Raw genomic sequence first — 144,179 nt, forward strand, 5'->3', positions numbered from 1 at the left:
CTGGAGCCTCATGTTAGGATCAGCATTCAACCATTCTTAAACAGGGGCTACAAATGAACATTAATGCCCAAACCCTAGATTAAAAAATCCCAAGGTTTCTTGCCTTGAATGCTACTTACCCTGGGCTTACACTGCAATGTAGACCTACCCTCAGTGGGAGGGGATTATTCACACGCTTAACTTTCAAAACTATCTGCTTGTACGTGTAACCCTGACAGACCCAGGTTGTCAGCACCAGGAACCAAACCTGCAATCATAGGGGCTAAAACCCTGCACTCTACTGGATGAGCTAAAGGCCAGCTGGCTTGCAGCCAAGACTGTAGAGCAGAGACGTCACTCGCCCTTGTATGAGTTCTCAGTGCCTTTGGGAACAACATATGGAAAAAAGTCATGTTGACTTCAGCTGGTTCAGGTCTGTGAAGACAGTTCCTGAGACACTGCCGTTGACTCACTGGTTTCCAACAGTTTACACTGAAGTAGCAACGTCACAAAGAAGAGTGCTTGCTCCCCAGACTTCACAGTGCTTCATTACTTACATTCAATGGCACTAAAGGAAAACCAGGGCTTTGTGTTCTCCATTTATCCTCTTGCATCACTCTTGACGTCAGCAGCTTTGAGCCATCCAGACGCAGCTCTGCAGAGAGGTAAATTAAGGCTGACACAGGCTCATAGGCGAGGGAGAGCCATTCCTAGAAAGTCACCGCACTGAGCAAACACCTGCCATCTGGAGCTGTTGTAAGCATGAATTTGCATCTCTCCCCCCGAAGTAAATAAATTGCAAGCCAGATAACACGATGCTCCCTGGATGCAAAGCCCCACCGCTGCTGCAAATATGATCTCTTTCTCTCTGCTTTCGCTGTCATTACCAGACTTGTGAAAGCTCCCCGCAGGCCTCCTGAAAGATATTAATGGGCACAGAGGAGTACTGCAACCACCGGGTGTTTAAGCACTATGGATTGAATATGACAGCACTGCTCCATCCATTCACTCGCCCTCTGTCTCTGTAACTGAAAGCTTTCCTCCCAGCCCTGATAGCACTGCAGCCACTTGGGGAAGCACATGACTTCCTCTAGAGGCTGGATTGTTTGTATGCATTACAGGCCCCTGGCAGACATGACACAGAAGTAATATTTATATCAGCCTTTGTATTGTCACTGCAGCAGCTGCAGCTCAGGGAGTGGAAATGGGGGATGATGAGCCATGGCACACAGAAATCATAGATTAGAAACAAATGCAATGACCACCCCAGACAAACCTCTCTTATCCCAAGGCAAAGGCAGCAGGTGCTGGTTCCCAGTACCGTTAGGATGAAGCCTCTTATTCCCATGGAGGGAGAGAAAAGGGAGTCTGTCGCAATTCAGAATAAAGCTAATAGGCCGCTGGCTCAGATCGTATCCTGTTTGCTCATGTTGTCATTTACCTCTCTGCAAAGTGGGCATAAAGCTACCACCCCTCAATCATATGTCAGAACTCTAAGGGTATGTCTTCACCACCTGACCAGGTCAATCTTCCAGGGTTCGATTTCGCATGCCTAGTGGGGACGCTCAAAATCGAACTATCTGGCGTTGACTGTCGTCAGAGTTGCGACCAGCATGGTGCTCTGCTTTCTCCAATGTATCACTCGGCTGCGTGCGTGTGTTCCCTCTGTGTGCTGCCCCAGCTCTGCAGATAGCTGACACAGCAGACCCGAGGAGAACCCCCAATGACCACAAAGTCTAGTAAGGTGCGAAGGCACATTGGCCAGGTTTATTGCCGTATTGGATAGTAGTTCCCTGTAGACTCCTCAGTCTAAGTCAGGGCATACTACAAATATGCACCCACGGTCAATGGACTCGGCTCAGTCAGTGGCGGGACTTTCCACTGCCCCTTCGGCCGGACCCAGACCACATCCCAGGATTACATTTTTATACACCGGTACAAACAATTTACACATCACTCCTGACGTATTGAGGTACAACCCTTCTACGTAGTTAGGTGCCACCTCCCCCTTTGTACATGTTGGTTTGAACAAAACAACTCTATCCATCATACTACTCTTTTGCCCCTATCATTGGGATGGATTGGCCTATTCTTTCTTATCTGTGCAATGTTCCGGGGTAGGGAGTTCTGGTACCATGTACCTGCCATACTACCCTTTTGCCCCTGTCATTGGGATGGATTGGCCTATTCTTGCTTATCTGTGCAATGTTCCGGGGTAGGGAGTTCTGGTACCATGTACCTACTTCAATATGCTAGGTAGATATGTTTATGCACCAGCAACCCTCTTCTTGCCAACTTCTGTGAGCAACGCATTCCTTTAGCTCACAGCTGCACTTTGCTTTCTGTTAGCAAAGTCTTGACCATTACTTTGGTTCAGGCCTAAGGCCTCATACTGGGCCTGTACTTACTACATCGACAATCGACCTTTGTACTCCTCAGTCTTGCAAAGACTAAGGGAGGTCAATTGGAGAGTTTTTCCCATCAACCCCCCCTCAGTGAGGACAGCCAGTTAAGTTGATTGTAGATAAGTCTATTCCAGCTACGCAATCTCTGAAGCTGGAGAGCTGCGATTGACTTTAAGATCTAGTGTAGACCTGGTCTAACTAGTGGGCATTTTACCCTCACACTGCATACAGGGTACAGAAGGGCAACAGCTGCGAAGCAGAGAGCTGGGAATTCACTAATCCAGGGACTGGAGAATTCCCATTTTCATCTGAACATCCTGATGACAACAATCCTCTACCATTAGGGACTTAGCTATGTTAAGAAGCAAGGTTGGACTACAGCCAAATTCTCCGCTGTTGTACCTCATGGCATGATTTCAATGGAGTTATGCCAGCACAGGGTTTGCTCCTGAATGTGCTTTACTGGACTGTGTGCAAAAGCTGTCTGTGTGCAGGGTCAGAATACAAATGACCGCTCTCTTCTGTCTCTAAGTCACACTGAAACGCGATGGGTGTGTCTACGCTTGCATTCCTCTTTCGAAAGAGGAATGCAAGTGTAGACACACCCAGTGAGTGATCTGATCGCATACATTGTGCTGTAAGTCGAGATGACCTACACCAGCTACACTGCGCACAAGGATGCATGTTTATTCTATGCACATTACTGAGTCTGCTGCCAGCAAACAGCCTCTAGCTGGATCCTTGACCCGCTTCTCCTTTCATAGTCATTTACTCCCATGTAACTCCATTGAGTCAATAGTGTTGTTATCCCTGACCAATCAGGTGCAAATGATATCGGAATTAGGCCACCTGGGCTTAATCTTTAGCTGTGCCAGAGCAGCTCTCAGGGCAGCTGGGTGAGAGATGGGAGTAAGAACTCAAAGCTGAGTCTCCCAGTCAGGGTCAACCCTCTGTGAGGACAGCTCGGTCAGGGTTGATCTTCCAGGGCTCAATTTAGCATGCCTAGTGGGAACACATGAAGTCAAACTATCAGAGGTTGACAGTTACCCCTGGTCCTCCTCATTCTCACGAGGAGCAAGGGAGGTCAATGGGAGATTTTCTCCCATTGATCTCTCTCAGTGAAGATGGCCAGATAAGTTAATCCTAGATATGTTGAGCCCAACTAAGCGATTGTCATAGCTGGAATTGCGTATCTAGGATTGACTTTCAGGTCTAGTGTAGACCTGACCTAAGACAGCTTTCTGTTCCTTCTTCCCTTGTTGCTGGAGCTAGACTTAGGACTGCTCTAAATTCTGCTATCTAGAAATGGCCCATTTTCCTGGGAAGGATCAGGCCTTTGCATGTCTGAGCAAGTCATTCAAGTCATGCCAGTTACATGTGAGGTTGTCTTTCAGAATATGGGAAATCAAGGCCTAGCGGTGCTTACTTCCAGCACACCGACATTGTGTGGAGCACTATCTGGGGCATCACAGCAGTTTCTCATACTCCTACAACAATACGTGCTTTGCTTCAGTGTTCTCCTTAATGAAACAGGGTGAGAGGGTTTTACTCACTGTAGCTCATGCCCAGATAAATCTGTTAGTCTTTAACCTGCCACAGGACTCCTCACTGGACATGGCAACGCCTCTGAGACAGGGTTCCGTATTTTACCCCGACAAGAATTCCCACCTGTGGCCCTACCTGACCTGGGACGAGCTTTTGGTGTAAGCAGCTGTCTGGGGCTACGTCTACACGTGCCCCAAACTTTGAAATGGCCACACAAATGGCCATTTCAAAGTTTACTAATGAAGAGCTGAAATGCATATTCAGCACTTCATGAGCATGTGGGCGGCCGCGGTGCTTCGAAATTGACGCGGCTTGCCGCCGCGCGTCTCGTCCAGACGGGGTTCCTTTTCGAAAGGACCCCGCCTACTTCGAAGTCCCCTTATTCCCATGAGCTCATAGGAATGAGGGGACTTTGAAGTAGCCGGAGTCCTTTCGAAAAGGAGCCCTGTCTGGACGAGACGTGCGGTGGCAAGCCGCGTCAATTTCAAAGTGCCGCGGCCGCCCGCAAGCTAATGAAATGCTGAATGTGCATTTCAGCGCTTCATTAATAAACTTCAAAATGGCCATTTGTGTGGCCATTTCGAAGTTTGGGGCACGTGTAGACACGGCCTGGGTGGCGCAATGTATTCCACAGCCTGCAGCGACACCAACGCTCCCTTTGTGGGGCCTGGGCACATCTACTGATTCAGTCTGGACTAACCCCCAGCAGAGTTTCGGTGTGCAATGCATGTGGAGCAGGAGGGCCAGCATTCCAAAATAGCTGCTCTTCAGGCCATCCATCTTCTCTGCCTCTTTCTATCCCACAGTCTGACTGCATAGGCCAGAGGGGGAGCATCACTGCATTGGAGGCAAAGGGGAGGTTACTCTGGTACTGGGGAGATCTGATCCCACTTTGCTACTGCACACTGCAGGGAAGAGCAGCAGGAGGGTTACTTTACCTGCTGACTCCCCGTTGACCATTAAAGAGACATCATCAAGTGAAATTCTTCAGCTGGAAAAAGTAAATGTTATTACTGTCTGTAGTGAGTCAGTATGGCCTCCTGCAGACCCGGAGGCAGGGGAAGCTATGCAGAGACCCTGGTGGGCGGGGCTGGAGTCAGGAGACCAGAGGCCCGCCCCTCAGAATGCGGGGCCAAGGGCTAGAAGAGCCAAAGGCGGGACTCAGGACCCATTCGGGCCTGGGCCTCCGGGCAGGGAGGACGTGCCTGCACGAGCTCCTCGGAGCCAAAGGGAGAGGGCCTGAGGCCGCCCGGCCAGGCTGGAGGAGCAGGCCCCCAGAGGCTCCACGCAATCCCGGGTCCATATGCCCCAAGGAGACTACCCGGACTTCCCAGACCTACCAGGACCTTCCCGCCGGCGGAGACCCCCCGCCTTGGAAGAGGCCCCGGGAGCGGGCTGCCCCAGAGTCCCGGCGGATCCTTACAGCACTCAGACCCAGGACCGCCTTGCGTCTCCTGTATTACCGCCGCCCGACTACCCTAATGACATTGTTATGGACGACTGGCCGGAGCCCCCGAAGGTGGATGACCTGGAGGAGACCGACCTGGGGGACCCCTTGACCAGATGGACTGGGACCTTCCGCCAGCAGAGGTTGAGGTAGGAAGTGGCCCGGGGAACGACGCTCACGAACCAATGGCAGTGTGTTGTGGTCTGGATCCCCACTGCCAGGGTTGCGTGTGAGCGACCCCCCGGGCCGGGTCGCAGTGGAGTGGGAGGGCCTGTGACCCCCTACCCCCCTCCTTGACAGGGCCAGCCTGTGCTGGGCCTGTGCTTAAACCCTTGTGTTGCTGCCCCACCCCAAACTGAGGGCTGGGCTTGTGTTTAACCCTTGTGTTGCTGCCCTGCCCTGGACTAAGGGCTGGGCCCAGAACTGTGCTAGTAGTTGGGGACTGCTGCCCTGCCCTGGACTGAGGGCTGGGCCCAGAACTGTGCTAGTACTTGGGACTGCTGCCCTACCCTGGACTGAGGGCCGGGCCTAGAGTTGTACTATTACCTGGGAACTGCTGCCCTGCCCTGGACTGAGGGCCGGGCCTAGAACTGTACTATTACCTGTGAACTGCTGCCCTGCCCTGAACTAAGGGCTGGGCCCAGAACTATACAACCCTTGTGAACTGCGGCCCTGCCCTAGATTGAGGGCTGGGGCCTGTATGGTGGTGTAGCGGTGAGCCGCTGACCGCCCAAACTGAGTACGGGCTGGTGCTCTAACCCCCTTTTTGCTGCCGCCCGCCCTAGGCAAAGGGGCTGGGCGTCTCTGGACTTGTTACACTGTCCTAGGTCTTTATGTATTTTTCTCCTGATACCATCATCATTGTGTGAATGAGACACACACAAGGGAACAGGAATCTAATTCACAAAGTGTTGTCTAATGCACTAAGTGAACAAGCATGCTGAAAAACAGCTCAAACCATATTATAGTACGATTAGGACTTCTCTATAAAAGAGCTTTTAATACATATCCAGGCAGAAGAGTGATTTAATTCCCCGTGCTGTGACCCTTTAACTGCACATATACAGGCTCAGATTGACAAATATGACTAATTTTGTACTTGCAAAGTTGTGTACGTCGCTATTTCCACGCACAAAACTTAAATTCACGTGGGAAATTTTCCCAAGCTCTAGGCCAGTGTTCTCTTTATTTTTTTCCACCCTTCGGTGGAATAAATTTTGTTATGTGCACCACGAATAGAAACATATGCTGACGGCTGTGGGTGGCGGAGGGTGCTCAGCTAATCAGTTGGGTGGCACCTGAAGCAGCTGCCTAAGCGCTCAGTTTACAGGGAACGTTGCTCTGGGCAGAGGTGGAAAAAGTGCCCCAAAAGTTACCTGAGTAAACGTACAGCTGCTTTGCGGGAGGGAGGTACTTAAATACAAGTCACCAGCCCGCCCCCTCCTCGCACCCGAAAAACTACCTGGGGAAAAGTAAACACACGCATGCACATTCAGACATGTCACATCTAGATTGTACTCAAGTATCCAGAAGTGAAAGCAGCTGCACGTTTACTCAGGTAACCTTTGGGTACTTTTCCCACCTCTGGCTCTGGGCCATATCCTCAAGTGATATAACCTGACTTCTGTGCCTCTGTGTGGATTTGCATCCATTAAACATCTGGCTAGTATTAAAGACTGAGTGGGGAAAAAAAACCTTCCAGCACTGAGCCAGAGCCACATGGCCCTTGTGTACCACTCAAGGGGTGAAAAGGGGCAATCTAGCAAAGTTAACCAAGGGGCTGAAATTCCTTAGTGTGGAAAGCCCAAGTACCGTAGAGCTAACAGGACTGGGTATGTGCCCTTGTCTTCACAGCTCCGCCACAGGAAAATTTCCAGAGCGTGATTAGGGAAATGGGTGTGCCCCTTTATAAACTGGCAATCCCTAGATGTCATAATAGTCCCTTAGGGGCTGAGAGAACTTTGAGCACCAGGGAGAGGTTTCAAGATTAGCCCCAGGAGCCCAGAGCAGTAAAGGTGGCTTATAGCTTCTATCTCCCCCGTCACACACACCCTCCCCGAGAACTCCTGCTGAGCTCTACTTTGCCACAGCTGAGTGAGGCCTCTGTCTGCAGTATCATGGCAACATATATTTGGCCCAATACACTGAAAATTGTATAATGACATCCTCCTGAGGTCCAGAAGGGGGTGGCGCAGAACAGCCAGAGATACCCAAGGCTCCAGCAACAGTGGCTGCTGCCTGGACGTAGCATGGGGAGGGCTTGACAGGAGGGGAAGTCTTCCAGCTCAGCAATAGCAGGGGATGTGGGCGGGGAAGGGAAGGGGATATACTGCAGTTACTTAAGAACCCCCAGTGATTGCCAGATTTCATTGTACTTGAGAAAGTCTGAGAGGAGCTGGGAAGAGAACACTTGTACAGAAGGTACCCTGGTTAGCTAAGCACTGTCTTTAAAAGCTTAATGCTGTTAAGATATTGCCATGATTTGAAATGCTACTTGAGTGGGTATTTAGAAGAAGCAGAGTTCTCAGTGGAGTACTGTGTGTTTCTGATCAGGAAACAGCTTCTCTTTTATTGCCACACATATGCAAAACAGATATGGAATCAATTTTATGCTACCTCAGTGAGAAATCTCTTCTCATCCAATATCTGCAGTTTCGCTTTAACTGATTTCCTCTAGAGAAGTAAATGGAGGAAAAGTTTCTGTCCTCCTTTTTTTTTAAACCTGAAGGGCGTGGGAGGTGATTTTATGATCTGGATGTTTGTGTGGAAAGATCTTTGGCTATTTTGTGTGTTTAAAGTATGTAGAGGGCCTATGCTAAATATTACAGCAGTCACCTCAAATACTTTGTTGTGTTTTGGAATCATGACTGCAGTATAATTTGTGTGTATTAAATCAGGGAAGAAAATTTGTGAGAATTCACCCCTTATTCTGCAGTGGTGCCTTTTCAGAGGACTGTGCATGTATGTATTTAATCCTGTGGAATCCCCCAAATGTTTAAGTCTTACTGTTCACAACATACCCCTTTGTGTTTGGGTTTTTTCTTCTCCTGTTTGTATTTTTGACCATCACAAAATACCTTCCAAGTCGCAGGGGATTGTTATCCATCGCTTCCTGCCTTTATTTTACTTACGTGAGACGGAATTGCACCCTGGCATTTGTTTTCCTCCTCATAGACGTGTAGCTCCAACTCACTTTCCTTTCCTCTTGCTCTCCTTTTTCCTCATAGGGGATTGCAACACTGTTACAATGTCAGAACCAACAAGCACAGCCAAAGAGAAAAAAACAATTCCCCCTCCCCTGAGTGGCCGAAGAGCTCTCCCCCAAAACATCTCCAATGCTGAAGAAGATGAAGTCCCTGTCATGGAGATGACTGGTGTGGTGCCCAGGGGAGTTAACCTGAAAGGTACCCTGTACTGCTCATTTCAAGAGCTGAACCTTTTCTATTTTTCCAGTACCTGCTTGTGTGCTTTTGTTTCACTTCATGGACATAAACAGGGATCATGACAAAAATAGGTCATGATAATTTGTGGTACGTCCGTAGCCCCTTTCATTGGGGATCTGTAAAGTCATTACAGACCTGAAGGACAGAAGCTTTGCACCATCACTATCAGAAGGGGAAAGGAAGCTTTCTTTGGATATATCTATACTTATCGGACATTTGACATACCACAATCAATCCTCCAGGGTTTGATTTTGCCACATCTGTGAAGATGCGGCAAAATCAATCTCTCTGGGCTCAGCTGTCAACCCTGTTATGCCATGCTATTGCATGGATTCAGGGACATTGGCACGAGCCCAAAGAGCCACCATCTACACCAGGGAACAAAGTCGATCCTGATGCATCGATTCTAGCTATGCTCGTGGCATAGCTAGAATTGCATATCTGGGATCAACTTTGTTCCATAGCGTAGACCAGCCCTCTGTCTTAGAGGCAGAGAGGCTGATGCACAGAGAAATTAAATGGGATGACCCAGGTTCACTACGTCAAATAGTAGATAGAGGAGAAAGATTCAGGAATATTTTTGGCAACCATAACATTTAGTCCTGATTATTTTGACTTGTGGGGATTATATTGTGAATTGTTCGTAAAAGTTCAGATGATTTCTGATTATTGCTGTAAATGGCTGCAAATCCTGAACTGGTCTTTAAAATTACCATGTTTGTTATGCTACCAGGTACAAAATGTCAGTCAACCAATCTGGATCACAATGGACACCCATGTAACTTGTATGGCTATTCAAATAACACTGAGTAACAATCCAAGGTGTTTGGAACAAATGGGTCACATGTCGTCTGAAAACAGTATGAAAATTCTTACAAATAACATACTTTTTAAATCAAAAAAGCAGTAAAGTAGCATTTTAAAGACTAACAAAATAATGTATTAGGTGAGCTTTCATGGGACAGACCCACTTCTTCAGACCATAGCCAGACCAGACCAGATTCAATATTTAAGGCACAGAGAACCAAAAACAGTAATCAAGGTTGACAAATCAGAACAAAAATTATCAAGGTGAGCAGATCAGAGTTTTGACACTTGAATAATTCACTAACATAAGCAGCTAAATTTATAACAAACATTTTTAGAAATTAATAGCTGAGCTAGTTCTACAGAGCAACCAGGGCAGTGTGATATAATAATACATGGAACTATTACAGTGATTTTAAGCCATGGATCTTACAGCACCTAATAAAAGTGGTTAAGCAGTAGTAGCCCCATTTTACAGATGAAGAAACTGAGGAACAGAGAGCTTTAGTGACCTGCTCAAAGTTTTACTTGGAGACTTGGTAGCCTTGATTTCCTAGACCCTAATCTTGTACCTTAACCACAAATTCACCCACCTTCCCATCCTAACATATAAATGTTTGTTTAATTAATAAACATTACTTTTATAAACAGGCAAACAACTGTTGTGTTGAACCATGATCCCATGCTTATACTTTTCAAACACTGCTGTTGTATGAGGGTTTGTGTTTTTATGTAACGTAGTGCAGTGCAACATGACATACAAAGGTCCATCTCTGACTTTTGTGGAGACATAGGATTTCAAAGGAGAAATGTTTATGATATCAGGGATGCCTACAATCTTTGAAAACCCGAGAGGAAGATTAGAGAAGTGGTGTTGTGAGCCTGAACCAAAACCCACTGACTTAGGGGAGAATTTCATTGTTGTTGGTTTTTTTTCCCCGTCCAATAAAATTAAGCTTTCAGGGCAAGTTAAATGTGGTCAGACATCTGAAATGTCCTAGAATCCTAGAATTATAGAATGCTAGGACTGGAAAGACCTCAGGAGGTTATCTAGTCCGGCCCCCTGCCCAAAGCAGGATCAGCCCCAACTAAATCATCCCAGCCAGGACCATGTCAAGCCAGGACTTAAAAACCTCTAGGGACAGAGATTCGTAATGCATTCCAGTGCTTCACCATCCTCTTCTTGCCTCACTGGTAGGCAGAGAGGTTATTAACGTACAAGGCAAGGAAACTGAGGGTTTAAAATTTTGTCCTTAAATAGATAAATGTAGAGGTTCTTTTGTATTATAAAATGCTGAAGGGGCGAATTTACCTGGAAATGTTCACAGCTTCTGAGGGGACTTGCTTTCCCTACATGATCCCTTAGCGATGTTCTTGCAGCAGAGCTGAGGAAAATGCAGTTGGCAAGCCAGGAAAGCACATTTTGAGGATAATCTGTAAGGTGTATGGTGCGGATTTGGGGGAGGAGGGAACTGCTGCTGTTTTCACTCATTTTCAGAAATACCGGAAAGAGGGTAGGTCTACACAGCATAATTATTTCGGAATAACTATCCCAGCATTTACAGAATGCAAGCCCTATTTCAAAATAATTTTGATATAGGGGTTGAGTTGTTTTGAAACTGGACACCTTCATTCTACAAGGAATTGTTCTTATTTTGAAATGGCTATTTCAGAATATGTTGTCCGCAAACATGGTGCCTATTTTCACAATAGCATCTATTTTGAAATAGCTATTTTAAAATAGGCCCTGTTAAGACCAGGAATAAACAGCGCCTACTTTGAGATAGCTAAGTGCTATTCCAAAATGCATTTTTGTGTGTAGCCGTGTTATTTGGAAAGAGCTATTCTGGAATAGCTTATTTCAGAATAAGGCTGCTGTGCAGACACACCCCAAATGACCTGACTGCTGGGCATTGCATTTGGAGGTTGGCACTTGCTGCACAGAGCAGCTGTGATGTGGTGCAGCAAGCACGAGGTCAGAATTTGCCAGAAGGATGGGATGTGCTGAGAAGCCAAGTCCTGCATTGGTGCACATATGCTTAGCATGGAAGCAGCCTGCTGCTACATGATCAATCCCGACCCGAGAGTGACTTCTCTAAAACGGGCTTCTGGGAGAGACACCGCACTTCTCCCATCACAGAGGTGAACTGTGAAGATAAATCCTTTGGTGATTGTGAGGTATAGCATCAGCATGGAAGCAGCACAGACAAACAGCATGCTCGCTGAGGCACTGATGCTCACCGTGTTAGTCTGTATCCGTAAAAACAACAAGGAGTCCTGTAGTAGTACCTTAAGCCGTTTCTACACAGGCAAGATCTTCCGGAAGAATGGTGTCTTCTTCTGGAAGATCTGCGGAGTGTCTACACATGCAAGACGCTCTTTCGGATTTCTTCTGGAAGAAGGTGCCCCCTCTTCCGGATTCTGTATTCCGTTTCAGAATCAGGAAGAGGACCTTCTTCCGGAAGAATCTTCCGGAAGAAGGCATGTGTAGATGTTCCCGAACTGCTTCTTCCAGAAGAAGTAGTCCTCCATGGAGGCAGCCTGCTGGAGAGCAGGGCTGCTCTAGACACCATCAGTGAGCCTCTGTGGTCCCCAGGTCCTTGCAGCCTTTAAAGCTGCAAGGACCGGGAGAACCCATGGCAGGAAGCTGAGAGTGTGAAGCAGGCAGCACATGCAGAGCTGCCTGCCACACTTCCCTGAGGACCCGCAGTGCCCAGCGAGTCCCGACCCATGGGGAGCCCCAGGAACCTGTACGAGGGGAGCCAGGACCCTGACCAGGCTCCAAAATGGCAGGCCCCCTCCTGGACTGAGCCAGAGCTCCAGGACCTCCTGGGGCTCTGGTGCAACGAGGATGTCCTCCGGGACACCAGTGGGCACCGGAGGAATGCCCCAGCCTTCGCCCGCCTAGCCCAGGCCTGGCTGCCCATGGCCACCCCTCCCGAACACCAGAACAAGTGCGGTGCAAAGTGAAGGAGCTGCAGCAGGGGTACATGCAGGCCCGGGATAGCGCCCGCAGATCTGGCCGTGCTCCTGCCAGCTGCCCCTTCTACTGGGAGCTGCCAGACCTCCTGGCTGCAGATGATGCCTCGCCACCCCGCATCACCGTGGAAACAGCTGCAACCAAGCCCCCTGCCCTGCCCACTGGAGGAGGAGGACGAGGGACCTGCCACTGTAGACGTCCCATCTGATGGGGAGTCCACAGATGGGTCCCTCATCATCGTGGTGCCCTCCACCGCCAGCAGCCAGGTCCCCTCCAGTCGGGCATCACCCGACATATACGAGGCCACCTTGGGTAAGTGCACAGTGGAAAAGCACAATGGGGGGAGGAGGACACCCAGGCCCCAGTCCTGGGCCCTGAAGCTCTAAAGCCCACCCCTGGTCAGAGCCCATGGCGCACCCATGCCTGCAAGCAGCACCGAGCTCCCTGTCCCATGGAGTGCCCCACCGAGTGTGCTGAGGCCCCTTCCAGGCAGCAGAGCTGCATCCAGAACCCCCCAGACCCAAGCCAGTTGCTAGTGTGGGCCACCGTGGATAACACCCTAGCTCCGGCATCATGCCCCAGTGGCTGCCGTGGCAAGTGCATGCAAGCCCGCACGGCGGCCTCCCTTGGCATATGCCTTTCCCGTGGATCCATGGAGGGGATAACCAGCTGGGGAGACTGGGGCCATGCCACCCAGGTTTCACATGTGGCACTGACTTCCCCCTCTACCCCCGCCCTTAACAGCAGTACCATCCGAAGGCCGGGGCAGCCGGACAAGGCCCCCGGGGCCTGCCAGCCCCATCCAGGCTGGAGGACCCAGCAGCCGCACCAGCCCTTGCTGCACGGCAGCCACAGGTGCGCCAGACTCGACGCAGCCATCACAAGGAAGAGGTCACAGCCTACATGGCGGCCCTCCACCAGCAGAATGCCCGCACTGAAAGAAGGCTGGCCCTCGATGAGGCCGAACTTCAGTGGAGGCAGAACACATGAGGGGAGGTGGTGGGGGTGCTCCACACCACATGCAGGGCCCTAGCAGGCCAGCCCCTAGGCCACCCAGCTGCCCCCCCATGGTCTCCCTGGAGTCCCCCACCGAGATTCCCCTGCTGTGCCTCCCGAGGCCCCCGCTACTGCCCCCCTGAGCCCCTCCCTGCTGCCCCCTCTGCATTCCCACCCCGACTGTCCTCCCCACTGTCCCCTCAGCTGCTCCCGTGCCCCCAGCCCATGACCCTGAGGCCCTCGGCGCCCTACTGACCCCGGGCCTGCCCAATGCTGTGCTGAGGGACCTCGCAGCATGGCTTGTGGCCACGGTGGACCCTGTGGAGGGTCACCCAAGCCAAATCCCCACCCCCCCCACATGGCCCCTCCACTGAGGCTGGTCCAGATGCTGACCGGCCCTACCTGCTGGTGCTTCTGGCCCCATCAGCGCCCCCCAGGAGACCGTGCACCTGGGGTGGGAGGGGCGCCTGCGGGTACCAGGGCTCATGGCCTTCTACCCTGTCCCTTGATTAGGGCCCCCCAACATTCCTGCCGCAGTCCCCGTCCAGGTTTAGGTGCCCCTGCCTCCTTACCCCCATGTATATAGCTCACTCCCTATCAGGTTTTGGTTGTTACTTTTATTATTCATCATTTACTATTTACATTTCTCACATTGCTAATGGTTCAGGGTTAAATATATGGTAGCATTCAGCACTCCCTGTGTCTGTGATTACTGTGGGGGTGGGTGGGGGATGGGGGTGTGGGGTGTGCACATGGGTGTGTGTGTAAGGGGTGCCTGTGGGGAGGGGTGCAGGGATTAGTAGTCCCCTCAGCTGAATGCCTCCCAAAGCGTCTCCCAGATCCAGAGCCCATCACGGTTGATCCGCTGGTCGGGGATCGCAGAGGGCTGCTGGTAGCAGGGGACCAGCTCCGCCATCCAGCCCTGGGGCAGGGTCCCCTCGCGTGCCTCGATGAGGTTGTGGAGGGTGCAGCAGGTGACCATAACCTGCTGAACATTCTCCACCCCCACATCGAGGTGCGTGAGGAGACACCTGAACCGTGCCTTCAGATGGCCAAAAGCGCACTTGATGGGATACCGGCCCTGTGTGAGCCAGGCATTAAACAGTTCCTGGGAGGGTGTGGGGTGGCCCATGTATGGGTGCATCAACCAGGGCTGGAGTGGGTAGGCCAGGTTGCCCACAAGGCAAAGAGTCATCATGACATCCCCTATGGCGCACTTCTGCCGGGACACAAATGTCCTGGCCTCCATCCTGCGGAACAGGGCTGAATTCCACAGGCTCTGCGTGTCATGTGCCCTGCCCGGCCAGCTGACATAAGTGTCTGTGAACTTCCCACAGGCATCCACCACCGCCTGGAGCACAATGGAGTAGCACCCCTTGTGCTTGATGTATTGGTCGCCGTTGTGGTCCGGGGCCTCGATGGGGATATGCGTCCTGTCGATCACCCCAAAGCACTGGGGGAACCTGAGTGCAGCAAAGCCCTCAACAACTGCATCCAGGTCGCTGATGCTCACCGGCTGCTGCACCAGCACATGGTTAATGGCCCTCACGACCTGCAGGGGAATGGGCGCACTCGTGGGCATATGCAGAGGGGTCCCTGCCCCCCTCCCATTCCACTCTCTCCCTCCCTAATGGGCCCCCCCCGCTGAAGGACCCCTCCAGCAGCGGCCATGTGGTATACCTTCTGGGCTAGGCTTGCCCTCCCCCTGGCCCTGCTCCCTCCCAATCGGCGCCTGGGGTCCCCTGAGCCCGCCAGCCCCCTCCCTCCCACAGGTGGGGCAGGGTCTGAGGCAGGGCTTATCTGGAAGACGACGACCCCAACAGTGGATGTGCCCACCCCGAACTGCTGTCTGATGGATTGGTAGCTGTCCGGAGTGGCCAATTTCCAGATGGCGATGGCCATGTGCTTCTCCGGAGAGAGGGCCAGCCTCATCCAGGTATCCTGGCATTGTAGCATGGAGGCGAGCTAGCTGCAGATCTTGAGGAAAGTCTCTTTCTTCATCCGCAGGTTCTGCAGCCAGCTGGCATTGTCCCAATCCCCCATGATGACCCTGTCCCACCAGTCTGTGCTGGTGGCATGGGTCCAGACACACTGGACTGGTCAGAGGAGGCCCGGCAGGGGTGCTGGGGGTGCAGGACCCACAGGCCTGGGTAAGGAGGGTGGCCAAGAGGATGGCTAATATGTGGGTGAGGGCAAGCCTGCTGCTCTGCAGCTGCTGTCCATGCCTGCTGGTCGGTGGGCGCTGGACAAGGACCTGGGCCTGGCTTGCTGGGCACAGAGTTGGCTGGCCTTGGCAGTGTTTGCAGGGAGGGGCTGTTTAGGTGGGGCCCTTTAAGGGGCCACGTGGCCAGTGGCCCAGGGAGGGCTCCCTGGCTGTGCGACCCCGTCCGTGCTGTTTCCTGCCCTGTTCTTCCAGAAGAGTGCTATTGCATGTGTAGGTGCCCTCTTCTGGAAGAAGAGGCGGCTCTCTCAAGGTCCTGTTTGATGTGTAGATGCCCTCTTCCGGAAGATCTTCTTCTGGAAAAAGTGCCATGTGTAGAAACGGCCTTAGAGACTAACGCATTTATTTATTAGGACATAAGCTTTCACTTTTTGCCACAGTCTCCAAACCCAAAGCAAATACCCACCAGCAGCCACACACCATACTGCAGAAACACTAACCCAGGAACCTATCCTTGCAACAAAGCCTGTTGCCAACTCGGTCCACACATCTATGTAAGTGATGCCGTCATAGGACCTAACCACATCAGCCACACCATCCGGGGCTCAAACACCTGAACATCCACTAATGTGATATATGCCATCAAGTGCCAGCAATGCCCCTGTGCCTGTGTATTGGACAAAATGGACAGTCTGTTTGCTAAAGAATAAATGGCCTTAAATCAGGCACAAAGAAAGGGTACGTACAGGCTTGGTCTACTCTAGAACTTAGTCAACTGCAGATTTGCAATTCTGGCTTTGGTAATTGCCTAGGTAAAATTGATATATCTGCAGTCATCTGTACGGTCTGTCCTCAGAGAGGGAGGTCAATGGGAGCATTTCTCCGATCAACCTACCTTACTCCTCGTGATAGTGAGGAGTACAGGGGTTGATGTTGACCCCAGATAGACCAGTTTTGCAAATCTTTACCAGACCCTGAATGGGTCAATCTCCCAGTAAATTTAGACAAGCCCACATAACTTTGTAGGGAAACACATTTACATAACTGGACATTCAGTAAAGAACTTAAAAGTTGACATCCTTCTAAAGAAGAACTTCAAAACTCAATTACAAAGGGAAACAGATGAATTGGAGTTAATTTGCAAAAGCAAAACTATGCAGTTGGGCTTCAATAAGGATCTAAATTGGTTAAAACACGACAGAGGAATCATCTTGATGAACAGTCACATCTCCCCATCAGCTACATTGAATAGCCACAGTTCACCCTGACTGCCCTAATTTATAATGGATAGTCAAATCTTTTTTCTTCAGTAATATTCTTACATATATATCTGCCTTTGTATTTTCGCTACAAGTCTTATAGGCTGCGTCTATACTACAGAGATCTTTCAAAAGAAGCTTTTCTGGAAGATCTCTTCCGAAAGAACTTCTTTTGAAAGCGTGCATCCACACACAAAAAAGCGGATCAACAGAGTGATCTGCGCTTTCAAAAGGGAGCTCCCACACAGCCCCCACTCTTTTGAAAGAATAGGCCATGGATCGAAAATGAAGACTGTTCTTTCGAAAGAAGGGCCCTGCGGAGCATCTACTCATGTTTTGTTTCAAAAGAAGCTTTCGAAAGGGGGCGCTCTTCCTGAAACAGGAAAGGAAGAGTGATTTTGAAAGGAGCACCACATTCTTTCTACTTACTTTTGAAAGAATGCTTTTTTGCGTGTAGATGCTACATGGGCTCTTTCAAAAGAGCCCCCTTCTTTTGAAAAAACTTGCTAGTGCAGACGCAGCCCTAATGAAGTGGGTTTTACCCATGAACTCTTACCGCTTAATAAATCCATTTGTTTCTAAAGTGCTCAAGACTTCTCTTTGCTTGCCAAGTTATTCCTGATTAATTTCCACAATTCTAGTCTGAAGCCATTTTTATCTTGTTCTTTAGGAAATCATGATGTTTTGAAGGCTATATTTTTATTGACAAAATAACTAAACTTGTCTTGCCCTGAAAGTTTAAAATTCTTCCTTTTATAAATGTTTTAAAAGTCATCAAATGGCTCTTTCTTGCGCAAGAAACTCGTTTGCCTAAATGTCTGCTCCAACACTCATGTCTGCCAGTCAAGATGATTTCACTTTAAGGCTGTCTGTCCACTGCTTTGTTATCTGTTTTGAACAGAGACATTCAGCTGTTCAAGAGGGCCAGCAGAAAGCTCTAAACATCCCTGTGCTTTTTGTTGAATTCCTTTCCTGCTTTCTATTAATGCTGATGATTAAAGCTTTCGTTTACCAATAGCCTTGCAGATCTTTCGTCCATTGCAACTAACAGGACAACTTTTGGTGTAAAGGCACAGGTCACCTGCATGTTATCCATGTATAGTAGTTAATTTTAAATGCTTCTGATGTTGAAACTAGGATTAAAGTGAGCTCCTGCAGCAGAGATGACTGCACTTTGATACCAACTTCATAAAGACCCTGAGCTGAAGCAAACAGATACTGGAGCTACAGGATGAATTTCCTTTTTTAGTTTCTTAAAGGTGGTGGTCTAAAAATAACAGGAGGGACCTGGCCTCTTATTTCTGAAAGCAGGATGAAATGAAAACAGGAGTAAAATTCTCTCCATTACATTGTCCAGAATTTTGTCAGAGATCAAAATGCTGAGACAAAGGACTTGTCTGCACTGTCATTGTACTGCACTGTAACTTCCTTGGTGAGGAGGGTGTTTTCTGCACACCCTGGCTGTTTCTACACAGGCCACTTCCTTTGGAAGTGGCATGCTAATACAGGGAGCGAAATATGCTAATAAGGTGTGGATGCAAATTCCCCATGTGTCATTAGCATAACGTCATGTGATTTGGAGTCCGGAAGACCGTTCTTCCAGACTCCAAAATGCCGTGTACAAACATGGCCCCGGGCGGGGGCTTCCGGAAGGAAGTCCTCCTTCTGGAGGCCCCTTCTTCCCAAAAATTTTTGGGAAGAAGGGGCCTCCGGAAGAAGGACTTCCTTCTGGAAGCTCTGCCGGCGGCTGCGCTTCTACATGGCATTTTGGAGTCTGGAAGAATGGTCTTCCGGACTCCAAATCACGTGATGTTATGCTAATGAGGTGTGGGGAATTTGCATCCTCCCCTCATTAGCATATTTCTGTCCCTGTATTAGCGTGCCACTTCTGAATGAAGTGGCCTGTGTAGAAACAGCCCCTGTGTGCAGCAAGTTGCAGCTCTGTAAAGCACAGGAACAAACAGGCTTGCAATGCGAATTGTTGCTCACCTCATGGTGGTGATTTACTTAGAGAGCTGGGAAAGCTCTCCCCTAGCGTTGTTGCTGTGGCCGTACTGCCGCATTGTGCTTTAAACCTACAGGTGTAGACAAAGCCAAAGATGCATCACATTCTGTTCTTCCTGCAATGCCACAAACACCCACATGTGAGTTACGCCCACAGGGGGCGCTGCAATGGTTATGTAGCACTTTCCTGCATTGGGAGGAAGTTGGGGCAAGGACATGAAAGAACAGCTTGCATAACATCACTGTGCTGGGAAACTCAAGAGGTTTCCTCGCATGAGGTAATGATAATCTTGTCAGACTTGTGATAAAGGAAGCGTTTGGTAAATCTGAGGCAATGAGGTGAGTAGATATCCCAGGCACAAGGAAAAAAATGTGCATCGACATCAGCAAAATATCGATCTCCCCCTCCAGGGCTCTATTAGTTCACCATTGCCTGTCTGCCTCCATCTGTAAGAAAATGGTCTAGAGCGACCTGGAGCGGGAAATAGGGAGCTCAGGACTGTCAAATGGAAAAGTCCTGCAGAATGAAATAAAGAATAGTAACTTTGCTGTAGAGTCTTTACATCTGCTGATCATTCTAATCAGGAATTTTATCCTTTCTGTGGGCAGGGTTTAAAGTTCTATCTACAGAATATTTATCATGTCTCCTTTCTGTGGGAAGGTTTATGATCAACTTTCTTTATATGCAATTTTAAACCCCAGTGGTTGTCACAACCCCACTCAGACTGCATCTACACTCGCAAATACATTCGAAATCCAGATCGGAAGGCCGAGTTCTTTCGAAAGAACCCGCGGAGCGTCCACACTCACATGACGCTCTTTCGAAATTAACTTCAAAAGAACTCCCCCATTCTTTCAAAGTCGATCCTCCGCTCCCAGGATGGGAAGAGCGCCCTCCTTTGAAAGATTATTTCAAAATAGAGCAAACAGATGCTCCGCAGCCCGCTGTTTTGAAAGTGGGAGTCCTCCATGGCGGTGATCAGCTGGCAGGCGGCAGTGCTGCTCACAGAATAAGCGGAGCTCTATGGCTGCAGCATCCGGCCGCATGTAAGGACGTAGGCACCCGGAAGTCCTCAGGCAGGAAGCTGAGAGCGTGCAGGCAGCAGGGAGCCCACACTGCTGCTCAGCCTGCTACCACCTGCGACGCCCTGGGAGAAGCTGCACCACCTCTGGCACCATGGCCAGCAGCCAGGACACCCACCCGCCCCAGGGGCCATCCAGGGACTGGGGGGAGTCCTCCCAGGAATGGAACCAAGCACCCAAGCACTGGGCCCCCTCCTGGACTGACGCAGAGCTGCAGGACCTCCTTGCCCAGTAGGAAGATGAGGAGGTCCTGCACCAGATGGGGGTCTGGCTCTGGAATGTGGCAGCATTCAAGCACCTGGCCAAGGGCCTCACTGGCTGGGGTCAGCCCACCCAGATCCCAGACCAGGTGAGGTCCAAGGTCAAGGAGCTCCAGCAGGGCTACTGCTGGGCTCGGGAGATGGGTGGGCTGTCAGGGGCAGCGTCCACCAGCTGCCCCTTCTTTAAAGAGCTTGACCACCTCCTTGGGCCCAAGGAGGCAGGACCCCCAGCCATGCTCCTGGACACAGCCAACCCCACCCCCCCATGGAGCCAGAGCCAGAGGAGATGGGGACCGAGGGAGAGGACTGCCCTGGACCACTGGCCACTCGCAGGTGCCCACCATGGATCCCAGCCAGCAGCGATGACAAGGGCTTGAGCAAGGGGGCCCTCATCATCAACATCCCCTCTGGCCCATCCAGCCTGGCCCCCTCTGACTGTGCCTCACCCAAGTTCCTGGACAGACCCACAGGTATGTACTGTACATGCTGATGGCCGCAGGGCCACGGGAGCGGGCACGCAGTCCTGCCCGGAGTGGCCACAGCCCACGCACAGGGACGTCAGCCCCAGGGCACGGGCAGGCCAGACGGCCCCACCACCCTGGTCTCAGAGGGCTGACGTGTGGCACTCAGCACTATGCAGGCTGGACAGCACCATGGGCCACCAGGCCACAGAGGGACAGAGGGTGGCAGAGGAGAGCTAGCGCTCCCGCAGCCCAGAGGGGGAACCCCAGATGCTGTCCCTGCAGTGACCCTGGGATGGGGTGGGGGAAACAGGGGGGTTGAAGGGGTCCCTCACTGGGACTAATGGTCCATTCCTCTCCCCTTATGTCTCCACAGCTCCAGCAGCTGGCAGCCGAACCAGCCCTGGGACGGGCCCAGGGAGCCTGATGACCGAGGGTGAGGGGGAGCCAGCCAGGCCCCGAATGGGGACAATGCGAGGCCACTGCCGATCCCTCGGCCGGCGCCACAAGGCCGGGGAGATGGAGGTGGGGTATGCAGCCCCCGCGGCGGCCCTGTGGGAGCTGACGTGCATAGTGCAGGAGTGGCTTACCATTGAGTGGCAGGCACAGGACCTGGTGGTGTCCAACCTAGACTACCTCACCCAGGCCATGGTCAGCCACCTGGTCCCAGCCGTTGCCCGCTTGCGGGCCACTCCTGCACCCAGCCCCCCGTCGCCCCCCCCACCATCTCCTGTGCCCCCATCGCCTGCATGGCCCCTCCCCCCTGCGGCTTCCCCCTAGCCCCAATCCCCCATCCCCCTGCCCTCTCTGCAACAGCACCCCCTGATGAGCCTGACCTGGAGGCCCTGCTCCCCCTCACCTACCCCCGGACAGTCTCATGTGCTTGGCCTGCATGCTCCTGGCCACGGCTGGCTGGCTGGAAGCCAAGCCTCCAGCTCTCCCTCCTCCTGTGCCAAGCCCGGCACTGGCGCGGGGACCATGCCCAAGTCGCACCCCTACCTTCCTGTGCTGCCAGCCCTGGCCCACCCCCAGCAGGGCCCCCGGATACCGAGCGGAAGGGGCAGGCGCAGGCAACAGGGATCCCAGCCGTCAAGCCCCATTGAGGGGTAAGGCCCCCCCACCCCAACCCTGACCCCTCGGGGCTTTCAGGGTGCCCACCTGGGGCCACTACACCCTCCAAAAGGGTTCCCCCAGCTTCCTGTTTGCCTTCCCCCTCCATCTGTAAATAGTTCCCCCAAAAATTGAGGGGCACAGTTTTGTCAATGAATAAATAGTTTATATTCATACTTTACCCTGTATACCCTGTGCATGTGTGGTGATGGATGTGCGTGTGTGTGCAGGGTGTGGGTGGGGGTTTTGTGTGTGCGTGCGCGGGGAGGTCACCGTGGCCCCCGTTCAAAGGCCTGGTGCAGGGCCTCCTGTACCTGCAGCCCGTTCTTCTGGGCCTGGTGGCACGGGGCAGCAGGGGGCTGTTTGTAATCGAGCCCCACCTTGGCAGCCCACCCCTGCATGTAGGGCTCGTGTTTTGCCTTCACCAGGTTATTGAGGGTTCAGCAGGCCCCAACCACCGCCGGGACGTTGGGGAGGCCCACCTCCAGCCTGGTGTGCAGGCATCTAAAACGCCCCTTGAGGCAGCCATACGCCTGCTCCACCATGTTCCGGGCCTGGTTCAGCCTCTCATTAAAAAGGTCCTGGCTCAACTGGGTGTGCCCTGTGTACGGCCACATCAACCAGGCCTGCAGGGGATAGGCCACATCCGCCATGTTGCAGGGTGGCATCGTGTCCATGATGGGGAGCTCCCACCAGTGGATGAAGTTCCCCTCAGCCATACGAAGTCCGAGCCCTGAGTTCCAGAACACCCTTGTGTCGTGTGTGTGGCCAAACCAGCCCATGCAGATGTTCTGGAACCAGACGTTGGTGTTGCCCAGAGCCTGCAGGACCACCGAGTGGTAGCCCTTGCAATTCACAAAGGCCCTGCAGCTGTGCTCCAGGGCCCAGATGGTGATGTGGGTGTCATCCAGGGCCCCAAAGCAGTTTGGGAAGCCCAGCTCCTGGAAGCCCTGGATGGCATTGTCTAGGTCCCTGAAGCAGACCAGCTGCCTCAGGAGCACCTTGTGGATAGCCCAGATGACCTGTAAGGCATAGATGGGTGTGCTGATGAGTATGGGGTGGGGTGCGGCTTGCCTGCCTGTCCCCATCCCCATCCCCGCCCCGTCCCCAGGGTGCCCACCCATCCCTGCCCTCATCCCTAGCGGGGGCTGCCCCCCTATTTCCCAATGGTGCCCCTTGCCAGGGTGCCCTCCACCCCCCGGCATGCGGTCTAGGTGTGAGCTGGGCAAGGTTTACCTTGATGAGGACAGCCCCGACAGTGGCCTTGCCCACCCCGAACTTGTGGCCGACGGATTGGTAACTGTCCGGGGTGGCCAGCTTCCACAGGGCAATGGCCACCCTTTCCTGTAGGGGGAGCACTGGCCTCATGCGGGTGTCCTGGTGCTGGAGGACTGGGGCGAGCCAGTGCCACAGCTCCGGGAATGTCCCCTTGGTCATCCTGAAGTTCTGTAGCTACCAGTCATCACCCCAGTCCTCCAGCACCAGCCAGTCCCACCAGCCAGTCCCACCAGTCGCTGCTTGTGGGGGAGCTCCACAGGAGGCAGATGACCTGAGGATGGCCTCCAGGAGGGTGGCTATCGGGGTGGCCAACTGGAGCACTGGCCATGGCTACGATGGAGGGTGGGTGCAGCTCGGGGTCCATGGGGGCCCAAGATGCCTCCTCTGCTCTCCTTCTATAACTGCCTGGGGACAGGTTGCTGGCCTTCAGCGTGTGCAGACTGAGGCCTGCGGGGAGGGGAGGGGCCTTTAAAGGGATTGCAGGCAGCAGCCCCAGAAGGGCTTTTCCGCCATGCAACCCTGCCCGTGGCACTTCCCACCCCTGCTCTTTCGAAAGAGCACCCTGGTATGTGTGGACGCTCTCTTTTGAAATTGCGCTGGAGGCCCTTCAAAAGAACAGCTCAAACCTTCGGTCCCCACTGGCGTGTGTGGACGCTCCGTTTTGAAAGATCATCTTGCAATGTTCTCTTTCGAAAGGCGTTCTTTCGGAACAGAGCTGTAGTGCAGATGCACCCTCACGGAAAGGATACAGCTCCCTGCTAGAATGATCAGCGGTATCAAAAAGTCTATATGAAGGCTGCTATTCTCTGTTTAATTCTGTAGGCTTCTTGAGTGACAACTACAAAAGTTTGATCCCTTTTTAAATTCCCTTGGACTCTTCCATCAGGGCTCCAGTAAGAAACATTCTGAGAATTTTTACATCAGACCCTTCCCTCTCTGGCTTCTTCTAGAGCTGTTTCGCACAAGGCAGCATGTAGCTGATTACTCATACTCCCACAACCCTTCTTCAGATAAAAGAATGTATGTAAGAAAAAAAAAAGTCAGAATAGCTAAGGCACAGAATGAATTACAGCTATCCTGGGAAATATAGTACAGTAAGAAGAGGTTCTCTAAATACATTAGGAGCAAGAGAAAGAGAAGCTATCCTTTACTTTCATCTACTTAGTGGAGGAACAATAGCTACAGACAATACCAAGAAGACTGAGGTGTTTAACACCTATGTTTGCTGCAGTCTTCCCCCAAAAGGGTATCATGAGCAGATGCATAGCATGACTTGTACTGATGACAAGTGGAAAGGAATGCCTGCCAAAAGAGGGAAAGAAGAAGTTAAAAATACTTATGGGTATGTCTATACATACAGGATGGCGGGAGGGCGTTGGTGTGCTGTGATCAATCTTCCGGGGATCGATTTTGCAACGTGATCTCTCTGGGCGCAGTCATCAACCCTGGTACTCCACACTGACACTTAGATTAAGGGACGTCAGTGCAAGCCTGAAGAGGCCCGGTGTACACCAGGAAAGAAAGTCAGTCCTGTTGCATTGAGTCTACTTACGCAAATGGCATGGCTAGAACTGTGTATCTAGGATTGACTTTGATCCCTAGGGTAGACCAGGCCTCAGTAGGTTAGATGTATTCAAGTCCCTAAGGCCTGAGGAAATTCAGCCTAGGGTACTTAAGGAAGTAGCGGATGCAAAGTTGGAACTCTTATCTTTGAGAACTCCGGGAGGATTGTTGATGTCCCAGAGGACTGGGCATCTGTAACTTCTTTCTTCAAAAAGAGGAACAAAGCATACCCTTGGCAATTATAGACCAATCAGCCTCACTCTGCTATTTGGAGATATACTGGAACAAATTATTAAACGTTTTGCAAACATCTAGAGGACAAGAGTCATGAGCAGTGTTCACTCTAATTTTTTCCATCCATGGGTGGAATAAATTTTGTTATGTGCACTGAAATATATGTGATGTGCACCACCAGTAAAAGAACACATGCTGCCCACTCTGGATGGCTGTGGGCTCTCTGCTAATCAGCGGGGTGGCACCTGAATCTCTCTGGGGTGGCCACCTAAATGCTCAGCTAACAGGGAACACCGGTTGTAAGGAACAGCTCCCCACATTGATTTGTCAAGAACAGATAATGTGAAACCAACCTATTGGTTGTGTGTACAGGGTGGAATCGAATCCAGCTCATTCTTTCATAGGTACATTGAAGCTAGGAGGAGGGTGTGTGAGGAGAAGGGGGCTCTCATGGAGTTGGCGAATATAACTAATGTGTGTTCCCTGTGTATGCAGTGGAGTGATATGGTGCAATTTTTTGCATAGTCATTAATCTAACTGTAACCACAAGTATCTGTGGTATTTCTCAAACAGGCTGTGTCTATATAACATTGCTGATGACAGCAGAAAATGTCAGCTGAGAATATTTCTTTAATTATAATTCTCAGAACTTTGTTTCTGTAGTTTAAAATAGGCCATACTAGGAAGGGAGTTCATCTGGCCAATTATTTCATGGAATAATAATGAAACATAAGACCGAAGAGATACCATGTTAGTCCATTAATATCAGTGTGTGAACTAGATCTATTTTCTATCCAAGTTCAGCTCTGGTATTGCATATTCAAAAGCACCCACAGAAAGATTAAGGAAATTCTGGGTCAAACAGCCAGGCAGGCACTAATGAGCATGGCTCCATGGAAGCCTCATTCCTTTCTCTCTCACTCATTTTCTGGGTGACCTTGCAAGAGCCACTAGTATGTCTTTGGGCCTCAGTTTCCCCAAATCCACCTCTGTTAAAGATCTCCAAAAGGAAACGACCAGATCTCACCTGGTGTGAACTGCCATTGTGCTGTCAAAGGTGGTGTAAACTGGCATAGCTGCAGCCACATTTGAGTTACATTGGTTTATGCCAACTGCAAATCTGGTCCATCATCTTTCAGCAAGAACAAGCACATCAGAATGCAAGGAAGAAAGATGAAACATCCTAATATAGGGCTGGGGAGGTAAAGTCCTACCCCTTATGTCAAACATATTTAAGATGTATTAACTGGAAGCATTTAATGCTGGTGTTCTGTGTTTATGGGGTGTCTGACCCAAACCACCAAATGGACTTCATGGAGTGGGTAAGCATGGGTTTTTTTTTTTAGAACAAAAATTGCACTTTTTTTAGACATTAACTTTCATCCATACATCTCAAACTACTCTACTAAGGGGGGGTGGTATTAACCCCATTTCTCAGAAGAAGAAACTGAGGCACAGAAGGGAATTAGTGGCACTCAGAAACAGAACTGGTCTCAAAACCCCTAGCCTGCTACTTTAGTGATAAGGCAACAATGTCTCCTCAATGTCAGCTGGGAGGCAGGATTTGGGACCCAATGCTGCTGCAAGCACAGCTTTCGGACTAGTTTGGCAAAAAGCACTTTTTACTGGAAGGAACCAGTTGACTTATTGGCCATTGATCCTAGGTCACAAAACAGCACCGAGTAAAACCCCATTTTTTCTGTCTTGTCATGAGACAGTCTAATAATGACAGATAACCCCTTGCCATCTATATGGGAAATCAAAATGTCACTCTGCTCAACCAATAAATGTCTACACAGGCCATGTGCTAGGTTAATTTAAAGATTCATGTTTTAGAAAGCAATGATTCTTCTCTGCCTGGGAGCTAACCTGGCAGAAGGATAGGGGAGGAAAGGAGGAACCCAAAGAGATTTCAGAAATGGGTGGGTGGGGGCAGCCTTAACTTCCAGAGGCTCCAAAACCAGAGGAAGCTACAGCAGGAATAAGCTTAGCAGTGCATTCTCCAGCTGCCGTAGCCACACCCTGCTCTGGCAGTCACTATCTACTTGCCGAGCTGGTTCCCTCATAGAATCATAGACTTCTAGGGCTGGAAGGGACCTCAGGAGGTCATCTAGTCCAGCCCCCTTCTTCAAGCAGGATCAACCCCAACTAAGTCATCCCAGCCAGGACCTTCTCAAGCCAGGACTTAAAAACTTCTAGAGGTGGGGATTCCACCACGTCTCTAGGCAACACATTCCAGAGCTTCACCACCCTGCTGGTGACATAGTTTTTCCTAATATCCAACCTCCCCCTCCCCCTCTGTAACTTCAGACAATTCGTCCTTGTTCTGCCATCTGATACCACTGACTCATCTTCCTCTGTAGGCTGCTAGCATGTTCCGCAGCTGAAATTGCCCTTCCGGTCAGTGTTTCTGCTGCTTGGGCTCTGCACCCAAACCAATGCCTGTGGCAGTCAGTGCAGGGACAGGAATGAATCTGCCCAAGATCTGCAAAGATCTTTGAGGGAGGGCACAGGTGCCATCTTCCCTGGGCACCAGGATGGCTTAACCCCCCACACACCCCTGGCCCTCCTGTGCCTCAATCTCTGCCCTCACCCAACCCTCCTCCAGGCCCCACACCCTGATCCATTTTGTTCTGCCCTGTGCTCTGAGTGTGCCCCATCACTGTTCCTCCTCCTGCCTCTCGGCACCTCCTGGCTACGTCTACATGTGAAGCCAACATCGAAATAGTTTATTTCGATGTAGCAACATCGAAATAGGCTATTTCGATGAATAACGTCTACACGTCCTCCAGGGCTGGCAACGTCAATGTTCAACTTTGATGTTGGGCAGCACCACATCGAAATAGGCACTGCGAGGGAACGTCTACACGCCAAAGTAGCACACATCGAAATAAGGGTGCCAGGCACAGCTGCAGACAGGGTCACAGGGCGGACTCAACAGCAAGCCGCTCCCTTAAAGGGCCCCTCCCAGACACAGTTGCACTAAACAACACAAGATACACAGAGCCAACAACTGGTTGCAGACCCTGTGCCTGCAGCATGGATCCCCAGCTGCCGCAGCAGCAGCCAGAAGCCCTGGGCTAAGGGCTGCTGCCCACGGTGACCATAGAGCCCCGCAGGGGCTGGAGAGAGAGCATCTCTCAACCCCCCAGCTGATGGCTGCCATGGAGGACCCGGCAATTTTGACGTTGCGTGACGCGGATCGTCTACACGGTCCCTACTTCGACGTTGAACGTCGAAGTAGGGCGCTATTCCGATCCCCTCATGAGGTTAGCGACTTCGATGTGTCGCCGCCTAACGTCGAAGTTAACTTCGAAATAGCGCCCGACGCGTGTAGCCGCAACGGGCGCTATTTCGAAGTTAGTGCCGCTACTTCGAAGTAGCGTGCACGTGTAGACACAGCTCCTGTGTGTTGCAAAACAGCTGGCCAGGGAGGGTGGAAGGTTCTGAAAGGGAAAGGAAAGCTGGCTGCTGATGGGTGCTAAGTGCTCGCTACTTACTTTCTGTGATGGCTCCTGTCCTGGAGCATCTATGCCGTCCATGCCTATGTTGGAGTGCACTAGCCCTAAGAAGGGAGAATGCTGAGTACATAACAAGCCAATATACTTAGGATATCTCCTGCAGATAGAATCCTCCAAATTTTCCTTAGAAGGCGGTGTGAAGAGCAAGCAAGCAAGCCATAGAAAGCAAATGGGACAATCCCACCAACCTAGCTTTATGGTGGATTAAAGAGGCATTTATATGGATGCCTGTGTCAAAGTCCTAGTAAGCACCCTCTCAGAGTGGCACTTGAGACAAAACAGAAGAAGCTCTTGAAAAGTTGACTCATAACAACTGGTAACAGAGCGATGCAATTTCAGATCTCAGCACAACTGAATGGAAGTGCTCAGTGGGGGATACGTGTTGTGAAGCATGGTGAAAATTAAGATGGGGAACAGCCTGTGACATACTTCTACTATAACAGTAGAATTAACCCTCTCGCTGTTCCCTTTATGTGTCACTCTGTTGCACTCAGAGATATGCCTTATGAAAGTATTCCTGTAATAGGCCCATAGGTTAGCATCTGAGGCATTAGATTTTTTTGTTTCCCTCAGCGGGTAACCAAAACTCTTTGTCTTGTTGAATTAAAATTTAATTCAGAGACAATAGGGCTGCCTTGAGTATGCAATATGTATCTGCATCATGCATGAGACCGTAACTTCAGCAGCTGGGATTTCATCCAGGTATGGGACATTCTATAGTATTGTGCCAAAAGGGTCACCACTCTTATGGCTTCTCATAATTACCCAGCTCACCAACATTTTGGGGATAGATACACCTGTTCGTGTGAGTGTTGTAGTTGTTCCAGCCCAGACTTCATTTTAGCAACAATCTCAGGTCCTAATCACTTTGACAAAGACACTTGTGTTTCATCATGCTCAGGTTGGGCAGCCTTGTTTTGTTGTGATGTGGTGTTTACTTTGGGGTGTTGGGATATTGCCTGAGAAGAGCCCAGTATCCAATTGCTCTTAACTTGAGTACCTGGAGGAGGAAGTCATCAACTCAAGCTCTGGAGAATGGCTTTTCTGGGATGTGTATTTAATGCTTCCCAAGAGTGTGAGGCACCTTGCTCCCACCTGCTCACACTGTGAGGAAACCTTTTCTGTGATTACCATGGGTGACAGCACCAGTTCCTCCAGCCATGGGCAACACAAGCAGTGCTCTCTAGGCCTCACAGACTAACAACTGGCACATCCCAAGCCCCCTAAGCATCTCTCTGGAGTGTCCGGCCTCTGTTCCATTGGGCACACAGTGTTCAGATTTGCTGCTTCTGCAGAAACATTAAACCCCAGCTCTGCTACTAGCACCTCAGCTCACCACTCTGCTTAACGCACGGCTGTTTAATGTGTTTGCAGTGAAATCAAATGTAAATTTATGTAACAAAGCCTAGAGATTCGTATAGCAAGTAGGTGTCTTGGAAACAAATGGTTACACATATATTCATATAGTAACAGAGAGGAAGCCGTGCTAGCCTATACACTATCAAAACAAAAAGCAGTCAAGTAGCACTTTAAAGACTAGCAAAATAGTTTATTAGGTGAGCTTTCGTGGGACAGACCCACTTCTTCAGACCATAGCCAGACCAGAACAGATTCAATATTTAAGGCACACAGAACCAAAAACAGTAAGCAAGGAGGACAACTCAGAAAAAGATAATCAAGGTGAGCAAGTCAGAGAATGGAAGGGGGCGGGGGGGAGGTCAAGAATTAGGTTAAGCCAAGTATGCAGATGAGCCCCTATAGTGACTCAGAAAGTTCCCATCCCGGTTTAAACCATGTGTTAATGTGCCGAATTTCAATATAAAAGCCAGCTCGGCTGCTTCCCTTTGAAGAACGGTGCGAAAATTCTTTTTCAGTAACACATGTACCTTTAGGTCATTGACAGAATGCCCCATTCCATTAAAATGTTGACTAACTGCTTTGTGGATCTGGAATGTTTTGATGTCTGGTTTGTGCCCATTGACCCTTTGTCTAAGGGAGTTTGAAGTCTGTCCAATATACAAAGCATCTGGGCATTGTTGGCACATGATGGCATATATGGTGTTAGTAGAGGAGCATGAGAAAGTGCCTGCGATTCTGTGAGTAACCTGGTTAGGTCCAGTGATGGTATTTCCAGAGAAGATATGTGGACAAAGCTGGCAGCGGGCTTTGTTGCAGGGAAAGGTTCCAGGGCTGGTATTCCTGGGGTACAGACTGTGGCTGTTAGTGTGGATCCTCATAAGGTTGGGAGGTTGTCTGTAGGAGAGAACAGGCATGTCACCCAGGGCCTTCTGGAGTGTGGCATCCTGATTAAGGATAGGTTGTAGGTCTTTAACAATTCGTTGCAGTGGTCTGAGTTGGGGGCTGTAGGTGATGACCAGTGGTGTTCTGTTCTTGGCTTTTTTGGGCTGATCTATATACTCATAGAATATGTTCTAGACACTAGCCTTAATTAATAAAATTCCCCCACCATGTCTTGTAGAATATTACTTACCCAAAATCCTTGCAACACTACCGCCAGGTTGGCTGTGACCTTCCTTTCATTTGACAGGCAGGATGCTATTTGCCTCCTAGCTGAAGGATCTCATGTGTTTTCTTCCAGTCCAAGACATACCATACACATTCTTCGTGTTTATGAATAAACAGACACACACACAGCCTGTTTATTTTTCTCATATAGCTTTCACAATCCTTAACTTCTCCCCTGGCTGCAATAGGCATACAGAATGAGGTACAATAGCCAAATAATGGAACAAGGCATATAGATGTCTATCACTTCTTGGCTACGTCTACACGTGCACCCAACTTCGAAATAGCTTATTTCGATGTTGCGACATCGAAATAGGCTATTTCGATGAATAACGTCTACACGTCCTCCAGGGCTGGCAACGTCGATGTTCAACTTCGACGTTGCTCAGCCCAACATCGAAATAGGCACAGCGAGGGAACGTCTACATGCCAAAGTAGCACACATCGAAATAAGGGAGCCAGGCACAGCTGCAGACAGGGTCACGGGGCGGACTCAACAGCAAGTCGCTCCCTTAAAGGGCCCCTCCCAGACACACTTTCATTAAACAGTGCAAGATACACAGAGCCAACAACTAGTTGCAGACCCTGTATATGCAGCACGGACCCCCAGCTGCAGCAGCAGCAGCCAGAAGCCCTGGGCTAAGGGCTGCTGCCCACGGTGACCACAGAGCCCCGCAAGGGCTGGAGAGAGAGTATCTCTCAACCCCCCAGCTGATGGCCGCCATGGAGGACCCCGCTATTTCGATGTTGCGGGACGCGGATCGTCTACACGTCCCTACTTCGATGTTGAACGTCGAAGTAGGGCGCTATTCCCATCCCCTCATGGGGTTAGCGACTTCGACGTCTCGCCGCCTAATGTCAATTTCAACTTCGAAATAGCGCCCAACACGTGTAGACGTGACGGGCGCTATTTCGAAGTTACTGCCGCTACTTCGAAGTAGCGTGCACGTGTAGACGCAGCTCTTGTCTGAAAAGAATATGTCCAAGGCATGTCATCTTCTGGTGAGCTACCTTAACATCCAGAACTTAAGATCCTAGTTTTCAGCATAGATACATAACTCTTTCTTTATTACCCATAAGTACCTGTCACAATGAGCATGCCAATCAGTAGGCTAATGGCTCTCCACAGAGACCTCATACACTACCCGTCCATGAGCTATTATGTATGTACCTTACCCAGGGTATCACAATATTGTTGGGTGAAAAAAAGAGATCCACTTCAATTTAGGCTTAAACAGATTTGTTTATTATGTTGACTGTTTTAGAACAGTGTTGTCATCACCTATGAACTACATATACACACAAACAAATAGAGCAAGAAGAAGCATTATTTAAGTTACCACTCCAGGAAGACTTTTTCTAACTTGGTATGTGGTATGTTCCTTTTCCATTCTTAATGTCAGTTATTATTTTATCCCAGCTTCCGTAACTTTGCATAGACTCAATTTGCCAAGTTACCTCAGCTATGCATGTAGTCTAACCCCCAACTAAAACATTTTCATGCACAAATCACAATAACTAACCTATACTGATATATTTTGCTACTCATTTGGCTCTATCCAGGTCTTATCTTCCAATAGTTATTCTCCTTAATGGTCCAAGGGTCTGCTTTTGTGGACTTTGGTGTTTCCTTGTTAGCTTCTTGGAGGCGGGGAGGCTTCATTGGGGAGTCACTAAGAGCTAATATTTCCTTCTTGACAGCCTGCTATTTACATATTCTAATGTTTTTAAGAATTAGACATATTCAGCCCAGTAGCTGTTTCAGCTTAGCTCTGAAACATTGCATTAACAGAGAGACACACAACAAAAGCAAAAATTCATTTGTATTTTCTCATGCTACTGTACGTTTTTTTCCTACAATTGTTTAGTATATATTTGACTAACACAGTTATAGAGTGTATAATACTCTGTACTGTCTGTCAATTGGCACAAAAGGGTACTTGAGTCTGTATTGTGCCATAATTAGGTCATTGTGCCATTCAATAAGCTTTATGGTAGACACCCAGATTTGGACTGCTTCAAGTGAGCATTGTATACCTGTCACCTCGAGACATCCCAGCTGGGATTTTCAGAGTTAATTAAAGTTACTGTTGTCTAGTTATGGCCTGTAAATAACTACTTGTTCCTGCCCATAAGAACATTACATACCTATCAGGGAAGGCTCAGCCATGGCTTTTAATAGCCAGGCAAATGGAAATAGTCATGAAAATACTTTATAAAATAAGATGACACTGGCCTTCATAATCTCTCTCTCTAAATTACAGACTAGCACGTCTACCCCTCTGAAGCTAAGATTTGGAATTAGAAATCTAAGCTTTTTTTAAAATCAGCTAATAAAGATACACAAGTCTAAATCAGGGCCCAATCCAAAGGCCATGAAGTCAGTGAGAATGTTTCCAGTGACTTCCATGGACCAGGGCCTGTGAGAGCAAACAACAAACTATAGATTTAGCCTCTCTAATTCAGAACTCTCTCATCTGGCAACAACTGTAATCTGTCATGATTTTATTTAGCTGGATGACCACTAATCATGGGTGTGGCCAAGTTTCCCATAGCTCCATTAAGTTTGTTTCCAGCCACGAGTCCTGGCTCTCAGTGTTCTGTGCTGTTATTTAGCTGTAATTTACCCCTAAATGTCTTCTAAGAGCCCAGTAAGCAGTGGAAGTGTTGGTAATGCTGCTAGACAATATTGACCTCCTGTAGTCCGGAAAATTCTCTCATCCGGCACTGGTCAGGTCCTGAAGGTGCCAGATAAGAGAGGTTCAACCTGTAGCAATGGATTTATTTTGTGTTTTGCCCAAGGGGTAAGTTGATGATCAATCAAATCAGATTCTAAAGGCAGTCAGTTATGTCATACTACACATTTGAAGCATCCATACAAATGTCTCACAGTGGGGCAGCATGTGTGTGTGTGTGTGTGTGTAACCCACATGTTGTATGTGGGCAGGTGGGTAGGTACCATAACACAGAGAAATGATTCAAACAGGTAAAACACTGTATATTCTTGAAGACGGGATGAATGATTGACATATATAAAATTACTATATTCAGAGCAGCTGACAATCTTTGCTGGGCCTTAGGCAAGGTGGGTTGGGACCAGCTCTGGGACCCCGAACAGATGGGCATCAGGCAGAAGGAGAGGGGCTGGGGCCAAGCTTCCCCAGTCAGACATTCAGCAGCACTTGGCAAATGCCACCCAGTGCCTCAAGGGTGATTCAAGGGGCCTGAGGTTCCAGTTGCTGCTGTTTCCACTGTACTGGGGGTGGTGGTCAGGAGCCTTTGACCCTTTGAAATCACCAGGCCCCAGGGCAGTTGTCCCCTTTGCCCCAGCCCTGTCAACAGGCCTGACTATGTTAAAAGACTATCAAGGTTACAAAGTCAAGCACTCAAAAGTTAGGAAATACCAGAATGCAGTCCCCTGTGTAATATAATTCATCTCTTTTCTGTCATAATTTACAGACACAGTCTTTGATCACATCAAATTTTCCCCCACAGCAACTCTGCCTCATTCAGTGATCGGGCAGTTATTCAATAAGGCTTTACAATCTCACTTATCTTTTACTGCACACTACTCATATCCTGCTCTGAAGACAAAAGTATTCTTTTATTTGTGGGCTTTTCTATGGCACTCATCACAGTCGTAATGTCATGCTTTGCAAAATTAAGGAATCTGCACACCTCCACAAGACTAGGGACTATCATTCCCATTTTACAGATGGGAAAATTGAGGCAAAAAAGCTGTTGAGGCAATACTTCTCAAGTGTCAAATAATTTACGTGTACAACTTGAGACAACTTGGGCCTGATTTCAGAGTACTTAGCATTTTATAACACTTTGGCTGTGTCTACACTAGCCCCAAACTTCGAAATGGCCATGCAAATGGCCATTTCGAAGTTTACTAATGAAGCAGCGCTGAAATGCACATTCAGCGCTTCATTAGCATGCGGGCGGCCGCAGCACTGCGAAATTGACACGCCTTGCCGCCGCGCGGCTCGTCCCAACGGGGCTCCTTTTCGAAAGGACCCCGCCTACTTCGAAGTCCCCTTATTCCCATCATGGGAATCCACCTGTGACAAGTTTGGTTTTAGTGACTTGCACAGCATGATACAGGAATGCTGTGTGAGAAGAAGGGACAGGATCCAGTTCTCCAAGATGGTATTCAGCTGAGAGACACCACATCCCCTTTCTTACCCTGCCGTCCCCTGCCTCCTTCGCTATGCATCTTCCAACATCTTCAGTAAATGTGGCAGGGAACCTACACAAACAGTCTCACTCGTTATACAGCCCTGATTCCTTCACAGATGGTATTACTCATTGTGTGTGAGTGAGCAGAATCAGAGCAGGTGCATGATGTGGTATCAATATGAAACAAAGACGTTGATATCCCTCCCCTGTTGTGTGTCTACACAGATATTTTGGAAGTTCAGCAAGTTCACATGTTCAAGGGTGACCAGGAAGTTAACAAGCAGGAGCACCATACTGACAAGTACTACCACTCCAAGTTGATTGTACGGCGTGGACAACCTTTCCATATCCAAATTGACTTCAATCGTCCTTACAATCCTGAAAAGGATCGGTTCTGGTTGGAATACATCATAGGTAAGTATCAAACAGGAGCTATGTAGTTTTAGCAAAGTAAAGTTATTAGGATATCTATATCTGTCTCAAATAATACAGTAGCTAACGGTCTAATTTTCCATTCTAGTCAGTGAGATGGGAGAATATACTTCGCTTTACGCACATGCATTAAATTTTTTGCTGAAGTGGGGTCTGAATGTTTCTAGCCTTACTCATTCATTCAAGTCAATGGACCTACAGGCACTCACTGAGTTACAAACATCTGAACTATGAGCATCTGCACATACAAACAAAAGCTCACCTGCCACCTCAAGCAGAGCCATCCTTAGGATTTATGGGTGCCTATGCAGTACTATTAAACCGGTGCCCCTAGACTCAATAGCAGCCAAAGGAAGCAGGGTGATGATTTTTTAGAGTTGTGATTTTTATTATCTTCAGCAACACAATAATGAAATATTTAAACTAAGGTCCTGTAGACTAACCCAGAAACTGACAGATACCTGGAGTTGGCAGATGCCTCTTAAGTGTCTTCATTACCACTTGAATGGCTCTTTCCAGGTTCATTGTTCTGCAGGCTTTTTCACTTTTAAGTTAACTCGATTCTCTCCTGTTGCTTTGCTTCCTCTGAACAGCGGTAGAAAGACGTAGATGGGTGGACATTAAGACCCAGTGGTGTCACAGATTTTCAGGTGCCCCACACAGCTGCATATTCTGTGTATTCTGCCTATTGCCCTGGCTTCAAGGGAGCGGGTAGCAGACACAGGTGGTGGTGAGCAGACGAGCATAAGCCGGAGGACTCTGGCGGAGCAAGCAAGCCAGCAGTTGGAGAGAAGTGGAGCTCTGAAGAGGAAACTGCAGCTTCTCTCCCATTGCTGGCTGCACAGCGGCCTCCTGCTCCTGTGGAGTCTTCTGGCCTGAGCTTGCACTGCTTGGCACTTCCTGCTTAGTGGGGGCTGGGTACAGCTGGCAGGGGAGGGGAGACCAAGGGATCGAGCTGACCACAGGAGCTGTCTCAGAACCTACAAGGGGGATGTAAGTGGATGAGTGGCAGCCAGGGGATGCCCATAAACCCCTTTCAGAATCTCTGTCTTCCTCCACAATTTTCACCTGCATTTCTTCATGCACCAGCATTCAAGGTTAAATAAAACATTAATTCTGCCTATTCTTCATTGCAAATCTACAGTATTTTAGCTTCATTATGGGTTAAACAGCCTTTTGTGGGCTAACCTGGGAACGTAACCACCTTTTATAACAAGAGAGGGAGCCATGCTAGTCTATACACTATCAAAACAAAAAGCAGTCAAGTAGCACTTTAAAGACTAGCAAAATAATTTATTAGGTGAGCTTTTGTGGGACAGACTCACTTCTTCAGACCATAGCCATGGTCTGTTCTGGTCTGGCTATGATCTGAAGAAGTGGATCTGTCCCACGAAAGCTCACCTAATAAATTATTTTGCTAGTCTTTAAAGTGCTACTTGACTGCTTTTTGTTTTGACCTTTTATAACATTGCTTGTATGGGAAAATGCATTCTGAGTCCCAAACAACCAACTTACAAATGACTTTTGGAACACAACCCATTTTTAAGTTGGAGACTTGCTGGATTCATAAGAGAAAATTGAGCAGGGTTTGTCCCTCTGAATATATTCAAAAGTTGTACTTTACTCTATCAGATTACCAATATTATCACTGGTTTATGTTTAAAGACCAAATGATTGTGGACAGGGGGCAGATCAGAATAACTTACTTGCAATTTTGGAAATCTAGAGAAAAGACTAGCTAGGCGAAATGGCAGAAATGTGTGTGTTGAGATACAAAATAATTCTATGCACATGGAAGGGGAGGAGCCCTACAGAGAGCAAAAGAACTGTGAGGGTTTCTATAATGTGTACTTGCAGCTCAACATATTTAAATTGGAAAATTCTTAGGCAAGGAGAAAAAAAGATTGCAACCTTGGAACCAGAAAGGTACTGCAGTCATCAAGACGAGATCATGAGTCATCATGCACAACTGTGCAGGAGAATAAGAGGCATATGGTGACCCCTTGCTACAGATACTTGCATCACAGGAGAGGAAATAACCCTCACCCCAGTGTACCAGCCAATGCAGACCGGGGCTGGGTCCAGAAGGCAGACGGCAACTCTTGAGTCACACTCTGCTTCCTACTCTGCTGCTGGGCCAGCACAGTTGCACACTGCCACATAACCAGGGCTTTTGGTAAAGTCTCAATTTCATGCTGAGTTATTGCTGAAATTTTTAAAAGATATCTCTGTTCCTTCCGGTTCTAGACTGTGTATAATCCGTTTTGAATTGGCATTTAATATACTACCCTGAGAGCTGCAATTTTGAAACTTGTAGTATTGATTTTTTTTTTCTTGCTCTTGAATTATGATCATGATCACTTATTAGATTATGTTACCTGTTTAAGAGAGACACAGGCCCACCAATGAAAGGCAAAAGAGGCGGGCCAAAGGGGAACAATTGCCACGGGACCTGGCAATACACTAGTGCCTAGAGCTCCTGGCTGCTGCTGCCGCTACTGTGACAGCGGACAGAGCCTCAGACCCTTCAAATCGATGCCAGAGTGCCATACGGCACACTCCAGGCAGCACTGTAGATAGGGGAGGCCTTAACCCCGCCCCTTCCTCCCAAGGCTCACTCCCGTCTGGGCACAGAGCAGGAGCCCTTCTCCACCTTGCACAGGAGCCAAAGATTCTGGATCTAGGGATGCAAGGGGTGCTGCAGCATGCCCTGGCTTGTAGCAGTTTCCATTATGCACAGGGTTTCCAGTGCAGATCAACAGCTCTCAGCACCCCCACTATAAAAATTGTTCCAGCACCTCTGAGAGGGGTCCAGAGGGACTATCAGCCCTGCTGGATAGACATACTCCGTCTTTTAAACAGATACATGGTAAAGATGTTTGTCTGCAACACTCCCCCCTCGCCCCTTACTTCTCATTTCAATTAGGGCTAGGAGGTATTTGCAGTAGTCTGATTAACTGATTGGCTGAACATCTGTAAGTGCCTTAAAAGTTAACATGCAGAAAAATTATTAGTCCTGTTGGAGATTTAATTAAATTCAAGGCTTTTCCCATTAATCTTTATATCCTGAAAACAAATTGTTACAGTTGGAAGAAGTGGAAAATGGAAAGTTTATTATTGCATTGTGTGAGGTAAGAGGAATAAAACAAACCTCAGAATTCTCTATGGAAGGGATATTTGTTTTCAATTTTTTTATGGAAGAATTCTGAAACTTTTTTAGATTGTTTTATTGCATTGTGTTATGTTATGAAACATGTGTCTAAAAAGCTTTGGACTGTTGGAATCCATCTGTTGTGGCATTGGCTCAACTCTGGTCTGCATGTGTAAGTCAGAGACAAACATTTGCATTTTCCAATCTCTGAATACTCTCGTCATGACCCAAATCAGCCACTCTGGAACTGTGTCTGGACTGGGCCAGAGAGAAGTCACCAGCAAATAGCTACAACAAAATTTTTCATTAAACAGGACCCCAATGGCAAAGACCTCAGACTTTTAGAGGGACAACCTAATGGACCTAGTCTGTTAGGGGCATCAGCATTGGTCCACCATCTTGAGTGGTGGAGGGTGTGGTCCTCTTGATGAATGGTGAATTATTTATACATACACACGTCATAGAGCTGGAAGGGACCTCAAGAGGTCATCAACTCCAGTCCTCTCTCAGCAGGATCAAGCACCATCCCCACCAGATTTTTTTTTTAAATCTAGAGCTGCCCCAGACCCCTGAACTACCTACCTCAAGGACTGAGCTCACAACCCTGGATTTATAAGGCCAAGGCTCAAACCACTGAGCTATTTCCATAATATAAATTCATATTCAGCCATCCTGCTATTTCTTGCTCTTCAAGGGCCTGACTCTGTAAGTTGCTGAGAATCTCCTGTATAGTTCTTTGCAATCTCACATTCACAGGTTGCAATGGGGACTGAAAGCACTCAAGCACTTCTTAGGAAGCTCTCAGCTGGAGGTAACCAGGAGAACAAGGAGCTAGTTTTTCTGAAGGAAGGCTTAGCAGCTTTTCTGCGAGTAATTCAGAGCTACTTTTCGTTCCCTGAGGAGGTGATGGAATTTCATAGTAACTGGAGCATCCCTTGATCAGTGAAATACTTGCTGGCAGAAGGAGTCTCTGTAAGCTCTGAGCTTGTGCAACCACTCAGAAGAGATTCAAATGCAACCCGGACGATTAACAGAGTGCCCACAACTAGCTTTTTGTTTCAGCTGGGGCTGCACATTCACACATACCTCGGTGCACATACATTTTTTATTCTGCACAGAGAGAGGAAAAGATTGGAGGGAATATTAGATGGTAGTAAACTGCCTAATACTTGATGCTGTTAGGCAGCAGTCAGATCTGCAGCATGTTTTCTGATCATCGTGCAGGACAAAGAGTAGCAGTGTGTTCTAGTCCTTTGGAAGCTATTGTGTTATAAGCTAACAGCCCAACAGACCTCACTGCCAGTGCTAAACAAGCTGAAATCCAGGGCGCTGCGTAACACTCTGTGTTTCCACAAACATTTCTCCATACACACAAGGGGTTGGGGTTTTAAGTGAACAGCAACAAAACCAACAAACCTCAACCAGAGGAGGGAGTCATGTAGGAGAGCTAAGCTGACATTTCATATTGGCAATCCCTTTGCCGCATGCTACTTCCTTCTGGTGGAAAGTTTTAAGGACCTTGAAAGGATGGGGAAGAGGTTTCTTGACAATATTTAAGAATGGAGACTGCTGAAAGATTCTGCATTATGTTTACCATGAGGAAACTCACTGTCTGCATTTAGTGACGTGTTTCTGGGAAACAGGTGCCTGCTTTACTACATAATCTCAGAGGGGTAGCTGTGTTAGCCTGTCGCTTCACAAAAACAAACAAACAAACCACAAGCAGTCCTGTAGCACCTTAAAGACTAACAGTATTATTACCCACAAAAGATCATTACATATACTCTTTCATATACCGCAGCCCTGGGACAAGGATGTTGACGGATATTCAAATACATTCATCCCTCGCTCTACGAGCACAATTAGTTCCCAACTTTCTGCTCATAGACGAAAACTTGTAAAACACTAAATTCGCATTAAAATACGTGTGAAAGTCTCTGATTTGTTCCAAGTGCTTGTAACGCAGCAGAGGGGCAGCACATGGTGCTGCTTTTGAAAGGTAAATGAACCTTGGGTTTGGGGCGGAGATTGGAGAAAATTAAAGACTGGGGGCAGTTTGGGGCCGTGAGCGGGAGGGCAGGTTAAAATCGGGTGACAGGTTGGGTCCGTGGGGAGGAATGGGTGGCGGGGTTCAGGCTACCACGATTTGGGGCTGCAGGGCCAGCGGGGTGTGAGGGGGAGGTTCAGGCTATGGGAGGTACAAGTGGCAGGGGAGTCTGGCTGCGGAGCCGGCAAGGCAGTCTGGCTGCTGCAGTTTGGGGCTGCAGAGCTGGCAGGTGGGTCAGGCTGCAGGGCCGGGGGGTATTCAGGCTGCTGCGGTATGGGGCTGCAGGGCCGGAAGGGGAGTTTGGCTGCTGTGGTTTGGGACTGCGGTGCTGGTGGGGGGTCAGACTACAGGGGATTGGAGCTTCAGGGAGGAGGTTACATTCGTATTGGCGGGGTGAGTTCATTCATCGAGTAAACTACGGGAGGTATATGTGTCCCTTGTTTAAGCAAGTACTTATAAATAAAGTAGTCATTTAAGGAGGGATGAGTGTCCTGTGGATAATAGAGAGGTATACCTAGCAATGCATAATCCTAGCGAAATGCAAGATTAGATATTAAGAAACAAAAATGGATGCAGAGTACTATAGTTACCAACAACAGTTGTACATTGTAAACTTATAGGCTGCGTCTACACTAGCAAATTCTTTCGAAAGATAATGTAAAGATGTAAAAGGGATTGCATTAAAATAAGTTATTCAGAGGAATATTTGAAAGTGTTTAAGTTGTTTGATATTAAGGTACTAAGTATCTCAGCAGGAGCAGATGCCCTTAGCTCCTGGTGAATACAGCTGAGGTTGAGGACACTCAGCACCTTGCAGAAGGTTCTCCTGGCAGAATCAAGCTCTTTGTGAGTGCTGTGTAGATACCAGTGTAATATATTTAGTAAATATGATTCTTGCTGACAATAATTCAGAATGCAGCTTAATAAATCAAATATCAGTTGGGCTCTTAAAAATTGTCATGAAACAATGGGACTTACCTACTCTGGAGAGGTGGCCCTTGCATGTTTTCAGAGCTATCTCTGTTTACTTTCCCGGCTAAAATAAATTCTTACTACCCTTTAGTCCTGGTAACACTGCAGAGCTTATGCTGCTATGAGCAAGTGAGCTGGATTCCATTCTGGCTTGTGCATTGCTAACTGAACTGTGATCTAAGCTAAATTTGGATGGTAGTTGATAATGAATGAGGAATACATGGAGTGAACTCTCTATCAATAGCCTGAAATTTGCTCTCAGGAAACATTCCATGACTAACAAATTTGCAGAAAAACTCAGATTGCCAACCGCTCACAAGCAGAGTGAAATGAACTGAATAAATAGTGCATTACAGACAGCTCCATCTACAAATGTGTCTTTTCAACACACGGCTTGCTAATGAATACAGTATTGTAGTAGAATGTGTCTGTTAAGGTAAGTACAGTAGTGAAGTAATTTACATGTTAACATATTAGACTGTGGTAATTATGTTCCACACTTCACACCTCATTGAATAGGTTGTCCAAGGAAAGAGCCAATGGCAGTTCTTCTAGGAGCTGCGAGTGAGCTTTGCTCTCTGAGGCTATAAAGTGGATGCACTACTAAATCAATGCATCCACCAGATGCTTTGGACTTATTCACTGCTGGTCAATCTGGGGCTGTCTTGGCCTTCTGGCAGCCTCCAGATGAAGGGGAGAGTTCACGTATTTGGTACATTGTTAAGCCCCAAAGCAGATTTTTCACGCTCGGGGGGCATGTTGTCTGTTGTCTCTATTGTTACAGGCATACCTTATTTTATTTTTAAAATAAATTTCCAAAATAATTGAAACTGGTGTGATTATACTGTGTTATTTTGTCAAATAAAACGTGAAGATTTTTTAATTCATTGTTACAGAATTCCCAGAGGAGTAAACAGTTCCCAGCACACTAGCAGTGCTGATGATGAGTTTATATGGAATAAACTTATTCTTACAAGAGATTTCTATGCATTGTTATAAATCTTAGGGCTAGTCATTTCTTCCTTAAATGGCTTCATAAATCCGTAGATATGGGTCTATCTATAAATATTACCATAAACCCTAATTCATCAATCCACTTCAGAAATGGTCATAAATCCCAGACCTCTGAGCTAATCTAACCCCCATTTTCCATGCATCTATAAATAATGGAATGTTTCTCTGAAATTAGAGCTGAAATTTCCTTCTCTCTTTTCTGTCATCTTAAGGGCATTACTCAGAGGGATTAATATTCATATAAATCAGTGAATAGTAAAGAATTCTGAGGCCTGATCCTTTGTTTTATCCAGGCCAAACTGCCAGGAAAGTCAGGAGTACATTTGCTTGAGTAAGGACTTACTAAGATCTGGAAAAGCAAAGCAATTCGCTTAAGAACAAAGCTGGGTGTCTTGAAAACGTGTGTATTCAGCAGCACGTTGTATGGATGTGAGACTTGGGTGATAACGAAAGATTCTAAAAGAAGAATATTATTGGCATTAGAAAGGAGTTGTTATAGAAAGATTCTGAGAACAGGATGGATGCAGAAGGTCACCAATGAGGAATTATGCAGTAAGACCCAGATGAAAGAGAACCTGCTGCAGAAGGTTATAAAATGGAAGCTACAACTATTTGGACATATTTGTAGAATGAACAACGAACAAAAAATCAAGACCCTGGTATTCGGCATAATGGATGGTTCGAATAGGAGAGGCAGACCCCACGGAGAATGACTAGATGATGTAGTAGATTGGTGTGGAGCTCGTCTACAGAAACAAAGCCACTCCGCACTGGATAAGGAAAGATGGAAGGAAATAGTGAGAGAGGCATCAGACACCAATGGGCGCTGAGCCCACAGTTATTGATGATCATGAAGGACTTACAGGGTCAGGGACACAGCCCAAAGCCCTCAGAAGTTAATCAAAGTCTTTTCAGAGCCCAGGTCCTTATACTGTTTTTAACGAAAAATATCTCCCTCTCAATTGATCGGAGCTCTTTTTTTTAGACATTTCGTAAAAAATCAGCAAATCACTTGCTTTGTGAGGTTAATATTAACAGTGGAGTCATTTTTATCCATTGGATTCAGAAAAGATTTTGGACTATTTGGGTGAGTCTACACTAGGAACTAACTTCAAAGTCAACTTTGAAGTTAGGCGCTACTTCAAAGTAGCCTGCAGAGAGTCTACACACGTTTTCCTTTACTTTGAAGCTAATTTCAAAGTAAGGGAGCCCAACTTCAAAGTCCTTACTCCATTCCCAAGAATGGAGTAGCGCCCTACTTCAAAGTTTAACTTTGAAGTAAGGTGTGTGTAGATGCTCAACTTCAAACTCTGTTACGTCAAAGTTGTACTTTAAAGTAAGCAATTTTGTTTTGTTTTTTTGTTTTGTTTTGTGTAGACAGGGCCTTTGAGAAAGTTAGCCGGCCTGGTCTGTTTTCTCAATGGCATGTCTGGTAAAGCCCATTGTCTCAGTCACAATGATAATATGCAAAATTAGATTGCCTTGGTCCCTGTGACATGTGGCAATGCACATTTTCTGCCTCTTTAATCTAATGCCATAATTTAATTCAGTAAATATTTACCCTTTTAAAAAGAGTGGAGTCTCATAAACATACAGGGACTCATGGCAGGCTGAGAAAAGTGGTAGTGTTGTGTCCCATCTTGTTTCTATTTTCCAAAATATTTCCTTTTCTTTGAAGCCAGAGTTATGTATCACCATTGGAATACACTTCTTAAAATTGGTCAAGAACATAAAAACAACTGCATGCCAGCTGTTAGCTAAGAACAACAAATCTGTTAGCATTTGGCAGGAATGTCAAGGCTATCTTTATTTTTTTCGCTCTGGTGTTCTTTGCCTGCCAACAGCTAGAAAGGCATAGGGGCTGGAACGCTCTGAGACTTTCTACAACATTGGGATTTTATTCTGAATGCAAAAGAGCCTATTGCTCAATTGCATGCATGCAACCTCAATGATGTTCACAACTTAAACCTTTTTTTCTTTTTAAAGATACTTTCCTAAGGAAGAGTTCCCAACTTTAGCAGGTTTCAGCCAATGGGATGTAGTGGCCCTGGGTAAAGCTGTACTGCAACCTGTGTGTGTGTGTGTGTGTTTTCCTAAATGTTTCCATGCAGCCCTACTAATGGTGATGCTTTTTTGAAGGTATCAGGGAAACAGATGGGACGCTAAGGGTACCTGTGCACTTACTGGAAGATTGCGGCAGTGGTGGTCAATCTTCCTGGGTTAGATTTATTTTGCCTAGTGAGGCCATGCTAAATCAAACCTTTAGAGTTCCACCATCAACCCTGGGACTCCTCTCTGGCACAAGCAGTAAGGAAAGTCAACTGGAGAGTTTCTCCCATTGACCTACTGTGGGGATGGCATGAAAAATTGATTCCTGATATGTCGACTCCAGCTATGCAATTCACATATCTTAAAACAATTTTTCAGCGTAGTGTAGACCTGGCCTATGGTAGTCTCTCAGAGTAACTAGTATCTTCAAGAATTTGTTCCTCTTATTGTCTGTGATCATTTGGGATAGGGAGGTTGGGTTGTTGCTTTTCTTCGTTGTTTCGTTTTGACAGCTGGGTGTTTGTAAAAGTTATTCATGAGCCTTCGCTAATCATGGTCCCAGTGCACCCACCTATTATCCTTAGGCTGTTTGTTATAATAAGGCTTACCTCTGTTACAAGGCTACTGTAGTCTGGCTCTCAGCTCCAATTTATTTATCATCCTGTCACAATTATTACACTTCCAGGACCTGCTTGGAAATGGATTCTTTCTACTGTGTATGAATGGTCTGTCCAGGTAAAATGAATGAGTCAAACTGGAAAAATATTAACCTCCCTCTGGGTTATAATATGTCTCTCAAAGGAAGACAGATTCCTTGTCTCTTTTTTAAATATCTTCTAATGAAGATATGGCTGAAAGGGAGGCTGGGATATAGTGTGATTGGCCCCACATTTTGATGTATATCTTAAAACAAACACAGTAGGAATGAGGAAAGGGGAGGGAATATCATTTGGATTCTAATTATGTCTTTAAAAGAAAATCCCATCACTCTATCTGACAAGAAAAGTATCCCTGAACAACACCACTGATTTGTGGGACCTATCCAAAAACATCTTGCTCACCCTCCGCTGGTCCAGAAGCAGTAGTTAACTAACATGTAACACTGCTAGTGCTGTATGTATGTGTGTGTGTTCATGATCTTGCTGATGCCCATGCACTGATTAACCCAACACGACATGTTAATGTCATTCTTGATTGGAGCAATGAAGTCAGAGGAGGAAATCCCAGCAGAATGTTTCCTGACTCAGAACTGGCTTGATGCTTATGAAACTTGAAGATTTTAGCATTGGTGTCTATTTGGCATGGAGTTTTTTTTTTAAGAGCTTGTGAATTGGAAGAGGATCAATCACTCTTGTTTTGCTGATTGAAACTTCTTCTGCCTACTCTTCCTCTCTTTTTTCCCCAACAAACACTGTAAATTCCTCCTTTTTAATTCTACAACTGTATCCAAACCTAAGCCTTTCATGTCTATAGTAACCTTGAGGTAATGCTTGTGTTACAAGCAACTAAGATGTATTTTAAACTGAGGAAATTTCTATATGGGACACGTGTGCAGGTGACCACAAGTCTTTGTTTTAATTTAACTTGTTTAATCTTTTATTTCTCAATCCATATGCTTGTAGCGGTTGTTGATATGATGGTGGATAGTCAGAGTTTATCCCTATGTATGCAAGGCTGGGCAGTGGGTTTTTGTAAGTGCCTTTCTTCATGTTTTTGCTGTACTTTAGTGCACATTCTGTTACTGGATAATACAGTGCATACTAATGGTGAAAAGTCCCAAGCCAGCAGTAAGGAGGGAATCCCAGCCACATGGAATGGTAAAACTTCCAACTTCAGAACCAAGAGTGGTGCAGGGATAGCCCCCCCAAAGGGACAGAGAGGGTATGTAGGAACACTCCAGTTACCACTTTAAATTTTGGTTGGGCGTAGAGGGGCGGTGCACCCCTCAACTGCCACCACAAGTCACTTATGTTCAAAGGAGTTAGGATTTCATTCTTAAGGCAGGTCTATGTCATGGGGCAAAGATGACCTAATTTATGCAACTCCAGCTACATGAGTACTGTAGCTGGAGGCAATGTATCTTAGGTTGAGTTGCCGTAGTGTCTCCCCTGCAGGGGACTGATGGGTGAGAGAAATTCTCTCACTGACTTCCGTTATGTTTTGCATTCCCCAAGTGAAGTGAGACAACTCTGGCTCCAAAGCGATTCTCTTTCCTCCTAATAAGGGATTTTTCTAAGGCATCATGAGGTGTTACCACTCCATAAACATTCATCAAAACACTGTTTTGAGGGGACTGGAAGGTTCTAGGCAATAGTGGGTGACTAAGCTTTTCATGTTTAGAAGGCTCATTTAAATTCAGACCCAATAAAAATGACCTAAACTTACTGCCCTCTGGTATCCCTTCAATGCCTTGTGTGAAATGTGTTGATGGTTTCAGACCTGTCCAAAGCAGGCAGAAGTTCCCATCACAGAAAGTACCATCACTGACACACCTGTTGTCAGTCTTGGGCCACAGAAAGGACAAGGACTGAATGAGCCTGGAGACAGAACTCTCTCAGTCAGAGGTGATCACTGAGGCATGTCAGTTGGACAGTGTGATGATGGAGCTAGAACTACCCCTGGTTGTTTTGTACATGAACAATTTAAGCTTCCAGTGTACTCAGACTGGCCTTTCACAAACCCCCAAACAGACTTTTTTTAAAAATAATAAAGATAAATACTTTAAAATAGGCAGAGGTGGTAGTAACACCTATTATTAAGATTAGCTGACACTTCCCATTAGAAAACCCTGTTACTAGTTGCTTATAATATGGCAAAATTGTAACTGATTGGGCTGAAATTTTGCATGCGTCTGTCTGCCTCAGGCTGAATTATTTTGGAAAATTTCAGCCAGAATGGTTTGGCCATTTCTGAGAATAAGTCTAGAGAGAAATGAATATGGTTTTTCCCCCACATTAAAATAGTCAGGTTACCTTTCTGTTTGTGAAGGTCTGGCACGTCTATGCTTTCAAGCAGGGACCTGCAGTTTGTCAGGAATAATACTTTACCCCCATTGGCATGCTCTAGCCAGGACCTTTCTTGCAATGGCAGCTCAGGGCTGCTCTGGGGCAGGCCAGGCCAGTTCTAGCCATCTGAACTGAGAGCTGGGAGTGTGTCTGCTGTGCTCACAATGACTTCCTGCTGGCCCCAGGCAGTGCAGAGGAAGAAGCTCTGGAGAGGGGACTAATGCCTAAGCTGCAGGATCAGGTGAGAAGTAGATTGGAAAAAGGAGCCTTGAGGAAAGGACGCTGAGACTGGTCAGGCAAAGTACTTGGGTCTGGGAGCCAGAGTGGAAAATGAGTGTGTTGGGGGAGGGAGCACAGAGAAGGATGAGAACACTCAGACTGGCTGGGCAAAAAGACTGTGACAGGGGGCTGGTGTGTGTGTGTGTGTGTGGAGATCAGTCCTCCAGGGAGAGAGATTGGGACTGGAAATTAATGGAGCTGGGAAACAGAGCTTGGTAGGGGAGGCAGGACCAGGAATAGCTGGGCAAGGAGACTAGGATAAGAAACCACAGGTAGAAAGAAGGGAGGACTTGGGATAAGGTCATATTGGGGGGATGGGGCATCACATTTAGTTGTTGAGGGAGGAAGAGTCTGTGCACTTTGGAGAAAACTCCCTATCACATCCTGGCCCATTCTTTTTGAAAATTGGCTTAGGTCCCAATATGGGCACCCAAAATTAGTGGATACATTTGACCTTAATCTCTCCGCCACAGTAACACGGGGATGATATCATCTCATCTAACAATGGTCTTGTAACCATCTATTAGTGTTTGCCAGGCACTCAGATGGTATCATACTGAATACCATAGACAATTGCATGAGGTAATTAATAGTTCTGTCTTCAAAAGGCTTGAGTAGTGTGAAGTAAATAAGGCATGTGGCTGTACATTGAATAATGAGGAGAAAGTAAAATGCCATGAAGTGAGCCTCATCCAGCCTTGAATGGACTAGGGTCCTGTGGAAAACATAGCATATAAATGTGTATTGAAAACTACAACAGAATACATAATATGCATTGCATAATCCATCAGAATCACTCTGTCAGTTGCCAAAAGCCCTCGGTTCATTGCAAATGATGACAAAATAACCCCGTTTTTTTCCAGTCACAACATGCACCCTAACTGCTCCTAACTCCAGAACGCTACCCGTCTCACCCCATGCCACCCAGAATCACTTGTTTGGCAATCTCTGCTATCTCTATTCTGAATCCTTCTTCCCTAATAAACCTGGTCTGATTCCCAGCAATAGAGGCCTTCTTTATTGCACCCATCCAGACCAGTTGAACTATCCCAAACCTTTCTGCTAACCTTCCTGCTTTTGTTCTCATCTCACACATATATAATCCTTCCTCATACCTGGTAGAACCACTTGGTACACCTGCCCTTCTTCAAACATATTTTTCCTCTTGGATCTTCAAATACATTCAGGTTTTCCACCTGCAGATTGCACTAGGTCACATTTTAAGGGCTAAAATATTGCTAATGAGATAAAAGGATCAGGAGGTGCTCAGATAATATAGTGTTTTAGGTGGCTGCATTAGTAATATTTCAGAGGAATTCTTGCAGATGGCTGTGTAATACTGGAATGTTAATCATGTCAGAAAAGAGGGGAAATGGCAAAAATCTTACCTAGTGAGAAAGACTAACTAAAGGCCTTTCAGTTAAAAAAAAAAAGACATTGTTACTGAATTTTATCCTGCACCTTTGTATTACTGTATCAATTCACATTTAACATTAAGCCTTTATTTGACTAAAGAACTCATTCACCACATTCAATTTGAACAACCTACTTTTTTAATCACACCTTTTATTCTCTTACTCTATGCCTACACTATGGAGTTATTCCAGAATAGTTTATTCCAGAGTTGTTATTACAAAATAAGATATTCTGGAATAACACTTCTACATGACAGAAAAACCCCAAAATAAGCACAGCTTATTCCAAAATAGTGTGTCCACACACCATAGGGCCTATTTCAGAGGACAGCCCCTAGAAGCACTGCTTCCAAAAATCTGAAAACCTATATCTACACAGCAGCTTTATTTCCAAATGAGCTATTCCACAATAGCTTATTTTGAAATAGCTCCTATTCCCTGTCTACACAGCCCCTAGTTTGAAATAGGAGCTATTCCTTGTACAATGAGGTTTATCACATTCAGAATAAGACAGGCGCTATTTTGAAATAATATTGAAATAGCTGATGTGTTGCATAGGTGCTCACACAGTTGTTTCAAAATAGTGGCCATTATTTCAAAATAACTGTGCTGTGTAGACACACCCTGACATTCATATATATAGGTTTGGGGGATGGCAGATCAGGTGCAAAAGTGTAAACTCTACTCAACTGCGAAACTAGTGAATAGGATTCCCCTTTTCCTGGAGGCATTGCTGGAGCTCTCCTCCTTGTGTTAAAATGCTTTACAACCAGATAGGACTCTAGTGCATTTATGAGACTGGCAGACTGTGTTTGATGCCGCTAAACACAACCTTAGATTAAAAACATGCAGTGCCAGAAAGGGCAAGAAGTCAGGAACGAACCATTCTAGTGGTAAAAAGATAATGACAAAAGCTGTGATTTCAGAATGACCAGAAGAATGCAATGTGTCTTTTTTTTTTTTTTTGCTACTTGTTTACATGGAGTAAGGCAACATTCTGCCAGCTGTGAGATGGCTAAGGGCATGTCTATATTGCAGTTAGACACCCAGGGCTGGCCTGTGTCAGCTGACTCAGGCTCATGGGGCTAGGGCTAAGTGGCTGTTAAATTCTGGTGGGAATGCCCCAGGTGCGTCTGAAGTTCTGGGACTCTCCCACCATGCAGAGGCCTACAGACCCAAGCCTGAACTGCAATTAAACAGTGGCTCAATTAGCTTTGTGTTTAGCTCAAGCCCATGGGTCTGAGGCAGCAGGCCCAAGCCAGCCATTGGTATTTAAGGGCAGTGCTGGTAAAGGGATACAAAATAGAGCCAGACTCATCAAGGTGGTTGGCTTGAATCAGTTCAGGTCTCTGGTCCCTAAAATGTGCCACTGCCTGGTGTACGCAACATGGCTCATACAAAATGAATCCAGGTTCCAGTGGACAAATGTCCACATTATGGAAATCACCATAACTGGCAACGTAGACGACCGTGATAGCAGTGAGGCCAAGAAACCAATGGACACCACCAGTGACTGAGAGCAATTCCATTGTGGTCAGGTGACTTTAGACAAACAGGTGCACCTCTAGCAATTCAGGGCCCCAGAGCAAAGCAAAGGGCCCTCATGCATGCACGAGTGCTGCCAGCTGTGCTGCTGGGCATGCTTTTCTGGCATGGCCAGGCTTTCTGCATGTCAGCCCAGTAGGGTTGCCAATTGTCTACTCGTACAGACTCACAGACCCTTGCCCCACTGCCCTACCAATGTTCCCTCTAATCTTTTCCATCCATGTGTAGAATAACTTTATGTGCACTCAGACATGTGCAAATGTGCACCACTAGTGAAAACTAGCAAAGTGCCCACAGGAGGTGTTTAATGTTTAATCAGCTCGGTGGCTTCAGAATCTCTCCTGAGTGGCCACACAAGCACACAGCTTAAAGGGAACACTGTGCCCCACCCCTTCCCTGTGGCCACTCCCTGTCCCACCGATTCTCCAAGGCCTCACCCCAACTCACTCCCTCCTTCTTTCCTCCATCATTGGCTCTCCCGCACCCTCACTCACTTCACCGGCTGGGGTAGGGTTTGGGGTGCAGGAGGAATGGTGGGGTCAGGCGACGGGAGAGATTTGGGATGTGGGAGTGGCAAGGGGTCAGGCTGTGGGAGGAACATGGGTGCAGGAGGCCATGTGGCCCTGCCAAGAGCTGGGAGTTACAGAGGGGCTCAAGGTGGTGGCACTTACCTTGGGGGTCTCCTAAAAGCAATGGACATATCCCTCTGGCAGTGGCTCCTACGCAACAGGTCCAGGCCATCTCTATTCATTGCTGCACACAAGCACCGCCCATTCACAGACAATGGGAGCTGCGGAGTCAGTATTCAGGGCAGGGCAGTGTGTGGAGACACCCCCTGCGTCCAAAAGGGTCTCAGAAACATGCTGGCTGCTGTTAGGACTGGCATGGAGCAAGGGACAGGAAGCCTGCTTTGGCCCTGCTGTGCAGGCAGTGGCGGCTGGGACTCCCAGTTCCTGACCTTTGTTTTTTTTACAAAAAATATACCTGGTTGCCTAAGATAGTGTCAGGCACCTACTGAAATTTTGAAAAGCATCTAGGTCCCTAAACACCTGTAAAAGTTTGCCGCTTAATTTAATTGGCTGTCGGCTGGGCAACTTGTCTTTATAATTGAATAAACTAAGCAATTTACCCTGCTCTTTGGGATTAGATGGTTCAGAAGTTGCTAGAGGTATCTACTGAACAATCCAACTTGGCTTTCTGTAATACCACTCAGCTCTGAGACCTTCTCTCTGAACTTCATTGAACTCTGTTATTACTTCAGATTCATTCAACCAATGTACTTTAAAGAGTTCAGAGCAGTATTTGATTCTTAATATCTTTGCAATTTAGCTTTGATGGGTAATGAGATCTCAAAAGGGAAATGGTTACCCATATAGAAATGGAATCGTATTCACTATAGACCAAAAACATATTTAACTTCAAACATGAGCAGTCTCTTTAACTTCAGTGGACCTGCACATGTCCTTGAAGTTAAACATGTTCTTCAGTGCCTGATAGCGGAGCTCCTAAAATATATATGTATATATATTAATTCAAATACAGAAAATACCTCTCCGTTATCGCTTTAACAATTACCTTCATATCTGTACTACAGCTCCTGCTACATTACAGATCAGAAGATTTCTCAGGATGTTTGGCTGGCTCTCTTGTCAACTAGTGAATTCCTATTAATCTTCTGAATCTAAAAGTTACAATCTGTGCCCTCCCTCCTGTAGCTCAGGGAATGGGGTCCCAGCTGGCTTACAAAGGCTCATGCTGCTTCTGTGCTGGTAGAATTCTCACCTGCCTTATTATGGATCCTGTTTGGCTTCCATATGTTGCCACGTTGGTATATACAGCATGGCAGAATTGTTTCTGAAGTCTCATGCACACCAGAGTATTCATATCAACCCGCTATAAAAGACAGCTGCATCTACACTGGGAGATAAATTCAAATTTAATCCAGTTAGCTCAATTTTACCAGGTGACTGTCTTCACTGTAAAGACCATAAGCTCAGTTTTGGGTTCACTAATCTCGAGAATACAAAATTGTATTTACCTGACGGGTATAGCTCCAAGCTCAAATTCAGAAGTTTGATTAAAGGGCAGTGTGGAAATGCCATGTCTTAAATCAAATCTATTACCTCCAGAGGTGTACCGTATATACCCCACAATGCCCCTCTCAGAGCTCCACTCTGGCCGCTGCTCTCCAGAAACAGGAAGAGCCTGAATTTCCAAGCGGGAGCAGTGAACCGTTAGCTGTAGGCTCATGCTAGTATGACAGCTTGAGAAATGGCTTCTTTCTTTCTGTGCTGTTAGTGCATCTACCCATTCAAGCAGCCCCTGCAGGGAGTTCACAGCTGTGTCTGTACACTTGCTATTTTTTCATGCACTGCCTGGTGCCAGCTCCTGCCCCTCCATATCATGTGCCAACAAGGCTGTGCTGGGGGTTGTGCTTGCATAACACGCCGAGAAACTTCTTCTCAGTGGATGACATTTGTGTGCAAACCCCCTTCCCCTCCCCCACAGGTGCCATGCAGTCTGGGTCTCTCCTGCACTCAGACACATCACGTGGGTAGCCCCGCAACCCAATCCAGTAAAAGGATGTGCCCACTGTTCGGTGTTGACTGTGCTGCCAGTCTTGTGTTTAGGGCTCCAAGGGCGGGAAAGATATTCTGGGCTTTGCTGCCGCAGTGAGGAAGTCTCCCCTGGTGGCTAAGATACAGGGGGCTTTGCTGCTGCTGGGGAAGGACCACCTCAGCTGCTCCTCCATTGAACCACCCACCCCTTGGCCCATACTGTGGCTTGCTGCTGCTGGGGAAAAGTCTATCCCTGTGGTAAGAGGCTTGTTGCCGCTGGTGAAGGACCACCTCAGCTAGTCCCCCACTGCACTCCCCCTTTGCCCATACTGGTGCTTGCTGCCACTGGGGGGAAACCAAAACTTCTTTTTTTCCTGCACTTTTCTACCCTCTCACTTTAAAAAACAGTCCCGGCCCCTGTATTACTTTCAGGGATCACATGCAGGCAATGATGGGAGGTGGGACACTCAGTGAATGGCCAGTTGAGAACAGTCGTTTCACAGAAGACTTAGAATGCACAGGAAGGCCAAAGACCCTCCCCAGCACCAATATAGTGAGGGAGAAAACAAAAAATCTTTTTTCCTACACTTTCCTATCCTCTTACTTCTCACTTTGAAAAACAGTCCAGGCCCCTGCATTCATTTCAGGGATCACATGCACACAATGATGGGAAGTGGGACAAGTGGATGGCCTGTGGAGAATACAGTCGCTGCATCTGTGTTTGCAATGTCATGTGGGGGGCGGGGGAAACACAAGTTCTTTCTTCTAATTTTGAGGGTCTCTGCATTATTTCCAGGGATCGACATATTTTCAGGGATCGGGAGGGGAATGAGGCAAATACAATGTGGGAAGATGATGTCAAGACCAGTGAGCATACCCAGAATGCTACGGGGATGAGGGAACTGTGGGATAGCTCCCCACAATGCACTACTGCAACAGTCAATGTTGGCCAATATGAGCGTGGCAACAACGACTCCACTTTGTGGGGAGCACATAGGAAGTGAGGCTGGTCAAAATCAAACTTATAAATTCCAGAATTAGAAAACGGATGTAAGTAGATTTGATTTTATCTAGTAGTGTAGATGCAGCGTAAGAAAGGGATTTTCAAAAGCAGTAGGTGAGTGTGTATTTCAAGTGTGTAGGTTCAGCTAGTCTGTTGGCCCTGCTGTTTGTTTACACAATTACTGTACATCAAAAGTGGGAGCAAAATACTGTAGAGGGAAGTAGAATCAAATACAGCACCAGCTGAAAGGGGAATCCTACATTCAGATCCTAATCTTTAGTAGCCACAAAACTGTCATCTCTATTATCTCTTCTCCGTCTACACCTAACTTTTTAAAATGGCCTTTTTAAGATGGCCTACACTGCTTCTTTTACTTCTTACTTCTGTTGCATGCCCCAATGAACAGAATATGTAAGGTTTCTGGCCTGCTGCATCTCTGAGATGCAGGGCAAAAAGCGTTGTCTATGTTCTTCTGAACAATCCATCAGATGGAAACTCATTGGCCCCAGTCTGCGGAAACATAGCGATTAGGCCATGTCATGTATTTCGAAGCCAGAGCTGGATTTGTATTATCCCGGTGTTTTGGGATGTTCGGCTTTCTATGTCAGTATTATAGACAAAACTGGGTAGGAAAATCTGTTACACTCCTGCACACGCCACTTCAAAGTACGTAAATGCTATATTTTCAGTCTACTGTTATTAGACTTGTCTGTTCCATTCATCTGCGAAAGAGCTTGTTGAGATCTGACTTACGATTTATTAGGGCAAGGAGCCACTTAGAGTTTGGGAGAAGTTTGGTGTGATATCTAAACAGTTCTGAGATGGGGTGTTATCTATTATTCACGTAGCAGTGATGCTGACAAGCCAGACTTTTGCTGTGCTGAAGCATGTGGAAACATATAACAAAGACAGTTCCATATACATTTAAAAAGAGACATCTGGGGACACAGCAAACAGAAGGGGGGGGGCACAAGGAAATGAGGAGAAAGTTAAACTGAGGCCTTTACCAACTTGTTGAACATGTTCATAAAAGGGTTGTCTTCTCTTTCTGTTACTGTAGGTCGTTATCCGCAGCAAAACAAAGGCACCTACATCCCGATCCCTTTGGTAGAAGAACTGGAGAGTGGGACGTGGGGAGCCAAGATTACCTGGAGGGAGGACAGTTCCATTAGGCTGTCCATCCTGTCTGCTCCGACCTGCATTGTGGGGAAATTCCGCCTCTATGTCGCCGTTTATACTCCCTTTGGCATCATCCGAACCAAGAGAAACCCAGAGACTGACACCTACATCCTCTTCAACCCCTGGTGCCCAGGTGAGGAGCTGAGCAATATTCCATAGCAAGGCCTCTCTATTTTCCCAGCTTTCTAGGAGGCTGGGGGAATGGAAAGGTTTGTGGTAGAGGGGGGCAGGGCTTATTGTTGTGTTAACAAGTGGTTGGTTATTTTCTGGTTTTTGGGTGGGCACTAGCTGGTGGCTTTATTTTAAAATTTGGTAGAGATACCTAGAGTCCTGGATACAGAGGTAAAAGTAACTTCAGTTTCTTACAGGCACTGTCCTATTGCAACCCCATCCCACTGACTCCCCCAGGGTTGCTATAGGGCAGTACCAGTGAGAAATTTATGTGTGGGATGAAGTGTGTGCAGGGGCCTCAAGAAGAGGATTGGGGATGTGGGTATGGGGGAGCTGAGGAAGTGTGGGGGCTCAGGGGCAGGTTTGGGGGTTGCAGGAGTCAGGGCAGGGTGTGAAGTATGGGGGGGCTCAGAACTGGGGTTTGGGGATATGCTGGGGAGCTTGGGGCTGGGAGTGTAGCCACTGTGCTGCAGGGTTGCTGGATGCCTAGGGCAGTAGGGACCACATTGCCCCAGCTACCTGAACACTGGGGGGGCAGATGGAATGCTGGGGCTGGCCAGGGAAGGGGGCTGTGACCACCAGTCTCTTACTGGCGCACTGCACTGGGGATCACTGGCATGCTTTCACATTTGCCTGGACAGCTGCTTGGTCACTCTGTGTGTCTAATTCAAAGCTCAGTGAAATCAATGAGTCTTTCCACTGATTGCAATGGACATCGTTTCATGGTGTGTGTGTGTGTGTGCGTGCGCGCACATAAAACTGATACAGCTCAATTAAACCAAGTTTATTTTCACCAAACCTGTCTGGTGTAAGGAATACAATATGTTCAAGCAATCCCTCCCCCCCCTCACCCAGCCACCAGGTGCAAAGAACAAAATGTTTAAAATCCCATGTTGCATTTGTGCATATAAAAATCCATATGCACATTTGTGGTGAATTCTTTGTTAGGAGCATTGTTGAAGAGCGTACAAATGAGTCGCAAGTTCTGAGTTGCATTAGGCCTCAACGTGATAAAACTTGGAATATGGACAGATCTGGAATCTAGAATGGTATCAAACTTTTGGTAAATCAAAATGCTTTAATGTACTTCTGGAACGCTTCCTTCTTGAGAGACATAATCTGTTTCCCATGATATTTATGTAAGTGTCTTTACTGCCAAATAATAAGCATTGTACTTTGTGATAAATGTTTGGCATTATTAATAGAATTCTATGCAGCACTTTGCTTTGTACTTGGAGTGATTTCTCTCGAGTTCCTTACCTGTTTCTCATCCAAGCAAATACGGGCAACAATTAGTTTATGTATTTGTTGAGGAAGATTCATCATTAACTCTCAGCAAAATGACACTTGTTAAGTGGAATTAGGACTGAAAAGGAGGGAAGAGAAGGAGCTAGGAGACGATGCTACAGCATATTGAATTGTACTGAAAAACAGTGCACAATTGGGTAATATAAAATTGGAAAGCGAGAAAATGGCTCCATGGACAAACAAGGGGCATAGCAAGGATAGTAGTGGGGGGAATCACAACCAGCTGCAAGTGTGCAAATATAACTCATCACTGTTAACAGATCCTCCTCTGTGCTTGATTTGTAGAGGAGTTTGTTACAGCTCTAGCTCAATGCTTTTAGTTTGAGACATCTCAGGTTCAGTGCTCAGTGAGCTGGTCAAGATGAGTGCCAGCCCTTCAGTCATCCTGAATCAAACCTAATGCAAAATCCTCCTAAGAAATGAAGTAATCTAGCAGATCATCATGAAAAAATGCGCAACCGTTTCATATCACATGCTTAGCCAGCCCTTCAAGAACTCACTGCTGTAATGCTATGTACATCTGTTGCATATGACCAAACAGATAAAACTAAGATAAATATAGATCAGTTTAATCTCATTATTTTAACAAAGAAAATGTTAAGGGGTGACGGGTTTACAGTATAAAAGTACCTACATGGGTAACAAATATTTATTAACAGGCTCTTCAGTCTAGCCAACAAAGGTATAACGGGATCCAGTGGCTGGCAATTAAAGCTAGACACATTGACTGGAAACACTGTGTAAGCTTTATGTAAGTGAGGGTCCTTAAGCTCCAGTATATGGAGGGAGAAAAGCTAATTGAGAGTCTTTGGGTTAAGCTCAGAGGCAGAAGCAACAGAGATGATGTAGTCTTTGGTGTCTACTATAGACCATCAAATCAGATAGATGAAGTAGACAAGGATGTCTTCATACAGCTAAGATAAGCTTCCAGATCACAGGCCCTGGTTCTCATGGAGATTTTAATCACCCTGGCTGCATCTTCACTATCAAGTTCTTTCTTTCATGGGACCTGTTTTTTTGATCTCTGGCCTGTTCTTTTGAAAGAGTGGGGGCTGTGTGGATGTGCTCTTTTGAAAGAGCAGATTACTCTTTTGATCTGCTTTTTCTGTGCATGGACGCACTCTTTTGAAAGAAGTTCTTTCAGAAGAGACCTTCTGGAAGAGCTTCTTTAAAAAAAAAATCTCTGTAGTGCAGATGGAGCCCTTGACATTTGTTGGGAGACCAATACAGCAGCACACAGACAATCCAGGAAGTTTTTGGAGAATGTTGGGGATAACTTCTTGTTATAAGTGCTGAAGCAACTGACCAGGGGCCATGCACAGCTTGACCTGCTGCTCACAAACAGGGAAGAACTAGTAAGAGAAATAGCAGTGGGTGGCAACCTGAGCTGCAGCAATCATGAGATGGTGGATTTCAGGTTACTGACAAAAGGGAGGAAGGTGAGCAGTAAGACACAGACCCTTGATTTCAGAAGAGTAGACTTCAACTGCCTCAGAAAACTGATGGGCAGGATCCCCTGGGAAGCTAATATGAAGGGGAAAGGAGTTCAGGAGAACTGGCAGTATTTTAAAGAAGCTTTATTGATGGGACAAGAAGAAACCATCCCAATGCACAGTGAGAAAAGCAAATATGGTAAGCATCCAGCTTGGCTAACCAGGGAAATCCTCAGTGAGCTTAAACTCAAAAAGGATGCAAATAAGAAGTGGAAACTTGAACAGATGACTAAGAATGAGTATAAATATATTGTTGGAGAATGCAGGGGAGGAATCAGGAAGGCAAAAGCACAACTGGAACTGCAACTAGCAAGGGATGTGAAGGGCAACAAGAAGGGATTTTACACACGTCAACACTAAAAGGTTGATCAGGGAGCATGTGGGTCATTATTGGATGAGGGAGGTAACCAGGTGACAGGATGTGGCAAAAAGCTGAAGTACCCAATGCTTTTTCGTTTGTTTTTTTTTTTGCCTGTCTTTGCAGACAGGTCAACTCTCAGACTACTGCATTAGGCAATGCAATGTGTGAGGGAGCTGGGCAGCTCTCAGTGGGGAAAGAACAGGTTAAGGGCTGTTTAGAAAAGGTAGACACACACAAATCCATGGGTCTGGATTCAATGCACCCCAGGGTACTGAGGAAATTGGCAAATGTCATTGCAAAGCCTTTGGCCATTATCTTTGAAGACTCTTAGAGATTGGGAGAGACCCCAGTACCCATCTTTAAAAAATGAAAGAAAGACAATCCAGGGAACTATAGAGAGGTCAGCCTTACCTCAGTCACCAGAAAAATCATGGAGGAGATCCTCAAGAAGACCATTTTGAGGCACTTGGAAGAGGGAAAAATGATCAAGAGTAGTCAACATGGATTCACCAAGGCAAGCAAGTCATGACTGACCAATCTGACTAGCTTCAGAGGCTCTGTGGATATGAGGAAGTCGATGGATGTGCTATACCTTGACTTTAGCAAAGCTTTTGATACAGTGTCCCAGAAGTTAAGGAAGTTTGGATTGGATAAATGGACTGTAAGGTGGGTAGAAAGCTGGCTATTATGGTCAGGTCAGGGTAGCAATCAATAGCTCTATGTCTGGTTGTCAGTCAGTTTCAAGAGGAGTGCCCCCCAGGATCGGTTCTAGTGTTGGTATTGTTCAATATCTTTATTAATGACCTGGAGGATGGGATGGATTGCATACTCAGCAAATTTGCAGATGACACTAAGCTAGGGAGACAGATAGATACATTGGAGGGTAGGGAGAGAGTCCAGAGTGACCTAGATAAATTGAAGGATTGGGCCAAAAGTAATCTGATGAGGTTCAACAATGACAAGTGCAGAGTTCTGCACTTGGGACGGAAGAATCCCAAGCATTGTTACAGGCTGGGGACCAAATGGTTAAGTAGCAGTACCGCAGAAAAAAGACCTGGGGATTACAGTGGCTGGCAGGTTGGATATGAGTCAACAGTGTGCCCTTTTAGCCAAGAAGGCTAATGGCATATTGGAGTGCATTCAAAGGAGCATTTCCAGTAGATCTAGAGAAGTTATTATTGCCCTCTATTCAGCCCTGGTGAGGCCACATATGGAGTATTACATCCAGTTCTGGGCCCCCCAGTACAGAAAGGATGTGGATGCATTGTAGCAGGTTCAGCTGGGAGCAACAAAAATGAGTAAGGGGCTGGAGCACATGACCTATAAGGAGAGGATGAGAGATATGAGCTTATTTAATTTGCAGAAGAGATGAGTGAGAGGCAATTTGGTAGCTGACTTCAACTTCCTGAAGGAGGGCTCTAAAGAGAAAGGAGACAGGCTGTCCTCTGTAGTGACAAATGGCAGAACAAGGAGCAATAGTCTGAAGTTACAGAGGAGGAGTGGGAGGTTGGTTATTTGGAAAAACTGTTTCATCAGCAGGTGGTAAAGCACTGGAATGCTTTACCTAGAGAAGTGGTGGAATCTCCATCCCTAGAGGTTTTTAAGTCCTGGCTTGACAAAGTCCGGTCTAGCATAATTTAGTTAGGGTTGATCCAGCTTTAGGCAGGGGGCTGCACTTGATGACCTCCTGAAGTCCTGTCCAGCCCTAGGATTCTATGTTTCTAACCTGGCTTGGTATGGGTTCTCCACCATTGGCACTCTTTATACAAGAGGTCAGTCTAGATCAATGGTTTTCAGCCCCTTGTTCAGAGACCCATGCAGATCCACAGCGTAGATCTGTTTTCAAAGAGGTCCTCAACTCTATTTGAAAGTTTAGGGTCCCACAAATGAGGAAGGGTTAAAAACCACTGGTCTAGATGATCACAACAATCCGTTCTGTCTTGGAAGCTGTAACTCTCTATAGACAAGGTTACATAAGACTCTGCCACGAGAGGCTGAAACTGCTAATGCCATGCAAGTACACCGATCCATTGTGAATCTACATGAGTAGAACAACAAGTAAGGGGAAAAATTGGGAAGAAGGATGCTTTCAAAAGTGGGGTTTCCTTTCAAAGAAACCCCGTCTACACGGCTGTTCGTGTTTTGAAAGCAGTCCCTTTCAGAAGTGAGATCCCATGGGAGTATGCAAATGAGGCAAGATATATTTAAATACGTGCCTCATTTGCATTTTCAATCAGCTGTATTTACATGCCCCTTCCAAAAGGGAGAGATAGTGTAGACGCAGCCTGTCAGTCAAGCTAGAGAGTGTTTCTGGTTGGCGGAGCTACTGGCTTTAAAAGTCATTGGATTCTCTCATATGACTCTCCCATCTTAGCTGTATGACTAATCACCAGTCAGACTTTACTAATTCAGCTACATAACTTTACAGCCTGACCCTGCAATATGATGAGTGCCCTCAACTCAGGCTTTCAGCACACTACAGGATTAAGAGGTTTGTTTAAATACTTATGTAAATCACACATCTTTAATCATCTTTGATCTGGGTACCCTGAGCTGAAGTAATCCAGTTCACTCCGTACAGCCTTTTGCTAACTGAGCATTGTATTTAAGCTGTTGTGGATATAGACATTTTTGCTGCTCTAATAACAAATTTCTTCCACTCGTCCTTGACTATACCATATCTAATTTGAGGATTGTATAATTTGGGTGGTCCTGAACCGCTCTGCTAAACTATTGTGAAACCAACTTTGTGCCATAGGAAATCCTTCCTAGATTTGCAAGGGCCAGATTTTGAGTTAGTAGAGTTCTGCCTATTCTGCATACTCCTGTCAATGTTCCCTGTAAGCAGAACAGTTGGGCAACCTCCCAGAAGAGATTCAAATGCAGAATGCCCCCAGCCACTCACAGCCAGCAGCATGCATTTCTATTGGTGGTGCACATCCACACATGCCTTGGCACACATTACAAAATTTATTCTGTCATGGACAGAAAAAATTTAAATGGACCACGGCATATGGCCCTTCAGCCGCATTATTGAATTCAGGCCGAGCGTACTTCATGCTTACTAAGCTTCATACAGGTAAAATACAGGCAATTAAATGCTGCATTGCTGGAAAGTTATTTGTTGCCAAGGCAAAAGCTAATTAGAATAATTCATGTGATCCGCCTTTTCATCAGAGTTATAGTGCCACTAACACAGAATAATTGTGGAATTATGCTACCAGCAAAGTGCTTAGAATCAAAGTTCTCTACAAATGTTTTGTGTTTTCTTCTAAACCGTGCTGGTGGTATTGAAAGCTGCTGCAGTCAAAGCAGTTGGCTTCAAGGGCTTATTTCCACTCTTCAGTGAAAGCTGAAATCTTTTTTGATTTATTAAAACACAAATATTTTAAACAAAAAAAGAATGGCAAAGGATTTAGTCAGTCTTCCTCTGATATAGGTCAAACCTCTTTAGTCTGGCACTCTCTCGTATGCCAGCATCCGCAATCCATCATGATGTTAGTGAGGCAGACAACCACTTATCATGGGCGTGGCCAAGTTTGCCATGGTCCCATAAAGTTTGTTTACAGCCACCAGTCCTGGCTCTCAGTGTTCTACACCATTATTTAGCTGTAATTTACCCCTAAAAGCCCAGTAAGCAGTTGAAGTGTTGGTAATGCTGCTAGACAACAATGACCTCCTGTGGTCTGACAAAATCTCTCGTTCGGCACCGGTCAGGTCCCAAGGGTGCAAGACTAGACTGTTTCAATCTGTATTTGCAAAGATTATGCAGTTTTCAAATAGCATGATCATTCAGGTTGATAACTACAAGATCAATGGATATTTTTAATCTGTGAAAGAAAATACCTGCTGTCATCAAATCATAACCTAATCGATACCGAAGGGGTAAATTATCTATATAGATGGAAGGTGATCCAATTTTCATTCTATTAACTGTTCTCTATCCACTTATATTTTTGCCAGTTTTTTTTTATTACAATGCAAAGGTCAATGAGTGAATATATACAGCAGCTCAATCTGCAAAGTATGCAAACCAACACCAATCAAATAGGCTGTAGAAACCTCATGAGCTGTGAAGTATGCAACATTATTGGCAAAGTACTACATGGGAGCTGTTCAGAGCTAGGACTCAGAAACTGGGAAACCTCACTTGACAAGCTACTTCCGTAGGGTCAGATTCTCAGTTTGTGTAATAAAACAAGGGAGGTGTTTCAGTGTAGGCCATCTGAGGAGCAGTGTGAAACATTTCAGTCTACATAGGTAACTCATGAATTAAAAACCCTGATTCTCAGCTATGTCAGCTATCTCAGCTAAAAGACCCAGCTCTGTTAGGTATTATGACAAATCCCTCATCTGTTCCTTAGGGTTCTGCTCTTCCAGGCAGTTTCTTGCATGCTTCAGAGATTCGCAGAGGCCCCTTTTGTTGCCCTGGGACTGCCCTTTTCCAAGCTATTTTCATCCCAGGGAGGTCCCAATTGGAGGTGGAGTAGGTCCCTCTCCACCAGTCTCGAGCTGCTTTGGTTTTGCCCCTGTTAGTCCGACTCCAGGGAAAATGGTGGCGGGGAGTCTAGGCCCACTCACTGCCCTGGACTCCAGCCCAGTGTCCCTAGGGAAGGCAGGAGCTGGTGGGGGCTTTTGCCTCTGCCCTACAGCAGTGACCTTTCCCTGGGCCTCTTAACCTCCAGCCTCCTTCTCTCTGGGCATCACTCCACCACCCCTCCAGCTGCCTGGGGAAAGCCTTTTATAGGGAGCCTGGAGGCCTTAACAGGTGCTCGGTTGCGTCCTGTTACTGGCTAACCCCTGATGAGGCCCAATGGCCTATCCGTCCTGCAGGACTGCACCCTCTGGGAATTTAGGAGGGGAACAAAAAGGAGTTCATCCAACACCCAAAATGTTCCCCCTCATCAGGCACTTGTATGCTGCAGCCTGTGATCTGCCAGGGTGTGCTTATGTAACATGCCGAAGGGTGATTGCAGGTCAGGTAGGCACAACCTGCTAGTTTTGATCTCGCTAGCATTCTGAAAATAGCCATAAAGATATGTCTGGGCAGGCTTCAGGGTGGGCTATACAAGTCTGCCTGGTCCCTTAGGTATGTGTTCATGTTATGAGGCTGCAGTGAAGTCTAGTTAGCTGTATCTTCATGTCTAGCTTCAGGCATGCTTGCTAGGCTAAAGGTTGTGTGGGGACGCCTATCTGAACTGCAGTTATGCCTCCACTTGCAGAGTAGATGCACCCTCTGTTCACAGCCAGGAGCAGGTTCATAAACCTGTCCATGGGTAGCCAGTCAGTGGGGAAGCGGGATGTAGAGTAACTGTGTAACTCCACATTATGTGCACACATGGCTAGGGGCTAGCCTGAAACATCATGGCTGGAAACAAGTGTTTGTGCCTGAAGCTCCATGGCTGGAGACCTGCTCCATGTGGCCAGGGTCCCTAAGTCCCACTGCCCAGTCTGCCCCCTCAGTCAACTCTCACTGTGCTCCCATAGGTTGAGAACTCATCTTTCTCCTGCAGCCCCGTGCCCCACCTGTCTCCAGAGGCAGTGCAGGGTGGCACATCCTGAAAGGGAGGAGAGGAGATGATGCTTTGGCCCTCCCACCACACAGGTGGACTGCGGCTGCACAAAAAGCATTTGGCCACAGAGGCCGCAGTCAGTCTGGCCCCATTACTAATTTTTGATGGCACAATGGAGAGCCAGCAGTAGAGTGGTGATGTAGAACAGTTTCACATCACAGGACCACAGCCCTGGGGGTTTTTTCGTGCCAGTACCTGTTGGTACGGAGTACCAGCACCTCAGCAGCCCCAGCCTGGCTGGGTGGCAAAGAATCCTGCCAGCCCCATGCCTGGGAGCCATCTGGGGTGCAGAGCCCTGCCAGCAGCTCCAGGACCAGGGACCCGGCCAGGGCTGGGGAAACCGTGGCAGCCCTGTGGTTGGGAGCTGGCAGCTCCAGCACTGGAGCCTGGCTGGGGGCAGGGAACTCTGCCAGCCCCACACCTGGGAGCTTGTTTGGGTGCAGAGCCCCACCAGTAGCTCCAGCACCAGGGACCTGGCAGGGAGCAGAGGGCCCAGCAGCCATGCAGTGAGGAGCTGGCTGGGCCTCAGAGCCCCCCCAGCACCATTGGAGGTGGCAGGTGCGGAGCGCTGGTTGAGTACCAGCTCCTCTTTCTTTACAAAAAAAGCATTACCGCAGTCCATTATTTCCATGTCATTTAATATCTGTGGCTGTGTTTTAACTTCATTGCATACAGCACATGGTTTGTGTTGCCATTGCATTACATCTCTATATATCCCCATTATTGCAAGCCCTTACACATACAGGCAGATCCTCAGCTGGTATATCATAGCTCCACTGAAGTCAACAGAACTACACCAGCTTACACCAATGATCTGCCAATGCTTAGCTTTAAGCACACAAAAATCCCATTGCTTTCAATGGGATTGTTCATGTGTTTCAGACCTGTGAGACAGGGTTTGTATGCTCTGGGCCAATTTGCTCTTGATTGAAATGAGATCAATATAGAAAAAAAAGTCTTAAAATATTTTTTGACAAAGGACTTTTCAATTTGTTTTGCTTGTCAAAAGGCAAGTATTTCCTGCCCTTATTGCATGGTCAATCATGCTAATGGGGCCAAATGTACCATAATTGTAATATTTAATGGAAATTAATCCAAACTCCTTAGCTATTATGAGGGAAATCATGCAGTATAAGTTCGGTAATCATTTTTAAGGCAGCACTGTTTTTAGTTTAAATTGCTTGACACGGAACTGGTTTCCCTTAACATTAGTAGGTTTGAAATGGTTGGTCTTTGATCTGTTTTGCAGATGCAGAACTGCGACATGGCACTAAGCCTTTTAAATTAGTGATGCCCAGTAATCCTAAAGTGGTTGATTAGATGTGACATTTCCATCCTGCTTTACAGATCCTGCTAAAAACAGTCAGCAGTTGTTAGCATTTGTGTCTTGGGTATTTTTAAGTTGCATGTCTTATTTCTAACTGTGGGTGCAATAATAATTATTAGTGTTGTGTGGGAAAGGTGTACCGGGTGAACAAAAGTCACTTTTCATTCAAGATGACTAGAATACAGTAGCTTTAAAATATGCCCACTATAAAAACAAAGTGTCTGTATTAATGGTTATGGTGTTTAAACTCTGATACAGAGGATTCGGTATTTCTGGATGATGAGAAGGAAAGGGAAGAGTATGTCCTGAATGACATTGGTGTTGTTTTCCATGGAGACATCAACAATATAAAATCCAGAAGCTGGAATTACGGTCAGGTGAGCCATTTACCATTTCTCTGGCTGGCCCCAGTAATACTCTGCGAGGGGGTTTAATTGATACCAGACTGTGGTGAGATTGTAGGCTCCCTAGCACGTTATCTCTCGCTTTCTGAGAAGCACAGTGGAAGTAATTTTAATACTGTATGAAGTGGGTGTATACCTAATCCAGACAAGTCATTTCTTAATAGCTATTATTCAAAGGGCTAGTGTAAGGGATGTAGTTCAGCTTTTGAGAGGCTGTCCATTGAGAATTAAAGTCATCAGCTGACTTTTCTGAAATACACGAATGTTTCTTCTGCTGTATTATTGCCTCTCAAGGATCAAACCAGATGGCTCAAGAGAAAGTGGTGTGTGTGTGTGTAATTTTAAGCATTTACTTTTTAAAAAATATTTAAACAGCTTTCAAATGGTGTATAGTACAATCCTGTTTACCTTTTTCTCTTCTTCTCACTGGCTACATCTATACTAGAAGCATCTGTCTACCGAAGTTACAATCAGAAGAGATGTTCCAACAAAACCTCTGTCGACAGATCGCGTCTACATATAAAAGGGAATCAACCTTTGGATCCACTCTGTCAACAAAAGAGCCCCTCAGAGCATCTATGTGGCTCTTTTGTCAACTGTTTCTATTGACAAAATATATATTGTGTGTAGATGCTCTGCAAGTTTTGTTGACAAAACCCGAGTTTTGTCTGCAAAGCTCTTTAGTGTAGACATAGCCATTAGTTCTAGCAACTCAGTGGAAATAAGCATCCTCTTCTCATAAGTTATGCAGACACAAGCTGTGAGGTTCTTAGACCTGTTTTTTAGTTATACAATTTATTGGATTTTTAAAAAAAATCTGGATTATGGAATTTTCCCAATGTAGGCGCTGATTTCCCTGTGAGAAGTTGCGTGGGTTGATTTTCCTCCTCTTCTGACATTCCCTTCACCCCCCAACTTTGGGCTCCTTGTTCACAGACATGTTGGTTGTTCCATGTACCAGTGTCATGTTCTTTCCTTGTTTTCATTTAAATCTGCAAGCCCCAACTATTCCCGCTGCTGTGTGTCATTTGCTGTCCTGAGTGAAACACAAGTGGAACTTAGCGAAAGTGATTTTGGTCACCCAAGTTCTACAGCTGTAATAAACTACACAAGGTGCTCAGCAACAGAAAATCATGCCTGAAAACAATATGGAGGAGGGTCCTAATTTTAAACCAACTGAAAATAAGTGTACAAAGCTTCTTAACTTCCAAAGTGATCTCTCATTTGGATATGGTCCACTTTTCAGTTAGTTTGAAAAATGTGAGTTAATTGAGGGATCATGGATGGTAGGAATGAAAAATGTGTGTGGGAAAGAATTAAAGTTCAGGCAGGCCTTATGCATGGATAGGGCTTAAAGGGTGGGAGTAGGAACTGCGGCCATATTTGCAGTATTGGCGGTTTGGTTTAACTTTGTATGTAGACGATAGTGATATTCTATGCATGTTTCAAACACTGGTCATTTGGATGTTTTGCTCAGAATAGGATGTGAAGTTCCAAACAGGACTTCTAAGTGGCCGGGGGATTGAGCTAACATTTTAAAAAATGGGCAGCACCATTCTGGGAAGTAAGAGAGTGGATATAGGCAGGAAAAGTGAACACAGGAAGAATAATAGAGGGAACCAGACATGGGGAATAAAGGAGTATGGAGAAACAATTGCCCTCTTCATCATGAGAGTGACTTTTCCCCTGTGCTGAGTAAATTGTTAATAACTCAGAAAAACCAGCTCCTGAGAGAATACAGGGAAAATCAAGGTTTGGAAGAGATGGGGACAGAAAGGCTGCTCTGCCCAGAAGAAAAAGGAGCTCACATTTACAGTGATTATTCAGGCTTTTTGCAATAAAATTATGTTCATGTCCTCAAATTTGTCTACATACAGATTTTCACCAGCTTAAGTTAAGGCATTATTAGAAAAAAAACTTGATTTAGTTAAACAGATACTAAAGGTTTATGGACACTTTTATCTTGATTTCAACCAGCTTTTAGTTCAATTTAGTGTATGCTATTTAGAAACAAGTTTAACTTAAACTGAAATAAGAGGATCAGCACAAAGGTTTGTCCCAGTTTAACCAAACCAGTGCAAGTCCTGAGTGCAGACAAAAACTCTGGATTTGCATATGCCACCCTAGCTTTTCTTTCTATGTAGTGGTTGTATTCCCTGCAGTGGTTTCTCCAAACTGCTCTGCCTGAACACCTCTGTCTTGAATCCAGTTTTTAATTATTTTTGTCCTTGACTGTCTTGAGCAGAAAGTGACTGCTGAAAGAGTTAAATCCAGTGGTATCCTCTGGACACTTGATACTATTTTGCAATGCAAAAGCAGCCTTTCCCTTCTTTATTTTGGAGACCTTTTGGATTCTGTTTTTTGCTCCACTTCCATCTCTTGCTGGGCAGCAGTTGAATGAAACAGATGGAGACATGACATGGAGTTCCATGTAGTTTTTGCAAAAGAGTTGGAGTGAAAGGTGGAGAAGCATGAGTCTTCGCTGGTTTATGGCGGCTTTGTGCTAATTCTAATGATGCAAAGCCACCAGAGTGTATTGGTGACCCTTTATCTCCTTCACAGTCCTTTCATTCCAATTATTTCACAAACACTATTGTTGTTTGCCATATTATAGACACAGTGGTCCAGAATAACAGACAGGCAGATGAGGTAACATCCAGTTTCTTTTGGTCCAATAAAGATATTATGTAACCTACCTTGTCTTTCTGAACACATATTATTTCAAGTCATAGAATTTGTTAACAATTCTTATGTTCTCCTGTCTCCCTCTCTTCCAAAAAGACTGAGATCTTCAGGTGGGAATAATTAAATGAATGCCTAATAAACTGTAGATGGCAAGAGTTTAATGCAGAATAGATTTTGGTTAGTGTATCAAGTCTGACACTGATGATGGCTAGATGCAAAGGAAACAGATATTGACTTTGATGAAAGTGACACAACTTTAGTTTGTGCAAGGAGCTGACAGGGCTGGTGCCAGCAAATGTGAGCCAGACGACTTGCAGCCTCTGTTGTGAGGATGCTGTTTAGATACCGATGTCTTTCCAGAGCTATCCTTGGTCCAGGATGATTTCCAATGCACGCAAATAAGATTTTCCATTGATCTCCAATGTGAACACTCTCCATGGTGTGGATAAGATGACTCTGGCAATAGCAACTTAACTGGGGAAATGCTGCTCCACAGAATTCAGTTTTGCACTCTAACTCTATAACTGATTATTTAATAATGAGTTTCTCTTAAATGCCAAAAGAAAAACAGAAAAAAAAAACCAAAACCCTAATTAGTGCAGTTGTGGTGAGTAGAGACAGGGAGCTGAATGATGAGAAATGTACGCTGACTTTTTCGATTGATGTTGCATTAGAGAGTGCAACAATATATCAGTATTTTAAAAAGGTGGTGACATGATCAATACCATTTTTTTATTTTAGGTCAATTAGAAAACAAAACTGTGTAGCATATGTATTTCTTTAAGAAATACTGTTCCTAGCGCCTTCCTATTGCTCATATTAAATTAAATGAGTGAGGAATAGGTTAGTAGTTTGTACCTTTGGGGTATATCACAGCCAGCAATAGAAATAAAACTTTGTTTTATGCGTTTCTAGTGCATATAGAAGATGATCATTTCATTAAAGTGCATTTCTCTGTCCCCTATTCTCTTCCCAGGGGCAGAAGTATTTTCTGCAGCCATCCAATTTCTCCTAAGCAAATTGAACTATGCCACGGGGCAAGTTATTTGATGATGGATTCTGGTCTATGTAGGCACCTCTGCCCCCTATTCATTCCTGTGCTTGTTGTTACTGGGTTTCAGAATTTGAAGTCTTTATACTATGTCTTTGAAGAAGACCGCTTTAGGTCACCTGTGCTTTTCTTAGTCCAAACTGCATAGGCCATAACCAATCAATATAATGTACTTGCTAATTAGTTAATTTTAAACACAGGTACAAGCCTATTGCTTTTAAAGAACAGGCGCTTTGCCTTAACTTTGGTAAAGCAATCATTGTTCAGCTTCAGGCACTGCCATAGCCATGTCAGAAAGGTCTTCTGTAATCAACGGGTCTAGGATCTGTGAAGGACATGGACTTCCCATTGAATAGATCAGCATTTTACTTGTAGCTATAGCTGCCATTTATTGTCTTGATAGCCACTTAAAATGTTATGTATAAAAATAACTTTGTTGCCGTAGCCTTTAAGTGCCTAGATCAGAACAGACTTGAAAGCAAGACTATATTTTCTCACAATGGAACCCTTCTTGATAAATATGGATAATTAGTAAACAGCAACAACAACAACAAAAAGAGTAACACTGAACTAAAACCAGACTTTCACCAATTTATTTTATGGCAAAGAATGTTAGCTTCCTATTTACTTCCCAGAATAAGAACTGAAGCAGGCTCTTATTTCTTTTTTCTCTTTCCTTTTATTTAGTTTGAAGAGGGGATTTTGGACGCTTGCCTATACTTGATGGATAGAGCAAAACTGGATCTTTCTGGGCGAGGGAACCCAGTCAAAATCAGCCGAGTAGGCTCTGCAGTGGTATGCAATAAAGACAAAGACCATATTGGAAATAAAATGTTTTATTTATTTATTTTTAATTACTATTTTTAAAGTTGATTTTGAATGGCCACTTTGAATAGGTGGGAATCTCACTTCACTGCCCTAAGGTCACAGTGGGTATAGCCACAAGTCTACTGAGGTTAGGGTTGCCAATCATCCAGAATTAGCCTGGAGTCTCCAGGAATTGTTAATTAAAGATTAATCTTAATGTCATGTGATTAAATCTCCAGGAAAACACCTAACCAACACCGGCAACCCTCCCTGACTTCTAGAGACTACCCTGAGTAATCTCTCACTCCAGAAGGGATGATAGCTTAGTGTCTACCGGTCATCTTCATCCAAATCTAGGGCACAAGGATAAAAGTGCACTTTTAGACATGGCAGCTCTTGGGATGATGGCAGCCCACGTGGCACTATGCCAGTACCTAGCAGGTCAAATAATGGATAGCGCCAATCTTCTCGTGGCGTGTAAGACAACATGGTGGTTAGAGCTCAGCTCTGAGAGTCAGGAGGCCTGGATTTTTGTTCTGACTATAACCTGGATTTGGTGTTGGCCTCTGGAAAGTTACTTCACTGAGCCCCAAGTTCTCCATTTATAAAAGGAGGAAGATAATAATTATTTGTTGTACTTGGATTGGGGACATATCAGGGCTACCAGTAGTGTGAGCAGTCCAAGGGTGGCAATCCTGACCCTGGACCTCCTTCCCCATCCAGTAGATCTGATCCTGTAGGTAGAGGAGCACACACTCCAACCTGATAGAGGATGTAATAGCCCCTGTTAAGGCATGCATGCCCAGTGCCTCTCAGGATTCCTGATTGTGCATGCCAATTCTCCAGTGCCCCTTCTTCCCCTTTCCACACTCAGCCACTTTCCCAGGGCTGCAGCTTATCAGCCACAGTGTAGCCTTCTGGTGACTGGTTATAGCACAAATTAAAGATCAAAATACTTCACTGTCCTTGAAGTGTGCCTCCCCCAGCATGTGTCCCAGGATAGCTAGCTGCGTGCCACCCTTCACTCTGGTTTTGTCACTGAACCCTTATTTTCTTCCACCCTAGGGATCACAGGAAGTCGATTGTCTAATTAGAAAACAGTAGTTAGTGCAACTGAAAGCTATCAAATGAGAATTGTGATTTATTTGGCAAGAGTGTGGCTGTTGTGCACTAACATAATTAAAAGGTACAAGGTGAATGAGGGATTCTTTTTCTGCACCGCCTCCACTGATTTGTTTCAAATTGCTGCCAGGAGATGTATTGCCTGTTAATGGCCATCAGTTCAGTCATTAGTCAGCAAAATTCCACATATAGTTTTACCTGGGGAAAACCTATGCAGAAAAATCTTTCTTGTTCTCATGGGTGCTAGAGGCATGCTGTTAGATTTAGCTCTAAAAATAACTGTGAAACTTTTCCTCCTCTCACACCAATATAAGTCAGGCATAATTAAACTGAAGCCCAGCCTTTCTCAGTAGGATTGAGGCTCATGTTTTACTCTGTATTCAAAAGCAGATTTTTTAACAGGAAACCATTGACAATTTTCATTGGGTATATGTTTTGCATTTTGACTTGACATCACCTGTTTTACCCCTTTCTGGCAAAGAATCACGTGTCCTCAACTTGAGTACTCCTCCACCCCCACTTTGGAGATGGTACATCCCCAGGTCCTGCTTTGAATGTGATTCTTCCATGGAGTGTTAGACCACCACTAGAAAATGTGCTTCATAAAATGAATATTCAGTTACAAGCAAATGACAGCTTAGGATGTATGTGTCAACACAATTCCACCGAATTAATCACTTGGGCCACGTCAACACAAGAAGCCTCCGTTGACAGAAGTGACTGCCAGAAGGGATTTCCCTGCAAAACTTCTGTCAACAGATTGCATGCACACATAAAAGCAGATTGAAAGAGCAAGCCACTCTGTCGACAGAGAGCAGCCAGACAGCCTGTCCCTCTCACAACAGAATAGCTGCTTGGAAGCTCTGCAAATAGGGCTGCCTGGTGAACCAGAAGCCCAGTCTATCAACAAAAGGGTCCTGGAGCGTCTATATGGCTGTTCTGTTGACAGAACACTCTCAAGAGCGGTGCTATATACTTGAACAGGGAGAAGTATAACGCTGCTGGAAGATGTGCTGGGTTTTATTGATAAACTGTCCACAAAGCACATTTTCTGTGTAGATGCTCCACGTTTTTTTTCCAGCAAAGGCCTGGTTTTGCCAGGAAAAGCCATTTGTGTATATGTGGCCTTGGTGACATGACTGAAACCTTCAATCATTTGGCCAAATGACCACTGGTTTTGACCAACAGTGGAAGTTTTCAAAAAAGCCTAAATAGATAAAGCATGGAACTCCTATTGATTTCAGTGGCACCTAAATACCTTTGAAAAACTGGTCTCAAGTGGCTAACAGATATAGCTATTTGGCCAAATGGTTAATGTAGATAACTACAAATCAGAAATGGTGAGTTTTTGAGTCCTGGCTGAGTCACTCATGTATTGTGTTACCCTGGGCAATTCAATTAGCCTTTCTGTTCTTCTGAAGATGATAAAGCATTTTGAAAGTTTTGGATGAGGAAAGCACCTCTTCTGACAAAGCAATGTAAAGTGGGAGAGGGGTCACAATATTTCTAATACACAGTATTAAAACGAAACAACCCAAGTATTTGTACAAAGTTTGTATAGAAGAGACTGTAACTTTTTTACACTTTTATATCGTTCTAAATCTTTTGAATTATTTTATCCATTGTCCTAGGCCACAAAGACCTCATAGCAGGTTGCTACCAAAACCCAGTCATCTCCTTCCTTGTAAACTATGGAAATGTTTTGGAAATTCATTAATTGCAAGGGGAAGAGGACATTTTGACCAACCATTTCATCTATCTACCCTTGTCAAATTTTTGATATACTTAATGTACAGGAAGATTTACAGATTTTTTTCCCTGTTAGGTCAATGCTAAAGATGATGAGGGAGTGGTTGCTGGCTCTTGGGATAATGTTTATGCTTATGGAGTAGCACCATCAGCCTGGACTGGAAGTGTCGACATCCTGTTGGAGTATCATAGCTCGAGGATGCCAGTGAGATACGGTCAGTGCTGGGTCTTTGCTGGAGTCTTCAATACATGTAAGTATAAATAAACTGATATTTATATCTAGTCAGATACTTGTTAGATCTAGGCTCCTTCTTGATTCTACAATGTTCAAGAATAAATAATAGGGATATTACCATGCCATAGGGAAAACAAATGAGCTCTGAATTTGCTGGTATACTTTGAACGTTTGCTTCTCTTCGACAACAATCTGCTAGCTACCTGAAGTCTGTCCTTTTCATCTAAAACAGCCAGTAGAATATGTATTTAGTAGTCATTGTTTTCTTCAGGATATTTCAAATTGAGATCATGCACTAGCAATCTGTGAGAACAAGAAGAAGTCTTGTGGCACCTTATAGAGTAACAGATATTTTGGAGCATAAGCTTTTGGGGGGCAAAGACCCACTTCATCAGATGCATGAGTGGGGGGCTGGTTTCAGAGAGGTATTTAAAGAGTGAGGTCCCAATAAAAGTGAGGGCCAGAGCTGACAAGGTCTATTCAGCAAGGTGGAAATGGCCCAGTATCAATAGTACTTATCAAAAGAGGAAAAAACATTAGTCTCTGACAAAGGCTCACATCCCCCTGTCTGATCTAGCTTGCTTTTCCCTCTTTTGATAAGTACTATTGATACTGGGCCATTTCCACCTTGCTGAATAGACCTTGTCAGCTCTGGCCCTCCCTCTTACTGGGACCCCACTCTTTAAATACCCCTCTGAAACCACCACCCCCCACTCATTCATCTGATGAAGCGGGTCTTTGCCCCCAAAAGTTTATGCTCCAAAATATTTCTTAGTCTATAAGGTGCCAGAAGACTTCTTGTTGTTCTTGAAGCTACAGACTAACAGGGCTACCTCTCTGATACTAGCAATCTGTGATCTCTCTGAAATTGCCATCAGCAACTAACCACAGTACAAAGCCACTGCATTGTATGGCACTACTGACTTGTCTCCCTTTGCTCAGGAAAGCCTAACAACTGGAATTACAAGGATTCCACTTGGCGACACTGAGGTGCATTGGCACAGCAGCTGTACTGTTCTGTGTAACTGGCACCATCAACACTTCCTTGGAGTTTGTGAGCCAGTACAGAGGAGGCAAAATTATCTGGTGCACTAAGAAGTTAAGCTAAATGTTTTTACTCACATCAGAGTTTCAGCGTTGCATGAGAAGCAGAGAGGTTCTAGGTTTGGTATCCCAGTGAGGGAGAACCAGGCTTGTATGGTTATAACTTTCATTGCCAAGTGAAACTGTAGGTCCGTCATGTAAAATAATCACTAGACACCAGTGTTGCTAGCCATGAGTGGCCAAGAAAAGACATATGCATTACATGACTCATGACTACTCTGATCATGCCAAGATCCCCAAAACTAGGTGCCAGTGTACCGGGATCCTCTGTATGCTGAAAACCAATGTAGAAGCTCCTATGTCAACTTCCCTGATACCAGTGGAAGGCGCTCAGCTGGCGTATAAAGAGCATGACTTGGATTTCTGTAAATCCTGCTGATCCTCGGCTTCTCTGTTGACCCAATAAAATGAAAGCCATGCAGTCATCTGAGGATCAGGGAACCGTAAAGGACATCTCCACAACTCCTCATCCAGAGCTGCTGCCATAAACTCACTGGCCATAATTAAGGGTCTGGGTCTTTGTATGTAAGTTAAGAAGAAATTTGAAAAAATAATCCAGCAAAACCCTCTCATCTCCCTTTCTCCTCTGCAACCCTTTCCTCTTGCTCTTCAATGTTATATCCACGACATCACGGGCATATCGGTTTTGTTAGTAGTATATTCTTATGTCAGGGGTGTTACCTATATTGGCAGATCAGAAAGTGTGATCAGGTTAAGATTTTTGTTTTTGTGCCATATCTTTATGCATCTAATAAGACAAAGAAAAGTCTGGGCCAAACCCTCACTTGGTGTAAATGAGTGTAGTTCTATTGACTTTGAGAGCTATGCCAATTTACACCAGCTAGCCAAAAGCCAATATTCTGTAATCATAGTCAATTCCGCATGGATTACCAGCAGTTTGAAAGTAGCAATAATCTTGAACAAAGATAGTCAAAGCAACAGCAAATCTGTTCCAGGGAGGGCATTCCAATTTGTGCGCTCTAGGTAATTGCTGAAAGATTTTTGAAAATATTTGTTCCCTTTGATTTTTGCAGTAGAAATTCATGTCCTGCTTAACACTGAAGACTGTATGATCTTGTCAGCAGTCAGCTGTAGACAAGAATGTGTGATTATAGCGTGAATAGCCGGGGGAGAATTAAGCCTCTGAAACTGTAAGGGCTGCCAGTCTTCCACCTTTGACCAGCACTAAATTTGCTATCCCCACCTACTGACTTCCCCACGAGAAATAAAAATCCTGTTCTACAACATGCAGAGAGCTAGACATGAAATTCTGAAGTTTTGTTACTGGGGAGTAGTTACAATAAGAAGCCTTAATTTTTGAATATTGAGAAGTGTGTCTATTATTAGCTTAAATATACCTCTCTTCCTCTGAAGCACGCCGTAACAAATACCATATATGTAGCAGGGCTCCAACATAACCATATTTTCTACATGCTACAAGTGCTGTGATCATGCCACTGCTCTAGGTATCACCAGTCATTTGAAATATTTATATCCATTGGGTGATGCATTTTCCTCTGCTCACCTGCCAACTCTCCCACCTCTGTCCTGCAGTATGTTTAAAGCCTTGTCTATTGCAGACATATCATTATGCACATTGGGCCAAATTTTGCCTTCTGAAGCACCAGTGAGCCACTCCCATTGGGGCTGATTTATTTCTAGCTATACCCTTTTAATAAAACAGAAGGACTGCAGTGTAGATTCAGGGGATTGTTCCCTGGAATCTGTGTGCTTGGGCAGCTTCCCTGGAGGAATTCAGGTGCTACCCAGCTGATTAACAGACCGCCCACAGCCAGCAGTATGAGTTTCTATTAGTGGTACACATCTGCACATGCCTTGCTGCACATAACAAAATTTATTCCACCCATGGGTGGCAAAACAAGAGGAACACTGATTCAGGGGCACCTGTATTCAGTAGGGGAAGACGTGCGTTTTAGGGCAGAACCTGACAAAATGGGCCCACTGACACCGTAAGTGCATTTAGAAATCTAGCATGCGCTGTTGTTACAAAGCCAAATGCCACATGAAAAAATTGACGACTAGCAAGTAAAAACGTTAGGCAATGGCCTATCGAGTGTATGACTGCTTACAAGAAAAGGTGCCACTGAAAATGAGTGTCAAGAAGATAGTGAATGGGGCAGGGTTGGGGAGCTAATGTCACTACAATTAGTGCTTTGAGTTTTAAGTTACTTGAAGCTTGTATCAATCTATGACTACAACTGCACCCAATCCAATTTTCCAAGGTTACCGTAATGACTCTAGATAATCACCTGTTTTAAAATGCTAAAACATTCTGGAGACAAGTAAGCTAAGTCATTGATCTTGAAATAGGTGAATTATTCTCAATGAGCCCTGATGACACTCATGTACTAGAAGCCATTTGAAGGAAAGGTGATCCATATAGGAGGGCATTGAATGAAATTTAATCCATAGGTGTGTATGGCATCAGATGCATCCGGGTAATTTGTCATCACACGTTAACTTTATTGAAAGTCACAGTAGTGATGTTAGCCTACAGAGTACCACATTGGGAGGCCCACACTTTTCTATTGAAACTCTTTTGTGGCAGTAAATTGGGTTTTCAGTCCTCTCCTCCCCTCTCCCCCACCCGTAGAAGTGTCTGTTCTCTGTGGAAACATTTGGCTTTTCATCAAAAAAACTGAAGAAGGGGAAGAAGAAGAAGGGCTCTTGTATGAGCACCTGAGCAAAGTCCTTAGCCTGACCACATCTTAGCTTTCCTATTAATAAAAATAGGGATAACGATTGTTCGCTTCACTGAGATGTTCTGGGATGGAATGCATTTTTTACGTGCATGGGGAGATCATCTAATAAAAGTTGATTACAAAATGCAATATATTACAATTGAGTGACTGGTTCAAATTATGTAATGTGCTGTGTTCAAACATTCTGATCCTGATACTTGTAAATAATTCAATTTTTTTCTCCATAGCAATTGATTTCTGTTACATTCTTTGGACTCCTGAGGTTCCCCCAAGGGCAATTATGACATTAGAAAATTCCAACCAAACTTAAAATCAAGAAACTGCCTAATAGTTGCTCTGCTAATAAAGCCGTCCATTCACTTGAAAGATAGAAAATCCCATGTTTAACCTCTATTGAATCTTGGGTTTCGTGGTTTTTTTCTTTTTTGTTTTGTTGTTATTGTTTATTTGTTTTGCTTGTTTTTTGGAACCCTAAGGGTGTGTCTACACTAGGAACTAACTTCAAAGTTAGGCACTACCTTGAAGTAGCCTGCAGAGAGTATACACACATTTTCCCTTACTTCAAAGTAGGGAGTCCAACTTCAAAGTCCTTACTCCATTCCCAGGAATATAGTAGCACCCTAGTTCAAAGTTTAACTTCAAAATAGGGTGAGTGTAGATGCTGAACTTCAAAGTTGCTTACTTCAAAGCAAGCAACTTCAAAGTTATTTTTGTAGTGTAGACACAGCCTAACTGTTTTTTCTCCTCACATCCGAAAGGCAGACTCTGTGTGTATGCGTGCCCATGCAGGAATGTTTTTCAAATGTAAAGTATTGAAAGAATATAGGCCAAGCTAATCTTTCCATCCTTCCAACCTACTTCTGTAATCCACCCACCTAAGGATGGGGTTCACAGTCCCATATAGTGGCACCTAGCTCACTTACAGAACAAAAGCACAAGTGTCCTTGACAGCATTAGCTGTGAGTCAGCTGACTTTCAGATCTCCTGTAGAGGCTCTTGTACTCAGCTCCTGAAGTCCCAGGTTCAAGTCTGCCTTTGATGGTTACATCTCCACCTGCAGTATACCTATAATCACCTCCTTTCTAGGTAGACATCCTGTTTACTCTTGCCGATGTGGCCTCATATTGTCCTATTTGCTTCCTTTCTCTTTCTGCTGCAGTTTTGAGGTGCATAGGAATACCTGCAAGAATTGTTACCAATTATTCCTCTGCTCATGATAACAACGCCAATTTACAACTGGATGTCTTTGTGAATGAAGAAGGGAAGGTGGATCCCAAACTCACAAAAGACTCAGTTTGGTGAGCTGTCCCAACAAACCTCTTAGTTAAGTCATCCCTGTGCATGCAAAACACAACAGATGATCAAGGTTTACTTTGTATCTGTACATCTTAATGAATACTGCTGAATTATAGAAAGACGTAATTGCAAACTCTAGGGGAAAAGTTAGTGGCCGATGAACGTAAATTGCTCAACGTGGAAAAAGGCGAGGGATTTTTTCGAGAGTCAGAATTCAATATGCCTCACATATAAGCAACTGGGAAGAGAAGGTAGACAAGTAAGTGGCAACATTTGCTGAACTCTTGTAAACTTAACACAAGGCCAATCTTCCTGTGTGTTGGGTACCTCCAAGTCTGGTAGGATTTGGTGTATTTTATAGCTTGGGTTTAAGGCCTGATCCAATGTCCATTGAAGTCAATGGGAGATATTCTGTTGCTTTTGAAAGTTTCCCACTTTCATGTTTTATTTAAAGTCAGTACCTGAATCCAGAATTGCAAAGGGGAAAACTTAAACACAAATCAAATATAGTTTAAAGGTAAGGGCAGGTCTCTTTAATACTTTGACTAGCTTCATAAAAATAAGAAGCAAGATTAGGGCGACAATATCTCTCTGTGCCAAATATGGGACAGGGAGATATGGGTGGGCAGGGCTGCTCCTCCAAGCCCTGGGAAGCTGGGAATGAGGCAGCAGCTACTGGTGCTCCCCGGGAGCCCCAGGAACGCAGCAGCTGCCAGCCCTTCCACAGAGCCCCAGAGAAGCCACAGCTGCCAGTGCTTTCTGGAAGGCCTGGGGGAGCCACAGCCCCCTGATGCTCTGCGACGCCTGGGGAAGTGGCAGCTGCCCATGCTCCCCCTGCTTCCCCAAGGCTCAGGGAAGTGGGGTCAGGGTGGGGGATGGCCCAAATATGGGACAATTTGTCCCTTTTAAAAAATAAGTGGGGACACACTTTTGGCATCACAAATACAGGACCGTCCTGCCCAACATGGGATGGGTGGTCACCCAAAACAAGATGTCTGATCAATGTGTTGTTTGACCCAAGACCTTCTCAGTTTTGCAGAAGACAATTCTGCTGTCGTCTTCCTCAAACCTTCTCATTCTTCCATCTGGGGATGAGAACTGCAACATATATTGATTAAACACTACATTCAGCAGAAATGAGCTTTGGTTTACAATGCCACAACATCTCTCTTTATGTGGAGCAATGAATCTGCCTTCTATATGCATTCCTACATTCAATAGAGTCCTTTTCTGCCTCTTACTATTCCTGATTTGTGTGAATGATTGCTTCAGCTCATCCAGAGGATAACATTCATTCATCAGCATGGTTCATTAATAATCCAAGATCTAGATTGTTGGATTGTTAATGAACACTGGAAGAAATCCAATGTCCTCAGGACGAAAAGAGTGAACCTATTAAAACTGCATCTCTGATGTCATCCCCCTGAGTCAATTGTCAGTGGGGAAGAATTCAGGCTTTGGAATCTATGTAAGAACTTCATATAATTTTCCATGGAAAATTTTCTCTTTCATGATAGCACACATCAGTGCATCACATAGAACCACCCGAAAACCATCCTCTGTGACTTGCACAGGAAATGAATCAGTCTGTATCTAGAGAGTATAGTAGATAAGGCAGGTAAGGTAGTATCCTGGGAATGGCACAGCTACTACATTACATAGTTCTGTGTCTCTAATTTACCTGTTTTTGAAGCCTAATCTTTGGAGTCCCAGACTTCTGAATTCAGATTTAGCATTTACTCTAATGATCAGGAGACAATATGACATTTCTATAGGTCTGATTCTCCTACGACTTACACTGGTACAAATTAGATTAACTCCATTCAAGACACAGTGACAGAGAACTGATGTGAGCAAAGAATCAGGCCTGTGTATTTAGCCACGTATAATTGTGGTATGCTAGGTGCTCTGCTGACAGCTTCACCAGGCTCTCTTTCCCTTATGTACTCAAAGTCACATTTGTTTTAAACTGTGTGAGTTTTTTTCCTTTTCTTCCCCCATTTTTTTCATTTCCCTATCATTTTTCTTTTTCTCTCTTTTTTTTCCACTTCATTCAATAATTGTTCTGTTTTTCCTTCTGAAGCTAGGGACAGATTCTCAATGGGTGTAAATAGAGGAAGCTCTGTTGAAATCAACAGGCCTGTGCTGTGAGCTGAGGAACTGATCCACAATGTGTTACACCTCACATTCTGTATACCTCTTTCTTTGTCTTGATTACTTTGGGAACTTCCTTGTTCATGCCTTTTGCCTCATAATGTATTTATTGCTACATGGTGCACATAATCCCTTGGGCGCACGTTAATTTATCTTACAGCACTTTCCATTTTGCCTCTGTGTCCTTTCTCTTCATTAGTTTGCACTACTCTTTGGTAGCTCTAACTTAGACTTGAAATAGTTTGTGCCTTCTCCTTGGCATTATTTCGGTGTGGCTGTTTTATTTTTAAGAGGACAAGTTCAAGGTATTCGTAACAATTTTTGGAAAAAATATTGAATTTTCTTTTCTTTATAATCCCTAGGTAACTAGCAGTTAGAATCACTTCCCTTCATGGAGGTTTCTATCAGTTGATTTTTTATTACTTGGAGTTGCAAAAGATGAATTGGTGTTCCTGTTTTAAATCCCCAGAGAATTCAGAGACGTCTGGATTCAGGATTTTTGTTCAGATCCACCTCTAGGGGCAGAGCTGCACCCAGGTGCCTGGCATCTGATATGCACTGACTTATTTTAGAGGGAAAACAAGCATTTTTCCCAGGATGAAAATGTGTATAAAGCATTACAAACACTTTACCATTAATTATTTCTAAAAACTTGGTCAGCTGGGGGGCCATCATTACTGAGCCCTTCTTTTTTCTTCAGTTTTCAATTCTATACAGCCACGTAAGGTGCATGCATTGAATGGGATCCTATTACAGTAACCTCTTTCATATCCAGCAACCCTGGGACCAGGAGGTTGCAGATATTCAAATATTCTGGATAATAGAGAGGTATACCTAGCAGTGAAGAACACTAAATAAAAGCAAGATTAGATCCTAAGAAAGAAACAAAAATGTGTGAAGAGTACTTTATTTCCCAACACCAGTATTATTGTTCACTGTAAACTTATCCTGTTTGCTGTATTTATATGTATTTACTTTCCCTATCCTGTGTTTATGGAAAACATAAGTAAAATTTTCTTATGGTTAAAATGCTGGTTATTTGAGTGTTCTGGACAATAGACTGCTGCAGATGAAAGAGTTTACTGTATCATGACTTCATTGTAGTTTGAGCTCCAGCCAGGCAAAGCCCTGTAAAAGTCCATGGGGCTCTATGTGGGTGTAGGGCTTTGTTACGTGCAAAGCTTAGGTTGGTATGGAGGCCTTAGAAGAGATCCCTTCAGAGCTTTGGACTCTGCTGTTCCACACTCTACCCTCTCTTTCACTCCAAAATCCAATTCCTTGTTGCGGGAAAGATAGGTTTTCTGTTCCATACTCAGTCCTAATATCCTCTCTCATCCAATATGTCCCTAATCATAGGAGCCCTGCAAAGTACTCTGCTTAAATTGTCTGCTAAGCATACAACCCACTTGGTCATCTTTTATTAATTTTCTATCACTTTGTTTGACCTATTTGTAATTATCTTTGTAAATATTTTATGGTCACTACATTGATCTGTCCAGTAATTCTGTCATTCCTTAATGTCTCTGGCGTGGTTGGGTTTAAGAGCTACAACTTCAGTTGAAAAAAAATTGGACTTCTATAGCTCCAGCTCTTCAGCTGCCAGTCAGGGGGCATAGCTCCATTGACTTCAGTGGAACAGTGCCCACTTGTGCAAGCCAAGCATGGGGCTCAGTATGTTTTGTAGCTGGAAGAAAGTTTAAGCCATGTTTTAAGGATGGTAAAATCCCCCTGAAAAGCTCCATCCAACCTAACCCAACGTCATCGTACTTACTTATCATTTGTATTACGGGAGCATATATAAATTTCAATCCCATTGTGCCAGGCATTGTACAAACCAAAACCAGAAAGACAGTCCCTGCCACAAAGAACTTATAGTCAGGATATTATATAGCTGTGTCTACTCACCAGATAAGACTAGTTTCCTTCATGGCCTGCAACCTGCTGTTTTTCACATTTTGGCCCTGTGTCACACAGAAAGCCAATTTCATTTGTGTGTGATTCAAAGTTGGATTTTAATTGTTTCAGGGCAACAGCTCTCTCTTTTCACATGATATTCTCTTAATTTTTAAAAAAAACACCAAAGAGTGGTTCACCAAAGGCTCTGTGAGAGTGACTCAGTACACAGCATTCAGCAGCATCAAAATTCTAGTTGTGTGCGTCACTTTTCTTGAATAATTCTTTTTCTGTAGTCCCACTTCATTAACTCTCCTAACTGACAAGTTCTTCCCTGATCCAAGTTTTTATTTCTGCTTTGAAACGTCTTGTTAGACAAGCCTCAGATCCCACTGACTCCTTTCCATTTCTGTTTTTGTTCTTTTCACCTATTACTAATGAAATGGTCAGAGTTTAACAACCCATTCTGAGTACAATTTTATTGCGACTATTGCAAGCATTAGGGAAATATCAGTGACTATATAAATGCAATTTTATTCTTATCTGCTGGCAGGATATACATAATTTGCAAAGCAAATTGCTGCTTTCCCCTCCTCCCTTTTGGCAATAGCGGAATTCAAACACTTGATTGACTCTTGAAGCTTTTGCCAGAAACTCATCTTGTGGGGTTATTTTTTTTTCTTTCCTTGTTTGTGCTCTCCCTGGAGCACTAATAAAATCTCCAAAAGAAAGTTACAAAAGGCTTCTCTCTTTTTATGGCTCTTCGTCTTTGAAACATTCTGGCTACGTCTACACGTGAAGCCAATATCGAAGTTGCTTATTTCGATGTAGCAACATCGAAATAGGGTATTTCGATGAATAACGTCTACACGTCCTCCAGGGCTGGCAACGTCGATGTTCAACTTCGACGTTGCGCGGCACCACATCGAAATAGGCGCTGCGAGGGAACGTCTACACGCCAAAGTAGCACACATCGAAATAAGGGTGCCAGGCACAGCTGCAGACAGAGTCACAGGGCGGACTCAACAGCAAGCTGCTCCCTTAAAGGGCCCCTCCCAGACACAGTTGCACTAAACAACACAAGATACACAGAGCCGACAACTGGTTGCAGACCCTGTGCCTGCAGCATGGATCCCCAGCTGCCGCAGCAGCAGCCAGAAGCCCTGGGCTAAGGGCTGCTGCCCACGGTGACCATAGAGCCCCACAGGGGCTGGAGAGAGAGCATCTCTCAACCCCCCATCTGATGGCCGCCATGGAGGACCCGGCAATTTCGACGTTGCGGGACGCGGATCGTCTACACGGTCCCTACTTCGACGTTGAACGTCGAAGTAGGGGGCTATGCCAATCCCCTCATGAGGTTAGCGACTTCGACGTCTCGCCGCCTAACGTCGAAGTTAACTTCGAAATAGCGCCTGACGCGTGTAGACGCGACGGGCGCTATTTCGAAGTTAGTGCCGCTACTTCGAAGTAGCGTGCACGTGTAGACGCAGCTTCTGGGTGGGTTGTAAACCAGCTCAACTGGTGGCATTTCCCAGGTCTTCAGCCAAGCAAGGGCATTTGACATCTCACTGCTTAGATTAAACATTTAAATGCCTTTGAACACGTGGCTCATGGAATAGCATTTCACAGGGGTTCTGGAACAATTTGTATAGTGGGAGTGCAGAGAGCCTTTGAACCAAATTGTAAAATCTGTACATGAAGGAGACCACTTCAAGCCCACTATTTGCCTGTAGAAGTCTGCCCTCTCGCTTGGGCAGTTACAGCACCTGAGTCTGTGAACTAATTTAGAAACTAGGAGAGCTGGGTCTAGTCTTTGTTTACATGTGAAACCTCCAATGAAAATTTAGCATCACGGGACGGGTGGTTCAGCTCAGGTCTCTCCACTTCCTGTAGTATTACCAAGGGAGTGTTGTAAAATGTTAAGAAAATAAATTGTCCTTTGCACATTTTTTTAGACCTAAGTTAGACCTAATCACAGAACCGGAGACTTGTAGAACTGGAAGGGACCTTGAGAGGTCAGAGGTTTGTCTAATCTGCTCTTAAAAATCTCCAATGATGGTGATTCCTGAACCTCCCTAAGCAATTTAGTCCAGTGCTTAATCACCCTGGCAGGAAACTTGTCCATGTGCCCAACCTAAACCTCCATTGCTGCAATTTAAGACCATTGCTTCTTGTCCTATCTTGAGAGTTTAATAAGAACAATTTACCACTCTCTTACTTGCAACACCTTGAGTACTTGAAAACTGTTGCCATGTTCCCACACAGTCTTCTCTTCTCCAGACTAAATAAACCTAGTTTTTTTCAATATTCCCTCATAGGTCCTGTCTTCTAGACATTTTTGTTGCTCTTCTCTGGATTTTCTCCAGTTTGTCCACATCTTTCCATTGGTGCCCAGAAGTGGACACAATATTCCAGTTGAGGCCTAATTAGCGTGGAGTAGAGCAGAAGCATTGCTTGCTTATGACTTCCCTGTTAATAAATCCCAGAATGATGTTTGCTTGTTTGCAACAGTGTTATGCTGTCGACTGTCATTCAGCTTATAATGGCTTGTGGTCCATTATAACACCCAATCCCTTTTTACACTACTGCTTCCAAAGCAGTCATTTCCCATTTTGTGTCTGTGAGCAACTGATTTTTCCTTCCTATGTCCTTATTGCATTTCATCTTGTTTACTTCAGACCATTTCTCCTTTTTGTCCTGATCGTTCTGAATTTTAATGCTATCCCCCACAGCACTAACAACCCTTCCCAGACTGGTATTGTCCTCAGATTAATGCAACCATCTCTTTAAAATGTTTAGTCTGTGGCCTCAGGCATTCAGAAATCAGCTACCAGGAATTAGGGAAATATTTTTCTTGTCTGCCGTGCAAGGTCGATTAATAAACGTGGACTTGAATAGAAACATGACAAGCTTGTTTTTTAACCATAAAAATGAATATAGCTGTGCATATTGCCCATTGTGTACTTGGTCTGAAAACTCCATTAAAGATAGACCAAGTCCATTCTGGCTGGGTCTGCCCTGTACCATTCAAGAGGCAGAAAACAGTATTGACACCAACATAAATGCATGATTAGGGATTTCCCTAGCATAGAGGTATTCTCTGAGATAGAACTGGCTGGCACTCTTCTCACAGAGCCCATCCTCGGGGACATGGCTGCCAAAACAGGGTCGTGGCAGGAGCTTTCTTGTACACCAACAACCTCCAGCTGCCAGAGTCTCCTTTTAGGAGCCTGTGCATTAAGTGCAGTTAAGAGCTCCTCTATGAGTGGAAGTATCTATGAGGCTCCTCTAATTAGCTTTCTGGCATTGGACTGGTGCTGGGGATCTTGAGGATTAGGGGATTGCAAAGAAAACTGACACCTGCCTTTCAGATGTTCCCTGTCTAGCTTCATCAGGCACCAAATTGTTGGGATAGAAGGTTCCTGCTTGATCTGTCCTCTGCAACGTGCAAACTGCTTAATCCAGAAAATTCATACCAAATTTCCCTACAACTGTGAAACATTAAGACACAGTCTTTGTTTTGGTATTTACTTTTATGCTTCAGAGTATTCAGAGTATAAAAATGTTCTTGTGTCTTTTCCCCACGTAAGGAATTATCACTGCTGGAACGAGGCATGGATGGCCAGACCTGATCTTCCAGTTGGCTTTGGAGGATGGCAAGTCGTAGATAGCACTCCGCAAGAAAACAGTGATGGTAATCCTGCACTCAGTCTTCATAATCAGTCTTCATTGCATTTTCTCCCCCCCCCCACTTTTTTTTTTTTTGTTACAAATGCCACAGTGATGGGAAGAGGCCTGTGGCAACATTTGGTTTAAAATATGTACTTCTGACCTCCCCAGTTTTATTTTTCCTAAGCCACTTAGCTCTCTAGACTAGACTAGCACTGATGGGGTTCCACTGCACCAGGATGGGAAGAGCAGTATTCAGAGAACCTGCACAGAGGTCATGCAGGGGAAGGGTGAGGTGTGGTGAGACTAGTGGATCTGCTGCTAAAAAAAATCCATTCATTTGAATCCCTCTACATGAGGATGTACAAGAAGTGTACTTACACTGAGGTGAGCAGCTATAGAGAAGACTTGAAGATGGATTCTTCAATCTCCCCCATAAATATAAAAGCACCAGTTCACTCAATGGGTATAAAATGGAAAAAAGACATTCTGTGCCACTATTCAGCCATTCTTGTTGGATTATATACTTTATAATGTTGTGTGTTAAAGATCCATATTTATATTGTGAAATACCCAAGTTTTGAAGCGGCCCATGTGTATCCTTGACTTCTGTTTTGGTAGAGAGTTCTGCTTATTTTTTCCCATTGAGAGCATGTACAAAGAAGAATTTCTGTGCATACCCATAGGAAAGATAGGATTTTTTTGTGGAAATTACTTAGAAAAATCACAGGTGAAACTTGGGGGATTTTGAAGAAATCACACTTTATTTAATCAGATTTCTAAAGTGCCGTCACCATAATATTTAGATGTTGGTCATATATTTTCATACTGATTGTTATATGCCAAGACTAATTTACACCTTCTGCAGAAGAGGAATGGCTCTCTCCCTTCAACCTCAGTAAGCGGCTTAAGCAGAGCCCAGTGATAGCCTCAAGGGTAAGGAAAGAGTACAGTATTTTCCCACAGCATGGCCACCCAGAAGTCTTCAGGGGAAAAATGGAAATGTTATGGGATTCCTGACTTCTGGGAGCCCTGTGACCAGCTGGCAGGCCAACTTACAGCAAAGTGGAGTGAGGAAAGGACATGTGGAAGAGAAAGGCACCTGATCCAAAGAACATTGAAGCCAATGAAAGGATTCCAGTTGCCTTCACTGGAGTTTGAGCCCAGCACCAGGATCATTAAATGTATTCGTAATAACAGAGATACCCTATGAAAGAGAGTGTAGTGGTTTTAATCCACATATTTTGGGTGTATATAACATATGCCAGAATGTTATTTTCAGTCTGTAGACCCATTGGGCTACATTCTCTGGAGACAGTAGAGAAAAATGAAAACCCCTATTGCTACGTTTCCTAATTTCCTCCTCACTCAGTTCAAACATATTCTTAAGACAGCTGCAGTCAGATGATTCCTAGGTTCACACTCTGACAAACTGAGCTCCTCCAAACTTGTCAGCTTTAACTCAAATCAACTCTTACTGAATGACATTTCCAGCACTTGAGGCTTATGCTAAACAGGGAACCAAAAACTGTGTCATTAAGGTGCCAACTGTTAGATAGCTTCAGACTTTGGACTGGATGGTTCACTGAGTTGATAATAGAACATGGAGCCTTTCACTTGCAGGTCAACGGTGGCTATAAATTATTACCAACAGGTAGTTGTTCTGTGGCCTATAGCATGTGAAATGAGTTGATGCTGTCAGTCCAGTTCCTAGCGAACAGGTCTCTGGGTTGTAACACTAGCATTAATTGACACTCACTGGCAATCTCAACAGTGAAGAAAGGACTGAATGACCACTGAAGTAGTACCTAGCGCTGAGGACTGAGGCCTGAGGGTGGGGCAATATGGAGCAACATGTCGGTGCTTTATCAGGGATTAAATAGCAGACAAAGGGCCTGATTCATCAGTTAGTTTACTCCAGTTTTGCACAGGTGTAACTCCACTGGAGTGATGATGAATACGGAATCAAGTTCTATCAGTTCATCACCTTTCATAAACCCGCAAAACACTTTAAAAAGATGGGTAAAAATGCCACCGATTTCAAGTCCGAATAAGCACCGTGACCTTGGCTTAGTTGCATGCAGCATGTACACATGTGAGCAAACTGAGGTTAGAAAATTTTAAAAAAATAGTGTGTGGAAATACTGGGCTGGGTGGGGAAGTGGCCTGAGTCCCATTAATAACACTATAAAAGTTTCCTTTTTGAATAGCTACAGCTCCTGAAGGCCTGATTCTGATCCTCTTACCACACTGAGTACAACTTGAACGTCTCATGTCCAGCAACATGCGTAATCCATCATAATTTAAGTTACCCAGACAACCACTTATAATGGGAATGGCCAAGTTTCCCACGGTTCCATAAAGTTTACAGCCACCAGTCCTGGCTGTCCATGTTCTGGGCTGTTATTTAGCTGTAATTTACCCCAAATGTCTTCTAAGAGCCCCGTGAGCAATGGAAGTGTTGGTAATACCACTTGACAAAGTTGACCTCCTGTGGTCTGACAAATCCTCTTGTTCAGCATCAGTCAGGTTCTAAGGGTGCCAAACTAGAGAGTTTGGTTCAACCTGTAGTACTTCGCTCTGCAAGTAATCTTGCTGCAGTTTGAAAGGGAAGCAGAATCAGATCCTGAAAGTGGAAGGGAAGCAAAGTTTCAATTTTCATTAATGACCAGCTTTGTTGGTGCTGCAAACTGCTAGCACATGAATCAAAATACATCTGTGGTACTGAGCACATACCAGGTATAACATACTATCTTTGCAGCTCAAGTACTGGTGGAATATTGTGCTGCAGCAGAGGTGATAGGTTCTACCTGGTGTCTTAAGCTTATCTTTCTATATCAAATATTATTTTAAGGCAATGGTTTTGACTGGTTGGTTTTTCCCAATCTAGCCCGTTCTAGGTATTAACACGAGCTAAAAATAAAGAGAATAAATTCACACTTTTATTTCTCTTCCCCCTCTACTCTCAATTCAGGTATGTACAGATGTGGTCCTGCTTCAGTTCAGGCTGTTAAACATGGTCATGTCTGCTTCCAGTTTGATGCTCCTTTTGTTTTTGCAGAGGTATGTAAAAGCATATATTTAGTGATTAAAATGGGGCAGTAAGTCAGTCTCTAGGTATGATCTATGAACTGCAGTGTAGTTTCCCATATCAACCATGTAAATGAGAAATCTGATAATTGTACATAGATCAATAAGTTTGATTTGGCACTTGTGAATTATAAACCACAGTTTCATTGTGAAATAAAACCACAGTTATCAGTGCAGCAGAGAAAGTTACTCTCTGCTTTCTCTAACAATCTGCACTAGCCCCTGCCTCTCATTAAGAGCTGTAACACCCAGCTGGCTCAGGAGCTCTTGGTCATGTTATAAGATCTTTGGGCCAGGGCATGTATCTTCCAGCATGTGCTGACAGCATCTGGCATATGGTAGAGCTCTACTAGAATGCAAACAAAGGCTTGGTGTACACTAGGCATGTAAATAGAGTGCAGCTATGTAATTCTAGCTATGACAACTGTGTAGCTAGAATCGACTAATTGGCAATTGACTTATCTGACTGTGCACACAGAGGGGGGTCGACGGAAGAGTTTCTCCTGTCAACCTCCCTTCCTTCTCATGACAATGAGGAGTACAGGGGTCGACTGCTGACTCTAGATAGATTGATTTCACACATCTCCACTAGGCACATGAAATCAAACTCCAGAAGATCAACCTTGACCTGGTCACTCTTCCCAGTATTGTAGATGTACCTTACCTGTGCTAATGCTGGGATGGTGGGGCCTTTCAACTCAGGGCAACACTTCTGTAGGGATTAGGGACACCATATTTGCAGCCAGTATTTCTCAATCTTCCAAAATTTGTTATTAAATAACTATTGATAGTTAAAAATAATACAGTGGGCCAGATCCTCAACAGGTGAAAATTGGCTCCTATGACTATCCATGAAGTGATACAAATCTGGCAGCTAATCTAAAGTATTATCAAATTATCAGGAACATTAAGATGATTTTGGCAGTGCTTTGGGCTCCAGTTCAGCAAGGTGTTGAAAACTTGCACTAGATGTTAAAAATATATCTCATCCCATTAAAATCATTAGGACTTGATTGTGTCATTGAATCAAGGGGAGGATGTATTGGTTTTGAACGCAGCAGATGATGTAACACTTTGTGATTTAATTTTATAGGTGAATAGTGATGTTGTTTACTCAAAAGCAATGAAAGATGGGACCAGAGTGATTGAACACATTGATAAGACGCACATTGGGAAATTAATCCTGACCAAGGAAATTGGTAGTGATGGAATCAAGGACATTACTGAGCAGTACAAGTTCCAGGAAGGTAACTTACTGCACATGGCAAAATTAAGTGTTGCATATACTGACACAGATTTTTCTTAAATAGGTCTCATGTCATTGATCTGCAAAACCACTACCAAGGCATGTTCTCATGCAGCTTTCTCCAAGTGCTGTGGAAAACTTTTTGCATCTTAATTCCAGCTCAAACACATTACAAATCCTTTTGTAAGAATGTCTGCTTAGCCTGTCACTCATCACAACTTCTGCCCAAGATATTTTCATTTGAAAACAGAAGGAATCATTGGAGCTTACTTAATTCAAAAGGAATTAATGCGTTTAATATGGTAGGGGAGACTACATGGCAAAGATCGGTCCTATTTTGACTCACATGCCTTCAACATGAAGGCCCAACACTCAGCTGGTGTAAACTGGCCTGGCTCCACTAATGTCAACAGAGCTTCACTATTTATTCCACCTGCCACTAAGCCCAGTCCATTCAGAGAGCATGAGGATCTCCTTATTCTTTTTTTCACCATTCTGAGATAGGCAAGTAAATCGAGTCATTTCCTATCATGTCTGTCCCACTTTGTATCGCAATTCCATACTTTTGCCCTACATGTAGATGTAGGGAATGTGGCAGAAGGAATGCAGTGCTGCTGAAGGCTGGGAGGAATGAGTCTCCCAAAGGTCATCTGCATGAGAATGCAAAAGGTGTGCATGTGTGATACCTTTTCAGGCAAAGCCTAATGGGTAGCAAGTAAGCCATGAGATTTGGTCTATTGTAAACATGTAGTTGTAAAATCACAATTTAAGCTGACACTTAATGCGGGAGTTGTGAGATCTCACCAATGCTCTGGGTTGTTATGGGGGAGAGGGCAGCCGCCTTAGCTGTGTAAGACATTGATTACACAGGGCTCCCTGGTTTAAAGCATTGTGAGGGAGAAGGGGAGGGGTACTGGTTGAGCCAGCTTGCTGAGTGCCATGGCCCTGCCTATGCCTTGGCCATATAGCTATAAGCCTGGCTTGACTAACCCTCCCCACCTGTTGAAAGATAGAGCTGGATACTAGGGTGTTTGTGAAACCCCACACTAGAGATACCAAGAGCTGAAATCACAGAGTGGCAGCTGAGGCCACACAGAGCTGAAATCACTGGGTTCTGCCTTAGGGCAGTCCCAAGCAGTGGGGTTAGGACCGGCGGACAACAGCAGGACCAGGGGGTGGATAGTAGGAGCAGCGGCGACCGCTGGGCGGCTGGTAGGAGCGGCGGCGGACGATGGGGACTGGCAGACGGCTGGTGACAGCAAGGGGAGGCTACAGACAAGTGGACAGCTAGTATTGCCCTGGTGATGTATCTGTGGGCTTTGAGTTTGGGACTGCACCGCAGAGGGTACACCCTGTAACTGTGTGTGTGTGGAAGAGGGCCAAGAACCCCAGCAAGAGACTGGGTCCTACTGCATATGGGGATGGTATCTGGGTAAAAGGGGTTTTGTCTCTTCTGTGCTGAGATATACTGCATCTGTCGCTGTAACCTTGGGGTAGGTTACGGTCATTAAACAAGCCATTTCTATCTCAGACTCTGTGCTTGCGAGGGTGGGGAGAACCGCCTTACAGGCACCCAGCACGGGGGTGAAATTGTCCCAGGCCACTGGGTGGGGGCTCGAGCTGGTTGGTTGTATCCTTGATAGGAAAACCCCACAAGAGTTGAACCCGGCCCTTCTGGCAGGCATCTGGCGTTAACAGAAGGATTACATAAATATACAGTATTGCCAAAGACGACATGAGCTTCTTAGTTTGTTCCATGAAGAATTATAGTGACGTTTTCCTAAATAGGGTTAACACTCTCATGTAGGCTAAAAAGGTTTGCTGGGCCTTTGCTTACTCTTACCAAAAGATTAGATTCTAAACAGGACTCTGAAATTAAAACATTTTGTGGACTGTCTTTCTGTGGGAGAGGAGAAAGCACGTTGCATGCCTGTTGTTCAGCTCTGATATGTTCCCCCCAGGCTCTGCCATGTTCCTGTTAATTCACGACATGACACAAGATCCATGAATGTGATGTAAATTAGATAGCAAACTCTTCAGGGCAGGGAGTGTCTCTTCCTGTATGCTTATGTAGTGGCTAGACAAAGGAGTCCTGATCCCAGCTGTAACCTTTGGGCTCTATTACAAGACATAGTTACTAATCTCACTTTTAACAGTGTCCTAGCAAACATACACATTCACGCTCATGAATTACTGTGCAGAGGATATCATGAGACCACCAAACTTGGATGCAATCAAATGCCAGTCCTTCAGTCCCATTCCACTGTCTGCAGTTAAATAGAAGTAAAATTAATAATAATAAAAAATACTCTCCATTAATATGAATAGTGTGTGTGTCTGGAAGAGGAGATTTTACAAGTTGTTTTCCATCATCCACCTCATAAGTGTGACAGAGTATTGTGCTCCTAAAGTGTAGTGGTGTCAGCCTGTTCCAGGTCATATGGCATGCATACATCAACATCTTCCAAATTTTTAAAGACCTAGGAAAGAAGTATCTGTGGAGAGAAAGTTGTCCCAGAAATAAGTAGCCTTTGGGAAAAAAGTCAGTTACTGTTTCTTTAAGGGCCTGAAAATGGGAATTTTGTGGAGAGGGTGAGGCAAGGTTCTCCTCTTATCCAACCAATTCAGGTGAATTGGAGAAGGGGACTAGTTAAATTTTCCTCATCTGCTAAAGAAGATCTGACATATTTTGTCTCAGAGGGGTAACCATGTTAGTTTGTAGCTTCACAAGTAATAAGCAGTCCTGTAGCACCTTGAAAACTAGCAAATGTATTAAGCTGTGAGCTTTTATGACACATTTTGAGTGACAGTAATTCCTTTTGGGCTTCCTCTGTGCCAAATACAGTGTCTTAGTAATTATTTTTTTTTAAATGAAGAAGAGAAGTGTGTCACACAGACCTGCCAATGTTTGAGTGCTAAAACGTAACTCCACAACACTGTGACACATATCTACAATGAGATAAACTCAGAAGTTGGTACTGTTCATCCAACATCTCTACTAAGTTACTTTAGCAACACTTTCCCACCTGTAATATTAGGGAAGGAGAGAAGGAGCAAAATAATACTGTAATTCAAAATGTTTTCCCACAGACTGCATGGTTTAGACTGCAGCGTTTTTTCTTTCTAAGTCTCACTGGCTAATTAAGTCTTGGTCTACACTAGGCAGGTAAGTCGCAGACGCGCAATTCTAGCTATGGCAATTGTGTATCTAGAATTGACTTATCTGCAATTGACTTACCTGGCCATCAACACAGAGGGAGGTCGATGGGAGAGTTTATCCCATTGACCTCCCTTACTCCTCCCAATAGCAAGGAGTACAGGGGTGACTGCCAACCTCAGACAGTTTGATTTTGCATGTCTCCACCAGGTACGTGAAACTGAACTCTGGAAGATTAACCCTGACCAATCTTCCCTGAAGTGTAGATGTAGCCTGAGTTTAGGTTGGTAATGGACTAGAGTAATTATTATCTGACTATTTGTTTAAAGTATTCACTCCTTATATTTTGCTATTCACCCAGTGCATTCTGTGCAACTGATGAAGCGGGTCTTTGCCCACAAAAGCTTATGCGCCAATAAATCTTTTAGTCTATAAGGTGCCATTGGACTTGCTGTTTTTGTGGATACAGACTAACACTCTAATGCTTGCCAGAGTGTGATTGGTCACCTACATTACACGGTAGTGTTTCTGCTCCACGACTGGATGATTCCCAAATCCAAAAGGTATTAGGATGGCTCAATGAACACTTCAGCACCCAATATTCAAGCAAAGCCACCCATACAGGGGTATTTGAAACATCTTGTCTTTCTGTGAACAAAAAATTCACCAAAAACAAATAAGGCAAATGCCATTGAATTTGCTTATTTTTAGTTTAAAATTTGCATTTTTTTTGTTTGTTAGCCATATTTACCAATCTCTGATCAGTACTGTAGGTGGACATCTCAGCAAAGGGGCCACAAATTGAATGGACAAGGAGACTGAATGCCCTCTTAGCCATAAATACAATCTCTTTAGTACAGTTTTGAGGCAGATTAGCTGGTGAGTTTGGTGGGAAAGCTTGCATTACCCCTGCCACTGCTCAAAATATCCTCTACTTAGCTCCACATCTCCAGGAACTTAGTGACCAGATCCTAAGATTATTAAGGGTAAGGGGAATCTTTTCATTGGCTAATGAGCATTAGATCTGGTCCATGAGCTGGTAACTTTCATAAGTACTAAAGTACTTTACAAAGAGAAATACAGTAATTGCAAAATATTAGTAAAAGGTTTTCCATGTTACTGCCTCATGAAAAACGCCAATTTGGACCTTGGAAATGGATGTCATTCTGAACCTGGTAATTAGGTTCTTCTGTTTCAGGGGTGTTTTTAACAAAATTTTCCTTGTGTCCTAGGCACAGAAGAAGAGAGACTGGCCCTGGAGACAGCTCTGATGTATGGCATTAAAAAGGATACCCAGGATGCTGTGCAGCAGCCAGGGACTGATGTCGACATGGACTTTCAAGTGGAAAATGCAACACTTGGCAGTGACTTCAAAGTCACTGTGGTGTTCAGGAACAACAGCCACAACCGTTACACTGCTACAGCCTATCTGTCTGCCAGCATTGTGTTTTACACAGGTGTCGCAAAGAACGAAATCAAGAGCCATTCTTTTGATGTGACGCTGGAACCCTTGACATGTAAGATGGGGAAAAAAAATTTGAGCCCCAGCCTTTTGTTTGCTTTCTTATCTGTGTGTGCTGACACCAGCAAAACTCCTTCCAGAGGCAGGCCCCAATAACGTAGGCCAGAATGGGAGGCAGAAAACCAGGCTTCTGTTCCTGATTCTGCTATGCACATGCCCATGACTTTGCCCTCTGACCCTCCCCTCAGTGTCACATGGGGTTGACAATACTTACCTGCATTGAAAAAGCACTTTCAGTTCTATTGATTAAAAGTGCAAAATTATTTGTTGTTAGGTAGTGAGAGAGAACGGGTCCAGGTGTTGACCCGTCAACTGTCCCTTTCACATCTTTGACCCTCCTGTAGTTCTCCGTGCTGAGGTTCTGATGACCAAATAAAAGCTAGAGGCGGCCTGGCTATGAGAAAACCCAATGAGAGAGGGGAGCAGAGTGGCATCAGCTGTACATCTTGCACAACAGCCTTTCTGCAGGTACAAGATAGAATGGTTCAGGACAGGTTTTGAGAATACAGGTTGAACCTCTCCAATCTGGCACTCTTGGGACCTGACTGGTGCTGGACAAGAGAATTTGCCAGACCACAGGAGGTCAATATTGTCCAGGAACATTACCAACACTTCCACTGCCTACTGGGCTCTGAGATGACATTTAGAGGTAAATTTAAAGCTAAATAACAGCACAGAATGCTGAGAGCCAGGACTGGTAGCTGCAAACAAACTTTATGGGGCCACAGGAAACTTGGTCACACCCGTGATAAGTGGTCGTCAGACAAACTAAAATCATGCTGAATTATGGATGTTGCCGGACAAGAGAGTTCCAGGTTACAAAGATTCAACCTGAGCATATTTATGGTTAGGTGCATATTTATAGCAAGCTGAAAAGGAACAGCATACAAGCCCTGGCTAGTGTGTGCTGCTAACTGCAGCGTATGTGCTAGCCAGCTGAAGGTACACTCCCTAGCTGAGATACAATGCAACTTGTGGGGGCATGTGGAGCTGGTGGTACTCCCTTTCTAGCCCTCTCTGGACAGTTAAGAAGAGATCCTGCCCTGTTGTTTGCATGGGATAAACAAATTTCCTAAGGTCCATTCTGCACATCTTAGGGTAGGATTTGGCCCTACTACTCCATTTGCAGCTTGTAAGTCTCCATAAAGAAATAGTTTGCTTAGTGAAAAATGTAGAGATGACCCTAATCAAAACTTTAGCTCCAGTCTCAGATGAGGAGCCAATGCTATATGTTGTTTGTTTCTAACTTTTCTGATTCATTTGTGGGTTCCTTCATTTCTAACTGTACTTTCTGTCTGCCGCATCAAGTTGTTCCAACTGATCTTATTATAACATGGAATTTTAAGTGCTTTGAATCAACTATTAAATATTGTCTGTAAAATTATGTTGAACTTTAAAAAAAAAAGCCAGACTCGCCATTTAAGTAAATCAATTTCAACTCCGGGCAAAATTCTCACTCACACTTGTTGCACCCCTATAACTGAGAAGCACTGAATCATATGTTAGATATTCAGTATAGCTGTGCAAATGTCTCAACACTCCATCTATTTTCCAAGCTAAATTCTACTTGTCTGCTTCAGCCCTGTGCTGAGGTTCCATGCAAGGCACTGTGACTCCACTTAACAAAGTCTTTAAATGATGCAGGGGTGCTTGTTTGAAGCCTCTGCACTGAGGTGAATTTACTGGGATAAATGTATAGTAACGGTGCTTGGCTTTGCTCAGCTGTAGACATGGTACATAAACTTCTCTGAAATGGTTTCAGAAATTCCAAACTCTCGTGATTGACGATTGATGAGTATACACTGGGCTACCATCTAGAATAAACTAGCATACCCCAGGGAATCATTAGGTTTGCCAACAGTTCCTTATTATGTTATATCTTTGTACAACAAGATCAGAAATGGCTGAGTGCTGCGAAAAAAGCTGCAAAAATAGCCCTGGCAAATGTAGGTGATTATTGCTGCTTATTACTATTCTCTTAATGATGATGATAATAATTGCATCTGGAAGCAAGGAAGGGGTGGGAGTGCTGAAGAAACAGTCCCATATTTTTGAGACGCAATGTTAGCAACCCTTGGCATTGCCTTAACGTATTTTGAAGAATCTGAGCAGAATTTAAGTCTAATGACATAGTGAGAAGTAAGTGTGTATGTGTGTTTTGGAGGTAATAGAAAATAACTATGTGATTGTAATGTGTCAAAGGCATTCTTTCTAGACTATACTGTTGAAAGGACCAACCTAAGTTTTCAAACAGAAACTGGGTGCGTGATTTTCAGAAAAATGATTAAAGAAAATGTGTGGGTTGCAAACATCTTTGAGGATTTGAATAACTTAAACCTGCCAGTTCCTTCAAAGGTGCTATAGTTTCCACTCAGTTATATATAGCATTCTCTCTTTTATTTTTTTTTGAAAGGCTGCAAGGCAGCTCTGTTTTGTGTCTTCCTTGGCTTTCCCAGGCACAAAATGCTGTATTGGCATTTTCCCAGCATATCCACTGCAGAAATGGGATTCCTTTCCTCTTTTCCTCAAAGATTAAATTTACTCTGGAATGTTTCTCTTTTTCCATGATAAAATAGGTTTCACTTATAGTGGACTAGACAGTTTTTGCAGCCATTAAAAAATGCCTCGGTTTGGCTATAATTAAAGATTTGAGATAGGATGGAAAATTTCTTTACAGAAAATAGGACCACATCAAATAAATCCAAGGCTGCCTGAGTGAATCTAGTTCAGGTGGTCATCATAAGGCTAGCTTTGAGACCCAGTCTAGGAAGCCATTTTGATGTAGGTGGATCATGAATGGAAAGAAGTGAATGTGATTTACTTGGTTTAAATTCAATTTCATGGGTGTTTGTATACGGCCAAGCACACAGGGGTACTAGTCCAGCATGACTCTGAGGTGCCCAATACAAATGAATGATAAGTGGGTGGGAAACCTTGATACTTTTCCTAATGTTGGAAAAAATAGACTGGTGTTTGTTCATGCAAACGACTCAAGACCTATGTTGTGACTGATCACGCAGATGTGCTATGTGAGCTTCTGCATGTTGAATTTTAATGTTCCTGCTGGATTGCTGCTCAATATAGTTGCAATCAGTGTCCCTTCAGCTCAGCATGCCAGCCAAGGGAGATTCCTTTCAATGATTCTCGTACAGGACCAGAGTGAAATATTGGACACGGGAGGGGTAATGCTGAGCGAATTCCTTCGCGGTGTGCTGCATGTAGCGTTGATTGCAGGTCAACAGCTGGCGTCAGCCTTGCACAGAGAAACAGGAAACACTACCAGTAGCACTAGGCACACACATACCTCCAACTGGTGGCGCTAATCACCTGGATGTGTACCCCTTGAAAACAATAACAATACGTGGAAGGGGTGTGGGAATGACGGAGGGAAGTAAACAATCAGAGGGAGATTCTCCAAGGACATTTTTACCTTCATTAAAAGCCTGTGGGAGTTGATTATTACTTCTTGTTTATATTATGGGAGTGTCTATGAACCCCAGTCAAGGAGCAGGGCCCCCTTATGCTGAGCATTAGACAGCCGTGTAAAAGAGAAGACAGTTCCTGCCCCAGAGAAATCAGTCTTAACTGGCAGGTGGTGCACCCGAAGAGGACAATGAGAAGTAACACACAATCACAGTTTTAGCTGAAAATGAAGATTTGGCAGCTTTTTTCTGACCACCTAAGTCCCACTTGTGCCTTTCACAGTCTTTCTAGTGGGGGGAAAATCTGTGCTGTGTGGGCAGGGCATCAGCAGGGCAGACCATAATAGCGTGTAACCACACTGCTTTCAAGCTTCAGCTTTATTGTGTGTTTGCCTTTCCTCCCATCAGCTAAAATTTCGGAGATCTTAATCAAATCGAGGGAGTACATGAGTCAGCTGCTGGAACAGGCCTCTTTGCATTTCTTCGTCACAGCACGTCTCAATGAAACAAAAAAGATTCTGGCCAAGCAGAAGACCTCGGTCCTTCAAATCCCCAAGCTGCACATCAAGGTCAGTTTCAGGAGTGCAACAAAGGAAATGAGTATCCGAGGGGTAGTTGCGTTGGTCTGTATTTTCAAGAACAACAAGAAGGCCTGTGGCACCTTATAGACTAACAGATATTTTTGAGCATGAGCTTTCGTGGGCAAAAGCAGGTCTTGCCCATGAAAGGAAACTAGCAACTGTCCTAAGTTCAGAAGCTGCCTGTTCACAGGAGCTCCAGCACATCTCCCTCGAGAGTAGAAAGCCTTCTACGAAGCAGACCTACCAGATGAAGTGGACAAGGTTTTCCCACTGGGTAGCCAAGCGAGGCATCTCCAGCTTGCAATCTGTGCTGCAAATCAGGCTACCTGCTTAGGGTGACCAGATGTCCCGATAAACTTGGGACTGTCCCATTATTTAGGTATTTGTCCCTTGCCCCAACTGTACTTTGGTCGGGACTCCATTTGCCCCAATATTTTGATGCAGGTGGGTCTGAGCAGCACTTATATGTGGTGCAACTCCAGTCAGGGAAGCCACCAGCAGGCGTCTCTGGTCATGTGACTCCTAGGCACAAGAGTGGTCTCCTTATACTGTGATGGGAACCGCACAAATGAGAGCTGTAAAATGTGGGTTTTGTAGACATTGTCCACATGCAGAGACCCCCTAAATCCCCCACCCCTACCCCATGCCTTAAGAGCCAGAGGGACTTGCCGGTCCCATCCCCGAAACTGCCTCAGGTAATCACCACTGGAGCCTCCAGCCCACCCCTGCTCTCAGCAGCTCTCATTGGCCAATGGGAGATGCGGAGCTTGTGCTTATGGCAGACAGCATGTGGAGACCGCCCTGGCTGCTCTGACCCTAGGGTCCAGAGACCTCTGAGTCCCAACAGAACCGGTGAGCAAGGTTCTCTTGAAGCTGTGTAGCTACACAGCTGTCTAATAGATGGTGTGCAAGGGCTCAGGGCTGTCAGCCATGGAGCTGCCATGGCCAGGGGAGGGGATTGTTCCTCTGACCCCAGCAGCAGGGCTGGATTAAGGTAGGGGCATTATGGGCTTCAGCCCATGGCTCTACAACTTCCATTAAGCCCCTGAGTTTTGGGCCAGCCCTTCCTGACAGATGTGTGGAGGGGGAAGTGTCTCTGCACCTTGCTTTTTCCTCCACTGCCTCCTGCCTCGACTGGAGCCACATCCCCATGAGCCCTGCAGCTCCCATTGGCCAGGAATCCTGGTCAATAGCTGTGTCTACACGTGCACGCTACTTCAAAGTAGCGGCACTAACTTCGAAATAGCGCCCGTCGCGGCTACACGCGTCGGGCGCTATTTCGAAGTTAACTTCGACGTTAGGCAGCGAGACGTCGAAGTCGCTAACCTCATGAGGGGATCGGAATAGCGCCCTACTTCGACGTTCAACGTCGAAGTAGGGACCGTATAGACGATCTGCGTCCTGCAACGTCGAAATTGCTGGGTCCTCCATGGCGGCCATCAGCTGGGGGGTTGAGAGATGCTCTCTCTCCAGCCCCTGCGGGGCTCTATGATCACCGTGGGCAGCAGCCCTTAGCCCAGGACTTCTGGCTGCTGCTGCGGCAGCTGGGGATCCATGCTGCAGGCACAGGGTCTGCAACCAGTTGTTGGCTCTGTGGATCTTGTGTTGTTTAGTGCAATTGTGTGTGGGAGGGGCCCTTTAAGGGAGCGGCTTGCTGTTGAGTCCGCCCTGTGACCCTGTCTGCAGCTGTGCCTGGCACCCTTATTTCGATGTGTGCTACTTTGGCGTGTAGACGTTCCCTCGCAGCGCCTATTTCGATGTGGTGCCGCGCAACGTCGAAGTTGAACGTCGACGTTGCCAGCCCTGGAGGACGTGTAGATGTTATTCATCGAAATAGCCTATTTCGATGTTGCTACATCGAAATCAGCTATTTCGATGTTGGCTTCACGTGTAGACATAGCCAATGGGATCTGCAGGGGGCAGTGCCTACAGGTGAGAACGGGCCACATGGAGCCAGCCACCTGTTCCCCCTCCACCAAGTGGGAGTTGCCCCATCCTCTGCCCCAGCCCATATCCCCCTCCTTCACTCCCCAGCCACAACCTCGACCCTCACCCTGCCCCAGAGCCTGCACCCCCTGTCAGAACCCTCCTTCGTCCAGCCCTGAACCCTGTCCACAGGCTGAAACCCTCATCCCCACCACAGCTTGTCTGTGTGCAGAATAATTGTTATGCCCCTGTGCAAAATGAGTTTCATTATGTGCACCAGTGTGAAGAGGTGCAACACATCACCTGCAGCTTGGGGCACATGACAAAATTCATTGTGCACATGGACACGTAAATTAGAGGGAACAGGGCTGGCGAGTGCAGCCAGAGGAAGAGTATGAGGAGTCAGGGTATGTCTGAAAGGCAAAGGCAAGAAGAAAAGGTGGCTACTTATTTCTGTAACTGGTGTTCTTCAAGATCTGTTGGCTTTTTACCATCCTGCCCTCCTTCCCCACTCTCAGAGTTTCTGGCAAGTAGGAACTGAGCATGGGACAGGGAGAGCTGGCAGTGCCCCTTAGGCTACATCATGAGTGTGCCATTCCAGGGGGCACCAAGGCCCATCACCTATCGGTACTGCTGAGGGAAAGAACTTCCAACACTGGTGCATGGGGCAAGCACATGCACCTAAGCTGAATGGACGTGAGCACCACCTCTCGAGCACTCGGTCCAGAAACAGGTAACAGGTCTCTTACGAGCCTCTGGAAATTCTCTGTTTGCGCATGTTCAGATAGACTGGCTTTTTTGGCAGCTTCATTCTTCACACTTCATCTGCACTGCGCACACACACTCCAGCAGGAGGCTACAGGGAATGAGCAGGATTTTCCCTGCTATTAGTTGGGTGGCAAGAGCAGAGAACAAGGAAATGGTGGGGGCACAGGGAAGATGGGTCTGTATAGCTATACATCAAATGGGAATAGATGCAGAACAATCTTCCTGAGCCTGCAGACACAGATTAAAGCAATGGCTGTTAACTGTCCCATGTCATCTCCAAGGCAGGCTCAGCTCTGAAATGTAATGGAGGTAGCTCAAGTTGTAGCATTGTTTAAGACTCAGTATTTCTTAAAATAAGCATATAAAAATTCTGATCCTAAAATCATAGTTCTATCCATGTGAAACAACCAACAATCTGCAAAAAAAGGTGAGAAAGTAGAACAGATACTGTAGACTCAAACAACTGAGAAGTTTGCAGAAAATTTTCATGCAATACAGGAGTGTCACTAGAGTCTAATTAGACAATGTAAATGATTATCTGTATTGTCTGCAGATAGGGTTTTGTTTTACAGAGCATCTCAGGGAAAAAACAACAAGGCAAGTTAACTTCACTCATCTTCAGTAGACAAATTTAAAAATGTATATTGTAACATCCCGCAAAAACACTCAAGGTTAAGATCCAAAATATCTTATGCACTCCTCTCTTGTGATGAAAGAATAATTAATGAAAGTGTTAAGTTTTGTGCTCACTAATCATCTCTTCTATAAGCAATAAAACCTTAAAGCTACGTCTACACGGGTATGCTACAACGAAATAGCTTATTTCAATGTAGCAAAATCCAAATAAGCTATTTCGATGAGTAGCGTCTACACGTCCTCCAGGGCTGGTGCCTTCGACGTTCAACGTTGACGTTGGGCAGCACTACATCGAAGTAGGCGCTGCAGGGGAGCATCTACACACCAAAGTGGCCCACATTGAAATAAGGGTGCCAGGAACAGCTGCAGACAGGGTCACAGGGCAGACTAGCACTTCCAGGGCAATAGCTAGCCACTCCCTTAAAGGGCCCCTCCCAGACACACTTGCACGAAACAGCACAAGATCCACAGAGCCAACAACTGGTTGCAGACCCTGTGCATGCAGCATGGATCCCCAGCTGCAGCAACAGCAGCCAGAAGCCCTGGGCTAAGGGCTGCTGCACACGGTGACCACAGAGCCCTGCAGGGGCTGGAGAGAGCGTCTCTCAACCCTTCAGCTGATGGCTGCCATGGCAGAACCCGCTATTTCGATGTTGCGGGACACGGATCATCTACACGTGCCCTACTTCGACGTTCAACATTCAATGTTCAACGACGTTCAACGTCAAAGTAGGGTGCTATTCCCATCTCCTGTTGGGGATAGCGACTTCGACGTCTCGCAGCCTTACATCCATTTCAACTTCAAAATAGCTCTTGCCACGTGTAGACGTGGCGGGCGCTATTTCGAAGTTGGCACAGCTACTTCGAAGTAGCCGGCTTGTGTACACATGGCTTGAGTGATCTGGCAAGGGTAAAAAAGAATCCAGTAATCTGTATTTGGTTCCCTGTTTGCTGCTTTGTGACGTGCAAAGGTGGCCTGTTTTTTTTTATTTTTTTATTATCCCTTTTCAGTGCATGTCAGAGAGAGGTGGTGGGGGGGGGGTTCTGCTCAATTTTACTTGTAGAAATTAAAGTCTCATCCTCCCAAACTTTCTTGGGAGATTTCAGTATGTGAATCAGGTGATTATGTAGAACTTAAGTGGAAAGGATAAACAATCCTGTTCCCCATGTCTTCATATATGCATCTTGAATTTTTAATGCTTGGCTAAAAGGTCATTGGAATTAACCAAATGATGGGGAAATTATACCTCTTTCACATTTGGCTTGAAGCCAAGTGACAACAAGAAGTGTGCCAGTATGGTAGGCTGCTCTCAGTTACATCTGTGTAACTCCAAAATAACTCTCATGGAGTTAACTCCTGTGCTCAAAAGCCCTTAAGTATATTAGATACCCAGTTCTCATTGATTTTAATGGGAGTTCAATTCCCAAACTACTTAGGCACTTTTGAAAATCCTACTAGATGCTTGCCAGCAACTTTAGATACCTTTTGGCATTTTGGCCTGAAGTGCCTTATCCTTTACCAGTGAAGTCAGTGGGAGTCTTTTACCTTTTATTACTTCAGAAGGGACAGGGTGTGAGGAGATCAAGCTTGAAGTGAGAATACTGGGATTTGGCCCATAGCAATCTCTTTTAGACTATTAGAAGCGGTGCTCTTTTCGTGCCAGTACGTGCCGGTACTGAGTACTGGTATCTTGGCAGTCCCAGGCATGGTGGGGGGCAGGGAAAAGCCTGAGTACCGACTCCTCTTTTTTTGAACCAAAAGGGCACTGAATAGAAGTAATAAGTTAAAAACAAAGTGCTACTAGAAGAACTGGTCGGGGAAGGAGGTTTTATCCACAGTAGGAAACTTTCAAGTTTGTCAGCCCCTCCCTCCCCCTGTAATTCTTGTGTTTTGGGAGTTTTTGGCCAGAGTTTTAGCGTTAAGGTCTATTTTCTTCATTGAAAACAAATTTGGAGTGGCGGGTTGGTGGGGGTAACTCATGAAAAATTTTCAGCACTGCTGACATCAGTTTGAGATGTAAGAGGTTGTTTTTGACTGGATTGTCACAAATGCACCTACTAAAGCTTTTGTTGCATACCACCCACTGCATGTTATGAAGGACTGTTCTCTCCCATGCAAGAGCTTTCCTCTTTGCCTCATCTGTGCTGCATCCATTGTCTGTTCTTGTGCCCGGGGGGGTGTGAGGACAACCAAATAGCAAGTTTATATATAGAGAACAGGCTTGGCTGGAATTGCCTCTAGAGAATGAGAGATGAGCGCAAAAGAATGGAAAGCTGTGCCCATGGCCTTAGAGAATCCTGAGTGACGCAAACCAGTGCTCCTCACTTTATAGTGTGGAAAAGAGAAGAATATTTTAGTAGTGTCTGATCAGGGTGAGAAAAGGGACTAGATGAACAGCACCAGGAGCAACAGGGGAACATTTTCTTCCAGGAGCAAACTCTTTCTTCAGAGAACACCTCCTACACAGGGAGCTGGGATGAAACAAGAAAGTGGGCTTGGAGGGGGCTTCACTGTCCCATCTCTACATTTGTGGTGAATTCCTCAGGAAGCTGCTTATGCCAGCTTTGTTGCCTCTGAGACCCAAGAACTAGGGCTGCCAACCTTACACTCTCAGAAAAGCAAACACTTTGCCCCACCCACTGCCCTGTACCTCTTCCAAGACCCCTCCTTGTCTCCCCCACCCTCTGTCACTTGCCTTCCCCACCCTCACGCCCACATTTTCACTGGGATGACTCAGGGAGTTGGGGTTCAGGAAGGGGTGAGGGCTCCAGGGTGGAGCCAGAAAGGAGTTCAGGGTGTTGACAGGGTCTCTGGGAAGAGGTTGTGTGTTGGGATGCAAGAGAGAGGAAGGGCTCCAGCTGGGGGCACAGGGTGTGGGGTGGGGCCAGGGATGAGGGGGTTGGGATGTAGAAGGGGGCTCTGGGCTAGCAGGGTGGATCTGGGAATATGAGGTGCTGGCAATATGAGAGGGGGCTGCAGGCTGAGGCAGGGGGTTGGGATGTGGAAGGGGGTAGAGGCTGCGGGTTGGGGGTGTGGATCCTGGGGTGGAGCCAGAAATGTGAGTGTCAGGGTTCAGGAGAGGGCTCTGATTTGGGACACGGTGTCAGGGTGCAGTGAGGGTAAGGGGCTGGGGTTTGGGTTGCAGGATGTTGCTCCAGGCTGGAGCAGTGGGACTGGGAGGGTGAGATGCAGTTCAGGGGTTCAGGCTCCAGGCAGCACTTACCTCAGGCAGCTCCCAGAAGCAGCACCATGTCCGCCCTCGGCTCCTATGCAGAGGCATAACCACACAGCTTTGCATTTTGTTCCATCCACATATGCCACCCCTGCAGCTCCCATTGGCCATGGTTCCCAGTCAATAGGAGCTGCAGAACCAGAACTTGATGGTGGGATATCCAGAGCCTGTATTGCCCCTATACACAGGAGCCAGAGGATCAGCATGCTGGTGAATCTGGGAGCTTGCCTTAACCCTGCTATGCCACTGACTGGACTTTCAATGGCATGCTTGGCGGTGCTGACTGGAGCTGCCACTGTCCCTTTTCAATCGGGCCTTCCACTGAAAAGCCAAACACCTGGCAACCCTCCCAGAACCGGGCCTAATGCCAGGATATAAAACTCCTTTTCTAAATCCAAGTTCCATCCCCCTCCCTTTGCTGGCTGGTCTCACCTCCACCAGTTTGCATATTCTTACAAAGCCTCATACTCTTTTTTTCTTTGACAAGAAAGAACTTTCAAATAAAAAAAAGTGGAAGGCCCTGCACCCACACACATCTGGGCACTGCTGCTACAGACAAGGAGTTGTGCAGCACTTCAAGCATTGCCCGGAAAAAAGCAAAGTTACATTGTTAGAGACCCAAACAGGACCCCACTCTTTATCCTCTGTCATTCAAGAAACCTGGGATTTGGGATGCTGAGCTCCTCCCACAAGGTGCTGAGATGTCTCCCCTGTAACTTGAGTTAATGTAAGTTGGGACACATATTGTTTCCCAACTATGATGTGATCAGAGATCCCCCAACCAGGCCAACTGCTGCTCAGAAGTTATAAGGTAGAAAAGGCTGTTTCAGTCTGGAAGCCAGTATATCAGGCACGGTTGTAGTGGGCATCATGTAAGAACAGCAATAGAATGAGCTCTTCATGGTTTCTTTCTGTCCAGTAGGCTCAATAGAAAATCCTCTTTGTATTCATAATATCCAAGACCCTCGTTTATCATATATAAAAGTACTCTGCCTCTTTGGCTATGTCTACACTAGAAGCATGTGTCTAGAGAAGTTGCTGTCAGAAGAGATGTTCTGACAAAACTTCTGTCAACAGATCTCATCTACACATAGAAGTGGATCGATCTTTTGATCTGCTCTGTCAACAAAAGGGACCCCCAGATAGTCTACATGGCTTTTTTGTCAACAGTTTCTGTTGACACAACACGTTTTGTACGTAGACACTCCATGAGTTTTTCTAGAAAACGCTCTAGAGTAGAAGTAGACTTACAGTATTTTAATAGACCTGTGTGCATTACTCTGTATTTATTGTGCAGCAAGACTTTCTATGCTTCTGTTCTCCTTACCAGCATACACGTTATGAAATCTTTGTGGGCAGAGTATGTGTAGAAAGGAGGTGAAGCTTGGCTCTCTCTCTCTCTTTCCTCCTCATCATATTTCTGTTCCTGAATACTGCAGTACACTACAGGGAAACCCACATTTAAACCAATGAATAATGTGCCTAGTTCATTGCAGTCATTGCATGCTTATGCACAAGTAACAGCTGGTCACCCTGGCTGCATCTGGGTATTTTAACAAGCTTTGATTGGTAAAGAGGTGAGCACCAAGTAAAGACATGGTATTCTAAAGGATGTTTTTTGTAGCCTTCTGTGTGTATGACCAAGCCCAAGAAATGAATAGCTCTCTTAGATGGCTTGTTTCACAATAAGCTATCTGTACAAATTCACACATTTTTGTTAAATGCATTTAAGAAGTAAGACTTTGCACTTCAAGGTTTTATAATTTTCTGCTTATTATCTGCATCTTTCCCTTGTTTTGTAGGTTCCTGGAGAGAAGATTGTTGGTAGGGAAATGTCTGTGGTAGTAGAATTCACCAACCCACTGACCCAAAAGCTTGAGAATGTCTTGGTACGTCTCGATGGACCTGGCCTACTGAAGACAACCTCAAAAATGTTCAGGTAGGGAAGAACGTGAAAATAATGGGATGTTCATTCCCTTCTCCCATATGAGATTTAGATCAACAAGGACAGTTACTTTGTGCTACCTACTGGAATTCAAACATATGCTGCTTATTTTAGAGGATATCTAATGGCTGGGGGGAAGTAACAGATGGAAGAGGTCAGGCTGCTGTGTAGGTTATGAGAGAGTTTTGAAGAAGTTGATGATGTGGGTAATTGGCAGCTCTGTTCTTTTATTTGTATAAAGGAAATATCTAAAGGCTGCTACTTTGTATCAAATCTGATCTCTGCCTCAACTGCCTATTGCCCACTACTCAAGGCTTGTGATAAAACCATAAATAAGACCCCTTTTCGAGGGGGTCCAGAAAAAGGATCCCCCAGCCCCAGTTAACTCAGAACAGGATTTTAAAGGCTATTTAGACATTTAAAGATTCAGATAGATGCTTTTGAAAATCCCTGTGTGCACCTGTGTGAATCTAAATGCCGTTTAAAATCTGCCTCTCTGGGTTCGATGCGGAAACAGCAGAACAGCATTGATGCGATTGCTGTGCTGGTTTTGAAAATAAATAACAGTGCTCCGCCAGCATCCCAAATAGGTCTGTTCTGAAACGCAGAAGCCTGACGCAGACTGACCTCCAGTCTGAGCAACAGGCATGCCGTGTGTTGTTGGCCAATCTTTTGTTTCATTTACAGAGAATCTTACTGCGGGTGCAGCTGCTCCCAGCTGCAAGAGCTGCATTTCCCAGAACTCACTTTGCACTTAAGAGTGTGACATCCAGTGTGTGCAAACAGTAGACCTGTGTGCACATGAAAGATTTGTGGATGCAAGTCTTACTCGCATGCACAAGTTCTGCTGCTGGCATATAGTATTGTGCACTGAAATTTAGAAGCCGGATAGAGGCCCCAGTTCCTTTGAAGAACTGGCCATCACTCAGCAGTAGCATAAATATTAACATATTTGTATATCAGGGATCTGATTCTGATCCCACTTGGATCAATGTAAACACATTTGGAATCAGACTCTGGATTTGAGTTGAATAGAAAATACTTGTTAAAGGGCATTGGAGAAGGTGTGACGTGCACTAAGTTTGGGGCATGACTGAATTCAGCTCAGGATCTTCCACATGGGCTATAGTAGTGTTGAAAATGGCCTTAACTAGGGAATCATGGCAGATCACCCCTTGTTTTGCAGACTTTCTTATCCTAAAAGCTCTTGCTGGAAGTGACAGTTGTCAGGTGCATTCAAAGAAAGGGAGTTACCAAGAAACACAGTAGGGGAGGTCTAGGTTGGGTATTCGGAAAATTTATTTCACTATGCCTACACTAGAGGGTTTTGTCAGCAAAAATGGCCATTTTTGCCAACAAAACCCACAGGGTGTCCAGATTCCCAAGGCGGTCTGTTGTCAGTAAATCCCTCTCTCCACAAGGAATAACGCCTCTGTCGACAGAGACCTGTTGACAGAAGCCGGTCTGGATGTTCCAGGGCCCCTCTGTCAACAGATAGGGCTTCTGTCCTCACTGGGCAGCCTTGTCTGCTGTGCTTCCAGCTGGCCGTTTTCTGGATCGCTTTTGCGATCTGCTTGGCAGTTTGGCCGCAATCTGTTGAAAGAAGTTTTGTCGGAAGATATCATCTGAAAAAAAATTCTGTCGACAAATCCCTGTAGTCTAGACAGCCTAGGAGGATGGTGAAGCCCGAGAATGGGTTACCTAGACAGGTGACAAATATCAGAGAGGTAACCGTGTTAGTCTGTATCTGCAAAAGTGTGAGTAAGTGAATCTTTGCCCATGAAAGCTTATACACCAAAAAATGTGTTAGTTTATAAGGTGCCACAGGACTTCTTGTTTTTTTCTAGACAGGTGGTGGAATCTCTATCCCTCGCGTTCTTTCAGTCCTGGCTTAACAAAGTCCTGGCTGGGATGATTTATTTAGAATTGATCCTGTTTTGGGCAGGGGGCTGGACTTGATTACCTCCTGAGGTCTCTTCCAGCCCTAGGATGCTATGATTCTGTGAAACATGATCACTCGAATTATTACTTTTGCTTTCTTCAAGCCGCAGCTTCCCTCTCCCCCATTTAGATCGTGTCCTAGGACTTATTTAAAAAATGGGAAATGATTGGCTGTCATTTGGAGATTTCATTTTACCTTTCTCAGGTGGATAAAGGCTGCAGCTTACACACACGCACACAGGGGACAAGCACTGGGTAGCTGTAATTCATTTAAATAATAATCCCATATGCCTCCAGGTATTCAAAGTGATAAATGGTGGCAGAGTGCTGATAGCTCAGCATGTTACTTAGACTCATTCATCACTAAGTTCCCTCCCAGGCAAATATAATTAGGGCAGTTTGACTTCATTTGCAAAAAAAAAAAAAAAGTCAGTCTGTTTTCTGGGTGTTTTTTGAGTCACTAGACCATCCCGCCCTGGAGGCGTTCCCATTGGTCTCTTGCAATTATTTATTGTTTGTTGTGTTTAGTGAGGCAGATAAAACTTTAGAAATGTCTATAAATACTCTTGTATTTTTATAGCACTGACAAAAGTTTATGGCTTGCTGTGGCAGGCAGTGCGGTCCAGTGGATAGAGCACTAGGCCAGGCTTCTGAAGCCCAGGCTGTTTTTCTTGTTTCTGTCCATTTACTTCGGTAAATCACATGAGGGTCTCTGTGTAGCTATGGACTTGAGCAGGGAAAAGAGCAGGATTTGTGCCGAGGCCTTAGGCAGTTGCAGCCCTTGCGGTTGGGGATATCACCCCTGGAGGTCTCAAAGTTAGCAGCTAGCCCCACAATTAACTACATTATTAAAATGATTTAGAACCAGCCCATAGCCAGACCCTCCTCCATGTCACTTTACCCTGTTCCGCCAGTCTGAGCCTGAATTACAGGGGATGCAGGCGAGGAAGGATAATTTAGTGCATGGGACAGTAGACTGGGACATGAGAATAGAAATCCCATCTCCCGATTTAGCCTCTTTTTGAGCTTTGGGCAAGTCACTGAATCTACTGTGCTCCAGTTCTCTGTCTCTACAATGGGGGTAACAGCGGTTCCCTACCTAAGAGGGCTGTAGTGAGTATTAACTACCGCAAGTATCAGAGGGGTAGCCGAGTTAGTCTGTATCTTCAAGAACAACAAGAGCCTCTGGCACCTTATAGACTAACAGATATTTTGGAGCATAAGCCTTCATGGGCAAAGACCTGCTTCGGATGAAGGTCATATAAACACCTTAACAGAAGGACCATCCCAGACAGAGGACTGATTCAAAGGCCATTTATTGCAAAGTGTTTTGAAGAGCTGATTTGCATAGCCAGGACCCGCTCAGAGAGAAGGAGTGCATGTGGAATGGGATGTATAGGGTAGTAAAATTTCCACCTTACAGTTGTACAGTACACCTCTGATTTACACAATTTTGACTTGCACGTTTCTTGCAATAACGCAAGTTGAAATGATGAGTGGCAGGGAACTGGGAACCAGGCAGCAGCCTGGCTTCTGCCTCCTGCAAGCAGAGGGGAGCTGGGAGCCAGTCTGCTGCCTCTCATGGGAGCAGGGAGCCAGGTGCAGCCAGGACCAGGGGAGGGAAGGTGGCAGGGTCTCTTTCCCACTCCATCCCAACTTGCGTGAAATTTGACTTACACATGGCTTCACAGGAACACACCTTATGTGTAAGTTGGGGGTCTACTGTTCTAAGGTCATGCTTACAACAACAAGCACTTCAAAACAAGGAAAGGTTGCATTAGCAGTACATGGGCTAGAACCTCAGCTGGGATACCTCCATTGACTTCATTGGCATTATGGGTAATATTTTCAAAGGCACCCGACTGACTCAGAAGATTGAAAGCCAGTGAAACATAGGCACTTGAAACTTTAATTTTATGACAGTTTACAACAGCTGAGGATCTGGCCCATGTCTGAAAATGCAAGTAGAAAAACTGCTGTGGAGGTTCCTGTAATGCAGAGGTGGGCAACAATTCGTGATGGGGACCACTTGGAGATTTTGGTAAGTGGTCGGGGGCTGCACTTTCCTATGGATGGAGGTTGGGTGCAGAAGGGAGCTTGGGGAAGGGGACCAGCGTGTGGGGACTGAGAGGGAATTTGGGTGAGGGAGGGAATTGTGACTTGGGCTGAAAGGAGGAGGGTGCAGAGGGTTGGGATGGTGACCTGGGGCAGGAGCTTGAGGTTCAGGGAGTGTGGGTGCAAGAGAAGATCCTGGCCTGGGGGCGGGGGATGCAGGGTCTGAGAGAAACTTGTGACCAGAAGTGGGGGTGGGGGAGGGAGGAGGAGGAGGATGCAGAGGGTTTGGATGGTGACTGGGGCAGGTAGTGGAGTGCAGGGCTGGGGAGGGAGTATGGATGCAGGAAAGGATTCCAGCCTGGGGGATGGGTGCAGAGTCTTGGAGGGAGTTGGGGTGCAGCGGGAGAGTGGTGCCAGAAGAAGGCTCAAGCTGGGAGGCCCTTACCTAAGCAGCTCCTGGTGAGCAGCGGAACTCCCTGCCTGCCAGCAGCCCAAGACTGCTCAGGGCGGCTGGCTGTTCCACGTGGCTCTCCGTGCTGCAGGGGATGGGCTTTGCACGCTGCCCCTGCTCCCAGCAAAATCTCTAAGCTTATATTGACTGGAAACCAGCCAGTGGGAACTGTGAAATTGTGCTGCACTACCCCTGTCTCCAGCAAAATCTCTCCACTCCCATTGGCCTCCGCCACCCTCGCCGCAGTGCGGAGAGCCAGAAAGAACAGAGAGCTGCTCTGAGTGTCACTGCTCCATGCCACAGGAGCAGGCTGGGGCCTGAGTTAAAAGGCTTGGTGGGCTGGATCCAGCCCACCGGCCATATGTTGCCCGCCCTGATGTAATGCTTTCAGTGCTTCCCATATCGGAGATCTCCCACACACACAGTGGTATGTTAGCTGGCACCAGCATCTAAGGTAATTGCACTGTTCTGCCATAAGTGGGTATTTGATGAAGAGTCAGTTCTAGGAAGACAAGCTGCATGTCCGTCATTAGGAACACACACACACACACAAAGAGCAGGAATTAGCATAGATTCCTTTCAAATATGTGCTTTGGTTTTTCTCAGGGTGCTTCCATTGAAGCTGCTCTGAAGTATTTTTAGGCTTGAGCTTGAGACTCAGTCCCCATCATGACCATGACGCTCCCTGCCTTGAACCTAATGTAGTCAATTGCATCTGCGCCCAGTGTAAAATGTTACCAAATCTGACTTCTGCTCTTACTAACACACATGATAGAAGGACACCCTACTTTCACTCTGTGGCTACGCCCACACTACACTGATATGTCGACAGACGTTGCTGTTGGAAGAGCTCTTCTGACAAAACTTCTGTCGACAGATTGGGCCACACGCGAAAACGGATCACGCTGTCGATCTGCTTTGTTGACAGAATGCGGCCAGAATGCCCAGCCACTCTCTTGACAGGACGGCCAACTGGAAGCACAGCACGCAGGGCTACCCAGTGACCCAGAATCTCCATCAGTCAACAGAGGATTCCCCGGAGTGTCCACACAGCTTTTTTGTTGACAGATCAGATCTGTTGAGAAAGGCGTTCTGCCTCATGCGGGGGAGGCAGAAGGCTGTTGACAGAAGTGCGGAGTTCTGTCAACAGTATGTCGACAGAGTGCATTTTAAGTGTTGATGCTCTGTGGGTTTTGTCGACAAAAATCCTCCTTTACGCAGAAGAGAATCAGGCCCCACATCACTACCACCTCACAATCCAGTAGTGTGCAGTTCATAATCCTCTTCATTAACTCTCAAGGGAGCAGCATTTGTTTTTATAAATACCTAGTTCATTTCCTCCTCTGGTTCCATTAAACATTCTGCATTCCCCTAAACCCAGTTAGTCAATACCACTTATCAAAAGCTGCCTAGAAAACACACAAACCCAACACACATAGCTGTCTTCGCAACTTAAACCTTAGCATAAAATTGAAAATCAAGAGCAGTACAGTGTGTGCTTTGTTGATACTATAAACATCACAAGCCATGCATAATGGAACAGGGCAACTGCTAACAGCAGGACTCATAAGAACGTTTCAACTTGTTTTCATGGGCACAATAAAGTGATTTTTAAAGTGGACAGTGACAAGATGCTCTCTGATTGCTACAGTGTGACCCGGCAGAGTGTTTCAATTCCCCATCACCACTCCTCTTGCTGGACATTTATGAATAAGCAATTGCTTGGATGACAAACATGAATTTGCTTTTAGTGTGCAAGAGGGAAACGACAGCTAATCTTCACATCCTCCTAGGACCAGAAGGGAAAGGGGAAGAACTGAATAACTAGGCAAAATCTGCTGAACGCTATTTTATGGCAATATGGCACAGATTAGGATCCTAACCTTTTTCTTGAGCCCCATAAGAGACTTAGACTATGTCTACACTATATGATAAAGTCGTGTTTAAGGCAGTTATCTTACATTTACAACGTCACTGTCTTCACTGTAAATACCAGTAGCTCGACTTTAGGGAGCACTAAGATCAACATCATAACATTGTCGAAAGTGGATGCGTGTAACATCAAGTTTGAATTTAAAAGTTTGAATGAAGGCTAGTGTGGAAGTGCCATGTCTTTGACTCGAATTCCTTAGCCTCCAGAGGTGTCCCATATATATCCCACAGTCCTCCACTCTGGCTGCTTCCATTTGTGTTGCTTTCCAGGTGCGCAGGAATTAGGTAACAGGAAGCCCACAAATCTGAATTTGGCACCAGGAAGCCCATGGCTGCAGGGTCATTCTTGTATGAGAGGTTGAGAAACTTATTTCCTTCTTTGCTATCAGCACTGTGAGCACATCTACCCATTCAAAATAGCCCCAACACAGAGTTCATGGTTCTGTCTCTACCTCTGCAAGCTGAGCACACAGATTTTTTTCCACGCTGGTGCCAGCCACTTCCCCACCATACTACGTGGCAGCTAGGCTGTTGGGGAGGTTGTGCTTGTGTGAGAGGCCAAGAAACTTCTTTTCTGCAGTTTACATTTGTGCCATGCAGTCGGGGTCTTTCCCACACCCAGCCACATCATATGGCTACCCTCCAACCCAATAAAAGGACATGCCTACTCTCCAGTGTGGCCCATGCTGCCAGGCAGCACCAGGTCCTGGCTTGCATGCAGTGAGGGCTCCAAGAACAGGAATGACTTCTGTGGTCTTGCTGCTGGGGGGGAAAGTCTCTCCCAGCAGCTAAGATTTTTGGGGACTTGCTGCCACCCAGGGGAAGTCACCCCCAGCAGCTAAGACTTTCAGAGGCTTGTGGCTGCTGCAGGGACCACGTCAACTGGCTCTGTGGCCACAGGACCCATGCCCCCCCCCATGGTGATGAGGGAGGCCAGCCCCCACACAGTCAATCAGTGCTGGCCCCACCCTGCCTGAGCAGCACTGGTTGTTGAAATTCGGTGAGCCCCATCCTCTGCATTGGACAACTCTCTGTAGTGAAGTGGAAAGCCAAAAAATCTTTCTCCTAACCTTTTCTGTCCTTCTCTTTCTTCAAACTTTGGCCCCCTTAAGACAGGGAAAAGTGGCTGGAGGGCCAGTTGAGAAGACACAGACTCCTGGGTGATCCCAGGGCACAGAAGCATTCATGTGTGTATAAATTTGGCAATCCCCATCCACCCATTGGGCACCTCTGTGTAATGAAGTGGGAAGCAAATACCCTGCCTCAGAAAAGGTCTTTTTTCCAAACCTTTCCTGTCCTTCTCTTTCTTCAAGCATTGCATTGTTCCCATATTATTGTCCAGGATCATGTTTCTGTAATCAAGGGAGGGGGGACAGTGGCTGGAGGGCCAGTTGACAAGAAACAGACACCTACTGTTTTTAGAGCAACAGGGGGAGCGTTGCAAGCAGTGCCATTGCACCAGCCATGGGCACACAGAGGCCGTGTCTACACTAGCACCAAACTTCGAAATGGCCACACAAATGGCCATTTCGAAGTTTACTAATGAAGCACTGAAATGCATATTCAGCGCTTCATTAGCATGTGGGCGGCCGCGGCACTTCGAAATTGACACGCCTCGCCACTGTGTGGCTCATCCTGACAGGGCTCCTTTTCGAAAGGACCCTGCCTACTTCGAAGTCCCCTTATTCCCATGAGCTGATGGGAATAAGAGGACTTTGAAGTAGGCGGGGCCCTTTCGAAAAGCAGCCCCGTTGGGATGAGCCGCGCGGCCGCAAGGCGCATCAATTTCGAAGTGCCGCGGCCGCCCACATGCTAATGAAGCGCTGAATATGCATTTCAGTGCTTCATTAGTAAACTTCGAAATGGCCATTTGCGTGGCCATTTCGAAGTTTGGGGCTAGTGTAGATGTAGCCAGAGTCACCACCATCTTCACCGTGGCTGCCAAGCCCTTCCACCACTAGCAGCCCCAGCCCAGGGGGACCCAAAGGTGTCAGGGCGGCCCCTCCCTGGGCTAGCTCTTTTCCCCTCCCCCATCCCCATCCCAACTTCCATTAAATTTGACTTACACTTGGTTGCCCAGGAATGCAACCTGCACATAAATCAGGGTTTTACTGTAGATGAAAAAACTTCTTCCCAGGAAGACATATTTGACTGAGGAAGACCCCAAGGGAAGTGTGAAATGTCCCATTATTTGGGGTGGGGGCAATTTTAAAACAGACCTGGAAAAAATTATAGAAAATGCATTGCAAGAACAATTTAGCAATGGCCAGGAGATAGGAGCAGGTGATTTTAGGGCACCCATCTTTTACTGTGATTGGTGTTGTATGAAAATATCTAGATCGATAATTTCTGACTTCTCAGATTCTGCTTCAGGCTGAGAATCTCACCCTGCCGATTTGTCAAAGTATTGATATTTTGCTTTAAAATTGCAGGGAAATTCCAAAGAATTCTTCTTTGGTCTGGGAAGAAAAATGCATTCCAAGGCAAGCTGGAGTTCGAAAGCTGATTGCAAGCCTGAATTGTGATGCCCTACGACATGTCTATGGCGAGCTGGACGTAGAGGTTGAACGGAAACCACTTGTGTGAACAAGATTTTTCTTGTTTATTCTTTCACTTGCCAGTGTCTATAGGAAAAAAAAATTGAGGAATATTTTCAGCTGTCATTGTCTTAGCTCTTCATTTCACATGTCAATGAAGTCAACTAACAGAAAACAATGGGGAGGGTGGGAAATGCATTTATTGGGTTATGACTGTTCCAAATTAAGATACTACTAGTTAAGGGCATCTTGAGACCATGTTGCTCTTATAGTTCATATGAATGTATACGCCTTTGAGTTGGTACTAGCAGGGAGAAAGTTCCATTTCCCCAAAGCACTCTCAAATTTAGTTTTAATTGAAGCTTGATATTTCACTGAACAAAAAAAGGTTATAAATTCTTGTGGTAAAGCTCTGTTTTTATGTCTTATGGGCTACGTCTACATGTGTCCCAAACTTCGAAACGGCCACGCAAATGGCCATTTCAAAGTTTACTAATGAAGCGCTGAAATGCATATTCAGCACTTCATTAGCATGCGGGCGGCCGCGGAACTTCGAAATTGACGCGGCTTGCCGCCGCATGTCTCATCCAGACAGGGCTCCTTTTCGAAAAGACCCCGCCTACTTCGAAGTCCCCTTATTCCCATGAGCTGATGGGAATGAGGGGACTTCGAAGTAGGCGGCGTCCTTTCAAAAAGGAGCCCCGTCTGGACGAGATGCGCGGCGGCAAGCCGCGTCAATTTCGAAGCGCCACGGCCGCCCGCATGCTAACGAAGCGCTGAATATGCATTTCAGCGCTTCATTAGTAAACTTTGAAATGGCCATTTGCGTGGCCATTTCGAAGTTTGGGGCTCTTGTAGACACGGCCATGGGGTTACTTTATCTTGTGGCGTTAAAGTTTACAAATTCACAGAGCAGCTCACTTTGTTGGAAGAATTTATCAGGGATCAGTACCTCAAAGCTCCTCTGAATTGGGTCTCTGTTGTACCTTCCCATACATACACACAGTGTCTTCTTACTTTGTCATTATCCCACTCTGTTTGCTGCTAGTGCACAGTCCATCACATTTTTCCCAAGGCTATTGCATCTCTTCCCATGGATCACTGCACCAAGCCCCGAATTCATTAGTCATAATCGTTTCAACTGTGTTCTAAGGCATGTGTCTTGACACACCTACCTTCTCTTCTCCTCACTTCATAGGAGCCTTACTCTTTCTTCCACATGTGTAGAAGACAGCTAGGACTGAAAGAAGACATTCCACGCACCCTTCTGGAGTTCAGGCACCACAAACCTGGAAAGTGGGCAAATAGAGATAGCAAGGTGTGGACAGGCAGCAGGTTAGGAATCTCTGGATTCTTCCTTCCCAAATCCACAGAGGAAGCTAGTGCTAGTTAATCCCTCTGAGCTGTGGTACCTACTTTGAGGGAGCTCCTGGTATCTTGGTATTCTTCAGTAGCGAATAGAAGCCAATGGGGCTGGGCATGGCAGATGCCCTTTACAGTAGGGAGCGCTCCCAGTGAAAACTGGCACAGATCTCTGGGTATTCCCGGCATAGTAGGGTGGAATCTTAGCTTCTTCCAGGGTACAACCAAATCCCCAGAGAGAAGGCTGAGGTGGAAACTCCGCAACCTGATTCAATCTCTGCTCCCTTTTACAAGCTATTCCTGCACAAGGACAAAGGGGCTTCTCTTTTCTACAACTGATCCTATTCTCAGCAGTTTCTGATAGTTCTATGGAGTCCGTTCTTTCCATTCTCATTGTTCTTTTTGCACCACCGTCACTTGGTTGAAAGGGAAATACCTCCTGGTACATTCCATGCAACGATCAGTGACTCAGGAGAGCTTGGTTAACCCATGGTGCCATGCAGGTGTGGGACTGACACTGAGCCACACTAAGTTTCAGTTAAATGTAGAACCCAGATTGGGGGTGGGAGGAGAGGCTGAATCTTACCCTCAATACACATTTCCTCCCCAACCCACAAACCTACCTTGTTTCCCTGTCTGTATCATGAATGCCTACTGAAATACTTCCCTGCATCTTATTCGTAATAAAGCAAAACAAAAAAACAGTCAAGTAGCACTTGAAAGGCTAACAAAATAATTTATTAGGTGATGAGCTTTCGTGGGACAGACCCACTTCTTCAGGCCATAGCCACACCAGAACAGACTCAATATTTAAGGCACAGAGAACCAAAAATAGTAATCAAGGTGGACAAATCAGAAAAAAAAGTGATCAAGAGAAGCAAATCAGAGAGTAGAGGGGCAGAAGGGCGGGGGGGTGGTCAAGAATTAGATTAAGCCAAGTATGCAAATGAGCCCCTTTAATGACCCAGAAAAATAAAGCAAGTGTGTCTGGAGGGGAGCGGGAGAGAGATGGATCTCAAATTATTCTGCACCTGCAGTAAAACCTTTGCTTACCAAGCTATAGAGATTTGCTGTATGTAAACGGACATGGCCTATGTTAACAAACTGCGCGTGTAGTATGCTTTATCATTGTGAGTGGAGACAGGAGGAGCAGCAGGTGCAAACCTCACATCTATTCAAGATAACTTTTCTGTGCAGTTTGTAAGGGACATGTTACGGTCTGATCAATGAAAGGAAGATGCTTTGCCTTAATTTCCAAAGTCCTCTGCTTTCCACAGGAACCTGCCCCTCCCCACACCCACAGCACTTATACCGAAGTAAAGGTAATTTCTTGAGGACAAGTAAGTGCTGGAATTCTCTAAATGATAGAAAGCTATGCAGGGGAGGGTGTCTTGCTCTTTTGTTAGCACATACAGGACAAATTTTCATACAGAGGCATGTAAGCTGCACTTAAAAATTTGGGTGTATACCTCATAGTGCAGTGATGGGCATGGGACAGAAAGAGAAGTCCCCATTGCATTCCGATGTGGGCACATTCACAGGGCGAATTAATAGGGGTATAACTCAAGAGTACCTGTTAGCACCTGTGCTTTAATGCAACTGTGCTCACAAATGTTTGGCCAGTACAACTTACATTACCTCATTTGAACATTTGTCCTTACATGTCCAGAGGATGTCAAGGAGTCCTCTGCATGTGTTTAGCAGTTGATAGTATGCTGAAAATGCATGACGGCAAATGTGTTCCTCACTATATTCTACATTATCTAATACAAAGTATCCACATTTTGCAATTGTGCATAAATCTGCTTTCTTCTGCGCATTGTTAATCATTAGAATGTAACTGAAACTTAAAATAAAGCCCATCTGATTATGCAATAGTGCACACAGACTCCATTTTCTATTTGGAACAATCATATTTCCTACAATCCAGCAGTATACTACATTACTTGCAACATTTGGTAAGGTGTGGAAAAGGCTGGGAAAGATAAAGACAGCTTAAGAAACATCAATAAGAAATGCCTCTCTGATACCAGGGAACAAGCCTTTTCCTTATTTAACTCTTTTACCAGGGCCAGTATGACTATTACAACCACTGCTCTGCTCCTTGGTTCATCAGCTGAGTACCTAATGCATTTATCCAGCAAGGAAGTTAACATTTTGAGGGCAGATCACAGTGATAGCAGAAATACTCAATGGACTTCCATGGTGTCAGAAAAAAGGGCCAATATTCTTCTAAAGAAACCTCCAACATCCCAGCTTCTAAAATAGTCACCTTTTAGCTGAGTGCCTCAGAGCATTTTATGAACAGCAAGCTACACAACAAACTTGAGAGACAAGCAAGTAATGTTACACCCCATGTATAGAGCTAGAAAGCAAAGCAAAGAGATATTCAGTGGTTTGATTAGACTCTAAGATGGAAACAAGAACACAAGACAAGTGAACTCCTAGTTTTCTATATAAACATTAGCTCCCATTGTCTTCCTGTACTCTGCATGTAGAGGAAGTTGCCTATCTAACCATAAGGACACACTGAATAAAAAGTGAATAACAACTCTAGAAATTGGGCCAAAAATGTAAATGTGTTTGACATGAGGAAGGCTCGGGTTTGGCTTAATTTACATATATGATGCTCCGTGGAGAACATAGATTTATAGACACCCAGCCCAAATTATACAAGTAAGAAAGAAATGGGCCTGAACCAAAATCCAAAGCCCAACAACTCCAAACTTAGGGTGAGTCTAAAGCAAAGCTTGAACTTGTCAGCTGAGAACTTCTTTCCAATGGATAGAACTAAACTATAGATCCAAACTTCATGGCTCAGGACAATTGCTAGCAAAAACACATGCCCAGAATACAAAAGCCCAAACCCATTAAACTCACACACTAGAGGCTCAAAGGAGCAGGACAACTGGCAAGTAGCAGACTTTGCAGTTAGCTGCTAACGTTCGCCTTTTGGCAAGGTTTGAGTGAACAGAGAGAAGTCAGCGTGTGAAGGTTGATTGGGGGTGTATGCCAAGTATAAACTGAAGCATGAATGTCTTCACACAACAGGAACTGGATGAATGAAAGAAAGGAAGCTGAGTATATGAAGCGGTACACTCTGTTAGAGACATGGGGGTCCAGGTTGCAGACATGGTGCAGCATTCTATTAAATGGGAAGGTGAGAAGCTTGAACTGAATATAGAAGAAGAGGAACCAGTGCTGAATGTCAGGAGGTAAGGAAAACATACCAGGATGAGATTAAAAAAGAGGAGCTTAACAGCAGCATTTTGGCCAGAGCTAAAGCGAGAGAGAGAGAGTGGCCAGAGCAGAAGTGGTTACGACTATTGAAGCAGGGAATCAGAACGCATCCCAGAGCTAGCAACAATGATAGCAAGGCAAGAACAGAGTCTGCAGCTGGTATAGAGGAAAAAGCATTAGTATTTCTGGACGGCCAACAGCAGTGGGTGCTTCACTTTTTTGCCTCGGTGATGGCACTCGAACTTCAAAAGAGCAATATAGGGCCCTCCACTTAAAACAAACATGATCATTTTAATAGCTGTAAAGTCAGTACAGCTATGATAAGTGACCAGCTTTATATCACAGGGGCTACGTCTACACGTGCCTCAAACTTCGAAATGGCCATGCAAATGGCCATTTCGAAGTTTACTAATGAAGCGCTGAAATGCATATTCAGCGCTTCATTAGCATGCGGGCGGCAGCGGCGCTTCGAAATTGACGCGCCTTGCCGCCGCGCAGCGTGTCCCGACGGGGCTCCTTTTCGAAAGGACGCCACCTACTTCGAAGTCCCCTTATTCCCATGAGCTCATGGGAATAAGGGGACTTCGAAGTAGGCGGGGCCCTTTCAAAAAGGAGCCCCGTCGGGACACGCTGCGCGGCGGCAAGGCGCGTCAATTTCGAAGCGCCGCTGCCGCCCGCATGCTAATGAAGCGCTGAATATGCATTTCAGCGCTTCATTAGTAAACTTCGAAATGGCCATTTGCATGGCCATTTCGAAGTTTGGGGCACGTGTAGACACGGCAGGGAGAGCTTACCCTGTTCATGGATCCAAGTTCATGAAATTTAATTTAGCCATGAATCTGACTTAAGTGAGTAGAAAAAAATGTATTCAGAACAAAGTCCTTGAGAGTGGGAAAGGGCTAATAGGTACAATATAAGTGCATGTTTCATAAAGTGATCAGATATTGATTTAAGATTTGTTTACTGTCATTGAAAAGAGAAAGGCATGATTGAATTTTTTTCCTGAAGACTTAGTTCCAACAAGAGTTTTAGTAACATTTGAAATTAGGATGTAGGCTCTCATTCACAAAAGCATATTGTAAAACATTAGCCTGAATTTCATGGACAGTCAGTGGGACTTTGAAAATTAGATTTAGAGTGACATTTTCAAAACTGCCTAAGTCTGTCTCTTTGATGCTGTGTAAGTGCATCTTATTATAGCAATTATTATAACTGTTGATAACCTCAGGTTTGTTTAATCCATTTGTTAAATCCATATTTACAAGCACAAGGGGTAGAGTATTAAAATATTTATTGGCTAATATTTTAGATAATGAAAGAATCAGTTTTATGGACTGAATGGTAACTCTGCTGAACTGTGCATCCTTTCCGTATTCTTAGTTCTGTAAACCAAGATGTGGCCATTTTTGGAGGCTCAAGCAATAGGGGCCAATTCCCATTAAAAAATCAACAGATGCAAACGGTCTAGTTGACACACTGAAGTCACACTATGCTGTTAAACTTAAAACCCTAGGCAGTCCTCACCTGGGAAGAGGAATAAACTATATATGTATGCAGTGTAGGGGTGAGACCGAGACCAGGTTAGAGAATTTTCAGCAAAGCCATGTTCTGCTGGAATGAGCAGGCCCAATTGAAACAGCTACACTTCAAGTATTCAAGGTGATTGCTTTGGAATTTGATTTTAGTTCAGAAGAAAAACAAAAAGCAAACGACCCATTTTGACATCTTCCATTCAAAATATTCTGATTTTTCATTTTGAAATCATTTTAATTTTTTTTTCAGTTTATGGTTTATTATAAGACAAACAGGTTAAAAGTTAAAAAATGCAATACAAGTTGAACCTCTTGAATCTGGTACAATCTCGTCTGGCAACAGTGTTGCAGGACCAGAGAGTCACATGGCTGGAGCTGGACTGGCATCCACAGGGGAGGGGCTGGAGCCAGAGCAGTGGCCTGCAGCCTGGCCCAGGAGCAGAGCTGGAGCCCCCACTTGCCCTACTGCAGCATTGGGTGGGGGGTGCAGAGCTCCCACTAGAGCACAGGGCTGGGGCTGGAGCCCCCCCCACACACAGTGCAGGGATGGTGCTGGAGCTCCCCGCCTGCCACAGCCCCATGGCAACCCCAGGAAGCCTGGAATCCCCAGGTAGCAGGAGGCTGGGACTTCATGGGGCAGAAGCCCCTGGACCTCCCTGGTCCAGCAAATTCTGTCATTCAGGACCTGTCATGTCCCAGCCATGCTGGACCAGGGAGGTGCAACCTGAATTTCAAAAGTTCTGCAAACAGATTCTCTTTATGGCGGTGGAATTAGCTTCCTTTCAAGTTTTTGAATCCTGAATCAGCTGGATTTCCATCCACCACTCAGATTTAGTGGTACAGGTATCACTGCTTCAGTTAAATGAAATCACACACCCTACCTGAACTAGTCATAGCAGTAGAAGCCAGGCCAAAGTCTAATTTGTGACTGAAAATTTTCTCCCAGTTATAACAAGTTTGGTGGGTTTATTTGCCATTTTAAAGGGAATAATTTGACCCATCCCTGAGATTGTTATAATGTGATGTTGTAATCTAAACATTTGAAGTGACATCATGACAACGTTTAGAGTGAGGAACTGTGCATGACATAGGAACTAGGCTTTTTTAAAAAATCTCCCATTCCATCAATGTAAGTAAGCAAGGGCCTCAATTTGTGCACCATAAAAACAATAGCATGTGTTCCCATCCACAAGTTCTGGAAGGGCTTTTAACTAATAAACCCTATTCCCGATGCTGTGCTGACACCATCAATATTGCTAGAACACAAGAAAAAATGCTATGGCATTTTCAGACAATATATAATTTGAAAGTGTCATATCAAAACACCTACATAAATATTATTGCCATCGCAAGCCTAGGGGAAACCTGTTTGTTAAATGGAAAAGCAGATAGTAAAAGCATCTTTGCATTGAGGAGCATAAAAAGGAAGAGTTTAAAAAAGAATTACACAGCCCTTTTATTAAGGTCTGTTACTTACTCTAAGGATACCCTTGTAAACCACACGAATTCAGCTAAACTGGAATTTATTTCCAAGCGTCTCACAAAATGCAATTTGCCAGATTCCCTGAAAGTCCAGTGGGCCACTAACTAGATTAAGGAACAATACTCTCGAAACAGCCCTATCGCACTCGAGCACCTTGCAAATGATGAGAAAAATATCCTTCCCTGTCCATTACGCAGTATGGTCCATGTGAGTACATGTGCATAAATGCAGGTGCGTGCAGATAGTCCTGGACAACCAGGCGCTAGTCCTTTAATTTCTCTGTGTGCAGATGTTGTTAGCTATGCCAAAGGGGAAGTACAAAACTACCATAGTGCAGCTCCTCTGAGCCAGAACCTTAGCTGCTACTGAGCGCTAGAATGTGCGTGGTCGCTGGGCGTGTTTGCACAGCAGCCGGCAGGTGTGATTGCCGGTGTGTGGCGACCTACGTGCCAGAGCACGCTAAAACAGCAGGCAAGCCTCAGGCTAGCCACTCAGCTATACCCTCAGGGGTGGGCAGGAATGTCTTCTGGCAGCTAGCCCAAGCTTCTAGAGAGGGTGTGGAGCTATCCAAGCCGGGGCTCAAACCCAGCTGCTGTGCAGACGTACCTTCCACAGGAAGAGAGGGGGGATCCTCCTGAATCCAGCTCCTTGTGTTCTGCCAATTAGCCTGGGGATCAGTAGATTTTGTGGGGGTTTTAATCCTAGTTCCCGTAACTGCAGATGAGATGCTTCAGGCCGTTTATCCAGCCTGCTCTCTGCTGCCCCCAAGGGCCTAGGGTGTGAACTGCCACCTTCCTGACCCAATGTAGAAGGAATATCGGGGTGCTGCCAGGGCTAAGGCAGTATGGCTGGAGGACTGCAGAATGCGGCTCTACCCCCGGTCATAATTTAAGTAGCTCTAAATTACACTGGAGAGCAGAGCAGCCATCCTCCAGGCCCCAGGGTTGCAGCAAAACAAAAGGGATTGTCTCTCCTCTCCGTATAATAGAGAAGGGAAGGCAGGAAAACGGCATAATGCTACTATGTGCCCCTTTGCCAGCTGTGCTGAGCCCTGCCCTACTGCACCTGTGGTTCCACCCCCTCCATGGTAGCATCTTTTTTAACCCTTTGTAACCTGTAATATGGGTCTCACTGAGTTAGTGAAAGCCACGTAGCAGATGTAGCACGGCATGAAAGTGCAATGGCCAAGCAGCACTTTTTGCCATGGCAATTATTGTACTGCTACTCCCCGCCACAAGAAGCCGAGCATTACTTATTCATCACTTGTTTCTGTTCTCTCGCTTTCCTGCAACACAAAGTTCCCGATATTGCTCCTGAACATCAGCAATTCAGAACAACGCAATATTTAGCTTTCCAATAACATAGCTCCCATTTTATGCTGCTAATTAACACAGACCATTCACTACCTTCAATAGGTTTGGAATTAATTTTATTGAGTGCACAGTATTGGGATGACATATAGACCATTGCAATAGCTGCCGCTAAATATGAAACAAGAAGCAATACAATACAATACACATTCCTCATCCGAAACAAAACGTTGGGAGGCGGATAGGAGGCAAAAAAACCAGCAAGTGACAAGTCAGCTACTTTGTCATTTTTTTGTACTTTGGATGCTCTATCAAAAACCACCTGCTGACTTCCATTTTCCTCATCCACTAGAAACCCTGCTTAGGATTCCTGCCTGCCTGACCTATGCTGGAAGTGGATCTTCCTTGCACAGTCAAACCCTTCTTCCACACAGCAAGTAGCTGAGTCCTTCCTGCTTAGTCCCTTTGCTCCATCTTCTTTGACCCAGTGGAAGGTGTTTTATGCAGCTGGCATCTGCCCAGGCATGAAGGATAGGTCTAAGTGGCTGAACACAGGAGGTAGTGCAGAGCAGACCAGAAGAGAAACATCTGCAACGGGCTTGTGGTAGTTACTGGGAAAGGACATAACCTGGGGCAGTCTTGCTTTCCACTCCTTCACGAGGAGGATTTCCTTTACGGGGATGTGTAGGTTAGCAGCAGTCCCTCAACCTCTGGCCTGGTAGGCAGCCACTCGGCCTCACTACATCTCTGAGGCACCACTCGCCATCAGAAATTAGGGTGCAGGCCATGTGGCAGGGCAGAGAAAACAGCAGTCCGACATCCTGTGCTGGACAACAGCAGACATACAGGCCTCTTGACATAAGTGGCAGAGCTGGCAGCAATGGATGTAGGGCTCAGGCCCACCCAAATCCACCAGATCTCAGCCCAGGTCCTTAACTGTGGTGGAGGCTCTGCCGGGTTCATCAGGAAGCCTACTGCAACATATCGACCTACGGCCAGGTAACAGCCCAAGCTACCCGACCATACTATTGTCTGGTGTACTCGGACTATTTGCTACGCTCCCACCATAATGTACCTGTGGCTCAGGGCTGTCTCCCATCTTTTCAAAGTTTACAGGGAGGAGAAGTCCGGGCAGCTCTTCACCTGGGTCAGTTTCCTGCAGTTCCAGCTCTAGGTATCTATAGCAGCTTGGAGATATCTTCTCCCTTCCCTGGCTCAGCCTGAGCTGAAGTATAGGCTGTGCCTTTTATACTTCTTGTCTGACCCCTTAACTTCTGGACCGGCAGGAGGGATGAGGATGGCCTGCCTCCACCCCCACCCCAGGGATAAGAGAGTGACTCTGCCCACTCTGGCTCAGTGGGAAGCCATTTTGCCTCACTATGGCATGTCTATACAATGTAGAGTCCTGCTCTGTTGGGGGGGAGGAGAGTGATCTCTAAAGTGTACTCGCATATTGAGCATCAATTGGTCTGTGCAGACCATGCATTGGAAGTTCCCTAGTGCACCTAAAGGTACCTAGAGCTCCTTCCACTAGGGCTGGATTAATGTATACACAGGCTGGACAAGTAACTATGGCTCAAATTCTTGAGGGATGGGGGGAGGCGCCCAACCTGAATAGTGCTGCAACGCCATGTGCCAGGTTGCAATGCAGTCGCTCATACGTGGCCCCGTCAGCCCTCCACCATGCCAGTGAGCCGACCTGGCCAAACCTGAGTGGCAGCCAGCACTGCTCAGGGATTAGATCATCCTCCAGCCCAATCTGTGTCCCCAGTGCTCAGGCTACTAGGACAGGGAGACCCAGCTCAGTGCCCTGCTGCCTCTTTAATGGGTCCCCATTGGCAGCTGCAGGCTGTAGCAGCCTTTGTAGCTTAGATTAATTGGCATCAAATGTCTTGGGAGCACTGAGAAACCGTAGTGTTCCGGAGCAACTGGTGAGGCACAGGGTCCTCGTGTGGAGGGCATTATGGTGGTCCAGGGTTAGGTTCATCCTCCCATTTAGCCCAACCCTCTCATAAGAAGGGCTGTTCTAAACCTTCAGGTTCACCGAAAGCTGCACTTTGGAAATCCTCTGATCAGGCCTCCAAGCGATATAATCTTCCACTGGGAACAGCTAAAGAAATCCTGTTTCTCCCACTTCAGAAGGTGCATCATTTGGACCATCCAAATGGCACAAAGACTTTTAGCACATGCATTCATCTGCCCCCACCCCCAAAACCTGGCTCTTGGTTCCCAAAGAAACCACAGGCTCCCTGTTTGGTTTTATTTCAGATTACCTGGACATGCTTCTTGTTGCTGCCACTAACGACTATGTAGTAGAAATGCTGGATAGAGGGAGCCCGTGTAATTCATTAGCAGTGCATTTGCTTCCCAGCCTTTCAAACAGCAGCTACCTGCCTCTAGTTGGACAATGTTAGTTACAGCTTGAGCTCACCAGAATGTCTGACTGGCATCAGACCAGGCTATTTTCCCTATAATGCCATCTATACTGCACAGGGGGAAGCAGGGGTAATAAACTTCTAGGAGAAAGCTATGAGGAGAGGCATCTTCTGCCTGCTAAAGCAGGGTGAGTTTTCAATGACTAACAAGACACAGAAGCACAGCAGCGCCTAGATCAATGGCTTTTGCTATACAGGTGGCCTCAAAGCCAGCTGCAAAAGAAAGTATTTTCTATGAAACTTTTACAGTCACTAATTATCCAAATGCTTTTTTCTCACCAGTTGTTTTGTATCATCTTTCCCTAGCTGCTTGATTTTAAATGAGACTGTTCTGTAGAACAGCTCTATTGGATTGCATTCATGTTGTTGTGATCTGTTTTGCCAATAACCCCTTAAGAGCCCAATTCTATCACCACTGCACATGCTGAGCAGCATATTACTTCTTGAGTGATTCCATGGCTTTACTCATTGAATAAGATGCTGCCAGATGTGAGCAAGGTTGGTAGAATTGTATCCTAAATGATCATTAACAAGCAATATTTATGAGGCTTCATTGCAAGCATACTGGAACTTCAAAGTCATTTTGCAACTCACATCTCTTAGTCACTGTTATTGTGAATATTTGCACCATGTTGTGATCTGTCTGTGATCTTAGTCTCTTTGTCAGTATCATCATCAGCACCTTGCCTGGGTGACGTGTTAGGGCAATAGTTCTGTAGTTCTTGCACTCCAGTGTATTTTCTTTCTTGTGTGTTGTCACTGGCATGGATGTTGTCCATTCCTTAGGTGCCTTCCCTTCTTTCCATGCTATCTTACATAGTCGGCGTACTTCCTGAATCATACTTTCTCTGCTGTATTTGATCATCTCTCCCGTGATCTTATCATTTCCAGGACTCATTGTTCTTTAGTTATTTCATGGCTCTTTCTACTTCCTCCTTCAAAATATTGGTCTCACTCTCCATGCTCAATGGAGATATCTCCTTCATTTCTTCTATCAGTCTCTCTGAGACAGTTGGATCCAAATGTGCTCTATACAAATTGGTGCAATATCTCATTTGTCACTGTGAAATAGTGCACCCATGACTCCTGTTCACTCATTTCTGTGAAACTACTCAGCACCTTACCAGGGCAGGGTCCTGCCCCTCAAGAAGCACCAGTCTCAGAGTCAAGTATGCTGGCAAATTTTGAACATCATTGTTTTCTACTCTAGTGCCTGTGACCCTGATGGGGTCTTGGTCAACCTTGGTCCCCCTGGTTGAATGGCAAGTGTTTCGTGATTCTCTTGCCACTAGATGGAACTAAAGAGTCTTTGGCCACAAGATTTACTCACCCTGCACATTAAATGAAGTGTTGTCACATCACTAACACCTTGTATATTACAGGGGGCTGATGGACCTTAGTGAGGGAGGTAGTGAGCGCTAGTGGTGCAAGTGCCATAGTCTATATGGGCATGCAAATGGGTCTTACATCCAAACAGGACTCAAATATACACATGCAGGGATGGAAATCTGCTGTCATTTACACAGATGCAAATTGGGGTATGCAGACCTAAATTCAAATTTAGATGCTGCTAATTGTACCTTTGAGTAAAAAAAATCCAGTTTCTTACTCCAGCTGTACACTGGTATAAATAAGAGCAGAATCTGGCCCACATTTCTTCAGCTTCTGCACTGATTTGCTCCCAGGCATTAGAATGGTACTGTAATTAAAAAAAACAACAACAACAGCCAGCTGACTACAATACCACCACGAACCTAATTCAGACACAGATCAAGCAACTGTAATTCCACTGAAGTCAGAGTGGAATCTGCTGACACCAGATCTGAATTTGGCCTCATGCATTTTATTGACCAAGAGGTACTAGCCAAATGCCAGAGAATATATCTGCTTTTGATTAGCCCAGAATCAATACCTGGATGTCTAACTGTACCTTTGATACATTTACTTTGACTCTAGCAGAAGAAGCTCAACTTAGACACTATTGTGTTAACTTTGACTCAGAAATTTCACTTGAGAAGTGTGTCAATTTATCATCAAAATACCTGAGAAGTGTGAAAGACTGTTTCCATAGTCTAACAATGCTTACACTGCAGGAGATAAAAACTCTTGCTTATGGTTTGGCCCCTGGAACATCTTTGACTTGTATTGCCACCAAACATGTTTAATACCCCTTCAGTTGTATGCAAACGTCTGAAGAATGCACTACACACCAGCTGAACTTGTGTGACACTGTCCCAGCAGTGCTGGCAGTTTTCTACTGGCTCTCTGTGGAGCAGGCAGATTCTGGAGCACTGGGCGTCGTGCAAGTTCTGAGGCTTGAACCACTGGCTGTGAACTGAAGTCCTCAAATAAGAAGAAATTAAACCTTAAAATTAAGTCTCTAACTGATGGCTTAGGCCAAGCTGCCAGTCGATAGTGCAGCATGTTAGTTCAGAAAAACCTCATAAGGAACACAGACATAGCTCTGTGGTGAAGACTCTTGGCCAAGTTTATTGTCAACCAAGCACAGCAGTAGCTCCCTGGATTGATGCCTCCAGTGACAGTAACGTGTATACTTGTTACAGTGGAATCAGCTCAGTCAGTGGTGGGGCTTTCCACTGCTCCCAAGGTGGACAAAGGATTAAGGTGAAGTACCCTAACATTTATAGGCTGCGACAAACTTCTGGAACACACAACTTACACACCACCTTACCTGTTACTTGACGTCTATTTGATACCGCCACTTCTTCCTGATAACTTGGCTAAAATGTCCCTAGTCGTCATTTTGTCAAACAATCATTTCTTTTACCAGCTTAACCTGTATCAGCTGGAATATATTGATGTAAACGTCTAGTGCCTGGGTACATCGGCTACACCTTTGCCAAGTTCTTAGACCGGACCATGAACTTGTAAACATCTGCTTTGCTACGTGGCTTCTGGCTCAGTTCTCAGGTCTTGCACCAGGCCCAGTGCTCCAGGTTCCCTCTATCACAGCCAGTTTTTCAGTGCCGATTCTCCACTTCCACCCATTTTCTTTTAAATTAACATTGATTTTTGAACGACCAATACTCAGACCAGTTCTTGACATGCAAATGATCTGTGGAATGAGATCCATTATGTAGCCTGTATGTTGACTGTTAGCCCATATGGTCTTCTGGAGACTTGAAGGGAGGATTTCAAGTGAGGCTCTCTTCTAACTTCTCAGCCCAGCTCTCCGGCTAGTTCGATGGGGTGGGGGGGTGTGCACACTCCAAAGAAAAGTCCATAGCACTGAGTCTCAAAGCCCAACTCAGCTGAATTGGGATGCTGGAACTTAGGCTGGGGAGATTAAAATTTGCAATATAGAAGTTCCCACTGAGGCTGGAGCCCTGGTTCTGAGACCTTCCCCATCACCAGCTTTCAGAGTCCAGGTTCCAGACCCTTTTTTTTCTTTGCATCTACCCCTCCTCACTTGTATGAACAGCTTTGATCACTAAACTTTCAGGCAGTCACCTCAAGGTGCTTCACAAACATAGGTGACTCGTGGTAGAGCTCAGGAGGTGCACCACCACCCTGTGGCTCCTCCCACCCCCCAGAAATGTATTTGCATAGGGGAAGCCCTCTCCTGCCTCCCATCTTACTCCTCTGTGACCCTCCCTTCATCCTCCCCTGCAGGTCACCTATACTTCACAAGCCTCACAAATGGAGCATCAGTTCTCACACCAACTAGGTATTAGTAACAGAGAGGAAGCCATGCTAGTCTATACACTATCAAAACAAAAAGCGGTCGAGTAGCACTTTAAAGACTAGCAAAATAGTTTATTAGGTGAGCTTTCGTGGGACAGACGCACTTCTTCAGACCATAGCCAGACCAGAAGCAGTGGGTCTGTCCCACAAGAGCTCACCTAATAAACTATTTTGCTAGTCTTTAAAGTGTTACTTGACTGCTTTTTGTTTCAAATAGGTATTGGTATCCACAGAAAAGTGGCATCAGCAAGGCCACCTAACTGAATAGCAGAGCCAGGTTTTGAATTCAGACCTTCTGATTTCCCTCTAACCTTTAGTCTAGAAACCCATAAAGTAAACAAAACAGCACGTAACAGAGCCATCTTAAAAGCTTCATCAGGTGGTCATTTTCCAGCAGGAGCAGCCCTGGGGAGAGCGTAAAGGCTGTGACACTTTGGCGCACTACTGCAGCTTCAGCCTGTCTTCATCCTGCCACTTGTTCAGCGCTGGAGTGCAGAAGTTACCATGCATCACTAATAATTCATTGATTGGCCAGGACAAGCGTAAAGACCACTCACTAGCTAATCCTTCAAAAGTGAGATGAATTTTTTTAACCCCTTCCTTAACTGCTCTTCCGGACAGGGGTGAATTTTATCCCTGCAATTGGGAAGAAGTGAAATGACACCGTTGGAATAACAGCATTGATACAAATCCTCTCACAGGCACAGGCCAAGCTATGAACCAGGCCCTGCTTCACAGTCAGTCGAAAAAACTCCCTCCACAGGGACAACCTAGCAATGGAGACCTTCAAGTGAGGGCACACCAAGTGCAACAGATATAGTAGGCAGCCTGAGGCCCAACTGCTGCTCTGGGATTTGAGGCTTGACTGGATAAAGAGCCACTGAATAGGCAAGACACAGGTTCCCTGTATATTTGTCAAACTCCAAAATCATCTTAACACAAGAGCACAGTCCTGTCTGTGCACAGGAATGCATCTGGATTGGTGTGTATTTAGATCCGATGTCATTGAGGAGTACCTGGTTCTCAGGCCATCTTTCCCTGGTTTTCTTTAATAAATAAGTAAGACTATTTGCTTCGTATTATTTCAGCTAACTGCTAACTCCTGTACTATTTTGGTTCAGCCACCTGCTCAGTAAAGCTGAATTTGTTGCTAAGTGTCACAATGCCCTAAATCAGCGCCAGCATCTCAGCTAGCAATCGAGCAATACTTTCACTAATAAGTTTGCAACATGGTTTATTTGCATGCAAAAATCCCATCTACAATGACTATAGTAGCAGCTACTGTAGAAGGCAGTAGCACGGGCAGAATACATAAAAAGATATATGAATATCCATTCAAATTATGTAATGTATTTGTTTCATATGTATCTGCTCCCCTTTTTCTCTCTGTGAATATTCTGGGGAATGATCTTTGCCAACATAAAAAATCAACAGGAGCCTGATCCAAAGCCCATTAAAGTTAATGGAAAGTCTCCTTGGGCATGGTGGACTTCGGAGCCAGCCCTTATGTCAATCATAACCTCAAATATTCATGGGACAACATGAATTACAAACTGAAAAACCTGCCAACAACCAGGCAAACATTGTGTGTTTACATGCCAGGTTGAAAAGTGTGCTGTCATTGGTTGGATACAACAGCCGGTCAGTCAGAGAACAGTCCCACCAGATGACTATCAGTAAGCCTGAGATCGTGCTGGCTCTCTGCACAGGGGTGGATTTTCTTCTTACTGCTTAATAATCAGCATGGAAGCTATGACGTTTGAGGATGACCTTCACTACTGGAAACACTAGATTGTTAACTGAGATGGAGAAATTGGATCTTAGGGTATGTCTAGACTACACGGAAGATCAAACTGCTCAGGTTCAATCTTCTGGAACTTGATTTTGCGCACCTGGTAGAGATGCACAGAATCAAACTGTCTGGGGCTGGTAGTCAACCCCCGTACTCCTCAATCTTCTGAGGAATAAGGGAAGTCGATGGGAGAATTGCTCCCATCGACCTCCTTTTGTGAAGATGGCCAGGTAAGTCGATTGTAGCTATGCAATTGCCATAGCTATAATTGCATATCTACAATCAGCTTACCTGCCTCATGTAGACTTGCCCTGAGTTATAAACCATGAGACTTTACCTAGCTGGCAGCTGAATGCTCCAGGGCTGCTTCTCATTTACTCTCTCTGCTCCTCAGAAGGAACCGAACCATCAGTTTTCCAAACTGTGCTGTGCCAGGGCCCCTCTCTTGCAAGTCAAATGCCAGACAGATCTGACACTGCAGGTGCTAGAAACAAAGGGTCTGATCTAGAGAGGTCAGTGAGAGCTGCTGGTGTTTGGCACCTCACAGGATCATATCAGAAGGGAGAAAGAGATTAGCGTGAAACTAAAGGGGACTGGCAATGGAGACTTGTTTGTGTCCCACGGAACTGGTCTGCAGGACCTAGTCCAGCCCTTTAAAAAAGGGGAGACCTTAACATTTCATTGCAGAGGTCAGTGCTGTACTGATCCTTAGCCTCATCTAGGCCCTGATTCAGTAAGGCACTTAAGCACTTGCTTAACCTTAGTTGGGAAGGAGTTCTGTACATTTCAACAAGCCAAAGCACATTCTTAATGTTAAGCCCATGCTCAAGGAAGGACCTGGCTGAATCAAGACCTTAAACTCCAGGTACTGCGTTCAGATGACTGAATTACACCTACTGGGATGTGACTTTGCTACTAACTGAATGGATCAGAATGAAACGGGGGTAAGTAAAACCTGAAATACAAGTGAAATTTGTGGAGGTTTTGCTTGAGTAAAGAGGGTGAAATTCAACCCCTGGGCAGAAGGGCAACACAAGACCTAGGCATTTGCTAAAGTTCACTGACCTCAAAGCTTTAAGCCATGCACTGGCCCTTTGCAGCCAGGGAGTTTCACCCAGGCTGAATAACTGGGTCCTAAAAACTACACTTGAGTTTCAGGCAAACTGAATAATAAACAAACACTTGATCAAATCAACTACAGCCGGTTAACCAGGATAAAACCTCAGGCAACTCCCGTACAAGGAAGGCACATAGTTAGTTCCCACTGAAGACCATTCCTCTTGTCTCCACACTGGGTAAAATCCTGGTCTCATTGAAATCAATAACAAAATTCCCATTGACTTCAGCTTTCATTCCCCGTTGTTGCCCAGGAGTTCAGTGTCTGAATCCAGCCAGCCAAAAGCAGGATGAGAGCAATGAACCCTGGCTACACACCACCCTTTAAACTCTGAGTTGTGCAGGAATTATTAGCGGAGATGAGTAAGAATTTGGCATGATGTTCAGAATGATCGCTGCAGAATATAACCAGGGAATGAGGAAATACAAAGGCTGCCAGGCTTGCTCATCCATAAAAGGCCTTTCTGGAAGCCCAGGCTGCACTGCAAAATTAGTTTTCTGGAATAGTTTTCTCCTAACACCAGGGCACATATAGTGTAAAGACATCTGTAAACCCGCAATAATTGTGTGTAGTGGAGTCTGCAAAAGTCCAAAAGGGCATCATTACAATAACCAATAGACAATACGAAGGAGCAAAAGGTTTCCTTAACACTGCAGCAATGACTGGAGTCAAATAAAAACCTGACTAACCCTTATCACTGGAGCACAAGAATGTGTGCTTTGTGAGAGTATGGCCAGTAGAGGGCAGAGAAGGAGTAACCCCATTGCTGCTTTTCACATCTATAAATCCCAATCCTCCGTCAGGCTTACTATAGACGAGCCAAATAGGATTCCAATGAAATTCTGACCCTGAGGCAGGAATGGAGCAAAAGTGCAGTCAGCTTCCTGAATGGAAACCAGCAGAGCAGTATTCATTCATAATAAATACAATCCTCTACAGTGCCCATATCCATTAAACAATGTTTGTAATAACAAGCAGAAAAGCATTTGCCAAAATTTTGTAAAGCAAAGAATTTGTCTGCGAGACATGGATGGTGAGGGAAGTTGACTGTCACATGTGATTACGAATCATGGGCTTAAGAGGCCATTGTCAGGTTAATATAATTTTTTGAATTCACTTTCTTGTGTCATCAACCTACAACTTTATTACTGCTGAGTAAATTTTAAGAGGTAGCCTGTCAGCTGGTATGTTGGCATAACCCCACTGAAGCCAAATTAATTTCAGCTAAGAATCTGACTATTTAAACAATCTAATTTGCTGGTCACTGTTCACTCACGTCACCATTTTATAGACATGGCAGCTTCGCTTTTGTTCCTAAACCGTTTCTAATCACGTTCACCTTATGTTTCTCATGCACTAATGCAGTGATATGATCTTAGAGTTGTTCACCCTGAAGGGGGGGACATTTAAACTTCAACAAAACTTCTCATTTAGAACATGACTATTAAAATGTTAACAAAATTACAGTTCATAAAACAAACATTTCTTAACATTTTTTCTAAAAAAAGCTTAGATTTTTGTCTGCTTTTTGCATTTCTTTATTTAGACAGCACAGGGCTCCCATTGACTTCAATAGTCCTTGAATCAGACCCATAATGCCAGCCAAAACAAATTTATTGCAGAAACGCTTGCTATAAAACTCCTGGGTAAATGCAGATTTCTCACAGAGAAAATAACTTGAAAGTTACTTACTTCAGAGTAAGCAACTTCAAAGTTGAGCGTCTACACACACCCAGGAATGGAGTAAGGACTTAAAAGTCAGGTTTAACTTCCAAGTAAGGGAAAATGTGTGTAGGCTGTCTGCTAGCTGCTTCGAAGTAGTGCCTAACTTTGAAGTTAACTTCAAAGTTAGTTCCTAGTGTAGACACACCCATACTGTAGTTGTTTATATTGAAACAAGAATAAACCTTGGATAATGGTAATAGCATTTTAATAGCTATGTAATCTGAGGATATAATCCCATTAAAGAGGTCTGGCAATCCAAAAAATATGGGAGCAGAGTACAAATGAGCTGTCGATAGAACTGCAGAAATCAGATTTCTTGCATCACTCTGAGGTTTGCTGGTTTTAGAATGTTGCTGTTGAAAATATATTTTGTTTTACATCTGTTGCAAAATTCAGATACCAATGTGATGTCATCACCAAATAATGGTTATTCTCGCTTCATTAGCAACTTCTTCACCCTGCCCACCATATTGTGTTTACTGTTCTATGGGATTCCAAAAAAAAAAGAAAAGAAAAGAAAAACAATTAGTGTGATCCTTTTGTTTACAACAGAGTAAAGCAGGAAAAATTTCAATTTAATCCATGGAGTTAAATGGTGAAAAACTGGTATAAATGCAATCAGGATCCAATATCTTGGGCCAGGGGTCAGCAACCAAGAGTGACACGTGAACCGTTTTTCATCAGCACACAAGGTATGAGCTTAGCCCCATCCATCCTCCCCCATGCAGCCTGGAGCTTGCTCAAAGCCATGTCACCTGTGGATTAACAAAAGACCAGTTAATGCTACCGACCACCATCTAAATGGTAAAGCTCTGCATTTTAATGTATTTATTAATGAAGCTGTTGTAAGTAGGACTATTAGTGACTTTAAAAAGTATCACCAGCACTTGAACCCTACACAGAGGTCAAAATGTCAGATTTTGGCAGTCTGCCTCAGAAAGGTCGCTGACCCCTGTGTTAGGCTGAGCATTTTCATTACTATTTTATTGAGTTTGTAAAGAAACATGCAATGAACAATACAAGGAGGAAAAAGACATCTTGCATATGTTTTCCAATACTGTACATGTCATCAGGCCGCTTCACCATTAGACAAATACAAGACAACACTGCATAGACATAACACATTAGAGTGGGCATTGTAATAGTAAAAGAGAAGTTACAGAATGAGGCAATACAAATGTCTTCAAATGCATAAGACTCTGGAGTCATGTACTCCACATAATTGGCATCTATGACCACCACCTCTCTAGTCTAGATAGAAGCTCATGCTTCCCTCTCTGTAAAATCGTTCACTTTAGTGAACAAGACAGCCTCAAGAACTACTACTATTCATTTTAACTCCACTCTTTGAGGTGGAGTTACAATGAATTTCACAGCTAAATATCCTACAATATCATTTTCAGCAGAGGTCTGGCTGCAGAAGTCAGGCACCATGTTTACCCTCATGTCTACCTTCTTCCACAGCTGCCTGCTCTTGGATAATCCCATGACATATGCATCAGGGTCCCTTTTTTCCATTAATCATGATACCAAATAGACATCAGAGGGCTGAGCAAAAAGCATTTTTAACATGATGGAATAGTCTTTGGCACTGGGGTTCTCTTAGGGGCTGTGATCAACCTCTTTCCACAAAAAATGCCAGAAGAACTAAATGAGTTCTTCTTCATTAACAAAGCAAACAGAGCGGGCATGGACCTAGGGAGGTATAAAGTCTTCCTAAAACTCCCACAAGTTCTGGAGCTTGTTTGAATTTCAGTCAAATACCTTCAGGTGGCCTGTGCCAACGGACTCTGGTTCAAAGGGCTCAGGCCAAGGGCTCGTTTAGTTGCTATGTAGATTTCCATGTGTGGCCTAGACTATAGGCTATAGGATCTTGTGGAATGAGTGGATCCCTGAGCTCAGGCTGCAGGGCTAGTCCAGAAGTCAAATACTGCAATTAAACAGCCAGATCCCTACAAGCCTGAGTCAGCTGAATCACTGTAAATTAGAGTTGGGAGCAGCTATTGAAAGATGTTAATAACCCGCATCTCCCTTTTTTTTTTCCTGCCTCACTCTAAAGATCTAGTGCAAATTTTCATCTTAAAAAGGAAATTAACTTTCCCATCGACAGGCCATCCAATCCTCATTCAAAAGCTACAAGACATCAGCAGCTTGTCGAGCCTGTCAGCAGGTCAGCATTGATGTTTATTAAAGGGGCTGACCAGGTTGAGCAGTACTTTCTGAGCTAGCAGCAAATGACCAGGTTTCTAATTCAGGGCCTCTTATTTACAACAATCCCTCTCTCTTGTGTTTGTTTGTAGGACTGATCGAGGGCACTGGTAATCCATAATTGAGCAATCCAGGGACTTGGGCTGAAATCCTCAGGTCAGAGGCACAGGAGAGCAGCTTTATAAATTTGTGCACATCCTGTGATTCTCCTGCTTTACTCTGACAGGGGGGCTGGTCAAAAGAGCATGTGATCTGAAGCACAAGAGAACTAGGTTAGGTACTAGTAACTGGTGTTCTTAGAATACATTCCCTCCAGGGAGCCATGCGACTGGAAATGTGCAGCTGTCGTGCTGATCCTACCAGTTAAAAGGCACTTGGCCTCTCAAAAATAAATTACTTTATTTATCTGATAGTGACACTTGCCTTGTGTGAGTCACTGGCACAAGTCATTTCCCTGTGTGGAGTGAGAGTCATGGAATGTTTTACATTCATTCAGTGTGGGCTGCTGAATAGAGGAATGGACACATTTTAAAGCTGAGATTTCACCCCTCTTCTCCCAAGGCCATCCTTACCAATACGCAAAGTGAGCAGCTGTGTAGGGCTGTAACCCTTCTGCCAGACAGTGCCAGCAGCTGCCAGGGCCAGGTTCAACATCCGGGGTTCCTCTCCATCCATCCAACACACAAACAGCTCGAGTCCCCATTCAGTGACTGGAGAAATTCACACACCACCTCTGGGCACCTCTCAGAAGCAATGCTTCCCTGACTCACAAGCACAGAGTCTGAGCGTAGCAAAGAAACTCTTAATAAAAAGGGAGGGGAGTAACTTGGCATAAATTTGGGAAAGCACCACAAACAGAGCTCATAAATAAAGCCACTAGTAACATCATCATCATCATCATCATCATCAATAACCGTGGGCTCAGCACCCATTGGTGTCTGATGCTTCTCTCACTATTTCCTTCCATCTTTCCCTGTCCAGTGCAGAGTGGCTTAGTTTCTGCTGACTAGCTCCGCACCAATCTACTACATCATCTATCCGTTCTCTGTGGGGTCTGCCTCTCCTATTTGAACCATCCATTGTGCCGAATACCAGGGTCTTGATTTTTTGTTCATCGTTCATTCTGCAAATATGCCCAAATAGTTGTAGTTTCCATTTTGTAACCTTCTGCAGCAGGTTCTCTTTCAGCTGTGTCTTTCCATATAATTCCTCATTGGTGACCTTGTGCACCCATCCTATTCTCAGAATCTTTCTATATCAACTCCTTTCGAACACCAGTATTCTTCTTTTCGAATCTTTTGTTATCACCTGTCTCACATCTGTACAACATGCTGCTGAATACACACGTTTTCAAGATGCCCTGCTTTGTTCTTAAGCTAATTTCTTTGCTTTTCCAGATGTTATCCATCACGTTCAAACTCACTCTTACTTTCACTATTCTAGTCGCTATTTCCTTTTTACAGTCTAGATCATTCGTTATACTGCTCCCCAGATATGTGAACTTCTCTACATTTTCTAGTTCAATACCATCCACACTGATCTTCCTTCCTATTTCCTTATCTCCAAATACCATTGTTTTTGTTTTATCAACGTTCATAATCAGTTCGTACCACTTCCCTTCTTCTAACACCTGCACCATTTTCACTAGCTTCTCCTCATCTTCCTCAATGATAACTGTATCATCCGCAAACCTCAAGTTGTTAATTCTTTTCCCGTGCACAGATATCTCATCTACCTCTTCCTTGATCTTGTCCATAGCTCTCTCCAGATGTGCGATGAAGACACTTGGCAATACTGAATGTCCTTGTCTCGTGCCTCTACTTGTTTTAAACCAACTTCCCAACTCCCCTCATATTCTCACTGCTGCCTCCGCATTGTCATTGATATCCTTCAACAACTGGATTAGTCTGCTATCCACTCCATATGACTCCAACACCACCCAAGTCACTTTCTGATCTATACTGTCAAATGCCTTTTGAAAATCGATGAAGCAAGTGTATAGGTTCTTGTTCTTTTGTCGAGCTTTTTTCCGCTATCAGTCTTAGTGCCAATATCTGCTGTATGATACTTCTATCTTTTCTGAACCCCGCTTGCTTGTCTGCTATATGGTCTTCTATCTGCGATCTTAGTCTCTCAGTCAGTATCATCATCAGCACCTTGCCTAGCTGACTCGTTAGGGCAATCGTTCTGTAGTTCTTGCACTCTAAGGTACTTCCTTTCTTGGGTATTGTCACTAGCACAGATCTTGTCCATTCCTTAGGCACCTTCCCTTCTTTCCACACTATATTACATAGTCAGTGTATTTCCTGAATCGTGCTTTCTCCACTGTATTTGATCATCCCTCCTGTGATTTTATCATTACCAGGGCTCTTGTTATTCTTTAGTCCTTTCACTGCTTTTTCTACTTCCTCCTTCGAAATATTGCTCTTGATCTCGATGCTTGGTGGAGATATTTCTTTCAGTTCTTCAAACAGTCCCTCTGAGACACTCGGGTCCAATTATGCTTTGTATAGGTCAGTGCAATATCTCGTCCATCGCTGCGCAATCTTCTTTCTGTTCATGAGCACTTCTTCATTCTCATCTTTGATCGCCATCTGCTTTGGTTGCCATTTCCTACTAATATTCCTAATTGTCTTATACACCTCCCTGGTCTTACATTCACCATAACACCTCTCTATATCTTCACACTGCTCCTCTAACCATGTCTCCTTATCCTTTCTGGCTGCTTTCCTTACCTCATTACATTTCACCCTATATTGCTGTTCTGCCATCTCAGAAACATCTCTTCTGATCTTTAGCACTCTCTTCTCTTGAGCCAACTTCAGGGTCTCCTGGGTAATCCACTTCTTATTGATCTTTTCTTCTCCTGGAACAGTCTGCTCAATTACCTCTTCTATAGCAATGGCTGTCCCTGCAACTCTCTTATCTAGGTCTTTCTCTGTGGCGATATTCTTAATCTTCTCTTCAAGCGCCGCTCTGTATGCATTCCCTGTTTCTTCCTCACATAGCCTTGCCATGTCTCTTCTTTTCTTAAACTGTGTCTTACATGTTTTTTTGAGTTTTATCTTGATGTTTGTGATCACTAGACTGTGGTCTGAGTCTATATCCGCTGCTTGGAAAGTTCGGCACTGCCGTACTGATGTTATCCATCTTCTTCTTATCAAAATCATACCTATCACATTCTTGGACTTCCCATCATTTGATCGCCACATCCACTTCCTACAGTTCTTTTGTTGGAAACTCGTGTTGCAGATCACCATCTCATGCTCTGTAGAAAACTCTAGTAGTTTCTCACCTTGTTCATTTCTTTCTCCATATCCAAACCTTCCCATGACTCTCTCCCAACCTTCATTATCTGTTCCAACCTTCTCATTCCAATCTCCTTCAATGATCAACACATCTTTCTTCGGTATCTCCTCCACCATCTTTGTCAGGTCTTTATAGAATAGCCCAGTCTCTTCCTCCATAACTGTCTGATGTGGGTGCATACACCTGAATGACTGAGATGTTGAACGGTTTTGCTTCGAATCCTAATAAAGCTCTTCTAGCTGTTTTGCTAAGAAGGAATCTGACTCCTACTTCATGCTTCGTTTCGTTTCCTGACCAAATGACTTCACAACCACATATCTCTCCTGATCCTATCCAATGCACCTCTGCCAGTCCAGGTATATTGCATCAGTATCTCTCCATCTCCTTCTGAAGCAGCTCTAATTTTCCAGTTGCCCACAGTGTTCAAACTTTCCATGTTCCAATGGATAGCATACGTGTTAGCTGTAATTTTCTTTCAGTCACCAACTTATCGACCCAACCCTGATCGCTCGATTGGTATCGTGGACCTTGTTTATTCAAGCGATGTCCAAGCCAGCATCTTTTATCATTTTGTTGTACTGGCATTTCATTCATATTGTTGTTTGATGGTCAGCGCATCAACACACATCTGACCAACTGTCCTCCTTCATCCAGGCTCAGGACTGGCATGGAGCTCATAGAGGCTTCATGGTGGAGTTCATTAGTAAAAGTCCCACACTTTTCCTCTCATGTTCTTAAGTCCAGCAACCTAAAAGTCCCCCTTTGCATGTCCAACCTTTCATCACACTCCACGCACAGTTGCTGTCCTGGGTCAGGGCAGACCAGAGTTCAGAGGTGTATCTGCAGGGGATGTAGAGAAGCACCTCGCTCACTCACTGCTCTCTGCTGCTGATGTGCAGACTGATCATCACTGTGTCCAGCTGTTCCTGCTATCCGCTGCTCTACTGCTCCCTGTTTCCACTGGCTTGTGGTATATTTGACTCTCGCCAAAACCCAGTGATTTCAGATCCTGGCCCAAAGCACAGTCCAGCTACAAAAAACTTCAGCATACACTGGAGTAAACTTAGAATAATAAAGAAATCCCCTTATGGAGCCTATTCTAGCTCTATCATTGAAATAGCGAGGAGAGACAGATTAAGCCTACCTCACAGCTCATACCTGGAGAGCGTGTAACCTGCCAACTTAAAGAGCCATCCTTCCATTCATTCACATAGAGCTCTGGCAGGAGATCCCTTGTCCACCCAATGTTCTTTCCACTGACAGAATCACTCTCCTTTTGAAATGGGTTAAACACAGCCTGTCTTTTCGGTATTCCCACAATAATTGCAAGCACTGGTGATCCTACTTCACCGTTCCTGCATTTCATATTGATAGAGTTTGTGGTCCCACACCAGTCAAGCTGAGTACTATGAGCAAAACACGCCTCCATCTGCTGAATAGCTGACCAATTTAGAAAAGCAGGAGCAAAATATATTTGCATGGACACAGCCAGGGTTTC

The 144,179-nt window shown here is 45.4% G+C and overlaps 1 protein-coding gene across 1 annotated transcript; it reads left to right on the plus strand.

Moving 5' to 3' along the window:
- The first annotated feature begins 7,791 nt into the window (after positions 1-7,791).
- Positions 7,792-117,621, plus strand: F13A1 (coagulation factor XIII A chain). Its single transcript, XM_074985920.1, has 15 exons — positions 7,792-7,797; positions 8,604-8,780; positions 35,473-35,661; positions 55,778-56,029; positions 66,388-66,506; positions 70,957-71,064; positions 74,024-74,198; positions 79,169-79,307; positions 86,943-87,046; positions 89,996-90,084; positions 91,205-91,358; positions 95,747-96,031; positions 99,867-100,027; positions 108,405-108,541; positions 117,359-117,621. The coding sequence occupies exons 2-15, from the start codon at positions 8,624-8,626 to the stop codon at positions 117,510-117,512; spliced, it is 2,223 nt and encodes a 740-aa protein (XP_074842021.1). The 5' UTR covers positions 7,792-7,797; positions 8,604-8,623; the 3' UTR covers positions 117,513-117,621.
- The last annotated feature ends 26,558 nt before the right edge of the window (positions 117,622-144,179 follow it).

Source organism: Carettochelys insculpta, chromosome 2, assembly GCF_033958435.1.
Source record: "Carettochelys insculpta isolate YL-2023 chromosome 2, ASM3395843v1, whole genome shotgun sequence".
Lineage (NCBI taxonomy): Eukaryota > Metazoa > Chordata > Testudines > Carettochelyidae > Carettochelys > Carettochelys insculpta.

What these genes read in the sequence shown, in the direction of transcription:
- F13A1 (XM_074985920.1), top strand. Translation starts at nt 8,624, where the DNA reads ATGTCAGAACCAACAAGCACAGCCAAAGAGAAAAAAACAATTCCCCCT. An exon ending in CTGGTTGGAATACATCATAG is followed by an intron (nt 35,662 to 55,777) that starts GTAAGTATCAAA and finishes CTGTTACTGTAG; the next exon opens with GTCGTTATCCGCAGCAAAAC. An exon ending in TCCCCAAGCTGCACATCAAG is followed by an intron (nt 100,028 to 108,404) that starts GTCAGTTTCAGG and finishes CTTGTTTTGTAG; the next exon opens with GTTCCTGGAGAGAAGATTGT.